This window comes from Episyrphus balteatus, chromosome 1 (assembly GCF_945859705.1).
Source record: "Episyrphus balteatus chromosome 1, idEpiBalt1.1, whole genome shotgun sequence".
NCBI lineage: Eukaryota > Metazoa > Arthropoda > Insecta > Diptera > Syrphidae > Episyrphus > Episyrphus balteatus.
The window spans coordinates 50,837,491-50,981,669 of NC_079134.1; the positions used below are offsets into that span (position 1 = coordinate 50,837,491).

The 144,179-nt window shown below is 33.0% G+C and overlaps 1 protein-coding gene across 1 annotated transcript; it reads right to left on the reverse strand.

Moving 5' to 3' along the window:
• Nucleotides 1-11,710: 11,710 nt before the first annotated feature.
• Nucleotides 11,711-105,185, reverse strand: LOC129919550 (protein sax-3). Its single transcript, XM_056000471.1, has 12 exons — nucleotides 104,412-105,185; nucleotides 61,006-61,199; nucleotides 44,110-44,212; nucleotides 30,684-30,968; nucleotides 30,434-30,574; nucleotides 30,239-30,370; nucleotides 28,770-30,098; nucleotides 21,668-21,763; nucleotides 21,327-21,570; nucleotides 21,072-21,232; nucleotides 20,674-20,857; nucleotides 11,711-13,259 (listed from the first exon to the last, which is right to left on the reverse strand). The coding sequence occupies exons 1-12, from the start codon at nucleotides 104,533-104,535 to the stop codon at nucleotides 11,777-11,779; spliced, it is 4,476 nt and encodes a 1,491-aa protein (XP_055856446.1). The 5' UTR covers nucleotides 104,536-105,185; the 3' UTR covers nucleotides 11,711-11,776.
• Between the last annotated feature and the right edge of the window lie 38,994 nt (nucleotides 105,186-144,179).

The window sequence follows — 144,179 nt, forward strand, 5'->3', positions numbered from 1 at the left end:
ATTGAGAGTTCATTTTAAAATTTGTTTGCGATTTGATAGTGCCTTTAAATATAATGAGGAGATTAGTGCATAAATCGGAGCTAAGAAAATTAATATAATAAATTAAAAATATACAATAGATAGTATACAATAAGAATTAAGTAAGTACATAAGTTTATACAAGAATATAGAAAACAATTAAACTGGTAATTATGAAGTTGTTAAAGTTAGGTAAGTTAATTTATATTCATATATTATATGTACATTGTACATTGCACATTGTTTTTTTTTTTTTTTTGTAAAAGTAAGGTTCTTTAAAAATAATTATAGCCTTGTTTTTTTCATAACTATTTGCGTATTTTAGCTAACATTTTACACTGTAAATAACAACAAACGATTTATTTAATATTAGTAATTGTTTTTTTTTTTTAAGTTTGGCAAAAAATTACTCTGGGCCAACAAACCCATTCTTTTGTTGTTATTTACCTAAAGTGTAAGATTTTAACAACCTAAGTACACAGTCACCAATAAAACACGCTTACATTTAAACTGATCAACAATTTTATATAACGAAATACAGTTTTCGTTTTGATTTTTTTCACAAATCTTCCTATGTACTTATCGGTATGTCTTTGTGCACGTGCAATAGCGCCAATCCTGTCAGCCTCTCTTCACCTATGCGTGACCTCAGCCAAGTCTTTAACCTACGCACTGTCGAAAACAATCTTTCTGCCGAAGCAGCACTTACTTGAAATGTTGCTAACATACGTAGGAGCATGTGAATTGCAGGGAACATATCCGGGTCACATTTATCTATAACTTCGATTACTGTATTTGTAGTTTTTGTTGGTCTGTCTTCCGTTTCTAGCCGTTTTTAGCCTTCCATAACTCAAGTTCGTTTAGAATACTTTCATTGTTTGGTTCAAAAGTCCTTTGTACTGCTCAACAATGCCCTTTACTTCATCAGTACCAGCTAAATTTACAAGGTAAGGCATGAAAAACCGAAGACCAAAATTGTTTAAAACATCTTGAGAGAACCGAGTTCTTATGTCTGCTAAGACACCATAGAGTAAGGGTATGTAAATGCTTCTTAAAAAATACTCCTGCACATTAGCAGCTGGTGGGTTCGATCTTGTTGTTTACCTTTCACCATCCTTGGTTTTTAACATCGATTTCCAATGACTCGGCATTTTTTTTAATTTCTTCAAATAAACTAGAAAAACGATATCTGCATCCTTAAGCTTGTTTTCGAGAACGAAAATGGTGTCGTTAACTGCGTCAGTGTACCATTTCGTATCCAGTCTCAGGGATTGCAAATAGTCACGTTGGTCATGACCCCGTTACCAACGTTAACATTAAGAAGGAGAATAGTTACTAAATATCTTCTAATAATTTTCCTTATATTAAAGAATAAGGTCTGAACGGTAATATTTCAAAAAGGGGAGCTGATTAATTTTTTCTGACTACGGATTCGAGCTCAGCACACCGAAAACCTTCAGAAAAGTATATTTTTGTTCCGGCAACAAAAAAAAGTTTAATTTTGTTAACCAGTGTTATTGTATCAGTTGTGGTTTCTTTTCTGTAAGTTTTAATGTATTATTGTATTTTGTTATATTTATGTCGAGAAAATGAATTGAATGGTTGTTTTCTATTTTTGTTGTGACTTTTATTTTAGTGTTAATGTTTTTGATGTATTTTGTTAATACGTCTATTTGTCTTTGTGTACCATCAAAGATCACAAAAGTATCATCTACATATCTTGAATTAGTAATTATTTGCTTTTTTGTGGGTTGATTGAAGATAATATATTTCAAAATGGTTTAAATATATTTCTGCTATTAGCCCGCTTAGAGGGGAACCCATTGCTAGCCCTTCTGTTTGTGTATAGAATTGATTGTTGAAGGTAAAATAGTTCTGTTTAAGTGTAATTTCTAGTTTCATTAGATTGTGTTTCTTAACAGCTGAATCAAATGAAAGCATGAATTTCTTTTTTGTTATTTTTTTTTGTCTTTTGTTTTTTTTTTTTAATGAGTGTAAATAGTTAAATACTCACAAACAAATAAAGATTTTTTTCAAAAAACATTTGATTTTTCATATAAAACAGTCAAACAAATGCGTTTTCATTGTGATGAAAAAAGACATTTTTAAGATTTATTTTTTTTATTAATTTATCCTTAAAAATTATAAATGGCTTTAAATATAGTTATAAATATAAAGCATTTTCTTGGAAAGAAGAGTCACACAAAAGTAACAAATTTAAGCACAAATGAACGTTAAGGAAACTGTTACAAATGGCTAATATTAATCACTTTCATATCCATCGTGAAGCAATTCTTCTTCTTGGCTATCGATACATAATAACGAAAGCTCTTTTTTTGTTACCATACCCCGTTATCATAGTGGAGTGTGACGCAAGCTGGCAATATTTGGATCGGAAGAAATTTGGAGTCGATTGAAAAGATCTGTATTTAAATCCAACCTCGATGTTTTTCTTGTGAATATCTCTCTAAATTTCCTTGTTCCTTATTCCTCGCCTCTTGAGCTTCCTCTGAGAGCTGTCCTATAGGAACAATGCAGGATCTAATTATGTCTTTCGCATGAAAGATAACTTTATGAACACTAACTGGCATAATATACCATGGGTATTCATTTAAATATATATGTATATTTGGGGTCATGGAATAACCTAACATGGGCCTATCTAGACGCAACTGATCATGAGCATACGGTTTGATTCGAACAAAATTCATTTTTAGTTCATTCTATTTGACTCCTCCTCTTTTGGAAGGATCTCTATTTGGTGGTTGTTTTTCTTTATTTTTTTTTATTTTTGAGGTTTAGGTTTTTTAAACAGAATTTTGCGTTGATTGATTATATGATATAGGTGAAAGGTGTTTGGTGCCTCTCTTTCTTAGGGTGCTTTTTAAAGTGAGTTCCCCGTGCCTCTCACTTTTGTATGCAAGGAGTCTTAAAAGTCTCCAACATATTGTGCTACCGCTCGCAGGTACTCTTGTGAAGTCTTGGCATCATACTGACGTATAAGTCTGAGGAGCCTTCCATTTGCCTGAGCATACTCAACTCTCGAATATAGTGGCATGCGGTCGCCACCAACATCGAGTATCGAGACGTTCGAATAGGATATTCATTCTCACTTGCTCATTTAAAAGGCCTTCCAAGAGCTTATAGATATTTGGGTGTTGGCACCCAATTGCACTGGAAGGCCCTATGCCAAGACTCCACTCTATTATCTGTCCTCGGTAGGTCCTTGCAATTCCACATTGAAATATTGAACCTAGAAGTACGATGGCGCGGGCCTACCCAAGTATTCTCGAAATACTCTGGAAAGTCTTGGTGATTTTGTGTATCACCAAAACTTTCTATGAGCTCGCTCGCCAACATCTCATAACGATTCAATACATCATTGGTATCGCAAAAACACAACGCCAAAAACTTCCGAAGAAAATTATAAAAGTTCCTGTCCACTCCGTATCTTGTTTGCACCCCTAATCGCTGAATGTTTCTGCGGACTGCTTGCCCGAAATGGAAAAAACAGCCATGAAATACCGCTTCGATTAAAACTTCTCGGAGAGCAAGCTCCTCCGCCTGTTCGAAGTCGACTATTATGTTAGTTGGCTGAACATTTTCCATTCCCTCTGATTTACGTATTAGCGCAAGCGTCCGAAAGTATGTTTCTTTTGCCTTATTAGGGAGCAAGCAAAAAATAATGGGTAGCACCTTGTTCTGGAAGCGTCCGTGGATAACCCAAAGCTGGTAAAAAATATACGCGGGCATCACACATCAAAGGTGCCATCCAGCAGACACGTCTCACACCACACAAGTCTTGTCCGGTCCGTGAGTGAACCGAATATAATTATTCGGTTCACATACTCCCTGCCTGTGTCGGCTAAGAAAAACTGTTTCGGGGTACCTGTTTTTGTCACCAACAGTTCGGCAGGAAGATTTATTTCGGACCGGCTGTGAGGAATTGGTCTTGGTTGTAGCTGTCGACGACGCTGCCGGGTTACAGCCTTTTCATGCAATCTCAGGTTTGGGACACGGACAGACGCTTCCACAGAAACTTCTTGCATTCAGCGTGCAACTATGGATCTGGGAGAATTGGAGGAAGTGGTGGCCATGGCTTTAACAATTTGGGAGGTGCGAGCAACCTCATACAAAACGGGGCCGTGGTTACACATGTCTTTCTCTGGAAACAACCCTTCCCTTACATTTGAAGCTCCGATACTTCTCACAATCGCGAAATCTTAGTTGAATATTTTTTTTTATTTCCGCTTGTTTTCTGTTCCTCGAACTAACCAGGTCATGATTGGAAATTTATATGGTATGTGCAATATACACTCCATAAAACGGATCCATGAATAAAGGGGAGACATTCCAAAGGTCAAAGATCTTTGATCGACAACTCCGCTTTACCATCTTGGTCACAATTTTTATTTTAAAGTGGCAACCGTGAGCCTGGTATTGCGTTTGACAACGGCCCTGCAAGTTTTTGGTACAGGGCGGTTACAAATAAACCTTTGGTTATTTCCTGTACCAACATACATCCATACTTTTAAAGAATTGGACACATTAAATATTGCAAGTTTCCGAGAAGAATGACAAGAATGTCAGTGTCAGAGCATCTAATCACAACTTCTCCATCATCACAATTGCTGAACGAATAAACAAGAAATAAAATATTGTTTTCTTTTACAAAACCTACTCGTTTTAAATAATTTATTGTTGTTTAATACTTAATTTATTTTGAAATTGATATAATATTTATTTTTGTTATACCTACTTGAAACTTAAATTTTGTTGTTGTTATTTCTCAATGTCTGCGGCAGAGTTTGTAGAAGAATTTTGGTCTGTCGTCTGTGCTTTTGAAGTGACAGTTGTACAAGCATTATGTAAAAAAAGCATAAACAAAATATGTAAGCAAGCAGTTGATAATAGTAAATTTCCTGATTTTCAGAGAAATATTTTTTCCTAGATACCTTTTGAATGAAAAATAGCATTAATTCAGGGTTAATCCAATACTGTCCCATTTTATTGCCTTCATATTACTCTGAATATTAAAAAATAATGGAAGGTTAATGTTTCATAAAATAATTTACCAAGAAGTCCAGCCACGTAAAAACAAAACAAAACAAAACGGTTTTTTTAAGTAGTTTTTGTTTTTTTTTTTTATTAATTTCTCGAAAACGGTGTGACATTTTTACATCCTGTTTTCTGTTTTTGTTTAAAAAAAATGAGACCATTACATTTTTGAAAGCTAAACTAGAACTTATTTACATACAATTTTGAAAAAAAATTAGTTCAATATTTTTTTTTTTTTTCAAAATTTTGACTTTGAAAGTTATTTTATCAAAAACTATTTCATAAAACAGCTTTATTTAAAAAGTATATAAAAAAACAATGTTTTCGGTTTTACAAAAAGGTAAAACACGTTATTGTAAGTGAAACCGTTGATTTTAATTTTTTTTTTCCAAATAAAGTCAATTTTTTAGAAAAGTGCAGCTTCTGGCTAAACGGGGGAAATAGACCCTCCTCTCACATACGATTTTTTTCTTGTCTCGACGTAACCTACACACTCTAGCTTTTTGACACATTTCTCCTAAATCGCACTGTATAATGAATAAAAACATATTTTCTCATATTTTTGGCTTTGGTTGATTTTTTTTCTGTTTTTCACGCTTAGGGTCGAATTTAACCCATGTTGGTCACACCAAAATGCTGCCAGACTTAATGATTCTTGTCTAATCCTTCAAGGGCTTTCTTTTGATAAACCTTACAACATTCTTTAGATGACTTCACTTTTTTCATTTTTGTCACACCTTTGGGTCGAATTTAACCTATGTTCGTCACATCAAAATGGTGCCAGATTTTACTATTCCTGCCTTACTCCCCAAGACCTTTCCAATGATATGCCTTACAACATTCTTTAGATGACTCGATTCATTATTAGAGTGGGCCGAAAAACACTTTTTTTCGAATTTCAAATCGCAATAGCGCGGAAAAGTTGCGAATGGTGATGACTAATAAGGGTTTAAAAAATAATCAAAATCAGTTCATATCTTCCGGTCGCGCATCGGCTCTGAAGTATGAAAACTTTTTTAAAAAATGGTATTTCTACAAAAAAAAATTTACCACCCTAACATATTATTTTTTGAACATAATAGCTTTAGAAAACTTTCATGTGAGCTAAATATTAAGCAGAAAAAAAAATTGGCTCAAATTGGTTAAGGACTTCGGTGGCACATGTGTTTCAAAATTTGTCAAAAATGGCAAAAATCCTATTTTTGCGATATTTTTTTCCTTTTTATAAACTATTTTTAAAATTATTATTTTTACCAAATAAGAATTAAAAATGAAGTTGACACAATCAGTGAAAGCCGTGAAGTCGCTGAATATATAAAAATCTTTCGGTCAAGTACGCTTTGGCTATTTATTATTCTCTTTGCCGCACAGTGGTGCCTTTGGTGCTTTTTTGGCTTCAAAAATCATTTTCACGGCCATTTCTTGATGAAAAGTCATGAAATTTAGAACACTGAAATATATAAGTATAAGATATACGAAAAAGCTACTAACTTTTTTTTTACTCAAAATGGTGGTCCCAAAATGGCGATCAGAATAAGCATTTATAGAATCTTCTTTTGCGAAACTGTTTATAAGCTAAAAATTTAGCTAATTGATGAAAAACAGATGTTCGACTTTTGAATTAGGTACAACTGTTCATATTCAATGAAAAAAAATTCAAACATTGTTGAAACAAAGTTCAAAAAGAGTCAAAATAGTAAACCACACTTTCGACCTTTTTTTGTGCTATTTTTTGATTTTTTGTTTATAAAGCTCAATTTTTGATATCTTCCTTATTTATTTTCATAAAAAATTGACTATTTTGGCTTTATATAATTCCCAACTATGTTTAAAAGTAGATATTAAGAAAGATAAAAAATGAAAAGATAAAAAAACTGAGCTAACTTCAGAAGAAAACAAAAAACAGCACAAAAAAAGGTCAAAAACGCGGTTTACTACTTTGAGACTTTTTGAACTTTGTTTCAACAATGTTTGAATTTTTTTTCATTGAATATGAACAGTTGTACCTAATTCAAAAGTCGAACATCTGTTTATCATCAATTAGCTAAATTTTTAGCTTATAAACAGTTTCGCAAAAGAAGATTCTATAAATGCTTATTCTGATCGCCATTTTGGGACCACCATTTTGAGTAAAAAAAAAGTTAGTAGCTTTTTCGTATATCTTATACTTATATATTTCAGTGTTCTAAATTTCATGACTTTTCATCAAGAAATGGCCGTGAAAATGATTTTTGAAGCCAAAAAAGCACCAAAGGCACCACTGTGCGGCAAAGAGAATAATAAATAGCCAAAGCGTACTTGACCGAAAGATTTTTATATATTCAGCGACTTCACGGCTTTCACTGATTGTGTCAACTTCATTTTTAATTCTTATTTGGTAAAAATAATAATTTTAAAAATAGTTTATAAAAAGGAAAAAAATATCGCAAAAATAGGATTTTTGCCATTTTTGACAAATTTTGAAACACATGTGCCACCGAAGTCCTTAACCAATTTGAGCCAATTTTTTTTTCTGCTTAATATTTAGCTCACATGAAAGTTTTCTAAAGCTATTATGTTCAAAAAATAATATGTTAGGGTGGTAAATTTTTTTTTGTAGAAATACCATTTTTTAAAAAAGTTTTCATACTTCAGAGCCGATGCGCGACCGGAAGATATGAACTGATTTTGATTATTTTTTAAACCCTTATTAGTCATCACCATTCGCAACTTTTCCGCGCTATTGCGATTTGAAATTCGAAAAAAAGTGTTTTTCGGCCCACTCTATTCATTATGTCGTTGGCTCTTAGACTATTTAAATCATAGATGGTTTATTTAAGCTCACTTGGCTTTGCTCCACATATGAAACACGTTTGAGAAGAACTCGTCATTGAAGAAAGTGCTGTAGAAATTTTACCATATATCAAAGTAAGCATGTAAATTGTAATTCGTAGATTTATGCAATAGAGCACATGACCCTTTAAACATTCCACATTTACATAGCGAAATTTACATAATCAAATACTTTATAAATAATTTTTTTCTAAAAAATCAGGGGAGGGTTAGAAATCCACAATTGAATGCAATTTATTTAAAAAAAAATTCAAAATAAAAATTTACCAATAAAAAATAAAAGACATTCTCGTTAAGTTCATAATTTTCTCTGTTTATTTTTAAGTAAAAATAATAATTTACAAAAATGTGTACAAAGTTTTTGTTTTTTCTTTTTGAATTTGTAGTTAAATTATCATTTTTTTTTATAATATAATTGTTAGTAGTTTTTTTTTTGGAAATGAATAAAATAATAAAAGAAGTTTTTTGTATAGATTTTTTTATTTAAATAAAATAATAAATTTAAATACTTTATTTTTATAATTGTTTTATTATCTATGTTTAGTGTAGCGCTGATAATACATAATTTATTATTTTTTTTTTTATTTTAATCTATTAAGTCTATATTACAACATTATTTTCATTTTGTTTGTTTAAGTTTTTTATAATTTTACACATCACAATTCATCAGTTTAGTGATTTTTTTTTACTTTATTTATTCATATCTTGTGATGACATGAGAGATACTTTCTTAATCTAAGTAATTGCTTTGTCTCTTCTTAGAGATGATGTTCCTCTACATATAATATTTTCCACTTCGCGGGCTACAGATTTTAATATCTTAACATCTCTTATTTATCATTTTTGTTTGCTTTTTGTACAAAATAAAATAAAATTAAAATTTATGATGGCATTCCGCCATATAGTTTGCCCAATCAGAAAATCTTAAATCGCCATAATGTCAATAAATCATGAACCAATGCATATACAGATACATCTATCCAATGTCCTTAATTTAAAGAGAAAAAGAAAAAGTAATACAAATCAGAAGGATTCGTAAGATTACAAAAGGATTATGGGATATTGGAAGGATTGCAAAATTATACAGATGAATGTTTTTCCTTTTTTTTTCTTGTTTTGTTTTGGGGAATCATAAAACTGGTAAGGTCCATGAAGAGAAACATGTCCTTTCTCTAAGTTTAAGTGTGTTTAGGTATGTGTATGTGTTTACTCTTTTAATATGGTATTCTGCTCAAGTAGCTGTTTCGAAAATTTGCAATGTGAACGTCATATAGGTTAAAGGATGTTTGTATAAACACGAGGAAGCACTTAAAGAAGGTCATAAAACGGGGTTTTTACGATCATTCAGGAAAAGTGTACAAACCGTACAGCAACAATATAGTATATGGTGTATGCTTGAATTGACCCCTTGTAAAATAAGGGTTGTATGGAGACTTTATATAATGCTGACTCACAATGTCCTTTCCACCAGAGCCAATTCACTGGCATCGGGTATAACTTTTCTGGAATTTCTGGTCACTGACAAGAGAGAGAAAGAAACAGGATGCTTACGATGATAAGGGAACACAAAAGAAGAATATACCTACTATACCTTCGTATAACAGAAAAATCAGATAGCTGTGCTGATTCAGAGGAATTTTGGTTCAGTTGGAAGGGGAGCTTTAGAAAATCTACCCTATATATTCGAGAAGAAAGGCAACAAAAAAAAAACCAGAGTACCTGAATATAACATGTTTCCTAAGTAACGGCTTGCGTGCGCTTAAAGTGTTCGTATTTCGACCTTCATAACTCATGGATTGGACCAGACAGAGGGGCTCTTTTAGATTTATATATTGTTGCGACAAGAAAAAAAAACCAAGGAAAAAATGATGTCCCAGCAATTTGGCACTAATCGAATTAAATTGATTATTTTATTACCCACTTAGACGAGAATGGGAAAAGCATGACATTTTGATTTTCTTTGTCAGACGGCATTTTGAGAATATTGAACTTTTGTGGATTGAAAGGCAGGAAAGTCGAAAGTGTGCCTGGACAGAAAAAACATACTGACGCTCTTGAAATTATCGAGTCAGTAGCGCAAAGAACAGGTCTTGTTATAATTAAAGAGTTTACAGTAACACACTTTTCATGGATAAAAGTCACCATAGAGTTGGTTTTGACTGAAAAAGAACTGAAAAGTTTTGAACTTGTTAGTGCTACATGAGGCAGATTTATATAAGAGCCATGGTAGGACAATTTCCAGATGTAAAAAAATGCATCGTGAAAAAAAGACTTCTTAAAAACTCTCTTTCCTATTTTGACACCCACGGACTACTGTACTTCTACTTTTAGTCGATGATAGACTGGGAAGAAGGCATTTTTACTGATGACTCAAAAATGGATTGTAGGGTTGCTGCGAGTTGCTATCTTTAATCCCTTATCATTTCAAAATGATTTTCGTGTTAGAGTGAAATTCGACTCATAGGGAGTGGACAGTACATCCAAAATAAATGATTCTCTAGACTCAGACTCAGACTCTCTAGACTCAGAGAAGACATATCGTCGCCCTAGTATTGGAGTGCCGTATACGCCAAATTGCATTTTTTGAACTAGGTATGCAGTCGTATGTTTTCGAAGTTGCTCTTTTCAAATCTGCTATCCGTTTTTTTCTATCTTTTTTCGTTGCCGAGATATTCACTATTGTTTTGACAAAAACAAGAAATTTTGGCATTTACGTCAAATTTTTCATGCAATGCAAGAAAATTTTGAGAATTGTTTTGACGTACGTTATGTTTTTTTTTTGACGTACGTGTATATGAATAAAAGAAACTTCTGATTTTCATGGCGTATACGGCAAACTCATTTTGGACAAAAATTTAAATATTTTGACAACTAGACGAATTGCAGATGTCCAATAACATGTATATAAAAGACACATTTTAATTATATATCATACTAAAATATCAAAAAATACCAGCGGTTAGTTATTTCGCAATTATCTTCCGAACATTTAAATGCGATTTCCCAAAAATGTAAAAATGGCGTATACGGCACTTCAATACTAGGGCGACGATATGCAGGTTGGCTACGGTTTCCACAAGACTAATAGATGTTTGGACCAACAAGAAAAAAAGAAACAGTCTTTCACTTTCTATGTCAATTTCTGCCCATTCATTTATTACTCATAGGTTCCATGAGTTTTGGTATCAAAACGGCGCATTCGGCGCTAACTGAGCCATTAAGCGAATATGCTTATGACTGCAATCTCTACCCACTTACCCATCTTGAAGAAACTACCTTGAACCTTTTCAAACTTCGAAATGCCACTGGTAAGCACTTTATTTAATACGATTAATCTGAAAGCTCCATTTTAACTAATAAGGCCGTGCCTTTACAATCATGGTAGCATTAAGAAAAAAATCCACACTTTCAATCCTGAAACTCTCATTAAACCTTCATTTTCTTTTATTTTTCTTTTAATTTTCTGCCCACTTAACCCTACGCTGATTAAAAAAAAAAAAACACTATAAATTACAACAAAACTCACCTCTACTTTGATATGTTTTAATTTAGAAAATTGCATCGAATTTATCCAAAAAAAAAAAACAAGAAAACTCATATGCATTGATTCATATTTTTTTCTGCCGAAAGCCCTTTTAAAAAACCGAAAGTCTTAATTGATTCTCATTTCGTATAACGTATCTAATAATTTCTACATCCTAACTTACAGCCTCACTACTTTGAACAAAGCAACTTTGCGCGTGCATCTGTGTTATTTCGTACAGAAATTACTCCGGACATTTATTTTAGTTTTTTTTTTTTTTTCATTTTGCTTTCTATCATAATCATATTCTTCGTTTTATTTTATAGAATTTTTATTTGTTTTTATTTACACAATATCACTCTTGCCAAAACTAGTTAGATACTTTTGCGATCCGGAACTACAATTAATACTATTTATATTGGATTTACTACTACTTACTAAACGGCAATTCTCGTCATCCACACCACCACCACCGTTACACGCCGAGTCTGTTGCAATGGAGTTGCTTTCACTGCAGTTCGTTGTGCTGCCGCCACCAGTGCTGCTGCTGCTTCCTGTCTTATATTGATATGCATCGCTACTCACTGCCGACCATGTACCGTCCTTGGCCTTAACATACAAGTGCTGCTTGGCAGGCAGCTTACTGCCAAATTGATCTGCATAGTCATTCAGGAGCAGATGATTACTGCTCGAGCAATAACTGTCCTCGTTATTGTGCATTGCAGTTGTCGGCGGCAATGGCGTCCTGCCACCGAGAAGGGGGGAATAGCAGTTCTTGTAACTGTTGGTATTACTACCACTACTACCGTTACACGCAGTATTTATGTTATTATCACTCTTGAAAAGTTTGGGATTACGATTGCGTTTCATTGTTCCACACCCGGGCGCCACTTGAGAGTGGTGGTGATTCTCGTTGTTGCTGTTGCTAGGGGAGAAGGTATTGACCATTTGCTGCTGTTGATGGTGGATGCCGGCCTTAAAACCATTGAGCAATGAATTCTGTTGTTGTTGTTGTTGTTGTTGCTGGTGGTGGTGTTGTTTGGCTGGGGAGGAAAATGAGGACGACGACGACGGTGTTGAAATTGAATTGAGGAAATTCGGAACGAATACGTTTGTTGTTGTTGTCGTTGTGGCTGGTGCTCCAGCTGCTGCTGCTACGGAGGACACTCCAAGTATTCCAATTGTATACGATGGGGGAGATGATGAGGTCGTTGAAGAGGACGTTGACGGCGATGCCGTTGATGATGATGACGTAAGATTTAGGTTATTTATGAGATCCATTTTATTTTCCGTTATGTTCATTTTTGGTGTTCGGGAAATTAGGTTTGATACTCCCACCGACGACGATGACGACGATGGCGACTGATGCTGCTTGTTATATTGCTGGCCGAGCTTACCAGCAGGCTTTCCCATTGATGATTGTTGAGGGGATGACTTGGTCGATAGCGATGATGATGGTGGGGCTAGAGCAGTTGTAACTTTGCTATCCTGGCTCATGGGATAATTTGTATCATTGAAACAGCTAGCATCTAGTCCATAGTGGGCGCTAGGTGGGGCTGAATACATCCCTGTAGCTCGATAGTCACCGAGGATGTTATCCGTTGAACGGGCTATTGCTGTGGTGTTAGCTTTTGTTGCTGTCGCATAACGGTTTTGATACAATTTGGCATTTGCAACTAAATTCGTTGTTGCGTACGCGCCACAGCTATCATAAAGGGCGGCAGTGATGGCAGCATGATTGTTGTTGTGGGCCGAGAGGGTTGAGTTGGGATTTTTAAATGTTGAACATGCAACTTCAGCGTAATCGGGCATATTAAGTGGAGTTAGTCTGTAATTTATTAGACAAGAGAAAGAGATGAGTATAAAGTTGAAAACAAAAAAAATGTATTGGTATAGATGTAAATGTATATAGAAGACAGCGTTTTGTTAGAGGTTGTATAAATAAAGGGATGTGGATACGTAAATTTATAAGCGAATGTCAATTAAAAAAACACATTTTTCGGATGTGTCAGTTTTTTGTAATCCATGTTTTTGCGTTTTCGACAATATTTATGAGTACTTAAGATTTTTTTTCAGCAACGTGCATGTATAGCTTTGATTGGGGTGAAAAAAGTTTAAAATTGAAGTGGTTTTCGGCATAAAACCTATTTGCTTTACAGGACGCAGGCACTTATGTTACTAAAAGTTTTGAGGTATTTTGTGGTGGAAAGTATATAACCAGCAATATGGTAAATACGCATTGGTGTGAATGTATTGAATGTATTATGGTGTCTGATATGTGCTGTTTTAATTAACTAATTTATTTATTAAGGATTTGTTTAAACCCTAGAAAGCAAACCTTCGTTGAAACGGCGAACTTTTAAACATAACATATATAACTTCACAGAAATTTGTAAGTAACTTTTTCTTAACAGCGCAGTTAATGGCTAGTTAATGGCAACGAATGGCTAGTTTAAACGTATTAAAAAATATGGTTAGCTTTGTAGGGTTAAATCACTCAAATAAATTTATCGCATGTGATTTCCAACTATCCAGAAATTGTTTCCAAGAAAAATGTGAATTTGTATAGAGACTGGAAAAAGGAACAAAAGTAATGAAGTTATAAAAAAAAAATACTTGATCATAACCAGGACGATCAGAATAACAGTTAAAGGTAATACGATACCACAAAATCATATTCGAGTACTGGACATCTGTGATTGGTTTCTAGATATTCAGTTTCAACAATCGATATGTGAGGCACTAATAACTTCAGCATGAAATCTCAATCTTTTTCATACCATTGAGACAGTCAATAAGGATTCAAATTTGGATAGTATGAAAAAGTTGTCCCGTCAACAAAACTTGTATGAAATATTGCAGAGCTCTTATTTTTAATTACAACTCAATCAATCGGCTAAATATTTTGTGCTTTTGACATAATTATTGCATAAATATCACTACTTTACATTTAATCGCATTTAGAACGTTGAGGGATATCAATATCAACGGTCCTCAAAAAAATATCAAAAGTGTTGGCTAAAAACGGCAAACCACTGATAAGTTAGTTTTTCTTTTCTGACAATCGTCAAATTGAAACTCTTACCTCTGCAGAACGTGACAAAACAATCAGTATTAATATTAGCATGAGTGCATATGGACAGCTCATACCATCTTCTTTCGTTTTTCCTCGAGTCAGAGCACATAAGCATTATAGGATGCTTCTTGAAAAACAATTTTAGAAATGTAAATGGGACACTCTTTTATTTTGTTCTTCATGCCTTTACCTTTCTGAAGAACTTATGGCCTTTTCCTTTTTCGATGAAAATGTAAGCAACTATAGGATTTGAATATCACAAAAAAGAAATAACAGAAGATCCAGAAGTTATTTCTTCAAAGAAGCACCACATGATTTTCTCAGCAAAAACGTCGAATTATGGGAAGCAGATGATTCGTTTAAATGTTACAAGGACTGACATCGTTAATTCGATGAGAGTTGTCAATGACAAAGCTGAGCGTGGCTTTGCATTGATAGAAGAGTACCTACAACAAGTTACACAACATAACCTACGGTGGAACAAAAACAGCATTTGTTGTTATTTGCAGGCACAAAAATCCTGATTTCAAAAAACGTACACTTTTTAAATATTTTTTTTTTATTTTTCATCTGTTCTGTTTTTGTTGAAATTGATCATTTTTTTTAATTTCTTAGATCTTAAGTTCTTAAGTGACCCTAAATTTAAATATTAAAAACACATTTAATACGAGTGCTAGGATTAAATTTAAAAAAAATACCACATTCTATGTTTATATGGTAGAACATAATGTTAGGGTGTCCCATAAAAAAATAGAAAATTTCCACCATATAAGAAGCCCCGAATAAAAATGTCAGTGAATTTCCACCCCTTTCAGTTTGTTTGGATTTGTTTTTGACTTGGTTTGAAAATTTTTTGAAACAATCAAATCCAACGAAAGATAACCCGATGTTACTATTACTCGGCGGGAATCGCTCATCATTCAGACGGCAGTCAACGCATTTAAAAAGACAGGAATATATTCATAAAACAGTAACGAATTTGAAGACTGAATTTTTTAGCCGCCCGAAACCACCAACATGATTTTATGTGAGGAAAATGTTTTAAAGAAGTGACTAAGGAAGCGTGCCAACACGGATTTAGTCGATTCGATGCTTTAGCTGGCCTTGTCAACATTCCATCAACGTGAACAACTAAAGCTTTCAATCTCAAAAATAGAAAAGAAATCTGTGAAAAATATATAATAGCTACGCTACATACATAATATGTAGTTATATAATAGGATTGAATACATATTTAGGCGAGGATAAGTTTGTGGTATCTACTACTGGGAAGGTATATTTGTATAAGAAACTTATTTCTTACATCCGTTCTAAGAATATAAGAAACACTCGGTTATAAGAAACAAATATTGTGCAATTTTCGAGTTTCTTATAAGCGTTATGTACTGTAATTCTAAGGAAGAGGACGTTGCAAACTGTATTTGAATTTACTGTCTGCAGGTTTTTTCTAAACCCAGCCCAATGAAGATATAGCATACCTTAGGAAACGGTCTTCTAAACAACAAAATTTGATGGGGTGGTCCTTCGTCCATTCTATTTATTTTTCGGTAATAAATTGTAAGCAGAAATTGCTTCAATCTAAGCTTTGATTTAGTCTTTCAGATTGAACATCAGTAAGATAAGCTGTAGAATGAAGTTTTGTGCTTTGTGCTTCAAAAGCTCTGGATTCAAGCTAATCAAAACGGAAATTGCCGTCTTGCCGTGATGTATTTGATTTTCTTAGTCAGGGAAGAAGGTCTTCAGTAAACATATATTTAAAATGCCAACAAAAACTAATGTTATATTATGAAATGTTTACTGCAAAAATACACACAATTAAGAATCAGATGTCCAAGCAAAGTATAGGTAGGTACTCTCAATTTATTTCATTATGTCAATAAACCTTCAACCTATCATACTTGTAGCTGCAGCTTGAAGCCACTCGTGTTATATAATATTACCACAACTGAACGAACAAATTATTTTAATTCGCTGTTGTTTGATGCCTACTTCCTGTCCCCCTGTTGTAATCATCATTAATTAAAAACGAAATGACTCCAAAATCACAATTGCTCTCAAATCGGCACCCAAACACACCACAGAGGGAATAAAATTATCATTAGGGACATTTGTTGTTTATATGTGTATACACTCGTACACCACTCATTAAATCCATCCGTTGTCAAAGTGCCTCCACTTCACTTCACATTGCCACCCTTTTTTTGTATCCTTGCACGCTACCCCCCATCTACATAAAACTGAACAAAAAAAAATTATATTCTCACGTTTTGTCTGGTTGTGCCAACCCCCCCCCCCCCCCCTCCCCTTTGCTTCTTTCCAAGCCATAAGCTACAAATGAAACTCATAAATATTGCTGTTGTTTTCAGGTACAGGTTTTCTGTCAAAATTTTCAATTAAAATGCGAACTCAGGTAGAACGACCTCGAGGACGAGAACGAGTACCCAACAAGGACGATGCCACGGGGGGGAGGGTGGCGGCGTCTGTTTTGTGGCTTAGAACGACACAGCTAGCACAACGCCCAGCGGTGTATGAACAATACTGTGACACAGTAATAAAGTGGAATAATGAGGATGTGCTTAAGTGGGAGAAAGCGAGTACAGCTACTCTTACCCCTACTCCACTGTTCTATCTTCTCAATGCTTATGGTTTAAAATTATACATATATCTAAGGATTCTCGTTTAAAGTAAAATGCGTAGGTAAGCTGTACTTTACTCTGTGTGGCTGCGATTAGTGGCAGATGGTACGCAACACAGGCTCCTTATTCGAGAAGTTGTTTTGTTTTTGGTAAATTTTATGGCTTTCGTCGTCGTGGTAAAATTAAAGTCATAAAAATGTTCTGCCAACATCACATTAAAATGGTGGGAGAGCGGCTTGGTGCGGCGCGGAGGGAACGGAGTAGGTGGATAAGGACGATCAAGTGTTTCACACTGCTGAAGATAATAATCTAATAATGTAATTAAGTTTTGAAATTTGCAAAACATGAATAGATTTATGGATCTACCATACCAAACTAGAAAAGATGATTATGCAGACTAAAATGATAAAAAAACGTATTTGCTAAAGGTAACATTTTATCAACAAAATAAAAAGGGAAGTAAGGCAGGCACATTAAAAGTTTACTAAATTTAATTTGGGCCATTTCGCATTTTCCTAAAATACGTAGATAAAATCAAATAACGTTTGAAACAACAAATATTAATAAACAAGCTTTTCTTTGCATTTTATTAATCTCCGAAGACGTTATGTAAAAATAAAATAATGTTTTTGCCCCTTCTTCACCGGTTCATCCTTTATTTTTGGATTTATTTGAGTTTTTATTGATTGGCAAGGAAAACGTTGTTGTATAATTCGGCTCAAAACCTTAAAATTTCGTTGTCAAAGATTCAACTCGCTACTGTTAGTGTTTGAGTGATTAGGCCAGCAGAGTCGAAATACTTTATGCTTATTTAAACTAAGAATAACACAAGCATTGATTTTCTTAATTTGAACTATTTCAGACGACACTTTTAGAACCACAAAATGTATTATCTACTAGACGTCCTTGAAGATACACGAAATAGTGAAAATAATATTCTGACTTTTGTATGAAAGTCACTATTTCGGGACACAAATCTGATGTTATCAGCATTGAATTAAACACGTCTTGATTGCTCTTCCGCCGAGAACATTTTCGGGAATAATTTTCTCGGTATCTATAAAAATCTTTACTTCGAGCCTCCTGTGCTTCTTCGGACAACTGTCCAATGGGAAAGAGAACAGATGAAATAATACCTGGCCCATGTATTAAGAACTTATGGACTGTAGGAGGCATATAAAACCAAGGGTAGGTATTGACAAAGTGTTTTGCCGTATCGATTGTGTATAGTCGAAATTTTTCAATATTGATGCAATATCCACTTGATATGGTTATGGTTAGCCTTTTAATGAGGATTTTTTCGACACCCAATATTTCAGCAACAAAGCCCACATTGTTGAAAAACCTTCTGGCAGTATTGCCCTCATTAGAATTGCCAAATCCTGGCTTAGGTTGGTCAACAATTTTGAACTGCTTTTGTATTCGAGCCTTGTTTGATGCCACTACCTTTTTGTCCTCTTTCCTAGCCTGCCACTCTTTGATCGGAAGCTCATAGCCAATATGCAAAATGCATTCGAAAACTCGAATCCAGCAGTGCAAAACTGAAAGACCAAATTCCAACGTATTGGGATTATATGGTCTGGACAACATTTTTTCAATATCATTATACTCTCTCGAGCTTGCACTGCAGATCAAGCATCGCTGAGAGGAGATATTATTTGTTAAGACGTTGCAAACTTTGCCATCCACCATTGTAAAAAGAAGCTTTTGTGAACCTTGTATGATTTTTTCTTCAATATAAAGTTGGGAATGATTTAAATTATGAATTTGAGTATTAATTTTTAACTTCTCGGAAATGGAAAGTTCTGTTGTTGTTTTAGCAAAATAGATTTTAATGGGACGGCAATACCTCGTAGAGGAAGGTCATGGGTTTTGCCATACAATTTCTTTACTGCTTAAGTTTTCACAAAGCAATTACCTATTGCAAAGGTACAACTGAAATAATGAAACCTATTAGGATCTTTATTTCTAATTACGTATTATTGATGGCGTTTAAGCTTTGCTTCAACAATATTTGAAAGGACTTCATCTTCTGACATCTTCATTATATCACGGTTTTCTTGAGGCTGATATGCTTTTATTTCAATTATGTCCGGCAGTCCTTGGTACGGTCTCAATAATTCGCTACACATGCGCCCTATTTGCTCGTTTGTATTCATGACCATTTTGCATATCATTTCGTCTGTGAAAAGTAAACTCCAAGCCTCGAAGAGGATTGAAATATTTTTAGCTGCACTTTTTGGACTTGATAAATGCGAAACAAGATTCTGTATCGGATTTCGAATGCCTACCACGTTTCTCAAATATAACTTCTTTTTTTTCGTGCAGCAGTATGCATTTCTTCATGCTCATCTTCTTCCGCACTCTAGGCTGGGCACTCTCGGAGTCAGACTGCTCTTCAACATAGTTAGAATCATTTTCCGAATTATCACCAGCAATAAAGTCAGATTCCTTATCGTCTAATAAAATCTTTCTGTTTCTAATTAAAGCCTTTCTAATTCTATGGCCCGTGAAAAGCCAGTTTGCCGTAAAAAAAACAGTAGTTTCGTAGAAAAAGCCAACTTTTTGTTTGAATATAAACAACTTACATACGCTTAAGTAATTCTGTTCCTGCTGTGTATTTTTTTTATTTAATATCCTCGATAAACATCTAGAATACGAAATTAGACCATTTAAAATCTTTATTCACAAAAACTAAAAAACTTTTTACTTGCGTGAAGTTGGCAACAATTTTTTTATTTTCGGTCAAAAGTTTATTTTACTCCTGTGGAGTTTCAGTTCACATAACCAATAAAAAAAAGTCTTCCAAACGATATGTCAGTAAGTACATAGGTATCGCTGGTAAAAATATTTTCTTTACAAATAAGTACATTACATACGTAATAAACTTCAATATTTTGAAATATGTACCAACTATCTTTCAGTTTTCGATATTACTATCACCACATCAACTTGTTTGCTCCAATTAATAAAATTGTAAGGTCACATTACCATTTTAACCTTCAACATCAACTAATAACAATTGATACAAATAAATTAATAAAAAAATATTCTAGCCACACGATTTTATTACAAGGGCGATAAAACCAGGATATGCTTGTCATGTTATAATTAAAACACTCCTAAGTGCCTACCTCCACTTAGGGTTTTGTTTGTTTGTTGATAGGTGAACCTATATAGGTAAAACCAAAGATATAAAATCTTAATATCCCAAACTCATCGACCTTAACCACTTCAACTGACGCATATGAGTGGTGTCCTTAAAGAATGAAATATTAATGTCGCACCAAACAAAAGACCTTTTCCCAAAATGATATTTTCCAAAAAGTGTCCATAAAGGATATATAGATATCGATTAAAACGTAAAAGCGTGCCTTTGAGCCATACGATACGATAAAACTTGTTAACCATAGCAATATTATTTTTTTTTTGTATAGAAACTTTGAACTATAGCCTTGTAGGTGAGGCAAAGCCTTTGAATGTGTAAAATAAACAAACAAACTATGTTAACATGAACAAAAAAAACCTACCTTTCATAGTCCGGAAGGGGCAACGTCGGATGCAGGTGTTGTGGTGCGTAATCCGAAATTGGATCTTTTGTTGTAGTAACAGACGTTGCCTGTCGCCAAACTCCTCCAGTTGGATCAATCCAAACTCCATTCGCATTAAGTGGCAAAGTTGGAAATTTTCGTACCGTTCCGATTGCGTGATTTCCTGAAATTCAATTTTCTCAATGTTTAGCTACTACATATATATTTTTATTTATAGATTAATAGAAAAAGAACAAAAAAAAAGAAATAAACCGATAAAAGGATAACAAACTAAGCAATAAAATAAATGAGAAAGAGTTATAGAGGATATAGAAACAGATGTATAATATACAAAAGTGATATCTTATCGAGCAATAACGGAACGGAACAGAACGCACCATGTAAGCTACCCAAGGAAGTCTGCTTGATGTACTGATACCGTTTGAACAGAATCATGGCACCGAACAGGAACACAATAATGGCTATAATCGATCCAAGGAGCACGATGAACCACGTCTGGGTTAGGAAGTCGTCAGCAATATCCCTGTTGATAGGATACCTGCAAGGATATACACAAGATACAATTTGCAATACCAAACAATTGGCAGGGGAAGAGGTTTTAAAATTTATGGAATCATCCAAAACTGACTTACCTGGCGGTGTATCCGGTGTCCAGAGATTGTGTCCTTGGATCCATTCGAAGGACCGATGGCTGCGAGAAAGGACCCACACCCACTTTTGTTGCTGCCGCCACACTAATGTAGTACGTAACACCAGATGTTAAATTGGCCAAAAGCAGCGACGGAGTTGCGGCATCGATTGTCATATTCTTGAATATCCTTGTGGTATTGTGCGAGTCCAGGCCCTGCACGATGATATTGTATGCAATGAGGATTCCTGCGCGAGATGTAGGAGAGATAGAGATATTGTGGCAGAGCATATTTAGAAATGTGTCAATTAAAAAAACAAGAGTTAGGTGGATTTGCTTACGCACCATTTGCTGTACGATTGGATGGCGGCTGCCATTTTAGGAACACTGAAGTCCTATTGAATGAGATTGCCTCCATGTCCATGGGCGGTGATTCAGGAACTGTTGTTATAGTTTGCGAAATGGGAAATTCAATTTTGAAAATTATTCGATTGTGAAATACAATGCAGATGGGTTTTTGGTTGGTCTCTTCTTGTGCTCAGTGTTAGACTGAGCATAACAAGATTTCCAAAAAGAGATATGGTTGGATGTTGTATGTGCTGGGATTTAATTGGGTGATGGACTGGAAAACATGACAGAGAGTTACCTTTTCTAGGGGGTAGCTGAAGAGGGAGGGATGAATGAGAAACAATAACTTTAGATACGTGTTCCATTGTTGAAGGCATTGAATTGAATTTAACAACAGTTCAATCTAGAAAAGTGGGCTCATCAGTTAGGCTATTGGGACTGAAATGTATAGGAGAGTGTTATAATTGAGATTGTTTATGCAAAATGAAGTAGCATTATTGACAGAGAATCCATTAAAGTCGTTTGTCAAATTAAATATTGTTGAACACCTTTGTTTTTTGCTATTTTTTCTGAAAGTATTGAAGCGATGATCGGAACTGATGTGTCAAATTCTCATGAAGGGGGTTTGTACGATTATATACTTGGCGTTTCAAGCTGACTTCAAGAGACCCAATTTAAACTCTTTATTAGGGTTTTGTTTTTTATTTTCTACTTTGACGCACCCATAAAGTATATCGCAGGATATGCTTAGCTAAAGATTACACAAAAAAAAAATACATCTTTTAATATTACGGGTAAAATATTTTTTTCGATTTTTGGTCGGGCCACCCACTAAATTTGTTCCACTTATCTATAACGATGTGAAAAGTGAAATTTCAGCTAGCCATCTAAAGCGGAAGAGGGTGGTGATAACAGTTCAATTTTTAGTTTTGTACGTTATCTTGATTTTTTACAGTTTTTTTTCTGAAAATCAAATATTTTATTTAAGTTTTACTTGGTTTTGTAAAACATATAAAATATTGTTTTTCGAAAAAAATGTGAGCAATAATTAATAATAAGCAAAAAGTGCAAAAAAAGTCTGCGTACTACCTGTTGACTAAATTAACTTTGCTTTTCTAAGAAATTATTTCGATGGTTTTTTTTTTGTAAGCAATTTTTAACTTAAAAAATAGAAAACAAAATTATTTTTTTTACTTTTTTCCAAAAAATTAGAATTTTTCAATATCGATCAGCACCCCCTTCTACATAAGATAGCACGCTGAAAATTCAGCAGTATCATACCAATAGGATGTGGAACCATAGGTACATATACAAGCGTGGACCACCTTAACGGGGAAGCTAAAAAGTGCATAAAACCAAATACATTATATTGTTAGACCCGTAAATTTCAGCGCCAAAGAAACTTCTTTAAATATTTGGAATAAGAATTTGCACACTTGGTCAACCTTGCCGTCAGAAACCGATTCTCCTAAAAAAGGTTACGGTACGAGTTTGGGGAGTCCCTTATCTCCACTGATAGCAGAACTGTTCAGCTCAGTGTTGCCGTTATGCGACTTTAGTCGCATTTTGACCCCTTTTTTTGCCCCATGCGACCATGAGACGACCTTTTGAAAAAGTGGCTATTTTGACCCTTTTTTAAAAATCTTGCGACTTTTTTGACCCCAACTCATCTCTAGAAAAAATGTGTGAGCCTAGCAATTCTTTCTAAGTTGTGAATCGTGAATGTATTATGTAAGTAATTTCACCACTCTCCACTCTGCATCTGTTTAACAAAACTCTCCAATTATGTCTGTGTTTGTATGTGTTCGACTGAGGTGAAAATTTCTCCGTTATTTTACTGTTTCAATTGCTATTGCTAGTGATGAGTAATTTCAAGAGTGCATCAACGATATTTTTTATCGAACCTGAAAATATCGATGATTTTATTAATCGTTTTCTTTTAAGGCATGTGCACATGCACATGTTCTGTAACTGGATAGAGGTGTTGAAAAACATTTATCGCCTGATAAAATTAAAGAACAGGGACTCGTAAGTGATAAAAAATTTTCAAAAATAAAAAAAAAACTTTCAGAGCCTACATTTTTTACAGACGTTTTGTATGGGAGCTGAAATTTAGCTCGATCTGCGTACAAGGCTTAAATCAATGTTAAGTTGTTTGAACAATAGTGAAAACCTATTTCAGATTAAATATCCAGCCGCGAGTAAATTTTTAACATTTATATGGATGTGAATACAAATTTATCTTTGGTCAAATTTATATGTATGTACATACATATGTCATTATTTTGGGATTAATTTTACGAGGCTAAATTTTTTTTTTTTAATCCAAAACAAAAGAATTAAAGCTGTTACAAACACTTATAAATCTTAACAATTTACTCCGGAAACACGGAATTTCATTTTTGATTATCTACCATCCACTAACAATTTATATTAGGGGTGTTTTTTTTTTCTTTATCTATATAGATTTTGTGCAAAAAAAAACGACATCGAGATATTTGAAATCAAAACAATTTACGTGTTAAAAGCAGCAAAAACTTTATCTCTATAGATTTTTGAAAAATCCAGATTATTATCCAGTTTTTTACTTTCTCTCGATAAAAACAGCAGTGCCAAGGTACTTTATTTGTTGTGTTATAGGTTATAGGTACTTTATACAGAAATATCTAAAAATATTAACAACAAAGAAAGCGGAGAAAATGGGGTTTGAAAAACGCTCTCATCGAAAAAATAAGCGAAATTTTGTTTGACATGGTTGTATTGAAATGGCAATATTTCGAAATATACGCAATGCACTTTTCATTTAAAAGTCTTAAATGGATTCTGATAAGATATTTGAACAAATATATATATATAAAATTACCAAAGTTTTTTTCGAAAAATTATAAATAAAAATAAAAAAGTTTCCACGTTCGGTTTTAAAAAAAACCGAAAAAAAATTCAATATGGCTACCTTCAAACGCTTATAACACAAGAATGGCGCATTTAATGTTAATGGTCATGGTCTTAACCCTAGAATGCATATATACATATTTGTATACTTATTTCAATCTTTTGTTAAAATACGACATACATTTTAGTATAAGTTAAATAAAAGACATTAGTTCACATTTCACATATTAAGTATCGAAAAGGTTAAATACATTTTTGTTTTGTTTTATTTGATTTTTTTTTTTTAAGTTTTAAAAATAGATTTTTATAAATAATACATTTTTTGGGTTTAATATATTTGCGATTAATTTTTTCATAGGTAAGTATAAGTATACATGTACATATGTAACATGTAAATTATTAATACAAATGTAAATATTCCACTAGTATTAAATGAAAATATTTTTTTTAAGTTGTAATGTTTCAATAAATAAATAAAAACACTTGAATTGATGTTTTCGTTTTCAATTTATATGGATTTGGTTTGATTTTGATTCATGCACAAAAAAATTTTGAAATGCGACTTTTTTTTCTCGTGACCCCTTTTTTTTACATTTTTTGCGACCAGCCTGAATTTCCCAGCGGCGACACTGCTTCAGCTCATGGCCAAATTCAAAATGGATCTAAGGTCACGGGCACATGTTATCAAAATATAATAGTATTTGTAGACCAGCCATCAAGTACTCTTCGATACATTCCAAGTCATTCTTATACACATAATTACAGTCAAAGAGCACGAATATGTAGGTACATAAAAATGATAGCCAAAGCAATATGAAAACTCAACCAGGTGTGTTTTTTATTTATAAATTTAATGTTTAAATGTATAAGAATTTTCGTTCATCGTTTTCAAAATAATTATTTGATTATATATTGAATATCTATAAATTTTAAAAAGATTCTTTTTCTAAACAGGACAAGAGTGCATCTTGGAAAAATACACCAACAAGCCGTCGCAAGTTGTGCACTTCAAGGTATGTATTCGAGTTCGAGTTGCGTTATAGCCAAACCTTTATAAAATGTTGGAAATTTCGTCTGGTTTGAGTTTCAATATAATGGGCCATTTTTTTGGAACAAAAATTTTAATTCTTAATTTTTTATTACATTCGAAACAATTATTATCATCGAAATTAATTAACTCGATTTCATTGCACTTTCACCACTAGAAAGCATTTCAATGTTTATTTAAAACTATCTACAATTTATTGCAATTTTTTCACGCTTTCACTGAAAACCATTTTTCCACGAAATGAAAATAAAAGAAGGTAAGGCAATCGGTAAAAAAACTGGCGTATTTATGTGACATGCTTTCCATCTGCTTGGCGTTAGAATTTCATTGAAATTCACTCCCTACATTGCCACGCAGATAAATTTAATGAACAGTCTCCTGCTGAACCTGAAGAGCATGGAGAGCGATTTCACCAAATAACAGCGAGGAACGAACACAGCGGGAAAAAACTTGACTCTCTGCTAGGAGATATTTGCTGGAACTTGAAGGAAGAAGCTGAAGGAGATTGAAGTTCTAATTAAAAAAATTATCTTTTGATAAATATTTGTAAACAAGGTTACAATTGCAAATACAAGTTTATAGTGACATTGATTTTTTGCGTTTTTTAATAAAAAGCCTCTTCAAAAAAATTCACACAAAAGCACGTTTTTTGGCACGTAACCTCTTCAATGAAAAATTTTTAAATTTCAAGTAATTACTTTTGATCAAGTTTCATTTGATCTTGCTTGTAATAGCCAAACTACTTCTTAACTACTGCAATAAGACCAACTGTCAAATTCTATTGAAATCGATCATATGGTTTCGATGCCATTAGTCTTTAAACACACGAATACATTATAGATTTATGATTAAAGGTAGCTACTTTCTAGATTAATTTTAGATTATGTTTGTATTAAATTACTTAAATTCACTTAAAACACGACTTATCTATACCATTATAACGTCCTTCAGTGGAAATTGTAGAGAGAAAGCAATTGCGTGTGATATGTCAATGAGGTTTCAAAGTGTTTTTTGCATAGGTAATGAAGAGAAATTGCATTTTGCTATTTATACACATATCTCAACCAACGAACGAACCACACCACACCCCACTCCTCCCCAGTTGATTTAATTAATGATAGACACCATAGATAGATATCTTTTGATTGAGGGAGGGCTTTGTTGTTTCGTTGCAATCAAGTCAATAAACATTAAATTTTATTAACGTAGGTATACCTAACCTATATCTAGCTTTATAATGCGGTTTTCTTAAAATAAAACATTTTAAAATCAATGAAAAGTAAATTACAGCTATAATTAAATTTAACTTCAACTTTACTTTCTTTTATAATGACTATGAGAAATTGTGATTGATTTTTAGTTTTTCTATACAGCAATTACAAAGTGCAAAGGGGGTTAAGTAAATTAAGCTTAGAAATGTATTTTAGTTGATTGATTTAAAAATATAAGTCCGATTTAAAATCAGCCTTATTCCGGTGAAATTTATTCAGGAGAAGAGTTTCTAAATTGGCAATGCCAATCGCAAAACTTTCACAATAAAGTCACTATTCCGTTTTAATTGTGCTCCCTTTTTGCACTTTTTTAACGAGAAGGGAACAAAATGAAAATGGAAAAGTAACAATATTCTGTAAATTTTGCGCATGGGAGCTCTTTTCCTGACAACATTTCCCCGGGAGTTTTCATGCAGATCATTCATTTATCATTCACTGAAGAGATCTAAACGAGTAAAGAAAGGTGATTTGGGATACGATCTCATTTTTCGTATAAGAAAAGTTGTGAATAATTTGATTGGCCGATTCGATTGGATTCAATTCCAAAGAATGCTCATTTGTGTGTTGACGAACAAAATGTTCTCGACTAAAATGGTTTATCATTTGAAGCAGAATTTTTGTCTTCTACGATGGCAATGTATCCTCGTACTAATTTAAAACTTAAACCGATTCGATATAGTTATGGCTGGCACTCTAGACATTTGGATAATAGGAAAAGTTGTCATCAAATTGTCACAAAGTATATTACAAGATTTGAAAACCATACAATTTATTTCGACAATTTTTATATTTGAGTACCGACCGATAAGAGTGAAGAGCTAAAAAATCAGGAAGAGGTTATTCGACAGGATACGTTGAAGCTTCTATACGGTGTCAACATCACCACAGTTCTTTGGAAAGAAACAAAAAATGTCAAACTATGCTCAACAGTTTTTGAAAATTAATTTAGTTAGCCAGCCGTCACAAATTGATCGCTACAACCGAAATAAAACCTATCAATATATGGACTGTCCACAAATTATACGTGAGTAAAAAGCCCACATCGACTTAATGGTGTCGAAATGGACTTCAAATAAAAAAACAGGACACGGCTACAAGAATTTTGTATCCTCATTTGAATATGGTTATCAAATGTGGTTGTTCGAAATGAAGAAGAACAAATAAAAGATATGAGGATGTGGGAATTTCGCTTGATCTTTGTCAAAGAACTTTGTGCTGCTGCTGAAAAAAGATGTGTTGTCGTCCATCGTCTGCTGCACAGGCAACTTTCAGCAACAATATTGGGAAAAATTCTATACATCCGATGGCAAGTGTGAGATTTGATAGAACCAATTATTTTCCAGAATAAAAAAACGAAAAAACCTTGCAAAATTTATAAAAAATTCCGATACATACACATTTTGTACCTAATGAAATATTCATTTATGTTTTGAATCACCCCTTAAATTCCTCTTATTTTATGTACTACGGTGCACCCTGTATAATAAAGAAATCGCCAACAACTTCTTAAAAGAAACTAATAAATATTATTATAATTGGTATTTTGAACTAGAAGAGTTTGTCACTCTGGCAGCTCTATTGGACACACTTCCTACGGCATTTTTGTTTTTTTTTTTTCAACTTAAGGTAATATAGCATATAGGGGGGCTATAACAATTTTTTCGAAATCCAAGTTAACATTTTCCTTATTTAAATACTTATGTATGCATTTCTCTCATGAAGAAATTAAATCTCTTAAATTCAAGGAAGAGAACAGTTCTTTAATGTAAAATTGAGTTTAAATTAGCATTAAAAGAAATCTCCATCACTTTAAAATACGAAAATCCAACCATTATTTAAATAACAAAAAAAAAAACAAACAAGAACAAAAAGAATACCACACACTCACCATCTTCCAGAGTGGTTGCATATTTCGCATTCGAGGGCCTGCCTTCGATCGACTTGTAAAATGGAACAATGAAAAATTCATACTTTGTGGCCTTTTGAAGAGCACTAATGGTACACGCTGACGCCCCACCACCATTCAGCACGGTTAACATTTTATAACTTCCTCCAGTCGTGGTCGCTGCCGCCGTCGTCGTCACTGCTGCTGCTGTTCCCAATGAAGACACATCACGAGCATAAATGTAGAAACCCTCAATAAACTTTCCACTGTCGATGTCCCACACCAAACGTACACCAGTTGAGTCAGTGGCATTTGCTTCCAGCAACTCAACAGCACTATTCGCTGTCAGAAGTGCCTCGGCTTCGCTTAAAATTATATCCTTCTCCTCTCGCACCACTTGGCCAGCCGTAAAAGTTTCCGAAATTGCACTGGGATGTGAGAAGCCCAACGAATTCTCGGCCCGCACTATGAACATGTAAACAGCACCCGCATCCAGACCAGTAGCCGTGTAAATACTTTGCATCAATCTGTTGGCCAGAGGTATCCATGTTCGACTCTTGTTTGTGGAAAACATTTCAACGGCATAGCCCAGCAATGGGGAGGCACCAAACTTTTCACTCGGCATCCATGCCACTGTCACCGAATCGTTTGTTGAGCTTACAACTTTTGGCTTTCCGGGTGCACTCGGGCATTTGGATGCTTCCGGAGCACGAAAGAATTTTATATTCGGGTTTGTGGGTAATTCTATGCGTAGGTAGCCGCTCCATGTTGATTTACCACTCTGACTGCTAACCACACAAGTATACAGACCCTGATCCTCGTTACGGTCCAAGTCGGAGATAACCAGATCTCCGGACGCAGTGATGTTTATTTTATTCGAATTAATTACGGGTATACCGTCTCGGTACCACGAAACAGTTGGCTGGGGATGTCCAATTGACTTGCAATTGAGCACGGCTAGGGATTTCACGGGCAGAGTTTGATTGACGGGACCGGCAATGATAATAGGCGGTGGATGGTCGTCTTGGGAGTTGATGCTTAGTTGGGCTCTGGCACTAACTGCACCGGCTTCGTTGATTGCATTGCATATCACAACGAGGCTGGAGTCGGAACGTTGGAATTTGCCAACGGTTAGGGTGGTGCGGCCATTGCTATCTATTGGGGAGGCTTCAAATCGGTTCAACTTGTTGCCGGGAAAAATGAGCGACCGGTTTCCTCGAATTGACCAGAAGATGGTTGGGAAAGGTCTTCCTATTGCCTGGCAGTCGATTGAAACATCTGAGTCCACGTCCACTGACTTTGAAGACGGTCTCACAGCAAACTTTGGAGGAGCTTTAGAGGAAGATGAATCGCAAAAAAAAAATGTTAATTAGATTCAAATGACTATATTGACATAAACTCAACATCATAGGGTAACCCCCAAATTGTTTAAAAATTGTAATGAGGAATTTAATTAAATTTTTATTACTTACAATGAACTGTCAAGGTGCCAACAGCTGAAATAGAACCCACAACGTTGTCAGCCTCACAGCTATACTCTCCCTCATCCTCCAAGGTGACACGCTCCAGTCGTAATGACCGGTCTTCCAAAACATGTACCCGATCTAAAATACAAAACCTTAATAATTGTCCTTCCTAAAAGAAAAAAAATGACATTCAAATCCTACCCAAAGGCATATTCCCCCCTGAGGCTGTGCGAAGCCAAAGTACATCTGGCATTGGATCACCTCCTACACGGCAAGAAAATGTCACCGAAGAACCCTCCAGCACAACTTGGTTATGTGGCCCTCGGATAATAAATGGTTTAACTGTTTGGACATGCAAGAGATAAAAAAAAATGCGTTCACCTTACTCATTCTGTGGGCAATCTGTCAAGGTTAAGAAAATAAAAATAAACAAAAAACAAAAATATCTTACCGTGAACTTTAAGGATGGCAGCAACTGACTCTCGAACACCAACTGGGTTCTTAGCTACGCACTGGTATTGACCCTCGTCACTTTGACGGGCCTCTTGAATTGCCAAATTGCCACCATCAACAATGCGTATACGTTTGTTGCCATCCAATTCAAGTTTTTGGCCACCTTTTTTCCAGGTTACAATAGGTTCAGGTATTCCACGAGGTGCCGCACATTCCAGAAGAGCTGTTTCTCCTTGAGCGATTCGGGTATTTTGAGGTTCCAAACGGAATTCATCTCGAAGGACTTGAAAACAAACAAAATAAACGTTGACATGATTTATTTTAAGATAGCTACGTGAAAAAGTTAAATTTGAACTTTAAACAAAATGAGTAGGGATTTAAAGAAATAGCAGGTTTTGGTGTATTTGTTTTTTCAGGACTTCAAGAATCTATAGGTGAATTATGTAATAAAACTGGAAGAGTAAAGAGATTTTTAACTATCGCTTTGGTTTAGGTTGAACATTACTGACCTAAAATATGAACTTAAATCTTTAAGTTAACATAGGGTAAACTACCCAGTTACCGACACCTGGCACAGTTTTTCCGTTTTCTTAAGGTTTTGTTAGGGTGTAGCGTACGAAAACTATTTTTAACGCGTTCAGGCATGTATATTCCATCAGAAAACACTTTACTTCATACTTGGTAGTCATTGGTTGTGTTGTGATAAAAGGTGCAAGTTTCGAACCTCTGGGAAGTGGATAAACCTTAAGAAATTCCTAAGAAACACGTGAGTACATATAATTTTTTAAACAATATATCTGTATTTTGTACAAAAGTGAATGTTGAATATTTTGTGAGAGAATTGCTCTGTAGATTTATTAAAATTTAAGTTACTGTAAAAATAATAATATACATAATTTAATTTTATGTGGGGTGTCCATAGCTAAATTATTATGTTCAACAAAATTAAGGCATATAACGTTTTGTCTGGGGCTCATATTCTGGTTCTGTGAAAAATGAAATGATAAAATACTTATCATCGGAGTCAGAGATACCCAAAGGAGATGGGAAACTTTCGTACGTTTTACCCCCCAAAACCCATTTGTTCATTTCGTGTTGTTGTAATTTCTTTTGTATTCGTGAATAAATGTGAAAAACACACACAGTGTAATCACAGTGTTTTTACGCATACTTAGCCAAAAATATCCGACGGAGCTTGTAGGCAAACGCGTATGACGTCAGAAGTTTCCCTTCTCCTTTGGGTATCTCTGATCGGAGTTTTCATTCGACTTTTCTTTTTTAGGTATCTATACTTATTTTTTTGAAAAAAAAAAAATTGGTTCTAATTATTGAACTGAAAAAAATTCCAAACGTTTCGGAAAATTCGGAAAAATAACCTGTGTCTGCATCTCGATGTGAGAAGCAACCCTGTAAATTTCTAATTCCATTGGAATACACCTATTAGAAACTAACAAAAAAAGGAAAATATTTTTAACTTTGAAGGTCATATAGACATAGTTTTACTTTATATAACCATAGGCTCAGTAGTCCGAAGGTAGAGTCGAGTGGAGGGTACCGAGTTCAAGTCACGGTTAGGGCATGGATTTTTTTTTCTTTAACATTCTATTTTTATTTTGAAAACGTAAGGGATACAAAAATAAATAAACGTGAACACTTTTTCAGTAGGAACATCTCACATTTAATGCAAGATTATCAATTTTTTGCAAATATCGAATAGCCCCCCTAAAGTAGAACAGAGAACAGTTTTGAAAATTACGTTTTGTTATGCGTTGAACTGTAAACAAGGTTTAAACCGTTATTTTCAAGTACTTGACTACCCGTCGACATTTCAGGCTATTGAAAATTGAAAAATGCCAAAACAGAAGCAATATAAAGACGAAGATCTCCAAAACGCGTTAAATGCAGTTGAAGGCGGAATGCAGCATTACAGTTTAACGTTCCACGCACAACTATAATAAACTGGTCAAAAGGAAGAATTCGAAAATCTTCGTTTGGAACGGAAACCGTTCTCACCACTGAGGAAAAGCAACAAATTCTTGATTGGATTACAAAAACCACGAAAGAGGTTTTCCAAGACGAAGGGAAGACATCCAAAATAGTGTGAGTGAATTTCTGAGAAAAAATCCAAGAAAAAATTCTTTCAAAAACTACACACCGGGGGAAACATGGTACAAAAATTTTCTTAAACGACATCCAGAAATAGTTCACAGAACACCTGAAGCCGTGACGCTAGCATCTTCAACTGTTTCTGAAAATGATATCCGAGGGTGGTTTAAACAAATTGAGGACTACCTTGCAAAGACTGGGAATACAGATGTTTTGGAGGATCCAAGCCGTATATTTAATGGCGATGAAACCAACTTCCTTCTCACAGATTATTAAAAACTAACTAAATTATTTATCAGTCTTTAAACTGTATCAAATTTATAAAATCACAGATGCTTAACAGGTTTTTTCACAGTTTAGTACCTTAGTATATAATTTAAGTTCTTATCATAACATATAACAAAATTTTAATAATTAACATTAAGTAACATAAGAAAAGTTAATTTTAAGCATGCAATTAATAAAATTTCTAATAAATAAAATAAAATGTTTTTATTAAGATAAAACTTGTGTTAATAAAAGAAAAACATCAGGTACTATGTACGATAATAGATCTTTTGGCTAATAAAATTTCTTAAGCAACCAGGTACTGCGAGAAATAAATAACAAAAATAAATAAGGTAAATAAACAAAATAGTTGTAAGGACACTCCGAACCAATTCTTCGAAGAAGGATTTCACTTCAGAAAGACATATTTTAATCGGGTTTTTTTTTTAATCAGTTTAGACTAGTTTGGAACATTGACTTATTGTTTTAAGTCCTTTGCATGAAATATGCCTACTTTCCTTCCGTTTAGGTTTTTGAGTTCATACATATGACTCCCTATTTGCTAAACAATTCGCGTTCTCCTTTTTCGCAAGTTTATAACTACAACCGTGCATCATCATATTAGTGCCAAATAAAGCATAATATGGGGTGGGGATACACCAGTAGAACTATGAACTGCACTCCTTAACGCACACGCAATATCGCCAAGGTGCGTATCCCATTCTCTTTGATTGTTTTTAAGGTATGATCGGATAGCAGCTAACAACGAGCGGTTAACCCTTTCCGACGCATTCGATTGCGGTGAGTTTAAAGCAGTTTTAAAAAATGTCTAATGCCATATTTTGTTATAAGATTTTGAAACTCTTTTCCGACAAATTGTTTTCCATTATCAGAATTATGGATTATGTTCGGAGCTCCAATCATATTAAAAACGTCTTCTTTTAAAAATTTGATCACTTTCGAGGAAGTTGCATTTCTTAAAGCTTTTAATAACACAAAGGACCATGGGCATTTTGGGCCCACTTACAACATTGCTCAACAGTGATGAAACGCATATCAAATGAAAGGTCTTGAAGAGTACTTTAATTTATTATATGGGGGTAAAGTCGAAATCGAGCGCAAAAGTGGTGTTTTTGACCATTTTATAAAATAGCACTTAAAATGAAAAAAAAATATATTAAAAAAAAGTGGCAACACTAACTATGAAGTGTTTCACTTTTTTCAAAAGCTAGACATCCCACCTTTAATCTAGTATTAAAATAAAGTTTTTCTATTATTAGTTTTCGAAAAAAATGATTTATTAATAAAAAAATGTAAAAAATAAGGTAAAATCAAAATATTTAGTACTACTTTTTTTTCACTTTTTGTGAAATAAAGCTCTAAAATGACTTTTTTAATTCACTGCAATATCAATTAATCAAACACTGAAAACCAAATAGTTTTATCTCTTCTAGTTTTTGAGAAAATCGAAAATTACTAAGACTTCATTTTTTTCCATACGATTTTTTATGCTGAGTATTTACGCTTACTTATCTTGAAGTTAACGAAAGAAGAATATATTAAGTTTGAATAAGTGACACCGAAGTCTTCTATTTTGTTCAATTATTCAATCTGTGAAAATAGACCCAATCCTAATACTTACGGTGATAAAATCAATGGCATATGGTTTGTTCTAGTGCCAGTATCAATAATATCGTTACTCGTTACTTTCGTATGTTTCGTATTTTTAGTATATTTGGAGCTTTTAGTTTTGGTATGGTACGATGTACGTTTGGTAGGTACTTAAAATATTTTATTTTATTTTATTTAGTTATTTTTGCATAGTTTGGACTAGAATTATAATGGAATGAAAACAGTAAAACACAGCCCAGATTTCTTAAATATCTTGAGGACAACGAATAAGTATATCGACGGTTAAACTGCAAAACCTCGTAAATCGTTTTTGTCTCTTTGTTTAGAAATCGAAAAAAACCTCTTAAACAATTTTTAAAAAATTAAAGAATTAAAAAAATAGTTGATTTGAGTAATTAAATAAACAATTATTTTATTTTCTTCATGTTTTTAATTGTTTTTCGATTTTTAAACAAAGAGTCAAAAACGACTCACGAGGTTTTGCAGTTTAACCGTCGATATACCTATTCGTTGTCCTCAAGATATTTAAGAAATCTGGGCTGTGTTTTACTGTTTTCATTCCATTATAATTCTAGTCCAAACTATGCAAAAATAACTAAATAAAATAAAATAAAATATTTTAAGTACCTACCAAACGTACATCGTACCATACCAAAACTAAAAGCTCCAAATATACTAAAAATACGAAACATACGAAAGTAACGAGTAACGATATTATTGATACTGGCACTAGAACAAACCATATGCCATTGATTTTATCACCGTAAGTATTAGGATTGGGTCTATTTTCACAGATTGAATAATTGAACAAAATAGAAGACTTCGGTGTCACTTATTCAAACTTAATATATTCTTCTTTCGTTAACTTCAAGATAAGTAAGCGTAAATACTCAGCATAAAAAATCGTATGGAAAAAAATGAAGTTTTAGTAATTTTCGATTTTCTCAAAAACTAGAAGAGATAAAACTATTTGGTTTTCAGTGTTTGATTAATTGATATTGCAGTGAATTAAAAAAGTCATTTTAGAGCTTTATTTCACAAAAAGTGAAAAAAAAGTAGTACTAAATGTTTTGATTTTACCTTATTTTTTACATTTTTTTATTAATAAATCATTTTTTTTCGAAAACTAATAATAGAAAAAACTTTATTTTAATACTAAATTAAAGGTGGGATGCCTAGCTTTTGAAAAAGGTGAAACACTTTATAGTTAGTGTTGCCACTTTTTTTTAATATATTTTTTTTTCATTTTAAGTACTATTTTATAAAATGGTCAAAAACACCACTTTTGCGCTCGATTTCGACTTTACCCCCATATAATAAATTAAGGTACTCTTCAAGACCTTTCATTTGATATACGTTTCATCACTGTTGAGCAATGTTGTAAGTGGGCCCAAAGTCCATACAAAAGTGCCCATGGTCCTTTGGACAAATGATCTAAAACAACGAAAACATACACGTTTCCCAATTTTGACCTAGGATAAGGCCCTAAAAAGTCAATATATATTTTTTCGAAAGGACGATTACTAGATACAATAGGACGTTTCAAATAACATCTCTTCTTCACCTAACTTCTTGAAAGCTTTCTTGTAAACATTTTTATCTTCGATTTTAAGCCGGGAAGTTCGGCTGGGCGATTATATATCTCTTCTTTAAGATTTAAATATTCTTCGGATTGGAATTCTACTGATTCCAAGTCGATCAACGGGGCAACATCATCAAGAATCAGAGAATCTTTATGTATCCGAGAATGAGTATCCGGTACTACGTGTTGGCTACCTTTTCAAAAGATTTCAAAATAATTTCTTTAATTCAGTTGTCGAGGACATAGTCTTGGTTCTAAGAGCTGACATTGCAGGGAAGATGCTTAAAAAATAGAATGTCTTTAAAAGTCTTGAGATATTTTGAAAAGTATAGTCCGTTTTTTTTAATATTTATTCAATCATTTTTCACTAAAATCATTATGACAAAATTAGTTTCTTCCTTTAATTTTTGTGCTAGTGTGAATTTAATCTTTTAAATTACCTAACTTGAACCAAAAACAGACAGATCTTTTGAATCCAATTCTACAAAAAAAGGTAATTTGATTCGAATATGGTCGAATCTTTACTTAAACTTGACATCACCTGATTAAACTCTTTCAATCATAAAAACTCCAAACCATAATTCACTTTTAATCAAGGAGCATTTTAACGATGAGTAATAAAAATATATGTAAAAAAAAATTCCTTAGGGATAAAAGCCATCACATCAAGCTTAAGACACCCACAGAAAAGTTAAAACTGTCCCTGGTACTAAAAACCATTTCAATTCAAGTTCCACATAACTGCCCATCCTAAGCGACCATCAAGCTAAAAACCTCCACTCCACACACATACCTTTCCTTCATTTAAGAACTTGATTTATATCTGTCTGTCAGGGATGGACGTTTCTGCAGTTTTTTACTTCTTGCTTCAGGCAAATTGCGGAATTTTTCGGAATTCGCATAGTTTTTGAATTCCTATCCTACGAACTATGACTAACTTAACCAATGGAATGAATTCATAAATCATGGAGCCGGTAAAAACCGACTCTTGAACACACAGTCCAAACCGCTAGTAACAAAAGAACAGGAAAATTAATAGTTTTCCTTTTTTTTTTGTTGCTATCGTTCGTTGGTCGTCATCATCATCATCACACTCCTATTCATGGACATGGAGGAACTCACGAAGGACAATCTTGTATAAGCTTGGATAAAATTTTGAACAAGGACGAGGACGATATGGAAGGACGTTAGTAAAATGAAAAAATGAAAGAAAAAAAGAGAAATGAAAGCTTGACTGTTAAAACAAAAGCTTCTCGATGAAGTTACTCAGAACTACCGTGGGGAGTGTTGAATTGGAACAAGGACTTGAATTAAAAACGGAATTGTGATTGGACTTTACTGTTGCCGCTGTAAAAGCTGGACTGAACTCGGAAGGAGACGAGAGCATCCGTTGTTGTACACACTGCACAGCAGCTCCCTCGCTCATTCGCTGCATATTAGAATTGATTTTGCTTTTCTGGTTTTTTTTTTCTTTTATTTTTTTTTTTGAAAAATTTAATCACTGGTTTACGCCTTAAGCTATGACAAGTCTGTAATTAATGAATGATTGAAGTTCAGTCATGCATTAATTTTTTTTTTTTCTAAAGAAATAATGCATCTTAGTTCTTTTTTTAAATTGTATTTCCATAGAAAATGATTTTTTTATGATTTACATCAAAAACGGTTTGTTAGTCTCACCATTCTATTAAGTTAATCGGTTGAATCAGAAAAGAAGATTAAATATAATTGTTAAACTGAGATGTATGTATGGATGTTGGTTAGAGTTGGATATTCGAATGCAATAATTGAATTTATATGAGAAAGAACAATGTTTACGTATACAAAAACTAGGGGCTGTCAGAAATGTTTAATAATTTTCAATGTGGTATGGAAAATAGGGTAAAAAATAGGTGGCTGCTGGGGAATTCCATCGTCAAATGTGGCATATCTGAATAGTACTCGTACATTGAAATTTGTTGGATCTTATTTATTTATTTATTTATTGCAGTTCAAAAATATTTACAGTTACATGGTGTGTTTATTTAAGAGATATAGAAAATTAAATTCTTTACAACTTCAATATAAACTAAGTACTAATATGAAAAATGATTTAAATGAAAAGGAAAAAAAATGACAAGGGAAAATCTACAAGAAAAAACCCTTATATGATACTTAAAAACTAAAATTGCACATAAACCCAAACGTGATATGAATAAAATATCTAATTTATAAGATTAAGAATTAGCTCATTATCAGAATAAGAACATCTTCTAAAAAAGTTGTCTTGCAAATTATAGAGTACAAGCTTAAGTTGATTTACATTAGCCTTATCATGAAGCCTGGCTGTAGAATAGTGCCTTGGCAAGTTTAGCATTAATTTTAATATTTTGTTTTGCACTCTTTGAAGCTTTTTTAAATGGGTTTCAGCGCAGTCAAACCACACTGGAGCACCATAAGTAAGTATAGGCTGGAAAATAGTTTTGAATATCAAGATTTTATTATGCATACCAAGGCCTGATTTGCGATTTATGAACGGGTATAAAATTCGTATTACAAGATTAGTTTTGTTTATCGTGTTAGCGATATGTTTGTCGAAAGTCAATTTCTTATCAAGTGTTACCCCTAAGTATTTGCAGTTTTCGGACCAAGCAATATCAACAGAGTTTAGCTGTAATGTACTTTGTGGCAAAAAATCTGATTTTCTTCGTCGAGAAAACCATAAAGCTTGTGATTTTTGGACATTAACCTTGATTTTCCACTTATGAAAAAAGTTTTGAAGGGTATTCAGTGAGCATTGTAAACTATTGAGAGCGCAATGAGGCAATAGACTAGACGAAAAAAGGGCTGTGTCATCAGCAAACATAGCAAATTTAGTGTTTACATCCAAAGGTGGCAGATCGGACATAAAAACATTGAAAAGAATGGGTCCCAGCACAGAACCCTGTGGAACTCCACTTTCTATATTATATAGAGTAGATTTTACACTTCCTGCGTAAACAGCAAATTTTCTGTTTTGTAAAAAACTTTTTATTAATTTAATAAGATATGTCGGAAAACCAAACATCATAAGTTTGTAAATCAACCCGTCGTGCCACACAGTGTCGAAGGCTTTTTCGATGTCCAAAAGCACAAGACCAGTCGATAATTTTGAATTAAGGCTACTTTTGACGTGATTTTTAATTCTTAAAATTTGATGACTTGTGGAGTGACCAGCTCTAAAGCCAAACTGCTCATTAGGGTATACGTTTGCATCCTCAATATGGTTTAGTAATCGTCGATTAATAAGCTTTTCAAACAGTTTACTAACGGCACTTAATAAACTAATAGGTCTATAACTGTTAGGATTATCTTTTGCTTTACCAGGTTTACATATAGCTATAACGTTTGCTTTCTTCCAATCATTCGGAAAGTACGAAAGAATCATGCAACAGTTGAAAACCATTGTAAGATACTTGGTGGCCGTTGACGGTAAGGCTTTAAGCAGCCTATTGCTCATACCATCAAGGCCAGGTGATTTTTTGGGTTTTAATTGTTTAATCAACTTCTTCACAGTACTATTTTTAAAAAAGTTGTTGCTATTAACGTTACTCGTTAAGGAATTGAGCTCAATAAGCTTATCTTGCACAATATTTTCAGTAACAATATCACTGAGATGAGATGAGACTAAATGATTTTGGTAAAAACAGTCAGCCAATGCGGTTACCTTTTCAGATTGAGTAACAAGAACACTGTCATTGACTCGAAGAGGCGGAATAATTGAACTTTTGTTTTTGATAATTTTTGTTACTTTCCAAAAAGGTTTGGATCTCTTATCAAAACTGGATAATAGGTTATTCCATTTTTTATTTTTAAAAATGTCTATCTCGTTTTTTATTTTTGTGTTCAGAATTTTAACATTATTCTTATAAATTTCGAATCTAAAACGAATCCATTTTCTTCTTTCCGAATTGCGCATGCGAATTAAGCGTAAGATATATTCGGGTAATATAATTTGGTTTGTATGAAAGGATTGGGTCTTAGGAATAGATAATTCAGCCGCTCTGTTTACAACCTCCATAAAAGAATCTAAGAGAACATCAATCTGTTCAGGTGAAGTAATACGATCGATAGATAAACTCCTTTGATTTAAATTTTGAGAAATATAAGAATTGTATCTATTCCAATTCGCTGCGGAAAAATTGTAGCTGACAGGGATCACATTATTTTGACTTACAGAATTCTGAAGGCAAGTGCATACTGGTAAGTGATTCGAACGTAAAGCATTGACGGTAACTGGTTGTGAAAAGCGAAAAGCATTGTTTGAAACAAAAAAGTCAAGCGTTGAAGGATTCTGAGATGCACAACTTGGATAGTATGTCGGTTCGAGAGTATGTAACAAAGTAAGCGATCTGTTAAATGCAATAATATCATTAAGGATATTACCCCAACAGTTCGCTCTTAGACAACCACACGATTGATGTCTACAGTTTAAGTCACCACCGATTAAAAAATTATCATTTCTTCTAAACAATTTTAAAATATCTCGTTTAAACAAAGTTTTCTTCTCGTTGGTACCATTTCCACCAGGGAAATACACAGAAAAGATACTAAGTCTATTTGAATCCTGTAAAACTATTTCAATACCAATAGCTTCAATAATATCAAACTTAACTGTGGGAATGGCAAAGTGTTTAATAGATTTATTTATTAAAATAGCTACCCCTCCCCCCTTCGAAATTTGCCTATCAAGTCTATAGCATGCATAATTATTAATTGCGAAATTGTTTTCATTATTTAGCCAGGTTTCAGTTAATAAAGCAATGTCAATTTTATTAACTATCAAGAAATTGAATAATTCATGTTTTTTATTTTGAACGCTTGTTGCCTTCCAAGTGATTATTTTTGGGTTTGTGTCAATCATATTGAATACAGATATTTCACTGCTAGAGTGGTAATAACATTGAATTGTTCGGATTTTGAACGACAAGTACTTAATTTTGATAAAACATCATTTAAAAGAGAAGAGATTTCATCGGTGGAAAAGAGTACGTTACTGCTACAGTTTTTCTCAGATCCAAGAGTATTTGCATTTACAACTTTTACAACTAACTTCCTTAAAAAGAGTCAAAACACTTACACTTTTAATTTTTACATAAACACTCAAAACTTCAAGTTAGATATCGTCAAAAAACAGTTTTTAAATGTTTTCAGACTTCAACAATTTTAGATGTTTTTACAGTTTGAAATAGCACCAATTTGGGTGAAGATTTTTTGGATTTAATCTCAAAGTTTAGCATTTCTTCGACGTTTTTTAGAATTCAGAGCGCATTTTAAGCTTCATCTTAAGTTTTGAACATTTTTTTTATAAACATTTACGGTGTCCTCTTTATGCTGAGTCGAATGAGATATTATTTAATAATATCGGTTAATAATTGCGGAAGCTATGATTTTTTTACTCGAGGATACTCTTTTACAGTTGATACTAAAACTAATGGTAAAAAAGAGGTCTTAACTTTTAGAAAAAAATGTTATTTTGATTTTTTTTTTGTTGCTCAGATATAATTTTTTAAACACTGTTCATTTTTTCTTGTCCCTGAAAACAAAAGCTCACAAAAAAGGAAGTACAAGTACTTTTGACTGGACCTACCTATCTCTATGTATTTCGAGGTGCATAATTTTGAGAAAATTGAAAAAGTCCCCAATTTGAATGAGATTTTTATGTTTTTTTGCAATTTACTCAAAATTTTGAAGGTGTTTGGGCATAACTGACTTCAGATTCGGATTAAGCTCGTCTTTGTTTTCTTATAAACAACCATTACTTATTTTTTATTTTTTCTTGAATTCGTGTGCAAGTGATTTTTGCTAAGTTATTGAGTGTTTCAAATAAAACTTAAATATAAAATAAACCAGTGAAAATGAATTATTCAACACGAAAAAAAGATGAAAGCTATCGAGATCTTGAACTTTTTCAGAGGCTTAATCAACTTCGAACTCTAAGACAAGTCCTATAAAGATTTCATCAAATATTGAATACAAAATAGAAAAATTTGCGTGTTGTGTTGTAAAAGATACAGGAGAAAGGGGTGTAAAATCATTTTAAGAGTTTAATAAGTTATTTTCCAAAGATGAAGAAAAAAAGCATGTGGTTGAAAAAAACAGGAAAGTAGTATGCACTAATACAACTAAGAAATCGCTTACAAACATTGTTTAAACAAATAAATTTGGCCTTCAGCTCAATCGTGAATTATTTTGCTTTGTAGTAATGAAGTAATGATATGTATGGTTTTTTTTTTGCCTTATAACGTGGGACACTACCAACAAGCAAATAATCATGAAGTGTTTTATTTGGGAAATTCAACGATACTGTGATCAACCAACGAAAAATAGCAGAATGGAAAAAATATTTTGGGAAAGCTAGGATACTTCGAAATAATTATTGGAAGTACCTACGGGATATAACATGGCAGAATGTCAAGCGAGGAACTATGGTATCAAAAGAAAAACAAAACAACAAAATTTAAATATCTCACTTCACATTACATTACTATCCTAAGATCGTAACAGATAAAACTAGACAGTGCCAAAAAGACTGGATCTACTGGAGGATCAAACAAGAATTGGGGTTAGAATCCAACCATTTAACCAACAGTTTGGTTCCTTGTGAAGTTGAACATGAAAATTACCATTCTTCAAAGGAAGAGGAACCCGAAAGAGAAGAAGAAATCGATTTTTCGAAATATTGATTCTATCCTTACAAATATGTATAGTGTATACAGTGCCTATGAATAATTATTAAAAGACAAAATGTTTGAGGCAAGGAAATTTTTCCTTTAAAATGAAAATTGAATTTTCAAAAAGTCTTCGAGTTGATTTAAGAAATCGGTTGTATCGTTCCACTATAATATTAGCAGGTCCTTATATCGGTGCAACTGATCAATCCTATAAAGATATCCGGTATCTCCAAGCAGAGGCATGTTTTTTCAAGATTTTGGAATGAAAAGTGTATCTGTATACGGTGTGAAGTTAAACTTATCAAAAATCTTTAAGTACAAAGTCTTTAAAATCTTAAACCTTCCTAAACTTAAGAACCGACAGCGGGACCCTTTTTATTAAATTAGGTGTATCTAAATAAATTTCATTGTTAACTTTCAGCTATTCAAGCTCGGGTACCTTTTTTAAACATAAAAAAAATTATACTAAATTCCTTTGTAATTTTTCAACCAAGTTTATCCAACCATTTAAAGGATAAATACCTTAAAACAACAATAAAGCCAACAAAAAAAAGGCATCACAATCTCTATACAAGCTTATCACTTACAATGTATCTCTCTCTCTGGAGAAGCAAGTCAACCATCAATGAAAATCTTTATTACACAAAAGTCATTGTTTTCCCATTTTCAACCACCACTTTTGAACGCACATCACTGAACCGACCGACACGCCAGCCGCGGTGCGCGTTTGTCTTTTATGATTCTTGGTTTGTTCACCGGAAACATCAAATCAATACACTTCAATTGGTTTCAATTCAAGGGTTGCCTCAACTTGAAGGCAGCATACACGATGGAGAAGGCAAAGCGGAGCAAGGTCTTAATGCAGGAAAGCCGATTTCAATAAAGAAGAAATCAGGCAATTTCCTTGCGAGGGGAAATATTCCCTCTGTAGACATTGAGAAAGCCAACCCCCCATCCTCCCAAAAAAAATAAAACCAAATGAAATAACAACTTCTGAGATATTTTTCTTGAAGGGGTAAACGGAACGTTCACCAAAAGGGTTTTATTTTTATTATGTATATTTTTTTTTTGTTTCTTGGCAAGCAAGCAAGCAAGGCCTCCCGCAATATGAATGAATAAATTTAATAGGAATTTATATTACAACTTACCGGCAACTTGTAATGTAGCATTCCTGCTCTGTGACACTCCAAGTTCGTTTTTAGCCTCGCACCAGTACACCCCAGCATCACTTTCCCGACGAGAATTTACAACCTGAAATGAAGAACAGAGAATGAAAATGAAAAAAAAAAGAAAAATCCATGGAAAAATTCAGAATTAAAATATACGTATATTGTGCGCGGAATGGGGGGAATGGGTTGGGCACTGAAATTCAAAAGGGAGATGGATGAAGAAGAAGTGACACACTTCGATTTTTTGAGCTTTTCCATATTGAAAGAAAAATAAGGGAAGAAAAAAGTGGAACAGAAGGTTTTTTTTTTTTTGTTGTTGTGTTATGTTGATGGAATAAGGCACAAGAAATTATGCCTTTCAAAACGAATGAGTTCTTGACTTCAATTTTGTGCCTTTCGTTATCGAAAAAAGGCGTCCTACTGTGAGAACAATCAAACGTACTTCAGGTTTTTTTTTTTTTTTTTTGATTTTCTGTTAACAGATGGGACGTCAGTTGGAAAATATATATATTTTTTTTCAAATCAATTCTGCTTTAGAAATGAAAATTGTATTGAAAAGTATTTTCTATGAACCTGAAGACTTAAACAATAAGTTCATTAAAAAAAAAACTTGATAAATTACTTTTTAAGCCCTCGGAAAAATTGATTTGAGCAATTGTCTTTAAAATAAATCTTAATCATTCTAAGTTGATTGAGGTCCCGTGAACTTCTTGGAAGAAAAGAACGTTGTGAAAATTATTTCTTAAAAACCTCTGTTTTGGTTAAAGACAAGAATTCGAAGTAAAAAGCTTTGTTTATCTGGAATCTACTAATACAGTAAAACCATCTTTGAAAGAATCCAGGAGAAAAGGTCCTGTGCAGATTTGACTAAAATGTGCAGAACAAGAATATATTGTTTTTTAAATACTTACTTCATTAGAGTAAGCCGTGTCTCAACCTAACACCTCCAAAAGTTCAGCAGTAATGCTAACTCCTTATCAAGCTTTGTCGATGCTTATAGAAGCAAAACTATCACGTGATATTTTGCCTTCATATAAAGCTGTACAAAAGAGAAAACAAAATGCTATCCAGAAAATCTTAGTGTGAATGAACTAACAGCTGAAGTTCCAATGCAGAACTTGCTCAATCACACTGTTGAGAGAATTTCTGCATCAAAAAAAGGTGTTTTCAATAATGCGAGCTGTAATGAACTAACCCTCGATTCTTAAGTGGGTTTTGATGGTGCTTCGGGGCCAACGACTACCATCAAAGGTTTTCAAACACAATTGATGCAGATAACAAATTTGTATTTATAAATTGTTTGGTACCACTAAAGTTATCGAGCACATCAAATGTTTTTTGGAAGAATCCTAGTACTTCTTCTCCTAGGTACTGCAGGCCTATAAAAATAACTTTTGAGAAGGAAACAGATTCATTAATCAACACGGAGAACGAATCTATTCAATTGGTATGAACTGGAAGCAACAAAAATAATTATTGAAAATAGAGAGTATATAGTCAAACACCAGTTGATACTTTCAATGGTTGATGGCAAGCTTTGTAACAGTCTGAGTGATGTTTGCTCTGCTCAGAGATGTTATCGTTGCCCACAAACTGCCTGTGAAAAAATGGAGTAAATCGAAAGGGACAGAAGATTGTGTGGCTCAAAACAAATCAAGGAAGGATTCAAGAGGCATTCGAAAAAGAATTAGGGTTAAAAATTGATCGACTAAAGCCATTATATGGTAACACAAATACAAGAAATAATGTAGCTAGACGTTTTTTTTTAAACTATATTAAATCAATTGAAAAAACTGGTATAGATGCGAATCTGCTAAAAAAATTTCACATAATTTTGCAGTGTTTATATCAAGAGATATATAGATATTAAAATTTAAATTTATTGTCTAGAAACTGCAAACTTGTTTGTATTGCTGTATCCTATCCTTGGTACTATATGAGCACTTCAGTTCATAAAATTCTAATTCATGGACATGAAATAGGTTTCTAAAGTGTTTTGCCCATTGTTTATACAGCCTGATTTAAACAACCAGCCGCAGACTGAAATTATCGACTATTTATCGGACTCAGAATAATTATAAATATACAAATAATTTATTTACAACACCAGACAAAAGTAAATGCGGATTTTCATGATGCAAAGAACTTGCGACAAGAAAGAAGTTTTTAGGAGCCGGCGAAGGGCGAGTACCAATGGAAGTCAAACAGAGTAATGGTCTGTGACTGATTCTTTTAGGAAAAACACAGAAAAAAATGCAAAAAGTCTTAATTTTAAAGCCCGTTTTCACCAGAGCCCAAATGAGATAATTTCCCAAATTATTTCACTTCGAATATCAAATCGTATAGGAAATTTTTAGAATTTAGAATTTTAGAATAAAAATTGACCTAATTCGGGACGGTGAGAGGTAAAGAGATGGAGCGGTGAAGTGAGATGGAGAGACGAAAAGAAACGGTACGACGAAGCCAGATGAAAAGGGGAAGGCATTCGGAAGAAGGGCTAGCAGAACAAGAAGCCAAGCCTGCTTCGAAGCGACAACGCTTGCTAGTCTCCTTAGAACGAAGTCAGGCTCGGAGTAGAGGTCGACCAAGGTGCTCTGTTTAAACGAAAGGAGTTGAAAAGTGGTCGGAAATACCACCTAATCGAGTTGGCCGCCGTTCCAATGTAATGCCTTCATTTGAAGCGCGTCCCAAGTTAAAGGCTGCAAATGCCGAGAGTCCGTTTGACGCTTTTGCGCTATTATTCTCTGATAATATTTTGCAAATGATAATCGTACATACTAATGAAGAGATTGAAAGGCAAAAGCCTAGGCTTAGAGACAATGGTAGAGTTTTGCAAACGTACCACGTCAAAACGGATAACATTGAAATAAAAGCTTTCATTGGACTTTTATATTATACAGCGGCGTTGAAACTAAATAAAGTTGGTACCGAAGATATGTGATCAGAGATGTATTTTTCATAATTATAGTACAAGTCGAGGGACAAGACGTTGGCCTCTTAAGTTTTTTTTTTTTTTTTCAATATGTTGGATCAGGCTGGCATCAATGCTTTCGTGTTGTATACTTTGAAACATTTTTAAAACAATTGGGTTTTAGTTTGGTAGAGGCACAACTTCGGTGACGCTTACGATCCAGAGGTTAACGCACAGATTTGCGTAAAAACATTCAAAAAATACTTAATGAAGATTAATTTTCTGTTGAAAATGTTACAATTATAAGAGAGGAAACTAGGGGTAAATGCGGACTGTGCTACAATAAGCAGCATATACGTACGAGAATGAAATGCGCCTCATGCTCAAGACCAATGTGTGATGTACATTGTACACAGATCAGGACTATGTGTGAACTGTTATTCTTAGTACCAATGACTTTTTTATAATATTCATTCGATAATATATGTATATATTATAAGTTATATTTTTGTTATTTTCTTCAAGTTTCATAAAAAAACTTAATTCTTCATACCTGTAAAAATGTCGGTTTTCAAGCGGCAATTAAAAATACTTAATTGTAATGAATTACATAAAGGATTATTTTATATTTTAGTACAGACATTTATCTTTATTTTCCAATAATTTTTATTCCTCTATTTTTTATTTAAAAAAGTTATGAACTTTGGGGAAAAAATCGATTTTCAAAAAGGCTTTCCTAAAAAAGTCAGGTAAGTATGGTGATATTGTAGTTTTATAAAATTTTGAATACAATATTCGAGTTGCTCGGAAAATTTTACGTCAATTTCATATACATATTGTCTATGAAATACTAAGATCGAAAAAAGTTATAGCCACATAAAAAAGTTAAAGCCAAATTCGCACCGGTGTGATTACCACGTCACAAAAAAGAGGTGTGCCTACAGAGGGTTAATAGAGGTCTTAATGCGGTTTTACTTGATGCGGTATTACTTTTTATCAAGTCTAATGAACCTATTTTTAATTTCTCTTATTAAATACGAGCTCACGACCTTACTACTGAGCTATTTAAAACACCGGTCTATGACCTGGTTGGAGTATGCGTCAGCTCTTTATCGAATATGGTCAGAGCAAACCATGTCCGCAGATTGGAATACCATTATTGTCTGCCGGAACCATAAGAAAAAACCCTCTGAACTGTGCCAACCACAGAGGAATCAGTCCCCTTAACATCGCCCATAAGATCCTCTCTCCTGCAATATGTGAACGCCTGAAGCTTTTTGTCAACAATCTGATAGGTCCCAGCAAAGAAGAACGGCGCACGGAACTCGAAGGGAACCTTAATCAACTTGGCCAATAGGGCGGGGTAGAAAAGCTTATTGCTTGAAACCCAAATTCATAATGGTTTGAATCGCTGCCTTCAGGTAGATCATCCTTACCAAGTAAGTAAGAGATATGAAAGGTAATTGAAGCATGGAGTTTTAGTGACAGCTTAAATTCATGTAGAACAACATTCATGTAGCCAACTATTTTTTAAGAAGGTTGTTTTATTATATGCTTGATCCAGAATATGTAAATTCACAGAAAATAACATACAAAAACACAAATACTCACAATTTTAACTTTTCTTGAATTTATTGTTCAGATTCATTGTTTAATTTGGAAAGAATTCACAATAAAAAGATTAACTGCTGCTCTACACAAAAATGAAAAGATACTTTCTCAAAAAAAAGTACATATTTTTGTTTTTCTGTTGGTTTTTCATCTCGAACCCAAACTCATTTATACATCCGGAGCCTCGTACCATATCCGTTTCTTTGGAAAAAAAAAGTGAAGAGAGCATTCGTGTCTAATGCAATCTACTAGACCATAAATTTACCAAACTCAAGCCCCCCCCACCATGACTCTATCTTTCCATGTTCCCTTCGCTTTATGTATGTATGTATGTAGATATATTCTACAATAACATAAGGAAAACATAAAATACCATATTTTGCGTACTTGGTACTATATTTACATCGAGAACATACATTTATAAATGAATGCCACTTAAGTTATGAAAATTCCTAGGAACGAATATAAGGCTTGAAGGTTGGGGAGTGGTGGATTAGAGCTCTCGAGGACTGGGACGAGGATGGCAGTTAATACTCTGTGTTTTACTGTGTCGGTGTTCGGTGGTTATATGAACTGGGTAGTATGATGTTTGTTTTTAGCTTTTTCATTCCATCTTTTCAACTGATAGGATTTAGGATGTTTGTTTTTATTTTTATTTATTTACTGCTTTACAAAACGGGCATGTATTGGGATGGGAAAAATATTTTTGAAATGAAGGCATTCCTTTAGCCAACTACAGGGCCAATTGAAACAATTGGAGTAAATTATTATTTTGTGGAGGTTATTTTTGGTTTGTTTGTTTTTGTGAATGAACAAATTGTTAATTTTCCTTGATTTTTAGATCAACCAAAAAACTAAACATGAAGTGCATATTCTAGTTTAGTTTTGTTAAAATCTCGCACGCAAGTAAAAACTAATTGGGTTTTCAAGGAAAATATATAACCTTGTAGCTTGTATACATTTGTTTACTAGATTGTGTTTTATATTCATAACTCAACTCGAAAACCCGTCAATGTTTTTGCTGCCTACCAAATTTTAAAGCGAAGGGTATAGCCCGACTCAGGACAACACGACTTTGTACACCCCAACTCACGACCCGACAGCCCGATTCAACCCATAGCCCGACTCAAACTGGCCATAGTTGGTATGGTGAAGAGGAAGATGGAAAAGTGAGACAAAATAAAGGTAACGTGGGTTAGCATTTATTTGAATCTTTCCCAGCAAAGCTGGACAATCAATACTGCCTGTTTTCAGTTGGTGAATAGAAATTACGTCCGCAATAGCGCGGCGTTGAGCGAGTATCTGAAGGCTAATAAGCTCTAGCCGATCTTCGTAGGAAGGTAGGTTAAGATGATTAGACCATGGGACACCACGTAGGGCAAACTGGATAAAGCGACGCTGTACTGCTTCAATTCTACGGGAGTATGTAGATTGGCCACATATATGTCATATAGAGTGCTTTGGTAACATATGGATTGGTGAATTCCTTCGACCATCGTTTTGACAAATCAGAGGGAAGAATTGGCCTTATTTATAATATAATCGATGTAGGCGTGGAAATTAAGCTCCTTGTCACAAATGATCCCTAAATCACAGATGGATGAAACAATCGGAATGGGAAGATCGTTGAAGTGGTAAATCCTTGGGGATTGGTAGAGACGCTTTCGGGAAAAATTCATGGTTTGGCATTTATTAATGCTAATATTAAAGTGGATTTGTTTTATATAAGCACATCCAAGAAGTAAAGATGATTTGTCCGCTTAATTTAAGACGGAAGTCATCTGGCCAAAAAACCATGTATATTCTGCACTGATTGTAGTCAAATTTTTTTGCGTGGAAGGACGTTTTAGTGGAACACTGCGCACGTCAAGTTATTAGCCTTCTCCTTGGGTTTCTTCAGTTTCCCTAAACCTTTTGTAAATGCTTTGAAACGCGAGATAGTTAAGGGGCCATTACAAATTGGCTCATTCTATATTGCATAGAATTGGGACAAAAGTTCACAATAAGTTTTGATATTTTGATGAATTTTGAATGTGTAGGTGCTCTTCGGTGCTTGTTTTACGTTATATTAGCTATGTTTGGTGAAGCAACAAGTGAAATAAACTTAACTGATTCCGAAAAACAATTTCAAATCTTTAATCCCAAAAACTGAGTTTAATCCACAGAGCACATGAGAACTGAATTATTAGGTCAAGTTATTACAAATCTAGCCATTGTTTCAACTTCTTGTGAGTTACGTAAATATTCGAAACCAAAATCATATTAATAATTTTACGTTGCGTATACGCCACAGTGAACGAATCATTCACGGCTTATTGGAAAATTATGATTTTTTTGTTTTGTTTACAAAATGATCCACTCTTCCAATCATTTACAGTTGCAATCTTTATATCCAAAATATTGTATTTTTAAGGAAAAATTTAACGATATTAGTCCTAAGTATTTTCACTTACCGATTTGCCAAAATGATTTTATGGACTTTTTTTATATTTTTTTAGAGTTACGACCTCATTTAAAGTGTATCTACCTCTTTTGGTAATTATAGCAGCCTCCTTAATTCAGTTCAGGGACTTTCGCAGCTAAATTTTACCCTTTAATTATTCTGCAATAGCAATTAAAGAGTCTTTCAAAGTCAGTATTCTTCCAAAAAGTTAATCAAAGGATTGTAAAAAGATACAAACTTGAAAAATATTTCTTTATTATCATAAAGATTTGATTGTGACTTAAATTATTCGATTAATCAAAAAAAAAATGTGTAAGCCAGAATATGCAACCCCTCTACTTTCTTTAGTTTATTCCATATCCGGCTATCTCCCGTAGAGAGCTGTAGCAATCTTTTCACTCACCGAAATCGTCCCTGCGCGTTCCCTTCCTTATGTAGCAGATTTAGCGAATAACCTTGCCTTGTGTAACCTCATATATGAAGAAAAACAGTTGAATTTCCTTAATAAATTCCATTTCTATCTTTTTTGATTGTGTTGTGTACCTACAACAGCCTTTTCGCTTAAACAGGAAATGGAATAACCAATGTATGTGCTTTTGTGCACGAATAGAAGAAAAACACAACAGCCAGATAGTCCTTTTGCGCGCCTCTTCCATCAAGCAGAAATAATATAACAAACAAAAAAAAAACAAATAGAACAACGAAAGAGAAGGAGAGAGGGGCGAAGTATACTTTAGGAACACAGAGCATTAAGTAGGCATATTAAAGTATCTTATTATTATAAACACAAGCTGATGGAGCCCTACTAATGCTGGCTTTTTCTGCTGCTGGTAGCTGGTGGAAGAATATTAGATATCCAAGAGTCCTTAATGTTCGTGTTCACGTGCCTCGAGTTGGTAGAACATAGAACGAAAAAAAAAAAAAAATTGCACGAACTCCAAATATGAGATGGGTAGATAATATCCGGAGCAGGAGCTTGCTCGCGCGTCCTTGTCCGCCACTATACGGTACGGCGGCGGCGGGTATATAAATGGAAATTGGGAAACTTGGTGAAGACAGAGAAGCGTGCGGTAATGTGCTGCCGGATGGCAAATGGTTGATTTAAAATTTAATTTCGTAATTTTTGTGTCACACATGAGGTTATAATCACATGACACATTGTTATGTTGATTTTATGAATCTCTCAGGATGCAGTCAGGAACAAAGTGGCAGTGCTTAAAATTTTAAATTAAAAAAAAAGGTATTGTACATACTTTTAGGCTGGAATATAAACGGGTAAATTTATTTTTTCATATATAGAGAATGTTATAGCGGATGTTACAATGTTCAGCATTTTCAATGGATAAGTGTATGGGTTTTATTTAACAAGACATGTGTTGAAAATTAAAATTAAAGACTGTGTCTAAAATATCTTAATCGATTACAATTTTGTAGTAAAATGGATTTTATTTTACTTTGAATATCAAACTTACACAAATCCTTTAATTTTACAAAATAAATTGTTATTAGATCCACATAGGTTTTCAATATTGTCTTTCCACAAATGTATTTATTTATTTACATTTTTGAAAATTTATAAGGTACATATGTGAACTTAATTCTTAGAAAAAAGGAACTAAATCAATTTATTCGAAGAACTATTACATTCTGATACAAAGTCAGAAAATGATGATTGCATATGTATGCACTATCATAAATTATTTGCATGACAAAAAGCAATAGGTATTGAGTTTTCACGAGCAAACAACTCTTCAATATCAATTTATTCAAAACTTCAAGTAAGTGCTTTTGGTATGTTTTAAACAACATACATTCATGTATTTGAAAATGGAATGGTGAAATAATAAACAAAGATTATTTACATGTACAAATGTACATACTATGTACATGCACATATATTATTTTATTTTGATGTCACTACTCTTTAAAAATCAATGGGAAGAAACATAAAATTAGTTCCCCGTTCAATAAATTTACTTTTGCTTTAAAGGCCTGCCTATTTTTTGCTATTGTGTCGTATTCTATCTCGTTTTGAAAAACGTTCTTATGGTTTCTTCTTTGTACATGAGAGTACCAGCTTAGTCGGTCGTGCTGTATTTTATCCAAGACCGTATTTTTGACGTGAACGCTTCTTGGGATTATCTTGTTTCTGACTCAACCATGCTTTGAAACTCCAGTGATAGCGAGTAAAGACTCAAGTAACATCTCTGGTGCACACAAACTTATTTTGGGAACTCTAAGGTGATTCCTGTGGGTCACCTTACCTTTGTTTTTACTTGCTCGTAAATTTACACGTCAATTTCTTGAACCCTTCGCTGTCTAAAGGAAACCCAAATCAGATCTCGTGTTTGTCTATCGAATGCTTTTCCGAAACCAACTAGCACAATATTGAATTCTCGTAAACGTTTCCATCTTATCAATAAATGTATTGTTTCTGTAGATTGGGAGAAGATAACTTTCTACCCAACAATTAGCATTTGGCTACTCAGAGGGTGTATCATCTGTGAGGTTGAGTACTGCTTCTAAATTAGGTTGAGCTGTGAAGAATTTTATCACCATTCACAAGTAGCAGGTATCATTAATAAACTTTGATGAGCGAATTTCCTGAGTCTTTCTTCTTCTTTGAGCATTATTTTGAAGATAGCTACACCCTTGTCCATGTTGCAGTTCCTGGAAATCCTGGGTTGCTTCAGCAGCCGGACAGATATTTCAAGAAGCTCGTGATAATATACTTTTCGTACTTTCTGATTTTTGCTGGGCTGGGGACAGTTCTTATTTGCTTCGAAATTTATACGAGCATAGGTTAAGCTTATTAAAAACCTGTCATTATTAAAAGTCATAAGGTTCTTAAGTCAGTTTTCGACGGTAAGTCCCACTCATTCCACTTCTTTGATACACCAAAGATGTTCTAAATTCAAAAAGTTTGCTTAACCTTTTGCACTTTGATAAAAAGTTTTCATTTGATTGATTTTAGATTGTTGATTTTTTTCGGTGGGATTCGTTGAAGCAAACTCGATTTTTCAGAAAATAAAAATTAATGATGGAATAATTTTTTTTTTAATTCCTTAAGTGTGGCTTATCTGAGAGTTATATTAAGCCTATACTGAAAGTTGACATTACCTAATAAGTTTTTGTAATATATGTACATATGTACTTGTACAATGTACACATCAATAAATTTTCCATCCATAAAAATATTTTATCAAAAAATTGAATATCATATAAATTTAACTTGAGCCAAATCCAATTTTTAAATAAACTCCAATGTTAACAAAAAAATTGTATAGTATATTGAAAATTAAACCTTTACTCTCCATTTATCACTTTATAAAGGAGTTGTTTGCAACAGCCAATTTAACAATTTGCATACTAATGAAAATACACTCGCATTCAAACCCAAACTTGTTGGCATCATATTGTTGTTGTAGTTGTGGGAACTTTATAGTTTCGATATATGTATTATGTGTGACACATTTTGAGGCCAAAAAGCGTGAAATTTTCAAATTCATTCAAATATTTAAAATTTTGTTTGCTGAATTTAAATGGGCTGTTAACATTCTTTCATGTAGATAAAATTGTATGATTTTCCAGTTGACCACACAAACACAAAAAATGGCTTTATTGTAGGTATAGGTTTTTTTTGTTTATTAGTTTTTTTTTCATTATAATTTGAAACGTTATTTATTGAGGTGTGAAATCACAACATTGAGGATTAAACGATTTAACAATTGCTGAATAATGACGGCACATAATCTATTGACTAAAGTTCTAATTTAAATGTATTTTAATTTTTTTTTTTAGATTTATCAGTAGTTCATAATATAATGAATATGTTTTGCAGAAAAAGTGTTTATAATGCAAAAAAAATATTAACCTCAATTTGTTAAAAACATTTGCACAAGTAAGTAATTAAATAATTATTTATGTACCTATAACGGTTATGTAAATGTACATTTTCAGTGAATTCGCGAAATCCCTTGAAACAACTTAATCTAAATTCTACCAAAATACATTCATTTAACTAAATTAATGTACACACATGAAAGTTCTCAAAAGTCGATATTCCCAGAACACTAACCTATTTGATTTGTTTCATTATTTTGATATTAACTATATAATTTTTTTTGAAGTTGGTCTTAAAAATATAGATTCAGCCTTATTGTGATTTACAACTATCAATCGATAGTTGATAAATACTGAAATTTTTTAACCTAATTAATAGGAAAACCTGTAAACTTTTAAATGGAATTTTGTAACTAGATTTCATTTAATAACGGTTATTATCTTCGTACACTTGAGGTTTCATGAACGGATGCGAAGATTTGGCCCCAGGTCCTTAGCAACTTCGTTTAACATAAGTTGTTTTTATTTAGAGAATTGCCGCAAATAGCTATAAATAATCAGAGGATCACATTTGACCCAATAAAAATGTCTTTCTCGAAGGATGAATTCTAAAATATTTATGGTTCTTTTTGTGGGTTCTTCTGCTTCTTCTGAAAGATGCAAAACATGTATTGAGGGCATGTTATTCTAGCGGACTAAAGATACAAAAAATCTAGCAATTTCTTCAGTAAAAAGTCTGAGCTTTTTAGAGTCAATCAAAGAATGACACCATATTACTAGTAAAATTGTCAAACTAACATCGACTCTGATTATTTGAGCTGATCTGAGAAGATTCTAAAGCAATTTAAAAATGTTTAAACATTGTTCATGCCTTCCATAACAACTTTCCTGTTCTATACATTTTAACACAATGAAAAAAATATCGTTTACATACTTTTGTCTAGACTGTGTCCTGAACCACCATTCTCCAAAAAATTCAATATACCTACTTCACAATCTTCTTTTAAAACCTTACCTTAACCGAATCTTTTGTAGCACGTTCCTTAGACCTAACGAACATTTTATTTATTACACCACTCTGACTTTTCTTAATGACTACAAAACTAGGGCTCTTGTTTCCTTTTAATTTAAAATAATCATAAATTTAGACATTCATTCCATTTCCTTGTATATACTATACATATAAATCTACAGCAGCCACCCCAACTTATTTTCAAAAAAGGTATACCTCTTCGTCTTCGTTTTGTATAAAATGGCAAAAGAAGCGAAACTGTGTCCTTAACTGGGGAACGTATCATTTGCTCAAGCACGTCCTGTTAATACTCCTAAATCACATGAAGGATACTTTAGAAAACGATGTTCGCATAGCTCTGTGTATATTTTGGGTATACTATATAATTCTATGGACGTGTGTGCACAATTTCTGTCCATAAAATATATACCTACACAAGTCTAGCGCGGGTTGAATTGCGAACTCTAAGAAGAATTAAGAAAAAAAAGAAGACCTCACGAAAAAGATGAATGCGACTTAAAGGTTTACCAGGCAAACTTTGACCCTACGATCAAGACAGCAATTTTCACCTTGGGTCTACCTCGCTGCTCGCCTGCCGTAAGGATACATGTTTTCAAATATCCATAATATAGTATCTATGGATATATACAAATACAAATAAAATGGCAAGGCCAAAAAGTATATCTTTACATCTATCTAACTGCAGCTATAACGGAGAATACAAAATTTGCTCCAGGCAATTGGAGAAGCACTCAGATGAAAATCGATAAAATGTTCCCGGTCCCGGTTTTGGTCCTGGTTAAGGACACACAGAAATTTAGTTTTATCATTTGCCATACTACACAGAGACGAGATACGAGATATACAAAACATGGAAATGTCGAAAACACAACCTGTAAGCGTATAATATGCGTATGTATGTGTAGAGATATACATAACTAACGGTCCGTGTCGTCTACGCTATTTAAATGCTAAACCAACTGACTGCCTCCATTACTGTCTGCCTGCCAGTCAAACTGCACATTAACGTACTGTACGGGTATCTATCTATCTATCTATACGTATACGAAAACGGTACGAGTACGAAAATGTTGATATTTCAATACCGAAAAACAAACGGAAACCGGAAAAGGGATGCTCTTTGCTTTTTCAGGATGATGCTTTAGGCGAGAGGAAGATGAATAAATGAATGAAGCGTAGAGGTACGTTTGTGTCGTGTTTGCTTTCGCGCGAGTCTTCCTATATCTACTCCTCCTACAACAATCTGTTATCCTTTTTTCTTGCATTCTTTTGCTTTTTACTCCTTTTTTTTTCTGCGAAGCAAAAGCATAGAGAATATTTAAGTTGCGTTTGTTTTGCTTTAATGAAGTCGTAATGCGCTTCACATGGTTGTTCTAGGGTAATTAGTTCCCTTTTTCTGTTTTATTTTTACTTTTTTGCATCAAAAGCCGCCTCGAGTACCTTTAAAATGCAAATTCATTAGAAAAACCTTGTTTTATGTGTGTGTGTGAGTGTTTTTTTGGGGAGAATATCGCCTTTTTAAATGTTTGTTCAAGTCTGGATGACGCACATCAAAAATAAATCATAAATCAACAATATTTCTGCTGAGGTCCAAAAACGGAATCATTATTTATTTCTGTGTAAACAAAATTATCGATTGTAATTTTTTTCTTCTTGTTAAGTGAAAATAAAAATAATTAAAAATTATCAGCTATGGATCAAGGTAAGTACAGTTCAATTAAGCGTTTTTTTAGAATTATACTTTTTATAAGACAGTGATAGAAGGTCTTCTTATCGAAAAAATTATCGATTTTCATAAAAATGCGCAAGGTTATTTTGAAACTAATGACTGTTTATAATACATAGGGATATCGTTAACATTAAACAAAAGTGAAAGCCCGCTGCGCATTTTTTTTTAAATGATTTTTTTTCATAAAAAAACTGACACGCGATTTTTCGATTTTTATAGAAACAGAGCCTAAAATTCAGATAAATCGAAAGAAACAGTTTGATTTATTCTATAATAGTAAAAAAATCACTTTTGAGAAAAGATTTGAAAAAATGAATGCTGTTAAGAAAACTGACTGTCCGACCCACTCAAAGAATAAAATTATCAAAGGAGCTACGCAACTTTAAAAGCCAAATAAAGGCGAAATGGGTGAGGTATGGAAGGCATCAAAACAGGGCAGACAACAGAAGCTGAAGTCGTTAAAAAAATTATGAGCACTCCAACATACGCGAAAGATTTTATGGACATAACCGCGACTGTTAAAATTGATAAAATTTCGCCCCGTAAAGCTCTATCCATTATAATTGAGGCTAAATTAAGTAGGAGGCAGTACAATGTTATTCGGAGTTACACCAAAAATATTTTCTCATCGTATAAACTTGTTCAAACAGAAAAAAAAATCTTATCCAAATGATCTCAAGGTCACAGAAACTAAAGCGGACACTTCTGGATCACACTGCAACTCGAATCTTACAAAGCCAAAAGCCTGTTTTTGAGCCAACATGCTCTGACAATTCGGAAATGGTTTTGTTTTCTAAGTGGGGGTTCGATGGCAGCTCGAGCCACACCCATATCAAACAAAGATTTGTATCAGTCTTGTACCATTAAGACTTACTTTAAAAACAAATGAAAAAATTTAGTTTTCTGGCAAAATCCTAAACCGTCTTCACCCAGGTTTTGCAGACCTATGAGTCTTCATTATGAAAAAGAAACTTCAGAGCTGGCTATTACACCAAAAGAAAATATTGAGCCCCAGATTAAATCCTTACCTCCAACTAATATAAAGTGACCGTCCATCATGGTATAAAAAGACAAGGTATGATCATTAGAGCCGCCATCTTACAAAATGGGGTAATAAGGTTTTGACGTTTAATATTTGGCAAAGTCAAAAGCAACAACAATTTCCAAGACAAATTTGTTTACAACAACAATTTTAAAGGGAACTGTCAAAACCTTAAGTAGCCATTTTTTAAGTTTTGACAGTTCTCGATACTGAGTTTTTTCTAATGATCATACCTTCTCTTTTTATACCATGACCGTTCATAGACAAACAATTTAAAAATAGATGCTGAACTTATTCAAAGATGTTACCTATATTATCTTACAAACAATATCCAGTGGATTTAAAATAAACCCAGATAAGTTTGAAAAGTATTGCTTTGAAACAGCCTCTCTTTATGTAAGGTTGTATCTTTGAATGCCCATGACTCCAACTCTTCATAAGATTTTAATACACGGATCCACTATAGTACGTGAGGCCTTGCTTTCAATTGGGATGCTTGGCGAAGAGGCGCAGGAGGCTAAAAACAAGGACTTTAAGTCTTAAGTTTTCTAGAAAAACTTCTAGACTGTATAAGATAACCGACGTAATCAACAGATTGTTTATTTCATCGGACCCATTACTGAGCCTTATGCGAAAATTGCCAATATTGGGCAGGAAATTGTTTGATAACGAAGTATCAAGAAGTATGAAGAAGAAATATATGAAGATGAAAAAATATATATGTATCAATAAATTCAAACATATTTTAAATAAAATAAAACACAAAAACCTTATTACATTAGTTTTGGGCAGGCCCCAGTGCCCAGTGTGCGATGACCGTTTGAATTCTTGAAAAAAATTTTTTTTTGAGGATTTTAGAGTAAACGATATTTTGTATGAGAGTTGCTATAAAAAAATTCTTTTTGGAATATCTCCTAAACGGAGGGTGGACAAACGATGATTTTTGGTATGGACAAACGATTGCAGTTGGTTTTATACGTCTATCTCAATATTTGAGCGTTTTAGACGATTTTTCATTTTTAAGACTTGCTATAAAAAAGAAAGGATTTGCTCTAAAATTTTTTAAAGGGTGGACAAACGAAAATTTCGGGTGGACAAACGAATTAGACAAGTTTGGTAACATTTTCTTACACTAAAACAACCAAATATACAGACTAAAATTTTTGTACCCTTTTGCACTTTTGCTAACCCTTTTGCAACACAAAAATACAATAGTGGAAAATAAATATGATTTTCATCAACATGAGATCTTGAATTTATGTTCATCCCAATTCTCTACCAATGCCGTTTAACTGGCTATAAACAATACGGAAAATATAGCTTTTAGTATTGTCAAAATTTGAAATAGTTATTAAAAAAAAGCGCTGGATATTAAGCTTTCAACTGAGGAAAAATCTGACATTTTCTTCAATTTATCGTCGCAATGCACACTAAATCATCGAGCGTCATTGTAAATTAGAACGATTTCTTGTCCAATAAACAGTGCGTAAGAAACGAAGGGATCTAGAAAAATATTAAAGATGTTTATGGTACTCCACATTAGTTCACGCAGTCACACTAGCGCAATCATTTTCGAAAACACCTGCTTGACTTTGGAAATTCGTCCATTTTGTAGCTTATCTCGTCGAAAGCTCGTGGTCAAGCTGTCTTTTCCTTCGCTGGAAAGCTTACAAGGCTTACAAGACACAACAAAAAAGATTCTACGCAACAAAGTAAGACTATCAACTTTTATTGGTGAAATCCGTGATAAAAAATAAGTCTTTGATTCTGATTAGTTAATCGTCTTTTAACAAAATACGAATAAATTTTTTTTGTTTTTTTTTTTGTAAAACATCTTACTAGGAATTTTTGTGTAGGTTTCTCATAACCCTTTGCTTACATTCTTGTAGAAATTTAAAATATTTCTACTCTCATGATGTAAATTTGTCTTGTTCAAAAGATTTCTGAATATGTACTTTTACTGTACTTCAAGGAACAATTATCTTGCCTTTAATAACAAAGTCTTTACAACCATCATCTTTTCGCTGAAATTTTAAGCCTTCTACCATCTCTACTTTTTGAGCTCGTAAAATTCCGCTTGTTAATATCCTTAAAAACCACCCTCAATACCCGAGTACCTATAGGTACTATTTAAGTTTTTTTTTTCTTTTTTTTATAATTTAAAATTTATTTTTGTTATGAAAAAAAATTATATAAAATGAAATAAAATGAAATGTATTATCCTGTAGAATTAAAAAAGAAAAAAAACTCTCAATTTACGTACCTTGAGAAAAAATAGTCCTCCCGCAGGCAAAGTTATCCTATGTGAACCTGGCAGTATTTTCAATGGAACTCCATCCTTATACCATTGTATTGTTGGCGTAGGTGATCCTTCGGCCTTGCAGTTGAGTGTTGCTGGTTCATGCCGTGGTACAGTTGTATCTGTGGGATGTTCAGTAATCCTAGGTGGATGTGAAGCTGCATGCACAAAAATGGGAAAAACAAGGAAGATCTCCATTAAATATGTTTCATATAGATATATAAATATATAAGGTACACATCATCGTGTATAGTATAGATAGAGGAGACTTGTAGGTATACAGAATGGGAATAAAATAAAAGTGTTTTAATTGAAAATGCTCATGGAGCAGAGATAGGATTTACACAACCAGGAGAGCGTCTAAGTGGAAAATCAAAACGAAGGCCGACGATGATGATGAGGAGAACTACGACCAACGGCGCACGGTTGTCCAAAATGACTTATCTCGTTGCAAAAATCATAACTTTTGAACGGATTGAGTTAGCGGTACAATTTTTTTTTTTATTTGAAGGACATTTCTAGGGCTGTTATACCAATGAATTTCAATAAAATTATTTCACAGGGTGTTTCGGAATCATCGGCCAAAAACAGATTTTCTTTAAAAAAAAAGTTTAAATTAAAATTGGTATGCCATTTTGTAGAAATCACTAATCCACATTTAAAAACAAAATTTCAAAAAAATACAATGTCCCGTTTTCGAAAATTTTATTTTTCAAAAAAAAATTTTAAAATTTTTTTAAAAATCCAAAATTTATTTTTTTTTAAATTTTATTTTTGGCTTATATTTGAGTTATATAAGTGCTTCTTCACAAAAAGTTTCGTTGAAATCGAATAAGCCGTTTCGGAGAATATCGGATTTGAAAAAAAACGGTTTTATGGCAGGTACCGTAAAAAATCCATTCGGTTCCATGCATTAAGCCGAATAGGGTATGTGTACCAATCAATTGTTGATCCAAAATAAAAATATTTAGCTGCGCATGCTTGCGCACTGCCGAGATTTTGTACTTTGAAAAAAAATGAAGGCAGAAGGAACAGATTTTCTTTAAAAAAAATGTTTAAATTTAAATTGGTATGCCATTTTGTAGAAATCACTAATCCACATCTAAAAACAAAATTTCAAAAAAATACAATGTCCCGTTTTCGAAAATTTTATTTTTCAAAAAAAAATTTCAAAATTTTTTTAAAAATCCAAAAATTATTTTTTTTGAAATTTTATTTTTGGCCTATATTTAAATTATATAAGTGCTTCTTCAAAAAAAGTTTCGTTGAAATCGAATAAGCCGTTTCGGAGAATATCGGATTTAAAAAAAACCGTTCTATGGCAGGTACCGTTAATAATGATTTTCTAAAAAAATTTTTTTCATTAGAAGATAGACCTTGTTTTCAAACTTACATTTGAATTTTTTAAACAAAATCGTTGGAGCCGTTTTTGAGCAATTACAGCTTTACTGAAATTGGTGTATGACAAGTACCGTTATTTTTAGCCCAAAAAAATTAATTCCAAAAACCCCTCTGGAGGGTCTCCAAAAAATGCTACATACCAAATTTGAAGTCAATCGGTCCATCCGTTTAGGCTGTAGATCCTTATACAGACAGACAGACAGACGGACTTCCGGGACCAACTTTTTTGGCATTCTCTATAATCGTAATATCATGGAAAAGTGTAATCTGAACTTTTTTTAGATGTGAATTAGTGATTTCTACAAAATGGCATACCAATTTTAATTTAAATATTTTTTTTTTAAGAAAATCGGTTTTCGGCCGATGATTCCTAAACACCCTGTAAAACAATTTTCTTTAAATTCATTGGTGTAACAGCCCTGGAAATTTCCTTCAAATTAAAAAAAAAATTGTACCGCTACCTCAATCCGTTCAAAAGTTATGATTTTTGCAACGAGATAAGTCATTTTGGACAACAGTGCGGCGCCGCTCGCTACCGTCAGTCGTCGTCGTCGCCGCCAACGGATGCGACCAGATGCGTTGATTATAGTGCTGGTATACTGGAACTGGGTGGGGAAAATGCCGAGAAAAATTTGAAAACGTTTTAACTTAATTTATTTACTTCAATTAATTTTAATGCATTTCAAGTTGGGCGAGTATAGTGGTGATGAGTTTAGAAATATTTTTAAGTCTTTGACTATTTTAATTATCCTGGCGAGAAAGTGTTAGGTAGTTTTAATGTTTCTAGGACCTTTAGACTAAGATTTTGGAAAAATAAAATATGTTATCTTAGATTCAACTGATAAAAGCTGGTATTCTATAAGACATAAATTACTAATTCTTCCTGTCTAGGTTTTTGCCCTTCTTTTTTTTGAAGCCCTAAGTCGTTAACGCCAATGAAAAATATTATTTAATAAGGAATTTTAAGTATAACAGCCATTTCGTACGACCTATTCTTGCACTTTAATTTATATTTTATGCTTCACAACGATTGGAGTTATACGTTATTTGAGTTTGTTTATTGTATGTAAATACGAGTATGCGGATGCAAATAGTAGTGGAGTAAAATTATTTGCTTTGAGGATATGGTTTGTTTCTCTTTTTTACTTTTTTTCTGTAGGTATATTGGCTTTCAGTCTATACATTTAATTGATTTCGTTGGAAGAGCAATTGAATTAAAAGCATTTCGTTATGAATACAGCTTTAGCTTTTCATGAAAATAAAATGTGTGGTGTGGTGGAATATTTACTTATTTATTTCATAATATTTCATTAAATTAGCTACTTAAAAAAAAAATAAAAATGAATAAATAATTAACAAAAAAATACTATACATAACATAAGTTATTGATTAATAGAGCAAAAAATGCAAGCATTGAGAATTATTGAGTATTACAAATTTTTGCTCTTTTAATTGAAATATTTTGCAATGATTAAAGCATTTAAAATGTATGAAAAAACAAAGTAATTCAAATAATTATGTACTTTTATTTTATAGTTCTTAAAATTATAGGTATGTAGGTAATCCAAATAAATTACCAGTTTTTTAAAACTATTCGCAAAATTCTCAAAGATCTGAAACTTTAAAGACTTTAGTATTTAAAAAAATCTCTACTCTAAATAAAAGGTCTAAAAGTGTGTTTTACTAATTTGTCACTTCGTGGACTTTGTTTTCAAAATTTTGTTTATTTTTTTTCAATGATGAAAAAGACCTAGCTCCTTTTTGACATAACGTCGGCGTAAAACAAAATTGTTCTAAATCCACTTTTTACCGAAAATGAGTTAATGATGCAGTTTTACTAATTTGAGGGTGCTCTTTCCGACTATGAAAACCGTTTTTGTCAAAAAAAATCAATTCTGCAGAAAATATAATTTAATGGGACATAGAACAATAAAAACAGGGAAGTAGCTTTTTGATAATGAGCCCGAGTATTCTTTAAGGATAAAACGTACTTGTAGGTATAGGAATTGTTCTATGTCCAATTTTGGGTTTATAGTTTTAAAAATATTTAAAAATAGTATGCATCTACTAATGAGGTAAACTTGTATATTTTATTCAAGAGAAAAGAACAAACTTTATAAAAAACATTACTTGATCGGCAAACGAGCAGAAAATTATCGCTTTAAACCAATTTGAAACTTAAAAATCGTCCAGTATAAAAATTTGCTTTTTGTGACTTAGAACAATTTTGCTTTACGGCGACGATAAGACAAATTTATACCTTATATAGGTACTGTTTGAAAAGAGAAAATTCTATTTAACCCTTTTGGTACCAGCGTTACTCTCATGTAACATATATTTGAAAATTCGCAAAAAATATTCCATTCAATATTTTTTTAGGTTTCCATGGCTTAATTGAAATAGTGAGCCTGAACAAGTTGACCCAAAATGACGACAAAAACTAAAAAATGAGGATTTGTTCCTGAAGGCCTCAGGAATAATAATCCGTTTTTATGAAAATCGGATTAGTTTCTTTTTTCTTCTTCTTCTTTTTTACCCCCCCCCCCCCCCCCGTAAACGTATTTTTTCGAGAAGAATTCATATCAACGCAAGGCTCGAAGAACGATAACTTAGGCGCCGAGAAATGAAAACGGTTTTTTGTAGATGTATTCAATACAATCATTTTTTGTTATAGGAGGGAGGGTCTATGCCCCCCCTTTTAGGAGGGAGGGACAATTTTCTAAAAAACTACAAAAGAAATTATTAAAAAACAATGGCAACACTTACAGTTATCAATGGTACCTTTTTCAAAAGCTAGAATTGTACACTTCGATTTCAAAGTCAACATTTCGTCGCCGTCCATTTCGACTTCAGTTGCATTTTCGCAGTTACCCAATAACCAAAGCTTTTCAATTGTAACGAAGCAATTATTTTATCGAAATGTTAACGAACACGTATGTAGATTAGACCATTTTTGAATGTTAAGTATTGGATAACCAATTTCTAATGCGATTTCTCCAAAAGCGAAAAAAGGACTTAGGGATTTTTCATTGAACGGCGACGATTTGTGAAAAATAAGTATAAAAAAACACATTGAATACTATTTTTTCTCAAAAAAAAAACGGGGTATCTCGAAAAGCTAATCCGATTTTGATAAAAACGAATTATTAGTGCTGGCCTTCAGGAACAAAGCCTCTTTTTAATTTTTTGTCGTCATTTTAGGTCAACCTTAAACTTGTTTAGGCTCACTGTGAATAATGCCTGGTTACTGGGTTAGTACAAAAAGTTAGTCAAATATCAAATTTTTATTTTTTTTATCGAAAAAGGGACTGAAATCCACATTTTTTTTTTAATAATTTTGAAAAAAAGATATAAAAAATGTTAATCCAGAAAGTGCTTTGTGTTTTGGTTTAAAAGAAATAGTTTACTTTATTGTTCTAAAAAAAGTTATTTCCTCAGTTGCTATTCATATTTCTTAGTTGTGAGGTTTTTGACACGATAATACTGAAAAAACATTTTTTTAATATTGATTTTCATAGCTTGGGTTCAAAAGGGTTAAACGCTTATCCGTCCGCAATTTGTCCGCTTATTTTGAAATCGCCATTTTGAATAAGAATTACAGCTTTTTCGAATTCTCTACACTTATATCCTTTAGTGTACCAAATTTCGTTTCGTCCTTTTCTTCCGTGGGAGCAAAATTTGCGTGGGTGGTAACACTTATCCTGAAATGTTTTCGAGAATTTAAACGTGGTCGTCCAGAAACCAGAAGTTGCATTATAAGAAGGATCAGAAAGATCAAAACGGCAAAAAACAAAAGAGTTGAGAATGTCCTCGTCCATCGCTTATGCGACTAAAATGCGTGACCCGACAACAAACCACAATTAAGCTGAAAAATGCATAGACTTTAAGATATTCAATTAAACAAACTTCAATGAATGGAGAGGAATAGTTAGCAAAGATATAAATGATATATAACAAAGTAATTCCGTCATATAAAATTGTCCAAGAAAGCAATCAAGAGCCCGAAAATCTCAGTTTATCTGAAATTTCGAATCGTTTGCTAACTGTCCAAAAGATGCTATCTTAACTCTAGGGTCTGAATATCGTAGAACTAGGAGACTATACTCGAAGTGGGATTTTGACGGAAGCTCAGGTCACAGTTCACATCAGCACGCTTTTGATGGGTTTGACGCCGATGATTCATCTGTGTTTTTTGGTTGAGTTTCTTGTAAAAAGATAATTTGCCAGAATCCTCGTCCAAGCTTTTTGTAATGCCAAATCAAAATACTTTATATAAATTTAAAATTCAACCAAAAAAAGAAATTCAAAAAATGTTTCGAGAAGCTTTTGGTTTGACCGTTGACAAGCCAAAGCCTGGATTCGAAAATTAGAATGACTGAAATATGGGCCGCCGATTTTTTTAAAACATGCAGAAACTTCAGCTGAAAAAAAAAGTAAATGTTTAGTTGACTAGAAAAAAAACATTTTCTAATGACAGTGCTTGCATGTGGCCATGACGTTGATGCTGACAAATTTCGAAAATTTATTCATGAAACTGCGAGATATTTTGTTAGTTAATACACATGGTACTGTATACCACCTACAGTCACGATTCTTAGATTCTTACTCTACTCTGAGCGAGAACCCTCTGTAAAATAACTTTCAATTAAGACTCTTAAGAAATTTTAAGAAACATTTTTGTATTGATAAGACTAATTCCTTCTTGAAACTCTTTGGGTTAAAACTTTCAACTCGTTTGTTAAAACTTTTAAAAACGGCAATAAAACTACGGTTAACTCTCTTCTATTCATACATAAAACTTTTTTTTAAAAAACATCCATTCATCAACCAAAGGAAAATTGTTTACTCATCTTAAAAAGCTATTATTATCTATTGACATCTGTCAGTTTGCAATTAAGTAAGTGAAAATACTATAAACAGGGATAGAAGCCAAAATATATACAGAGGCAAAAAAGTAAAACGTATTTCATTAAATTTAATTGAAATTTATCTCCCAAAAAACTTCATAGATACGTTTTATATGTGTGTTTATCCACATTTACCAGTAAGACTCCACACATATCTATCTATACAAAAAGTGGAAGTCCCAAATAAATACAAAACCTCATCACACAAACCTCATCACAAAACACAAACTTAAACAAACATCAAAGCTATAATATAGAAAATACAGCAGCTTGCTATATAGCTAGGTGATAACTCCCAAAGTTTTCCTTTTATATTGAGAGATAAGAATTTCCTATATATGAAGGTAGTATGAGTGTGTACATAAGTAAAAGTAAACTCTCTGGCATATAGTCAACAACAATCTGTCAGATGGAACTTATCTCATTTATCTGTCGCGTCAGATTCCGGATGCCCTAATAAAATTTTCCCATCAAAGCTTTTGACTTTAATTAAGGTCGGAAAATAGTCCCAGAAAGTCTCGCCTCTTTTGCTCTTGAATACGTACATATGAATGCTGCTATGCTTTTCTTCTCAAAATCAAAAGGGAAACAAAAACTCCTTACTCCAAGGGTAGTGGTGGTGATGGTTGTAGGTATACCCTGTGAACTTGTCGAACGATGGGGTTTCCTACTTTTGGTATTCATCTGCTTTTAAACATTGGCAGCCGGCTACAAAGCGATAAAATCATAAACTTTCTCATTTCAGGATCAATAGTCAGTCAAAAGCAAGCAAAAACAGTTGGAACACAAGGCAAGTCATAGTCTTCGTCGTCCTTTTTTTGTCGTTGATGCAGCACAGAAGCAGAAACAGAACCAGAAGCATAAGCACAAGCCAGTATATCTACCAGCAGCATCCCTTCAATCTATTTAATTAAATTAATTCGACGTTCCGCCTCGCCGCCCCATTATGGGAAAATGCAAACACACCGAGTTGAGTGTTTTTCCCAGACCTTATTTCTGTAAATTAAACCTGCGAATGAGAGAAAGTCTGCGGGCTTTGGATAGTTTATGATGGCATTGAGACTGCTGTGCCACTCTGAATTCTCATTTTTCAAGGACTCTTTTGCATGTATCATATCATTATGATTTCCCCAGATGCCGGATGGAGTATAAATTCCTTCGATATCTGCGCCATATGCCTTGTTTTGTTGTGGTGGAACCTGGAACAGCAGTTGCCCCTTAACGTGGCGGCGACAACAGCTCAGGCTCAGCACGGTGCCGTTGTTCATCGTTCGCCTTCCGTTCATCATTGCAGCCGCTTTTTAAGTATATACTATACGCCTCACGGAAATGTTTCTAATTAAAAACTTTTTTATTTGCATAGAACTTGTATGGGGGATGAGAGTCTGCTGTTTTTAATGCGCGAAATGAATTGGATTCGAGGATAAAATGGTGTTTTTATTTTTGGGAATTTATCACCCATATCAGGAGAACTTTTTGCCGAAAATTCTGCCTCCAAACTGGTAACTTTTTCAATAAAGTAAACTTTACTCGTGCGTTTGCTTTGATATTACGAGTGGAAAAATAAACGTTTCTAAAAAGAAAATGCTAAATAAACAGTGCTGTGTGCAAAGCTTTTAAACTCTCTTAATATTTAAGGATAGCTACGGGGTTTCTTATTGCATTATCTCAGTGAACTTCTTCGTGTGGTTTGACATAAATCCGCAAGAAGTCTTCTCAGTAAAATTCTGTGTTAACTCAAATTTGATTATAAGCTTGCATGTACGAGTAGGCGCTGTATCGATTTGAAAAATGCATTGATCTTTATCTATGTTCTTGACCAAATATAGCAAATTGGTTAAAACAGTGCATCCATACCCGAAATATACAAACTAAAAATTTAAAAGTTTGCTCGGACATTCCAAATAAGGCTAATTTCATCGTGCACGATAATGCTAATGTAATGAAAGCAGCAGTCCGTCGTTTAAACGAGGGTGATGATGTTAATTGTGCTGCACTGCTGCACACACTCAAAACTTTCAAAACTGTCGAAGACTACGAAATTGTTGCCATAAAATGTCGAAGAATAGTATCAGATTTTCACCAGTCAAATGTTGCTCCATCAGCTTTGAACAAAAAACAGCTGCACCTAGGACTGAAGGAAGAACGGTTAGTCCAAAGTTGCACAACTCGATGGGATTCGATATATATTATGTGTGATACCTTGCACCGAAGTCGCTCCGCAGTTATTGCAGTACTAAGTGACAAATCATATACCAATTCTTCTACAGCACTGAATCTAGAAATATCGGAATACGGATGGGGAATAATGGAAGAGCTAACCACGATTTTGAAGCCACTGCACAAAGCAACAAAAGTGCTATGTAGTCAAACCAATGTAAAAATTTCAGCTGTGCACTTGGTTGTCAAAACGCTGATTGATAATCATTATTCCCTTAAGCTCGAAGACAGTGAAGAAGCAACCACTTTCAAAAATAATATATTTAACTCCCTAAAAACGCGTTTCCAACTATGCGAAATGTGCCCAACCGATGAAATTTTACCTGCTCAGGTCGCAGCGTTCTTACCCAGATACAAGGACCTTAAAATTGAGAGCATCGAAGTAGCTGACAAAATTTGAACTTTTGTAAAGGAAAAAATTCTATGAATGTGCTCTGAAACAGCCACAGAAAAAGAACCCGGCGGTCCTGCTTCATTACCAGGATTTAGAATTCCTCTTTGCTACAGAAGGGCAAGTTCTGGACAACATCTCTCAGTTTGAGCTTATAGCAGAACCTAGAATTTCAAATCAGTTAGATTAACTTGCGTGGTGGTGCTCGGGGGCACGGGCTATGCCCGTCATAGCAACTTTGACGAAAAAATATCTTGCTGTTCCAGCGACTTCGGCAAGTTCAGAAAGACTTTTCTCTACGGCAGGCAATATAGTTACTGCTAAAAGATCATTTTTTCACCAGAAAATGTTTCTTTGTTGGTTTTCTTAAACAAAAACAAAGACCTGCTGGATTAGCAGATACATATTTTTAGCACATACATATGCGTCAAAAGAAATTTGTTTATTTTTGAGAATATTTTTTTGTCTATTTTTGAAAATGTTTTTTTTTTGTCTATTTTTGAAAATGTTTGTTTTGTTTGTTTTTGAAAATGTTTTTTTTGTTTATTTTTGAAAATGTTTGTTTTGTTAATTTTTGAAAATGTTTTTTTTTTTTATTCTGATTCTTTATTTTTATTAAACATTGTTTCCATTTTTTGGAGTATCTTCTGAATAAAATATTTTATTTTGCACAGAGTTTATCGGTGTATCTATTTTGTTCTTATATTTTTCAGGATTTGTAAGAAGCATTTGAAAAATAAATACATAATAATTGTATATTTTCGTTCATAGTTATATCGATATACCTAACTATGAACGAAAAAAAATAATTTTTTTTTTGAATCAGTCTAATATATGTACCTACAATCCTACATATAAAGTACATTGAAATAAAATGGTTTGTATTTGTATATTCAATTACCCGGTATTCGGGTAATTTTAACTACCCGTGTACCCGGTTACCCGGGTAATAGACATTTTACCCGGGTACCTGGGTAGTTTACTACCCGGGTACCTTGGTAGTTTACTACTCGTGTACAAGCTACCCGGGTAACCGAGTAGCATAATACCCGGGTAGAATCATCAGCCCTAAAAAATAGGACTTAAAAGGAAGTCTCTCACGAGACCAGTTACATTTCTGTTGGCGCAATATATCTGCACTCCGACCCTTTACCAATACATGTGCATCTGTGCAACTCACACTAATAAAAAAGTGCTTCACTGACTTGGATTAACCCATTCCTGTGATTCTTATTCAATGCCAAACGGGCGGGCGATTTGAACTTTCATTTTGCAATATAAAAATCAATATGGCGACGTAACATACCCTAAAAAGGCGATATTGTTGGGATATGGCTTTTTGGTTTTTTTATCCGAAATCCAAATTAATTTTCTTATTTCAAGTTTTCACTAAAATTGTTTTTTATTTTATTACAATTTGAGACTTCTCAATAATTTGATTTCTGATTTATTAAAATTTGGCTCTCAAAATTTTGAACTGAGCTGAAAAAGATCACTGCCAGACTTGTTCCGTTGATATACTGTGGTGCATATCTAGATATGTGCACACTCGAATTTCGGTTATATCAAAACTGCCAAAATATGCTGCCGGCTCCGGTCTATAAGTTTCTCTTGTAATCGATATTCAAACTAACTTACTAACTAACAAACTAACTAAGTTACTTAGCCATCAACTAACTATTTAATAAAATCTTAGCAATTAATTTTGACCTGAGGGTCCCTGAGACGTTTTAGTCTCAGGGTAAAAACATTTGAGGGTCAAAACACCCCAAATCAATCTTAGACTACTTCTAAGAGTCATATCAAAACTTTGAACAAATTTATGTAGTTTGAATGACTACGTTATAATATAGTCCGAAATCGGTTGGATTTACAGAAAAATGCATAAGACAAAATTTGTAGATAATTTTATGACGAACAGATTTTCCATAGACCCCTATTGACCTCCGAGCAACAGGTCACGAGATATATGCGAAAAACTGATTTTCGTGACCTTTTGACCTCTATAACTTTTAAAGCGGACGCGATATCAATGTCGATTTTTCACATCTTCATAACAACGCCGTAACGAAGGTCTATACCAAAATCGAGCTCAGTAGGAATTTTTCCGCAGATTGGGGTAAAAAATGCCTAAAATTACTGGGCTATTGGCGTGTAAAAACTCCTTTAAAATTAATAATTTTACAACAACAAAATTTACGAGAGATTCCGTAGCGATTTTCAACTATTAATTGATTAATTAAACTTATCTGAAAATTAAATAGAAATTCATACAAAAGAAAATCGATGCATTTTTGAGAACCATTTTTGAATGCGGGTATTTTTGGCTCCAAGTTTTGTTTTTTTTTTTTTTTTTTCAAATTCGGCTCCTTGTATCTTAAATATTCTGGCAACACAGTGTGTGAGATGCACAATATAGATTTTTTATCACGCTAATTGTGGGAAAGACCTGTGGTTTTCGAAACTACTAAAAGTAATCGTTTCTCAGCCCCTTTTTTGTCTTATTTACCTTCTGTTACCAATATTATTTTTGATTCAAAATCAGATGCCACACACACCATAGGGATGTTAAGCATACAAACTTTTTAAATTTAATTTGAAAATATAAAAACAGACAAAAGATAAAATATCAAATATCCGAAATTCCCCCACGCATTCCCCCACTACTATGCATTAACCCATTAAACTATTTATTCTTTATGTTAATGTATTTTAATTATGAACCACAAATGTCAAAGCACTGCATTATCATAAATTTGTTGCATTGTCAACAAATGCATAACCCATTCTATATGGCTCGTCATTATTTAACAAGTTATGACACATGACAAAATTAACATTTTCATTTTATTCCGACAAAAAAAAAAATGGAAAACAAAACAAAATCAAACAAAAGGTCCTTCGCATCAGAATCGCACGTCATCCCAGGAAACATGCATTTTTTTAACGAGCCACAAATAAATTTGATTGAAAACAACAAACCACATAAAAAAACATTAAGCTTTTTACATTAACCAATGAAATAGTGTTATTATTATGATACATAGTCCAGTCCGGACTATGGCTTCATAATGGAAATGAAAATCATACTTTATCCACAAACAGAATCTCTAAAATATGATCGGATTTTGTACATGTGTAACCGTTAGGGTGGGACAGTAAATGTTGGGTTGAAATTGACCCCAAAGCGCAATCAATATTTTAAAATGTATTTTTATTTTAAAGTCTGTACAATTACAAAATAGAATAGCATAAATATTTAGTAGTAGAAAAAAGGTCGAAAATTCTTTGGCCAAACCCCTTTCGTATGTAGTTTTTTTTTTTTCAAAAAACTGCATCCTGTTTTGGAAAATTAGAGCTTGATAAGATGAAGCCAAGAGTTTAAGGCGATAGGACTCCAGCTTAATAATATTAAACCGCCTGACTTGTTCTTATGGTAAAAGTTGCTTAGAATGTTAAAGCTTTTTATAGAAAAAAAGAATAGCACAAATTTTCAAACCACACTCTAAATCTACTTTAAAAAGGAGGTCGGATCTAAAAAAAAAATAATTAAAACGCAGGGTGAAAATTGAAGATAGGGGTGCAAAAGTCCCTTTTTTGGTATTTTCAACATATCTCGTAAACCGAGCAAAATTTTGAATTATTGCATCCAAAACTTTTTGTAGAGAATTAAATTTCCTATTAGAATAATGTTTTCTTAAAATTAAAAAAAAAATTTACATACCAAAATAGTCGAAACAATCATAAAAAAAATATCAAAAAATTCGATTTTTGAGTTTTTTTTTGCTTTTTTAATTGTACATTTTTTTTTGGGTTGAGATAAACGTTGCTCTAAAGAAAAAAAGAAGATTGAATTTCCTTCAAAATTCTGTGCTCACTAAATTTTTTCATTGAAAATTAAACGAAGTATAGCCATTTGAATCTATCTTTTTTTTGCGAATTTTTAGTTTTTCTCAAGTAAAACAGAAACATTTGAGGGGAGAAAGTACGATTACTTAAGAACCAAGAATTGATAATGAGATTTTTTAGAGGGTTTAAATACAATCATTGTTGACTATGGGAGGGGGAGGGGGTCTATCTCCCCCCGTTTTTAAAATAAAAAAAAAATTTTTTAAACAACGGCAACACTTACAGTTATGATTGATACTTTTTTTAAAAGCTAAGATTATACACTTAATTTTAATTTGAAAATGACGTTATTATAAACAATTGTTTTTGAAATGTCTAGTTAATGGATTAGGTTCAAAAAGTTAATCAATTATCATACTTTTGATTATTTTTTTTTTATCGAAAAAGGGACTGAAAATCACAAATTTTCATTAGCTAAAAGCTTTAAAAATGTAATTCCTCAAGGCAATCTTGGAATATCTGGAGAGATAGTTCTAGCTTTATGTGAAAATTTACCACCTAACGAAAATATTAAAATCTTCACTGACAAAGTGACAACTGGTTTTGTTCTTTTGGCTTAGCAGTCCCTTTGAAAGAAAAAGGCTTATTGTATGTCGGTACAATACGCTCCAACAGGATGGAAAAATGGTGATTTGAAGAAAATGGGTCAAAGTTCTTATGATTGGCGAGTAGAACAAAAATCAAATGTTGCTTTAGTACGTTGATATGATAAGAAAGCGATGGGAAACCGACGAAGTTACGGGCGACAGAGTTACGGCCGTCAAAGTTACGCGAAACCGAAGTTACGAAAAACTAGAGTTACGAACTCTAAAGTTATGTTAAGCTATGACATGTGATTTTTGGGTTGGCAACAATTGCGAGGAACGATATGGAATTATGGAAATACAAACAAGAGATTAACATTTTTCTCATGGTCAGAACTAAATGAGTTAAGCGAAAATGGGTGTTATTTAATCTTCTAAAATTTTGATTCGATAGGTATAGATATACATATGTGGTTTTGTTTTTGTGAGAAGACCGCAAAAACGTTGAAATAGAAAAAAAAACATAAGTATGCTTATGTAAGTTTGGGGGACATAATTGAAATTAACTTCTTATTTGTCCAACTAATATTGCACCAACGTATTTTTTTTTCTATTAATTAATATAATTATTCATAGCGTATTTTGTAATACCCACTTTGTATATCTACCTATACCTATCCAATCAAAATTTTACAAGATTAAATAACACCCATTTTCGCTTAACTCATTTAGTTCTGACCAATGAGAAAAATGTTAGTCTTTTGTTTGTATTTGCATAATTCCATATCGTTCCTCGCAATTGTTGCCAACCCAAAGATCACATGTCATAGCTTAACATAACTTTAGAATTCGTAACTCTAGTTTTTCGTAACTTCGGTTTCGCGTAACTTTTACGGCCGTAACTCTGTCGCGCGTAACTCTGTTTTTCGTAACTCCGTTACCATTTCGAAAGCGATAAATTTCATTTTTTCTAATGTAGTAAAAGAGTATAATGCATTCATGGGAGGTGTTGATTTAGCGGATATGCTATTGGAACTGTATAAAATTGATATCAGATCCAGCAAATGGTATATGTGAATAGTTTTTTGGGTTTTTGGCGTTGCTGTGGTGGATGCTTGGCTGCTTTATCGAAAACATGCGGGAAAAAATAATTAATTTACTGCAAAAAGTGAATTCCACGAATTAAAAAAATTTCAAGCTTATGTGGCAACAGCACTAACATCAGCAAACGTTCCTGTAAGCAAAAAACGAGGTAAGATTTCCAATACAGAGATACAAGAAAAATACTCGAAGAAAAGAAAATACAATGCAGAATGCACCCAAATCGCAAACAAATAATGACCTGCGCTACGATAAAATAGATCATTTTGCTATCACTGAAACTCGAGGGCGATGTAAGTTATGCGTCAAAAATAACACATTTTTTTTGTGAAAAAAATTCAATGTAAGATTGTGTTTACTAAAAGAAAGGAATTGTTTTTACCGTTATCACGTAAAAGAATAAAATTTAATATTCATAATGTGCATCATAAAAAATTATAATTTTTTGTTTAACTACATACCTACTAAAAATTAAAATTTTGTTAAAATTTTGTTTTAAGTTTGTGAAATGGATAGTTTATGTAACATATGTATTTATTGACGTGATAACGTCTTATAAATCGATGAACCTTGGCAGCCACCACAAAAAAGTGACGCCATTTTCTCCTGTTCCACTCTCGTAAAGATGAAATTTGGGCTAAAATCTAAACGCGAAGTTGTAGAGAGTTGATTTTTTTTTTGCTATAGAAAGATGAGACTATTTTAAGAATAACTGCATTTAAGAAAAAATTCTAAAAAAATTATTAACTAAGCTATAATGTTTTGTTTGAACATTAAACACGTGTTGGGCCTATGACAAAATGATGATTTTTGGTAGGCAAAATTTTTTTTGACAATTCTAAAGGTGCCAGGTGAAAGATGAGGGAAAAAAATTAGGCATACGGATTTTTTTCCAACAGTCTGCGTTTCGAAATATGTATGAATTTTTGAAAAAAAAACTTGTTTTTAAGGGGTATTTTTGGGTAGTTTTTGATTTTTAGCTTTTTTTGGAGGTTTATAGGTTGCCAAACAAAAAATTGATTCCATAGCGTGAGAACATAAAAATAAATGTTTTTTTTTGCTTTTTTTAATGAAATTTGATCGAGTTCAAAAAATTCTAGCTCTTTTGTAGATGTCTCATAGACCTGATCGATATATATATTTTGAGCTAAGACAATACGCTTTCAGATGGTATAAAATTTTGTATAGGTTGTTAGAGAAAAAAATGGAATTAATGACGTGCGAAGATAAAAATTCATGTTTTTTTTTTTTGCTTTTTTTATACTTTTTGCGCATTGTTAAAATTTGGCTTTTAAATTGCATAATTTTTTTTTGTAAGCTTTATAAATAAAAAATAATATAAGCCGTGTTTTATTGGTAACTCAGTACTTAGCTCAGTAAAATTTTGCACGGAACACAACAACAAATGATTGCTAAGGATAAACAAAAGTTTTTTATTTGTTGGTTTACAGAGAAAAATTTTTTTCTAAACTTATACATTTTGGACTCTCCAACAGTAAAGGATTATTAATAATAAATAAAAGTAGTCGTTTGTTGTTGTTTTTAGCATTAAATGTTTATTCAGTAAAATACTGAGTACCAATAAAACACGGCTATAATGAGAAAATAAAAAAGTATTTTTTTTTAGCTTTTTCTTGTAAATTATGATTGTTTGAAATAAGTAAACGCTTCAATTGACTCATTTTAAACAAAAGCACACAACCTGTTTTCTTACGAAGACGTTATCACGTATCATAGTCCGTAAACCGGCTTTACAGACAATGAGAATTGTTTACCGTTCTCACCAAATTTGTATTATTAAAGTGCATTTTAATAACTTAATTAGCTTTGACTTTGGATTCGAGGCATGCAATTTTCATAAGAAAACATACGTTTTTTTTTTATTTCCAAAAAAACCAGACCTCAACTGTTTAAATTCCGTTTAACAAGCAGGTACAACAATGTATATAATTAAAAACAAATTACTCCTTCCTTCACATGCCAATTTGCATTTCGCTACAAAAACAGAAAACAAAAAAAAAAAAAAACTTAATTTTTTGTCAACTGTAACAAAAAGTTGCTTTTATAATTAGTTTTTGTTCTCTTGTTTCACATTCAAAAAACCATGAGCGAAGCAATTTGCAGAATTAACGACTCACAACCACCATCATCATCATCTTAGCCTAATTTGAAAAAAAAAAAAATATTCAAAAGAAAAGAAAATACTCACTTATAAACCTTTTTCTTCTTATATTTTCACCAAAAAACTCCAAAAGACCCCTTCCATAGTCAAAATGTATAATTTACTCTTTTTCGCTAAATTATTTCACAATTGACAGGAAGAGTTCCTCATTCCAACGAAACTATTAATAAAACCCATGCAGTTCCTTCAATCAACTCTATGGCCCCATAAAGTATGCTTCACAATGAATACCTTATAGAAAAGCGGAAGATACAACCAAACTCCTTTTTCTAACACAAAAAAAAAGAACATTCAGGCCACGGGGACCTGCGATTTGCGACTTGTGACTCGGGACCTGGCACTAATGCCAGAAGGCTCTACCGCATTAGACCAAATGCCAGGCGGCACACCGTATTTGAAAGCTATTGTCTTGGCTTACCGATAGAAGGTATATAAACGTTGAACGGGTGGGAAGGTAAAAGAGAGCCTTTCACCTGCAATATCTTTTTTGTTCGTTGTATTGTGTTTTGTTACCCTTGTCTTGTGCTAAGTTGTGAAAAGGTTTCACTCTCTACGATGTTTAGGCACGCAAAGTTTTTCCTTTTGTAATGCAAATTGCTCTGCTACCGGTCCAATTTATTCTTTTTAAAAAAGGAGGAATGAAATAGTCGTCGTCGTTGAAGGGGTGCGCTATTATATTGCACAATAGAAGCAAAAATAGGGACAACAAAACCCATCGGATGTTAGGGCATAATTTACACTCCATGGTTATGCGACGGACAAAGGAGGATTTTATAGAGCAGCAGTTGAAAAAAATGAAAGAAAGGTCGCATCAACTATAGGTGGATTTCACAATTTTAAGACTTAATGATTCGTCGTCAGTTCAGAAAAGCTATTGTGTATTATTTTTGGTACCGAATTATAAACAATACAATTTGTTTCATTTAATCTACTATCTTCTCTTTTCATTTTTTAAGGTTTTTGTTGTTAAATTTTTGATTTTTTATCCCAAAACTATCAGCCACTTTAACCCACTTGAAACCTTTAAGATAAATCGAGTTAAGTAGGTACAAAACTTCAAGATCTTGCTGTATGCGAAAGGTTCAAGAGCCGACCGTCCGTCGCACAGTGGGGCAGCCCCATATAGTGATGTGATATAAAGGTTATTTTTTAAACTAAAGCTATGGGGAAAAAAACACGTCTTTCGGCTTATCAACTTTGCATGCGTGGATAAGGTTTTTTGAATGTCTTTTGCATGTGGCATATAAACTATCAATTAAAAATTGTCGAACAAACAAAGATACTGAAATTTATTGTCAGCCAAAACAAAGCGTGAATCCAAAATGAATTTAAAATTAAAACTGGCTTAATTATCGACAAGCCAAAACCTGGATATGGTAATATCAACACAGGTAATGTCGCGAGGCGATTTTTTGAACAAAGTAGTTTGTCCGCCTCTACTACCAGAATCGACCAAAAATTAATTGAAAAATTTCATGTTATACTGCAATGTATCTCAAGTGGCTTAAAACTTAATGATGTTAAGTTCAAAAAGTATTTTCAAGAAACTGATTTTGATTTTGTGAGACTTTATCCACAGTTCACAAAGTTTTAGTACATGGTCATGTAATTGCGGCGAATTGTCTTCTACCAATAGGCCAATTAAGCGAAGAAGCCTTAGAGTCTCGTAACAAAGACTTTAAAGTTTTCCGAAAACAATTCAGCCTCAAAACTTCAAGAAAAGACTCACTTACCGATGTATTTAACGATTAATACATATAGTATGCATACTTTTTACCTATATTATTTACATAAGATACAACATGAAAAAAATTACATAACTTTTTTTTGCTTATTGAATAAATGTGAAATTAACAAGAAATTAAAGGCATTTGAAATTTTGTTTACATTACATTTATTTACATTTTTAAGAGTAATCTTTTGATATTTTGAAATATTCCTCAAAGTAAGTATTCTAAAAAAAACTATAAAACAGAAAGATAATAAAACACCAAACTTAAAAAAAAAATGCCTTAAAACTTGCGAACTCGCCATCTTTCTTGGTACCCGTGTTTCGACCATGACTTAACCCATCAAGTAAATGGTTTAATTTGGTACCAAATGAAACATAAACGGTCTGAATCAATATAATATAGGGTTCCCAAGCTGAACCACTCGGCGCGGCAGTTTAAACATTTTGATTGGTCAAAACAGCACAAGTTGGAGTTATGCCATTATGATTAAACATTACTTTTCTGGTTATCACGCAAAATACCACAAATAATTTATAGCGCTCCAGTTTTAAGCTTTAAGTCTTTTGGGCTTGGTGTGAAAAGTCTATTAACTGAAAGAGAATGCGACATTCAAGAAGAATTATATAATTTCGTATATCGTTGCGTTCCTTTCTCAACCTCATATCTGCAAAATTTTAGTTTTTTTTTTTCAAACTAGAAAGTATTAAAAAATAACAGAAGGTGAAATTTTTCATATTTTCTGGGACGTTCTTTTTTGGGATCAAATTCGATGGTGGCATTGAATCGTTGAAAAACAAACCAAAGCAAATGAAGATTATGCAACTTAGATAAAATTGTATAAAACTCTGAGATCTACCTGAGCGCCAGCTACATTCCGTAATGTAAATGCTTTTAAACATTCGTGCATAACATGAATATTGGCCTATATAAACCGAAAAAGGTAAACCGAAAATGGTTATATCGAAACAGAAGAGCATCGGAGGCATATTGAGCAAAAGAAAGATCACGACAGGAAAGAGTTTCAGACAAAGAAAGGTGCTTAAAAGGAGAACGAGAGGTTCAGCTATTTACTGTAGACCTGCGGACTGTGCAAAATATTTCCATAGTCTTGACCGTGGATTTATAATAGAAGAACTAAAAAATTATCCAAAAAACACCGAAAGGAAATTGTTAACCTTTGGAACCACTTCCACTTTTAAAAAGAGGCGTACGTTGAGTTGCCGGGACCCCGGGGCAATACTTAATTTTGGAGCCGCCTTTATATTTGGGGGAACCTTTGATATAAAAACAAGAACAACTAAAAAAGTACGTATACGCCCTACTTTTTTTTTAAGGGACCCCCAATGGAACGCTTTCCTTCGTTTATTCGGTGCACACAAACGTTTTTTGATGCTATTTGAGCCATGTGCCATGTGACTTTAAATTTGACGTTCAATCGTTAATAGATTTGCATCATCTAAGCAACTTGATGTTATTAAAAGAAAACAACTCTCTAGTTTTTGAAGATTTTAGGAAACGAGCTTTTGGAGTAAGGAAAACTTAGTCTAATTTCTCAAAGAACACCTGTAAATTTGAAACTTGAGTAGAAAATAAATGCAGATGTTGCAAGTTCTATAAGTTTAAGTTCATAAGCCATTTTACAGACTTAATTTCTGAGCACCAGCGCAGCGCAGCGCTAGGCTTCAAATAATTGTCTTCAAACAAAAATATTATAAACTTGTATTGGCGAAACTAAAAACGATGACAAAGTTCATAAACTCGAAGCTTTTAGGATTTCAAGACAGAAAAACCTTAGAGAACATTCAAAAATAACATCAATCCATTCGATAAATCGGTAGACGAAAAAAACTATGAATTTCCCTTTGAATTTAAACTAAGTGGGAGAAAACCAAAAAACATGATTTTTTAGCTGAGTGCAATGAAAATCCTGGAAAAATTGAAAGTTAAATCAAAAGATCAAATTTTCAAAATTTTGATGAGTAAAGTTTGAAAAAAAAAAAAAAACACTCAAAAGCAAAGATAGCAGACCACCAATAATTTCTGATAATTTGTTAAAGAGAAAACAAACGAATTTCAACGTTTTTTCTGCCAGTATTTCTGTTGTTTGTTTAGAAATTGTCATTATTATTAAAACCTAAAACATACAAACATTAGCGTAAGGTTTATGTAGGCCAACTATGGACAAAACTCATTCTGTATTGCAGAGGAACATAACCATTTCGGAATTTAATTCTCAGCACCAAAGCTTAAAAAAGTTCAGAATGTTTGAAATAGTAGTTGAGGTTTAAATAACTGTTGTCAGCAATTTTGTGGGACATTTAAATTTGCATTCCAATGTAAATTCCGTCGATGCCTTTGACGAACAAAAAAAAAAACAAAAGTCCTTAATTGTTCATATGGGAATGGGAATGTACGATGAATGATTACAACCGGAAGCAATATTATTGGCAGAAAACAACATGTACTCTTTGGTGTAGCTATCAATGTGGGTAATTGGGAATGGGGCATGGTTTTCCCTTTGGGTTGGGGGGAGGTTATTGAAACAACAAACTATAGAAAAGAAAACAACATTGCGGAGGGGTACATTTTCAAGGGTGCAATTGAGTTTGTTTTTCTGTTGTTTTCGGTTTTATTTAAATAACACAAACAACAAAAATGTCCTTTTGGCTCTTTTCCATCAGGACACACCTAGTTTCGTGTCCTCTGATTCTCCAAACCTTGTTGTTTTTTGCTTTTTTTTTTTTGTGTAACTGTAACTGTGTGTGAACTGTTTAGCCCTTTTTTTATCCTCAGGTATATTTATGCAACCGTCATCATCGTGAGCATGATGTCGTGTGGTATAGTGAATTTCTTTTTTGCTCTACATAACACACCACATACAAACGTGTATTGGTAAGAATCAATGTTTGTGTGTTGGAGTGTTTGTGTGGTGCTTTCTCTAGGATATTCTGTTTCCAGGGGGAGCTTCAATTTCGTTATTGTTTACGATTGGGAATTTGATGGTTCGCTTGGTTTGTCATTTTGTTTGGTGACATTTTCATTTTTGTTGGCTGGTTTTTCTCCCTTCCATAGGTATTGCCATCAAAAATATTGGTCGGTAAAAAGTTTTTGTTTTTTGTTTTGCCTTGGGCTTGTTTGTTCAGTGGTCGATAACCATACACTTTTTAATGGGTGCAGTTGTTTTTACAAATACGAATACTAGACTACCTACTGTGCTATCTGAAATCAGCCAGGTTGGAAAACATTGCTAGCTGTATTGGAAATAGAATGTACAAAGAAGGGAGAGAGTGGTGGAATGGTACATTTTTTTGTCCAAAAAAAAAAGGGACAAATTAAAACAAGCGGAGTCTTAATCACCATAACTTTATTTATTTGATCCTTTTGGCTATTGCCCTGCTATGTTTACATTATAACCATAACTATGTTACTATGTACCTACTAAAAATTCTGTAGGATTTAAAAAAGACATGTATTGAAAACTGAACTATCCTTACATGAAAAAAGTTTCGAAATAAACTGTCATTTTTTCTTCCAATGACTTGATATATTTAAAATTTGCGTAAATTGATGAAAGTTGCAGACACTTTGAAGCATAAAAAAAACCTTAAAAATATTTATAGAAGACGGCCCGGAATTTTTTTTTAAACCCTTTCTTTTCTAAAGAAGTATCTATGGTGGATCCTTGGATCCACTTCCATCAAACGATCTTGAGAAAACCGAAAGAAACACATTTTTTAAAAAAGAAATTATTTTTGTTATACTGATAGCAATAACAATAAAAATTACTGCTTTCCTTTTACAATTTCCTGTTTTATTCCACAGCTTACTACTTCTTACTTCTCAAGCCCTTTTTTTGTACTAAGAACACCATGACAAGTATCTCCCGACGTTCAATCGGATATTCAACTATTGATTGTTGAGGTCGTTGATATTAGTACAGGTAAAATAGTACATAAAATCAACAAATGAAAAAAATTGTTACACTCATGAAACTTGATAAAAAGTTTGATTTTGGAATAAAAACCAAGGATAAAAAAGTCTATAAAAAAAGTTGGGTGGAATGGTGTTTATTCGCGGACAAGAGGGTGGGGGTGAAGGTCAAAAGTATACTGAAAAAAATTGTTTGTCGAATATTATCATATGACACATGTTTTCAACTTATTTTTTGATGCTGAATCTAACGACACTAAAATTAAGTTAATAAGATTGCTCTAAGAAAAGTTATTGCCGATTAAAAACAAGGATGCTTGTTTTTTTTAAAAACATGCTACACTGATGAAATTCGGATGAAGGTTTTAGATAAAGCTGAGACAAGGGATTCAAAAAGTATTTAAAAATATTTTTGGTCAAAGGGTGTCTTTTTGATGGGTTGAGCTATGTGTGAGAGAGGTATCATAACAGCTGACTTATATTTTAATCATTTTTAAAACTTGGTGAAAAAGTTTTGGTTGGTATAAGAATAAAAAATCTATAAAGTGTAAAAACTTATCTTGAGTGAAAGGGTGTTTTTTTTTTAAGAAATGATGAAATTCGGAATAAGTACCACAAAAACTGGGAAAAAATTATTACACCAATGAAAATTGGTAAAAATGTTTCATTTATAACAGAAATCAAGAACCCAAACAGTCTATACAAATATTGTAGGTTAACGGGTGTTTTTTTTTTTGTGAAGTAGGGAAAATCCGCGATAAATCCGATAAAATCAATGGTATAAAAGCTACCCTTACGAAATTTATTGCAAATGTTGTCTTTTCCATGGATATTACTAATAAAGTAAAACTATAAATTTTTTTTCATATCAAAGGGTGTTTTTTTTAGTTGTACAGAAAATATGGGTAGGTATATTTGAAAAAGTGTGTAATACTAGAGTAATATTAGTGGTATCCTATTGAAATTCAGCAATTATGTTAATTTTAAGATTAGAAAGAATCTAAAGTGTATAAAAATATCATGGTTAAAAGGGTGTTTTTTTTTAGTGAAAACAAAAATGAAAAAATTTGAATTTGCTATAGAAAGCAAGAAGAAAGAGGTGAAAGGGTTTTTTTTCGAAATGACAGTAAAATCTATAATTGGTCCCAGATAACTTGGTGCAAACTCCCTACCAGGTCATCACAATGCTGCTTAAAAATGCAAGACAGTAAGGCCGGTGTTCTAACAGGACACTGTTTATTACGCCAAACGACTGGGTTTTTGCTCTAGTGTCTTCTGCAGGAGTTGCATGAATGGAGAAGAGGAGGAAACCAGAGACAATAAAAGAAGACTCCTCCTAGGACAATTCTTCTATGAAGATACTAGTGTTTAAGTGAAAACAGACGTTAAAAGTTATCTCTAATCATAAGAATCGACAAGTGGGTTCCTAACTCGCCAATCTTTTGTGGTATCCCAATGGGCTCACGAGGTCTTCGCTCGGCAACCACTTTAACCTAACCTTTAACTTAAAGTAAGTTGATGCAATCATGAACACAATCGTGACGAAGGGCAGGTCAAAAAATTCAGATATCGAAGAATTTAAAAACCGGAGGCCAGTGAAGTCCACAAAAACAGATGAAAACTTTGAATGAATAATTGAAGTGGTACAGCGGTGTGCCAAGTAAAAAAAGATTGAAAAGGATTTTATAACATCAGCTTTTATTACTGCTTGAACCCAGGGCCTGATTTTCATTAAATCGCTGACGATAGCGAATCCTTTCCATATTTTTTTTAAGCTCTAAATATTAACAATTTGCATCTTTAAAAAAATGTAAACCTCATACCCATCACCAGTTTTTTTTTTTTCATAAATATATAAATATGTTTCCATTAATGAAAACATGCTTGGGCTGTTATGAAGATAAACAAAAATTCTACAAATTCCCTTGTGTACAATGAAATTTTTGATAAGACGAAATAATTAATTGTTTAATTAGCCATACGATAAACTGGAACACACATTCCTTTGAATCATGGTAGTTAATTATGTATAAATGTTTATATGCATGTTGTTTCCTTTTAAAGCAATTCCCAAACAAACATGAAATGATTTAATTATTTTAGGCATACACACATTCATACACATGCATGTACACTTTTACAAAATATTTATAAAACATACAAACAGAGAAGTAGGTAGGTATTATTTTTGTTTAAAACACGAAAGCAACTTCAGTTAACCTACCCCAAAACCCTATGTAGGTTTTTTTTCGAGGGAGGCACGGTTTGGATGGGGACTGGTGGCGAGATGGCAAAAATAAGAGAGAGAGGGCCGGCGATTCATTATGGATTCATTAGACTTGCACAACGTTGATAAAATTATTCTTTGTGCTAAGGTGCTGCGATTTAAAATAAACGACTCCCCCGAGGGCGGAATAACGCGCAAAACATGTAATTTGTTTACCTAACTTGGGTTTGCATTATTATATATGTTATGTTGTATTTATGTACAGTTTATAAGTACATACACATACACAACCCCTCTCACACATCTCCCTCTTAAAAGCCTAAATCCTTTTAAAATATTTCCACCCAACCATTTTGGGAGAAAGACACAAAGTATGATGTGTGGTAGTGGGGTTGAATGTTTTTCCAAGCGGAAAAAAACTTTGCACTTGCAACAATTGAAAATTTTCCATTTGAAAAAGGCAGAAAGGAAAAGGATAAAACTTCACCCGGCAAATCTCCTTTTGCAAGAGTTTTGTTTTCGTTTAGGATAAAATTGCTGCTTGTTCATGGGGAGTATTGCCTTTGTTAAAAAAAGCTAAATATATATAAAGGTAAATCTACCACCTAACTACATCCAAGTGTTATTATTTTTGTGCTTTAGAATGTTAAGAGTGAATTTGGATCTACTAGCTTTTCACTTTGGTCAAAAAATTGTTGAACTTTCGACTTCAAGTGGAGTTTGATTTTGTATAGATTATATACAAAATATTTGAGCATCCCCTTGCGCAATGTTACTTGATTTTCAAGAGCATTCTTTTTATTTTAAAGGAAATCTGAGTTCATCCTTGAAGAGATTTTACTTTCAAAGGTAAAAACAGTAGAAACATTTTTGATTGATTTGTGTAGAGAGGATTTGTGAAAAGCTTAAAAGCCTTGATGCAAGAGAATAAAATAAGGTAAGCAGGATGGGTTGTAAAAACAACAAAGATATGAGCTTGAAAAGTTTATAATGAAGTGTGTTTTCTGAAAATAGTTGAACAATGAAATTAATGAATGGTAATTAAAAAGTAGATATATCTTGTTGAAACTGAATCGAATTTGAGAATATGCTTTTTAAGATGTTTCTGAGAAAAATAACCTTTTAAAAAGTTATCTTTTTGAAAGATGATAGGTACAATCTCACAAATTTTCATTCAACAATTCGTGTTGGCAGTAAATTGTTTTTCTAAAAACCTATCCAAGTGAAAGTCATTTCATCAACATTATGAAGGTAGTTTATTAATGGAATTTGCTTAAGGTAGCTTCTCTAGGTCTTGCGAGAATGCTAAAAGAGCCCTCGGTGCTACAGTAATAATACCTTAAGTTGCAAATAATTTGATGTGATTGATACCACTATTCATGATTATTACGAAGCAGCTGTCTCTGGCGTACTTGAGAATTATAATCATAGACTTATTCTGATTAAGCAACTACAAAGGTTTCACCATATATTTAAACATCGAATTAAACACTCAAAGTTGAAAATTAGTAAAAAAAAGATAAAAATTCTGGTACTTTTAAACGTTCCGTTCACAGTCTAATCTTAACTTTTTAGACTGATTCTTTTACTAATTTGACGAAAATATATTCATAAAAAATATTTATACATCATTTGAGCAAAAAAATAAGATACGAAGGCTTTCGATGTGCTGAACTCGAATCCGAAGTCAGAAAAAATTAATCAGCTTCCGTTTTTGAAGTATTACCGTTAGAAAATGCGAAAAAACTTTTTTTTTTTTACTATTTCGGACCCTATTCTTTTATATAAGTTACATTGTTCGAACATATTCAGTAACGGTTTCTATTAGAACTAATTTATTTCTTTCAAGAACTGTTTAAATCTTTTCGATATCTTTTTTATTCCCCGAGATATCTTAAAATGGCTTCATATATAATAAAGGAGATAATGACGGTATAATTTCTATGGTAGATATAACATGCCAAACAACTCAAGATATCTCAGGCACTGAAAAAGATATCGAAAAGATTTAAACAGGTCTTAAAAGAAGGAAATCAGTTAATATATAAACCGTTACTAAATATGTTCAGACAATTTTCCTTATATAAGAAATAAGGTCGGAAATAGTAAAAACAAAATTTTGTTTGCATTTTCTAACGGTAATATTTCAAAAACAGGAGCTGAAAAATTATTTTTAACTTCGGATTCGAGTTCAACACACCGAAAACCTTCAGAAAAGTATATTTTGGTTACGGCAAGTCACGTTGTATTCGTTAAATTTCATGCAAAAGTAATAGTTTTCGAGTTTTTTTAATTTAAATAGCTATTTTTCACTTCAGTGAACGGGGCAGTGGGTGGAAATTACTGGTGTTGATTTATCCCCTTATTTCCTATAATTCCTGAAATTTCATCAAAAACGGTCCAGTAGTTTAGATTTTACGAAGTTTTTTCCATTTTCCCATACAAGGTTCCCCACTGTGCAACGGCGGAGGAACTCCCAAATCCGGCGCAACAAGGACTCGTGAATCCGAAAAAGCAATTTTGGCAGCCAAAAACCAAATCATTACGGATTTTAACAGGCCAGTCACGCTGCTACTAACTGCGGTATATTCAATTTCGTAATAAAGAAGCTACATTTTTTCTTAGCGCTTGTTACAACTATTTTTGCTTTCTTCCAGGAACCTTATTGTATTAAAGGATTAAAACTTGGGCCCTTCCTCTTTAGCATCCGGACGTCAGATCAACAGCCTGCAAGTGAATGCGAGAACCTGTTTTACGCTGACGATTCACTCACATACTGCACTCAAAAAATTTATTAGTAAAACGGCTACGAATGGCATTCGTAGCAAAAATATTCGTGTATTGTACGCATATTCGTAAAATATACGATGTATTCGTGCGGTAATATTTTTACGAATGCATTAGTAAAGCTTTACTTATAAGTGTGGTATAATGCACGAGTTTATTCGTTAAAAAATTAAACAAATTTCATGAGTACATTGTACGAATTATTGTGTACATATTACTAATAACATTCGTGAATTCCTCGTACGAGAGTACGCATTATTCGTAGAATGTACGAATATTAGTTAAGCTTTAAAAATTCCAAACAAAATACGGTTGTTGCTTTTTTTTTCAAGTATTCTTGTTGTCAACGATTTCCATTCCAACGTGTTTTTGTTCCCTTCTAGTCTGTGTACCTAGTGCGCGTAAAAATAAAAAAAAAAGTAATTCCTTTAAAACAAAATAAAATTAATTGATAGAAAAGGTATGTAACAGTACATATTTATGTATTATTTACAAAGATGTATGTAGGTATAGTGAAAATTTCCTTAAAATCGTTTTATGTGTGTTTTTTTTTTCATTTCGTTTTTTTTTTCCTTGCGTATAAATTCGTTATTCCATCCAAAACATTAGTTTTTTCTACTAATGATTAGTAAAAAAAACTAATATTCGTGGATGACCGTACGCATTATTAGTACAATCTACTAATAATTCGTACTTTTATCGAGATAGTATCATTAACTTATCATTAGTAAAAAAAATAATATTTTGGGTTGAAAGTACACATTATTCGTAGAATGTACGAACATTAGTGAAACTTAAAAAATCCCAAATAAAATGCCGTTAATTTTTTTATTTAAAACATTCGAATAATGGGCATAAATGTACCTATACCATTCATGAACAGGTTAATAATAATTGAATTCATTATTTTCTGTTTCTTTACTTTAGATACAGTGCACTTGATGGTGTTATTTATTGTACAATCACTCTTGCCACAAGTCAGAATGAGCAAAAACGGATTACCAACATCAACAAATACACCCACTCAAAAAAAAAAATTTATTCAACTAACGATTCAAGGAGATCATTTATTATGATGTGTAAAACAGAGTTAGAATATAAGACAATGTATGATTGCAAGGTGGTGGCGGAAAAGTCCATAGCATCCTTCATTTCTGCCATTGGACCAATCCAAGACCCAAATTGCTTCTTGGTAGACTTCGAAAACATTACATACAAATTTTTCCATCTTTCGCAAGCCTTGGATATATGCTTTAAAGCCTTTTTTGTTTTTAATATGGAACACCCACAAGCCGCCGAAGATATGTGGGAGTTTATCGATGGGGCATTTTTCAAAATGAAAGGCAGCAAGTCAAAGCGAAGTCCAGTGACTGATGCTCTTCTTAAAAAAAATTGAATGCAAGTACAGCACTTATTTCGAAATATTTTGAACTTAAAATGTTAAATATTTTTTTAGTGGCCTTCAGTGGAACAAATGCAGAATAAATTTGATTAATTTATAAATTTCTCATATGTAAATAATTCAACTTAAAATAATATTTTTTTAACTAAATACTAAAATATACTATTTTATAATGAAAAAAATATTTTTGTAGAAATTAATCAGTTCTAATTAATTTAAGTTACTTAATAAATGAATGAAGAATAAATTTGATTAATTTATAATTTTTTAATATTTGAATAATTCAATTTAAAATAATATTTTTTTACTTAAAATAATTATAATGAATTATTTACATATTAAAAAATTATAAATTAATCAAATTTACCTTTCATCCATTTATTTAGTTACTGAAATTAATTTTAAATGATTAATTTCTACAAAAATATGTTTTTACTATAAAATAGTATAATAAAAAAATTTTTTTGTAGAAATTAATCTTTCCAAATTAATTTTAGTGACTTAATAAATGAATGAAGAATAAATTTGATTAATTTATAATTTTTTAATATGTAAATAATTCAATTTAAAATAATATTTTTTTTAACCTAAAATATACTATTTCATAATAAAAAAAAATATTTGTGTAAAATCAATCAGTTAAGTTACTTAATAAAATTCCTAAAATGTTTGTTACTTTGAAAAAATACGTAAATGCATTTTTAATTTATGTGTGTGGACCTTAAACTGAAATTCCTTTTGTTATTATTTCATATAATGAATATTTAAGAAAATGGTAAGAAGCATTATTATTTAATAAGGGTAAGTTCTCCAAAAATATTCGTACAATACACACATGGAGCTGTACCATTTACGAATGAATTACATGTTTATTAGTAATACTACAATAATTGTATTCGTACGATGTACGAATGGAAAGTAAAACCATATCTAAATGTACCAATAGTATTCGTACAAAATACAAAAGTATTCGTACAATATACGCATGCTTTTCTACGAATACTAATTCAATATTCATAATTTTTACTTATCTATGTCCATTTTACGAATGCCATTCGTGGCTGAAAACCACGAATAAAATTCGTAGAATGCACGCAGTTATTTGTAATATTTACACATGAAATTTTTTGAGTGTGCAAGTCCATCTCGCAAATGATAGCTGGCTGCAAAGTTGAAGCTTACATCTGAAAATATGTGTGTAAATAGGCTATCCGAACCTTCTCCTACTTCAATCCTCTTTCATCTATTAGGTCTAAGTTAATGAATAAGCTCCTACACGCTTAAAAGATTACCTCTCTCAAGATTATTCAATGTCCTTGTTCATCAATATCTTTATCAGCATTGACTTATGTATAAGTCAATGTTATTCAGGTTAAGGAACCATTTGTCTTGAATGAGCAATAGACCATCTTGTTACTTAATTAATTCCAATAAACTGTCATACATCGAAGACTGTTAGAAGCAATTTCTTCTGTGGTTGTAGTTTGTAATAAGGATTGATATAATTCCCATTTCCCAAGTAATAAATGTTACTACTGTGGAAAATGACCTCCACTGGCTATCTACCTAAACACTTCTTGTAACATTTGTGCGTGTGCTATGCCGATGATAATATTACAAGAAATTTTTACGATTGATAAAAATCCTAATTAGAAGGGTGGTGGCAAATATTCACTTTAGCCATAGTGTCCAATGAGTGTTATTGGAAATACTCACACTGTACAGACATCAAAATCATCATCATCATCATCATACAGCATCCGGCTTCCCCCTTTTCTTGCCCAATGGCACATTACACCACACCAGAGAGCAGAGATCGTATTAAATGGAATCAGGATTACATCGTACAATCAACAACAGCCAGCCATCCAGCCAGCAACCAGCCAGCCATCCAAGCATGCCCCGGTTATCTTTCATATATTGAATTGAATGGACAAAAACAGCACGCAAAGCAGAGAGTCAAAGCCATCAGCAGAGTCCGAACGAAACAAAACTGAATTCAAGCAAGCGACTGGTATATGGGATATGGCAAGTATCGTGTTCGAACAATACTCTTTGGTTATATGACTATGTTGTGTTCTCTGCGTTTGATTACTACCTTACGTCGAAATATACGGGATGTGTCCTAAAGTTCCAACAATGACCCGATAGGTACTTACTGACATTTTGATGAACGATAAGCTATCATAGTGGCCATATATACAGCAGCACTGTGTTTTTGAGGAGAAGCAAATCAGGACCGGGCGGCATGAATTGCACCAGCAGCAATATACTATAGTAAACCCACTTTGGAGAAATGTGTATATGGATGGCAATGGCGTACTCTACTGACTCCTTGTTTTAGCTCGACGAGTCCAGTTCTCGTACAAATCTTCTGTTCGTGACAACTCTGGTACAGCTAAATTGAAATTTCGTCATTTGGTATCTGTGCGTTGTCTCTCTTTGTTGGTGACAGAGCGGTCAGTATGGTTATGGCAGTGGTGGCGGTGACGGACGGTGACTGGTGATGGTGAGTCCTGAATTGAATGTGTGCAAATTGGTTGAATAGATAGATGCGGGAGAGCATAATGGGTCTGATAGAAAAGCACCCTCTAAACCCGAACCCACTTTTTAGTCATTTCCCACTTCAGGTTGGTTAGCAGAGTTTTATTTCGGTCGTGCTGACAATTTTTGTTTTAGGTACTTCTTTTTTTTTATATTTTGTTATTTGAATGAGGACTTTTAGAGAGTGCTAGGACATTTTGATTTAGTACATCTCTCGTGCGTCGTGTACACCTTTTATCTCGAATATACTATATCTATGGAAGTTGAAAAGTCCTTCAAAGAGGAAACGAGTGTGTTGTATATGCGAAGGTATGTGCTTTAAGGGTTGACGTTTTTCATTCACATGTAATTCCACTTTACAACATATCCAATTCTATTAAAAACAAAAATGATGTAGTCATTCGTTCTGACGCGACGACGACAACACGATGGCGATTTTATTTACCTTTTTAAACAAGGGGGTTAGATAATATTGATGAATGTGCTCTTAATGGGTATATATGGTATAATATTGTTTCAGGATACACGAACAGATCGCTTTTGTGATATTTAAATCGAGCGACATATTTGATTCTCTTCTGATGGGTGATATGATGGTGGTAGCAACATACCTAACGTTTTTTTGATTAATTTGAGAGCAATTAATTAAACAGGCAGTTTTCGGTGATATTCATTGTTCATTTGATAGCTGAAATTTCAATGAAACAGCAGTCAATGGCATTGTTTGAACATTTTTTTTGCTGAGAGATAAATTGCAAATTTATTAGAAAAAAAAATACATGATTATTTCTCCCGTTTTCCAAACTATCGATATTGATAAAACCTTGTTTTTTTTTCGTGATACAAAATTTAGAGAATTGAGAATTTAAGAAATTGATAGGTTTTTGTTTATAAAATAAATTTTTAATTCGTACCCATTTTTTAATAAAGCAAAAAAACACATTTTTAAGAGATTTTACCTGGTGCAGGTTTTTCCAAATATCATAAAATCTTTAAGTTTTCTGGCAAACTTGTAAATAACATTTTTATTCATAATTGTTTTCTTCATAAGAATAAATTTATAAAACACTATGTTTATAGCACGGGATCGAACCTACAACTATTGGGTTACTAGGCTAATGCTTTACCAACGTGCTATTTCCCGTTGAAAATTAGAGTGATAAAATGCAACAAAAGCTGAAGTCCAACAAAAATTAAAAAAAAAAAATTACGTTGTTTCAATTTTATTTTGAAGAAGTTTCATGTTAATTTTTTTCTACATTAAATCAACGTTGAACATTTTACATTTTACGTTGCGTTTTTTCCCTCAGTGTATGTGTATACAATTCCATTGTCTATGATTGCTTATTTTAAAAATATCTATTTCGCGATTTGACCTTGAAAATCGCAAAACGAAGATATTGAACAAAAAAAAATTTCTATTAGCATTCATTCCGAGGTTAAACCCTTATTTGACTGAGCTGCTATTAGAGAATAATCTCTACCCGAAGCATTAAACACAAAAAAGGTTTTAAGATTTTAGCTCTCTATTTACTATAAAAATATAAAAAGTTCGACTTTTTTCAAAGGACAATGTATGATTAATACTGATCTACTGACGATTATTTCGTCATCAATAAATAAAAATTAAAATACATTTTTTTTAATGTTACACATACACCACAGTGACCCTTTGTCTGTGAATCAACTTTAAGATATGTATAAATCTAAATCTATCTTTAAGATGTAATTATAAATCTATCAACATAAATATGTTCATGCGACTAGATTATGAATAAGCATGGAGAAAACTATCAAACTAAAACTAACATTTTAAAGTAAGTAGTTAGCTATTTAACTATAATGCACGAAATCAAATCAACATAACCCTTATACATCTTACATGTAAATAAAATGTATGCAGAACAGATATCTAGTTTCGTTGTTTTTGGTATTTTCTTTTCATTTGCATTAAGTACGTTGCATTGGCACTCCAAACTAAAACCATTTTCGTGTTTGTAGACTCTTGTATTATGGTTGTATTGCTGACTTATTTCGAGTCAGTTTTCGTCCGAACACAATATACCCATGAACCATTAACCCATTTTCTGCAATAAAAGGTTCGTGTGTTTTTTTTTTGACATAGGACCTTTCAACCATTAGACCTACGAAAGGCGAAATAAAAAAGTATCTAATTCTCGGGATTGTTTTGTTTTGAATAGTTGAATTCTAGAGAATGTCACATTGTATGTGGGAACAAACGTTTTTCGTGAATTACAAGATTGCATTAAAAGATTGAAAATTTATTTGAAAATCGGTTGTTGTTCCGATTGAAAGACGTTTTTATTTTGAGTTAATGTTAGGACGTAAATGCATTTGAATAAACTTTCTCAAAAATCGAAAATGCAGTAATAGAACTTGATAATAACAAAAAACTGAGCATATGACGCAATATTCTGGAATAGGTACTAAAAAGTTAAATTTCAGTTAGACAATCTCTAAGACAATCAAAACTTACGACTATGTTATATACATAATATGTATTATATTATAATGGCGATGAGACTTATCTGAGAGGCTTGATTATGTTAGTTTAGTAACATAGGAATAATTTTGCCAATTTTCAGTTAAATCAGTCAAGCCGTTTTCTGGCATGTGTCCAAACACATCTAATTCGGTTATGGTGGTCATTACGTTCTCATTTTTCAATGTGAGTTTGCTTTTGATAAGACATTTTTTAATGAAATTTTTTAAGCAATTTTTGGAATATAAAATTAATAATTAGAACACTTAAAATTATTTTAAAAATTATTAAGAATATGAAAAGGCATTATTTAACTGAAACTGAAGTTTCTCGCTCAGTAATCTTTGTGACGGAAGATCATAGCTTTCGAGCAGTGGGGCCAACTTGGGCGTATCCGCGTCTGTAGTATATCGAGCTTACAGAAGGTTTAAAAAACTGACAATTATTGGGACAGTTTCGAATTACATCTTTACGAGATGACAGAATAATGGTTCGAATGGCACGAAGAGAACTATTTATTCATGTAAGCACCACTGCTCATAGTTTCCAGCGACAACAACGGCATCAACAGAAACGTCAAGAACGGCCTAGAACGATTTCGAGTCAAACGGTAATAGATCGTTTTCACGAAGTCTGTCTGCGCCCAAGACATTCAGTTCGGTCACCGATGTTGACAGCCAGGCATTATAATAGCTCGGTTAGCTTACGCTGTCCAACATCAACCGAAGACAAGCAGGCAGTGGAGCATGGTTTTTTTTAATTGACGAGTCCAAATTTTTCATTTATGAAAGCGACAGACCGCCTCTTTTTTTACATTGGAGGACTCTTTGAAGGTGACAAATTCAATCCAAAATAAAATCAAGAGTATCGAAGCTAGTTCTGTAAAAAAAATAACACCCCTCTCACAATTTAGATTATATAAAGCGATTTCTCATAAAATTATTTTGCAGATTAAAGATTAAGTCAATCTCCTTATCCAACTTAACAATTTATATCGCTAAAGAAACAAGCCAACCATGCAGATTTAAAACTAAAGAAAGATAAAAAGCTTCATTACTCAACCAAAAACCTAGTCTTATTAATAAAAAGGAAAAGAGGTAGCTACCTAATTTCTCATAATTTTACTGCCCTCAAATAAACTTGTTAAAGGTTTTCTACATTCTTTCAATTAACGAAAACAAATATTTATGTACCACCCTCTCTAACCATGAACCTTTTACAATAAATTTTTTGCTAAGAATGAGTCTGTCAAGTGTCTCTTTCAGCATCTATATCTACTTCTACAACACACCTCTGCGTCTGCTTGCTTGCCACAGCAATATTCCTATAGCAATATTGCGTTGGTAGGTATTGCTTGCATATTGAAATTCTGTTTTATATAGACGTAATCAATTCCAAGAGGCAACCCTCAACATTGGCAAACGACAAATCCTACCATCATCATAGGACTCTCTCTATACGACGACGAACACAACAAAATAATGGAGGCTGAGTAGAAACTTTTTGAACTTTTCATCACAGCAATTAATTGGTAAGAGTCTGAAAAGTAGACAAATTAGGCAAACATTGATGGGATATTTTTATATACACCTAGGTAGGTAAGGTAGGTACTCTTAGGAAGGTTTTATTCTCTGCAACATTCATCCACTTTTGGGAGTTAAAAAAAATAAAAGAGTTAAAAAGAAAACAGTGAAAATGATGGAGATCCTTCACTATACTCAAAACCACTATGACGGAATGGCGGGCGTTGCGCGGCACTGTACGAATGTGTGCATTCATTTTACACTTTAGGGAGAACACCGCTGAAACCAAGAACGCCGACGACGACAACAACGCGACAGAAACTGGATGGCAAGAGAGCTAACGACAATCCCATGTCGTGATGTCTCATGCTCGTATGTTAGCGGGTGTTAAACACTCCACCTGCATCATCAACTATCTTTCAAGTGCAAAACAAGAGAAATCCTTTTCCATTCTGTGACAGGCATGGCACAGCCGACAGCCAGCAAGCAAGCAAGCAAGGATGTTGACGTGATGCTCATGATGACTATTATGCAGCCCATATAACCTTGTACAGGTTATCTACATGAAATGAGCTTTTCTCTTTTCGTTGAATCCTTTTTTTTTACTTGTTTTTTTTTTCTTCAACGTTTTGTCAGTCTTAAAGATCCTTTTGTTTTTCAATTTATTTTCGAAAGTGTTTTCCCACTTGACAGGAAAAGCACTAGCTGGGGAAACATCCCGTCGCGTCGCGTCCTTTACCAGTGACTTGAAAGAAAAAAAGAATTATTTTTTAAACTCCATCCTTTTAAATGCCTTGGATATTAAACAAAAAATAATAATAAAAAAACAAAAAAAAAAACACAAAAGGATAGAGTGAAACTCCTGCAGTTTTGTGGATTGTCTTTGGTTGGCTGCCAATGCGAATTGGATATGTCTGGGCCTATGCCAGAGCCAGAGTTGCAGGGTACACTCCACCTCACACAATCATATCCTGCATGCAGCAGCAACCAGCAAGCAACCAGGATTTCAATGTATCCTAGTGGAATTTAATATTTATGAAATGCAAATACAAAGAATAAGGTTGGCGACGCATGAAAAATGCCAAGCAAGTTGGAATTTATTCAACTTGTTTTTTTTTTTTTTGCTTTCCTTCATCTCTCAGTTTTTATTTGTTAGTATCCTTGCAGTTTTTTTTTAACTTATATTTTGCTATATGTATTTTGTTGCTCCTTCAATTTTATGATAACGAGAAGAAGAATTATGTTATATATATTTTTACGTAGTTATATATTTCTTGTCTTAACGAATCTTTTTTTTTACTACTATTCCTAGATCCTGGGCCATATCATCCATCTGTATTATGTCAGACTGCAGTCTGATGTCTATACTGTCGTTGATTCCCGAACCAAATCTTGGGATGACAAATAAAATTGACATTTTTTTGCCCGGTGACGTTGTCGTTTTATCCTGTTTTAACAATTTTTATTTTTTTTGTTGATCCTGATGAATAGGAAATGTTGCCATGCAATAAGTTTCTTTGATTTTGTCCTCTTTGGTCTTTGGTTATGTGTCCTGGAATCGTCCATTTTATGTAATGATGCTATTTAGTAGAAAGAGGATCTTTTTTGTGGGTCATCCTTTATTTTTTTTTTTTGTTAGCTTACGATGAGTAGAAGAACCCAAGAGAATAGAATACAAGGGGGAGACAGAGTCAGTCCAGTAGTTTTTCCTCCAGTGGGTATATCCATTGCAAACGTTAGCAAAAGAGGCCATCGCATCGTTTCGTTGCGGGTGAGTTCATTTTTGTGTGCACTTTGTACGTGATGCAGTTCATTTAATGGGTGTGTGGTAACGAGGTCAATGAAAGTGCTTGGCAAAATGTTATAAATAAAAGATAATCATTTTTTTTTGTGTGTTTTCTCTTGCTGGGAACATAGAATAGCAAAGGAGAACAATTTGACAGTTATTCATTTATTATTATGAGCTTTTTAAAAATAGTCAGTTTGGGGTTTTATTATAGTTTTGCAGACATGACACTTAAAAATTAACTCAATTTAGGTTGGACAATGTTTTAGAGAGACTATAATAGAGGACGAGTTTCATCTAGATAATTAAGATTTATGAGCAGGGACATTGTAAGAGTAAATGCAAACAAATGATAACATTTTTTTTTATAGGTTAAAGGACGTTTAACTATGAAACGAAATTGTAATAATTTATTCCAGTCAGATATTATTCTTGTTTATCTATGTGTTGGTTTTTGTTGTCCTGTGTAAACCGGACGGACCAAGTTCTTACTTTTTTAAGTGTTATTGAACTTTGGAAATAGAACAAATTTAAATGCACGTCACGCTAAGGGATTTCAATCCCAAGTAGAGTAAACTGTTTAACAGTGAGCCAAGTCGCACAGTGAACATTTCCAATTTTTTCGTTCCTCTTGCACAAAATTGAACTTTAAAAAAATGGGAAATTGGGTCCTTTTTGAGTATATTATTCATTTTAGTTAAGCCAATGGGGATAAATCTGAAAAAAGTTGTGACGTCCCATAAGAAAATATTGTACGAAACGAAAAAGCTAATTACTTGCACGTACTTGTTCTTATGTTAAAAGTTTCTTCAAATACTAAAAATTTCTTAAAATGTATAAAAGAATGTTTTTAATTTAATTTTATAAGAAAATTTAATAAGAAACTTGAAAATAATATAAAATTTTTATGGTAAATCACAAAAACTATCTATTTAAGTAGTTTGGGCCTCCAAACAAGGAACCTATGCAATTCCTGTACATTAAAGAAGCTTAAGATTTTTTTTTGAAAATCGTTGAAGCTGTTATTTATTAATGTCATTTACCATATTAGCCCAGGGTCGATAATTTTTGAAACCAAAAAAAATCATAGTAGGATGAAACCCATTGGAAAAGGAGGTGAATATGATAAAAATTAATGGAAAAATAAATTACGGGCGAGCCGAGTTCGGGAAGTGGTAGGGTTGAGTTTTTAATGGTAAAAAATGGTATATCTCGATTTCCGGCAAAACTACAAGTCCTATGGAAAAAATGTTGTATGGCAAGGTTATAGGTAATAAAAAGAACTACAACTTACGTAATAACAATTTTTTCAAATAACCTCAAAATTTATGTGAAAAATATTCACCTCCTTTTCCAATGGGTTTCATACAACTATGATTTTTTCTTATTTTTTAATGTTTTTGAAGGTTTCGACACTGGTCTATATCTGATTGTTATATCTAGTTCAATTTTTTTACAAGACCTAAACTTGCTCTATTGGTAGCTTATCACAAATAAACATCAAAATATAATTATCCCTACTTTACTTATATAGAAGTCCCGGGGCACTGTGGCGTATACTCGATATTTTTTTATTGGTGCATAACTGCATTTGCAAGAGTAGGGAAGGAAAAGACGGTTGATCAAGCTAGAAAATTTAGGTTCGTTTGATCTGACCATATTACACATTGTTAAAAAGTATTTTATAATGCTGAATGGAATGAATGGGCAAGAAGTAACAGCTTAAACAAACACTGTTCCTCTTAGAACTAAGAATTCTTGCTTAAAAAAAGGGCCATTCCTCAAAAATCTCAAATATGTTCTTGAGTTTTAATATGTCTGAACGCCGCGCCGGTAAGTGTACGTTTTGTTCCAATATTGCAGTGCTTGGTCCTCATACTTTTGCATTACATTTTGAATCTCAGGTTCAAATTCTTCTGGGCTAACTTTTGAAATCTTAGTATCCAATGTTTGGTCTATCGGAGGCTTTCGCTTGTTCCGGTTAATGTTATTAAACCTGTTGAAAAGAAGCCCGCTTTGATTTGGTTTTTCGTGCGGCTTTTTTGCAATGAAATAAATATCCTTCTTTTGGGTTGGGAATAATTCAAATAATTTGATCAGTTGTTTTGTTTAACTGTTTCGATCCTGGGGCATTATATATATCTTTGGTGGAGTCATAAAAAACCTCAACGATGGTATTAAGAAGAATTTTTATGTTTTCTTTTTCCAGCTTATTATATTTTTTGTAGAAAGTCAGTAAACCCTGTCCAGCAAATGATGCTGTTAGAACTTCGCGTAGGTACATGCTAATGTGTAAATTATATAATTGAATTGGGAACAGGTTTTCATCACTTTTTTTTTATTATTTTAAAATAGCATAGCTTAGTAACATTTTGGTGGTGAATTTTTCAAAAAAAGGCACATACATATATAGCTTTGAAAATTTCGAGGTCAAAATATCTGTCTTATCCATAGCTATCGGCCCATCTTCTTCAGTTGTAAGTTCTTTGGGCGGGTACGTTGCCAAATTATTTTTGTGACTTTTTTGTATTTTTGATCTTTTTCTTAATAGAGAAAAGATGTATTTTATAGTGTCTTATTTTGTTAATAATTTGTGTTTTGGTTACAATTGTGTTTATATGAGACACGTGTGAATTTTGGTTTTTTGTTGATTTATTTTTTGTGTAAAATATCATGCTGGGCTGAACAGTAACTTATTTGTGGGGTAAGTTTTAAAAAGTTCAAACTACTTTTTTAATTGTTTAATTTTCATTTCTATATGGTCCATTTAATAGATGTAAGAACTTAAAAAAAAAAGATTAAATAATTAAATTGAAAGACGAGACGACTTTCTTCTACGAGCGTTTTATTCAAACTTTAAACTATAACATTACCTATTTGGAATAAGGAAAAGAACATCATATTCATATTGCTTGCAAATATAAAAAGACAACGGTCAATTGCATCATACGATGAAAGCATACATATTTTAAAGTTAGATTTTTATATAAAACATCGAATGCACAATATTTATGAATTGGTGCACAATATTTATGAAGTGTTGAGATTTATAAAAACAACTATTTTTTTTAATGCAAATTTGTTTGAGATTCAGGTTGAAAAACACGTTCAAATCATGTAAATTTTATCTTGAGTCCATCGATCGCGCTCTGAGCAGACCGAGTTCAATGCTGAACAAGTATTTAGCAATAGAAATTGAAAAAAATTTCAAACAAATAAAATAATGTTGCAAGAGTGCAGTAGTCGGTCTAGTTTTTTATTTTAATTTAAAAAAATTGATTTAGTGGCGTGAGAAGATAAAAAAGATTGATATTTTTGCTTTTTTTGATGAAAACTGATTGGGTTCAAAAAATTCTAGCTCTTTTTGTAGACGTCATGCAGACATGGTTGATATGAATATTTAAAGCGGAAACAGTAAAATTTATATAACAAAAATGGTTTTTTTTACCTTTTACGCATTGTAAAAATCTAAGTATGGCTTTATTCTTTATAAAAAATATTAAACTTTTTAATGGCGTAATTTTTTTATAAGTTTTTCATATACAAAAATTGGTATAGTGAGAAAAGAAAAAAAGGTATTTGATTTAGCTTTTTCTTGTAAATTATGATAGGATTCAAAAAGTTATTCCGTTTTTCCACAAATGATACAGTTATACATGTATATGTTAGGTCTTAATCTTTAGTTTAAGTACTTTACTATACAATTTATTATATCTTATCATTTTTTTAACAAGAAAGTTGGCAAATAAATAATTATTAGATCATTTTTTTAACAAAAGCACACGACCTGTTTTCTTATTACGATATCACGTAAAATCATTGTCCGTAAATCGGCTTTACAGACAACCACTTTTTAGTTTCTAATTTTGTTAATTTTTTTTCTGTTAATAAAAACTTTGTTTCAAGACAACTTGTGTTTATTTTTCTATGTAAAAGCATATGAAAACGGTCTAGCGACCTTTTTTTTCATATAGCGACTTTTTCGACAAAAAAGCGACTTTTTTTCAATTTTTTAGATTAGCGACCTTTTTTTCTGAAAGCGACTTTTTTAGCGACCTTTCAAAAATTTTCAACGGTAACGCTGCCCCCAAAATACGTTGTTTACATTTTCCCATTATGAAAAATATTCTGGAGTAAATGTAAACACATGAAAATCGACATAAGAGTAATGTATTTTAAAATTTGTTTTTTTCACATAGAATCTACATAAAAATTCAAAACTAAAAAGTATTTGCAAACTATACTGACTTAATTGAATCTGCAAAAATATTAAATTTTTCTGAAAGACTAAAACTATTGATGCCATTTAATAGAAATATTGCATACTATTTCGATAAATCAATACTTAAAGATTATGTAAGGAGCTTCGGAGTAAACAAAAATTTGTTTCTATAGCTTTTGTGCAATCTTTTTCGGTTTGTTACAGAAATGTCACATGGGGCTACAAGGGGTTAACTTAAAAAAGTACTTGTTCTCAGAGAAGTTTATATAAATTTTTGTTCATAAAGTGTAATCTACGCAATTGAACCTTAAATGCAAGCTTGTGTGACCCAATATTTTGCATTCCATTGTTTCAACTGCATGGCTGAATACATGGCTAGTAAAGCTTCCCTCATCACCATATTTAACAAATAAAACACATGTTTCAAATCTACATTCCTGTGCAATAACATAGATTTTATATTTTCTGTTTTTTTTTTTCAGTTTCTATAAACGTACAAGAACATGAAAAGTTTCATGATAAATGGTTTTTGATGTTCCCCTCTCGGATATCATTAAAAAAATAATAACTCAACAAATTATAAGTACTCCATAAGCAAAGGTCAAGCACTTACTTATGCACTTGTTCATACCTGCCAACAACAGTTTAAAAAAAATAAATTCTAAGCATATTCATAACCGGAAATACAAAACAACATAATCCTAGAAAAGTTATTATAATGCTTCCCCATAAAAAAAATATACTCCATGAAGATATGACCTTCTTAGAGAACAAAAATATTTTTTTCCAGCATAGAGAATGTAAAATAACAAGTGCAATTAAATGTATGAACGTAGGTACTTTAAGTACAGGTTTTTATAATTTCTTCCTTCCTATTATTTTGTTCTTACCTACATATCTAAGAAATACATGTTTTGTAGTAAAAAAGTTGAAATGTAAACAATTACCTACCTAAAATTGAATCATTTTAAGTATTCAAATCAAGCTTTCCTAAAATGAAAAATTCAAATAAAAAGTTCCTGTTTAAATTCTTTTAGAAGGCACATTAAGTTAAATCAGTAACTCCACAATTGGATGTACTTATCTATATTTTTGCCCATAAAAACACCCACCCACATGTGCATTAGATTTCATCTAATGAAATAATTTTTTTGCAAAACAATTACAATAACAAAAAAAATTGCATCCATATTTTCAACTTGATTCCTCACCGCACGGCACCAAAAATCCATAACTCATCCAACATAGCACCGCTAATTACCCCATACAAATCAAAAAGCGATAACCCATCGCCAGTGCTCATTAAAAACGACATATCAACACTATCAGAGTACAATGTTCATTAAAATTTAATTATTATTATTGCATTATTACGGGACGTAAAATTTTCGAATTAAAATATCAAAAAATCATCATCATATAGGTACATCCGGTTTGTTCTTGTTGGTATATGCTTGCTCTAGAAAATACCCCCCAGGACATATACACAATATTGCATCGCAATACACACATCATGATCTGCAAAAAACATTCTCTCTCGTCCCTGCACTCCTCCTTCTATCACAGCCAAGTAATGAGTATCGAAATTCAATTGTCATATAGCCAGCGGGTAAGTTTTGTTATCTGTACAATTGAATTGAAACTGCCAGGACATTTTATAAATAAATAACACAGAACATGAGGTGGAGGGTGGATGTGGACGACCGACGTAAAAAATATATGTATAAATGTGAACATACTCAACTCTCTCATATAGTCGTCGTACAAATGGCAAAATCAACAAGCTGTACACTCGAAGGACGAAAGAAGGAGCAACAAAAAAAAAATAATAGTAATGGCTGAAGGACGAAGGAAGCAGAGGGCAGACCTCACCGCAGTATAAACATGTCATTCATTTTTATGTCTCCCTGTCTGGAAATTATTTTATTTTTATTTATTTTTTTGTTCCTGCCCTGTGTGTGTGTGTTATCCTTCATCGAGATTGGTATTTTCTCATTTATCAAATGATTATTATCATCGGGTAAAAATGTCAAATAAAAAAAAAAAAGGATATCCTTCACTCTAAATAACGAGCTTACCTTCTACACTTGACCATCTAAGTAGTAATACCAATAAAATGCACAGACATTTTGCATTCATGGCAATTGATCCTTGCCAGCAGGATAATGATGTTTGCATCATCATCATTATAATGCTGGACATTCCGCAAAGTCTGGGTTGGATTCTCTTTATAACTCAAGAGAGTATCTCGGTGTGTGTGTGTTGTGTCTATTTGTATTCCATATTAAATGATGATACCGATTTCGAAAAAAGGAGTTAAGAATTCAAACCGCATTCCGGAGTTATAAAGGACCAAAAAAAAAACGATTTCAAATATTTCACTTCACAAATCACACCGTTTTTTTTTTTTTCTGCCCCACAATCTTCTTTAAACTTATTCACAAAACGACTGTAAAACAATCGTTTATATCAAAAAGGCTTTCAAATATTTTGTAACGTTCATTTCTGTTGTTGTTATTTTGTAACCGGCTTTTAATTTATTTCCGTTTTTATCAACAAAAAAACCAATACTAAATTAAATTTCATTTGAATTAATTACTTCGCTTAGGTTTTTTTCATTCTCATTTTTAATCATTTGAAACTCACTCAACTTTGTTGTTGTAATTCGCTTTAAGTATAGCATAACATGCAAAAGGCATGTTCCCGTTGGAATTTCACTTGATAACGGTTCTAACAAGAGTGTAATCCTTTTTCCAAGAGCACACAGTGAGGTTACAACACATTTGGGATGAATATTTCACACAAAAAAAGAAGAACGAATGAAGGGAAAAACCACCCCCTTCTGTGTTGTTTTTTTTTTCTTCTTTTTTTTTTTGAGGAAAAGATTTAGTAGGATCAGTACAAAAAAAAATCGCAAGAAGGATTTTTCCGCGCGTCAAAATCTGCACTCCCTTATCGGACGAAATTCAAAGCTCTACTAAACGAATGGTTGGGAAAAACCAGGCGAATTGCTTGTGTAAATTGTGGAAAAGAGAGTTTTTCCCTCTGTGTGTAAGGACTTTCATCCCGTATATTTCCCTGTGGGGGTGGTGGTATGAACAGAAATCAACCTCAACTAGTGTGGGGGTGGTATATTTTGAGAGTGGTGTATAGTGGTGAAATATATTTACCAGGAAACATTGTATGGGGTATTATTCCGGTATTGTACGACCGGGACTTGCATAGATGCTTTATGGCGAGAGAGACATGATAGACCTGTTACTATACAAACAATAACTTTCTATACGTTTGTAAGCTCAATACTGTCTTACAAGTTGTGGAATGTGTAAGGAGTAGAAGGGAGTTTTTGTGTAGTAAATGTATTAAATATCAAATGAGCATTTTTCTGTATGCAAATCTACGTTAACAAGGTTACTAACGTGTAGGTTAATTACCTTAAAGGAGAAGATTAATTTGCTTTTAAAAAGAAAACTCTACTACGCTCTGTTACAAGTGGTTAAAATAATGATTTTTTTTTACGCAGTTAATTAATATTTTCATCAAGCACGTCGCCAGAAGGGGGTTAGATGAGAGCAGTTACTTTGAAGATAATATTCATTCATATTATAACCTTAATGGGTTATTATGTTGGGGACCAGTTTTGAATAAACTCATCTTATAAGGGGGTATGTCGTCATTTCTTGCAGAAATCGTTTATTGATGACTGATGCGTTTTTTTTGGAAAAAGTGACACTAGATAGGAGATAAAAAGACTAAATGACGAAAGAGTATCGAATAACTAGCAGAATAGAAAAGAATTTAAAAAAAAACATGTTTCGAATCTGTTTTTATATGTAGTTGTTTGGATAAAATTTTTTTTTTCAAATTTGATTTTTCCATGTTGTTATATTGTTAATTCTATGGTTTCTTCCATTTCGAAGAGTGTGCCTACTCGATTTCCTAAGTATATCAATATTGCGGAGCCCGGAGCCTGAGAGCCAGTTTCTGTTTATATTCGAAAATGTTGCTTATTTTTATTGGGACTAAAGAATTTATTAACAGAATTAAAATTGATTTAATTTTATTTGACTTCCTTGAAAACGATATTCCTGATAAAAATGTACATATGTACAGTTGTCAACAATAGGGCAAATAGCTAAGCTAATTCTGCATTAACAATTTGAGGGTATGGATGTTTCTCACCAGAGACCTGGCAGGACCCAGGGGAAAGATTAAGTTCGGGGGCAATTTTTCTCAGTAATAGTGCGGTTAGCCAACAACACAGTAGGCGAAAAGGCCCATAATTTGTATTACCTATGTTCTAAGTGATTCATTACCTTGAGATAAATTTTAAAGCTGAGTGAACATTAGATCTATTAACAGATTTCATTTTTACATGATCTCCCAGAGGGCCAAGAGCCCAGGAAATGTCATGTTCGCCCCTGTTTCTCACAGAGATGACGAAAATTGGAAACCAATATTATGCCATTTCAACACTAAAATTTTAAGTGCCGACTTTCGCTCTGAAAATTTGCTGTCAAACTGGAAGTTGAAGCTGTAAGAATTATGATTCCATGATCACACAGATATTGAGCTTTCTTGGAAACTTTCCAGTCGTTTTTGGCTAGTGAGTTCCTAACTTGCTAGTCTTTTGTGGTATCACAATGGATCCATATGGGTCTAAGTGTTTCGGGTACTTTGCTTGACAACCACTATAACCTAACCTAACCTAACCTAATCTAACCTAACCTAACCTAACCTAACTTAACCTAACCTAACCTAACCTAACCTAACCTAACCTAAAATTTTCTTCTGAAATCAAGCCTATTTCACAATGATATAAAACTATTATATTAATGTATTTAAAACTAACTCTGGTGCTTCGACAAAATGGCAACACTCCTCCATTATCTCATAGAAACCAACCACACAACTTACAATCCCAGTTGGAAAACAAATATCTTGAGTGCTATGTTGAGTTTGCGCCCAGCAAAAAATATATAAAAATCTCTCTGTTTTGTGGTGAATAAAAAGCTAAATCACATTAAATCAAATCTTCCCAGAGTTTCAGTGCATTTTCGTCAAAACAATCCCAAGAGAGAATTCGCCGTTTTTCCCGGTTCGACATTTATAAAAAATACCTTCGAATAGAGTAGCTGGGCGAATTGCGCCGGAAGGTTTATTGCACACTTCTGTTGCCTCTGTGTACACATTCGGAATCGTCTGCTTCCATCAGGCCGGAACTTCTCACTTGATGAACCATATCCTTACTTCGTTTTGGTTTTTGTATATTTTTTGTGTGCCATGAGTACTTTCTGTGCTCTGGAATCTCTCCAGTGCACACCTAAGACCTAAAGTGCAGGCTGATGGCAGGAGGATAGGACTACTACGAATCTGCCACCCCATTTTTGCCACACGAGAAAGAAGTAGATATGCTCGAATTTCTTTACACTGACTGAACGAAGGTCTCGGTGTCTTGTGTGTTCCGTTATAATTCTTTTCCCTGCTGACGAGCATTTCACTTTTTCGCCTCTTGAAAAGTGAAAATACGAGCTAAAATCCAAGCATCAGACCGTGCATTTGTGCACCCTTAACAGAGCACACACATATGTATGTTTGCTTGCACACACACATATACAAACAAGACTCGTACGCCATCATACCTGTTAACTGACGGGTGGCGAAAGTCGGGTCTTTGGGAGTCTCTTTTTGGATTCTTAAAGACGTGTCATGGGATAATGTATGAGTGTTTCCTTTTTTACGTTGTTGGTTGGCAAGAAATTATATGGAAAACGAATACGCCACAGTTGGCCGATGATAAATTGTATTCATTTCGAAAGAGATCTGGAGTAAGTATAGAGGGCGTTGTGGTCGAAGGGAAGTTATCTCTCTGCCGGTGGTGCTATATTATATAGCTCTGTTTCTTTCCTTTTCCTTCTCCTGCTGACCTGATGATAATTGGTGGGGTGAGATCTCTCTGGTTGAGTCTTACCCCAATTTCATTAAGGACATCCGTTAAATTATGCAGGGTGGCTTGCTGCGTATAGTATAAAGTTGTGATATAAGGGAGATATAGCAATAGCTGCTGCCTGATGACTATGGGGGGTGGGTGGTGATTTCTAATGGCAAAACGGATGTCAGTGGCGCTGGCGCACAGTGGGGAAAAGGCGGAAAAAACCCAACTTTCGGAAGTACGATTTATTTTGATACTGCACGTGTTTCTAACAGTAAATTAGTTGAAGAATCAGAAAATGAAAACTGTTTTTCAAAAAAAAAATTGTGGTCCTGGAGATTATCGCTCAAAGTTGAAAAACAGTGAAAACTGATAAAAATACAAGTAGTTTCAAAATGATCTATTTTCCTTAAAATAGGTCTATTTTTTTTGTAAATAGGCTTAAAATAAATTGACAAACAATATGGTACATTAGTTTAGCGAAAAAGAATTGAATACAATTTTTTTGACCAAAAAACATTCAATTTTAGTGACTTTTTAGGTTCAAATTAGGTTTTAACTACTGCCTCCGTCTGCCTCTGTTGGCGGATAGGTTTTCCTAGATAGTATTGAATCTCAGCAATAGTTTAAAAAAAAAATCTCACCCGAAGACGTCCGTATTCGGTTTTTATAGCAATTTCAATCTGAAAAAGTCATTCAAAAAACCAAAAAAAAAAAAATAAGGCAAAAAAGAAATATGCAGCTATTTTCGCCAGACAAATCTTTCTAAATGTATTTTGGTATGCTAAATCTGAATGTGAAGTCCGTTTTGCTAAACAGCCCAAAATTTTTCATAAGATTGCAAAAAAAAATTTTAAACCCACAATTTTAAAGTTTTTCCCAATTAAGTCGCTGTTGGGATCAGGAGTTTGTGTTAATGAAACCTGCATTGCACATTTACCTATTAAAACAAATGTTTTTTTCACTAAGCCACTTTTTTACTTTATTTATAACTATCGGAATCGGAATACAGTAAAACTGGTTATTTGAAGATTCTCTTATCTTTAGTTCCACTTGTTTCCAAAAAAAGGATGGAATGATTTGATGGAATGTTCCGCTAATTGAAGGAAAAGTTTAGGCTTGGTAGCCGTTTAAATTTTAGAACTAACCAAGGAAAAAAAAGTTTCCAAGAAAGTTAAATTTTGAAAAAAATGCCATACCTACCGTTTTTGGACATTTTTCCTTTTTTGAAAATTTTTGATTTTTTTTTTTTGATTTATGTAAAATTTAAACGGTATTTATTAATAAAATGTTCAAATAAACTCAAAAAAATTTGATTTTTCTAAAAAAGCGATTGGAAGTAAGTCATTTACAGCTGCAAAAACTTGATTTCTGATTTTTTAATATAATTTTTTTCTGAGTGGGCGTGGCAATGGGTGGTCATTGGTGTAGATTTGTCTTGCTATTAGCTACCTTTCCTGCAAATTTCATGAAAATTGGTTCAGTAGTTTAGTTTTAATTGAGTTTTTTCCGGTCTCCCATACAAGTTGCCCCACAGTGTGGCGGTGTGTTGTGGAAGTAATGGAATGAATTTTGGTGCAGATGGCAGAAAAGGATAAGTGTGCAATGCAGTTGATGTGGTTTTGAGTTGTTTAGGGGGATGTTTTTCCAGATGACGTTGCAGACATGCAGGATGGTGGTGTATTGTCAAGTAATGGAATTTTTCGAATGATTTCACCTTATACGGTTGGATGGTATAGTTACAATTTTATGACGATATTTATATGTATAGGTTTACCTATATGCAATTGTGTGAATGTGCCTAGTTGATTTTTGAAACGTTGTGTCGACAATGATGTACATTTTATATACCAGTCATGTCAAGATCAGAACATTTAAATTGTTCAGGAAACCATTAGAGATGGAAAAATGTTTTTTTTTAAATTTTTTTTTCAATTTTATTTTGTGTATTTGTATTAGTAAATCTTGGTTGGCTTAAAATCAATAGGTTTGTAAATCTTTTTTGTTAATTTTTACATAAATGAGTTGAAAAATTTGATTGTTGTTACTTTAATTTAAGGAAAATATTTTGTTTAAACGGTCTAACAGCTACCACCAGGTTTTAAAAATTGTAGTCATTTTTTTATACCACTTTGAAAAGTGAAGTTCTTACTCACATTAAAGTGTTATAAAGTCTCTCTCAAGCTGAGAATTTATTCCACTGCAAAATCTGCAAAATTTGGAATGGATTTCCGGTGCAGGGAACTAACTTCACATGTGTATTAAATTCACTTTTCTCTCATGAAGTTATTTCCCACTCATGGTGAGTATTAGCTTCACTTTTTTGTGGGAACAAATTTCACTTTGGAGTGAAGTTATTTCTCACCGAACAGGTCGGGAATAATTTCACTTTATGATGTAGCTAAGCTAATTTATCAAGATTTTGCAATTTCCTTTCGTATATTTGTCTTCAAAAAATTTAATGCAGTGACGGGGAACGGACTAAGAAAAAGTTTTCCCGACATTCTTGAAACTCTTGTTGCAAAACTTATAGAAAATACTTATTATTTTAATTACGGTCACGAAAACGAAATATGAAACCACAGGTTATTATGGTTACACCTATAATAACTGAGTATGAAAAAAAATGCACTTAAGTAAAAATAAATGAAATTATAGATACTTCTTGAGCGCAAAATTAAACATTTAATAATTTATCAAAGTCTGGTGCCCATGTTAAAATCTATGGACCGCTAATACTGTAATTTTTAAAGATGAGAGTTCTATTTTAAGCAGTCACTCACAATTGATAACACCTATTATTAAAATACACCTAAACTTTTGTCGGTCTGGTTATGATGGTTCCTTTGGTACGATAAAAAAAAAAAAAAAACAGAAGTGAAAAAATGGAAGTTGAACCCGCGTTCATTCCTGGATTACGCAAAACAAGTAAATTGTTGTACGTTGCAAACGAAAAACAGATTTATTTTAAGAAATATACGCGTAAAAATGTTTCGTGTTATTCTTGTTACTAGAACAAAACGTTTGTATTTTTTGATGAAAATTATAAAACTCTTGTTCGTGGGAATGAGGAAGCTTTACATCCTCATGAAGAGCAAGAAATAAACATGAAAACAAAATGAAGTTTTTAGCCATAGATGGTTATGCCTGAAAGGTATAGTGAATAGTGAAGAATTAGAAATTTGCCTCGAAAATCTTGAAAATAAAAACAAAAAACTATCAGAGTGTAAAAAGTTTATACTAATTTACATTTAGTCATAGTGTCAGGTAATAAACAGATTCCTATTAAAAGAAAATAAATTTGATGGTGTGGTCATTTTGATGCATACGAAGAATTACCTAGGCCCACAATTACAAGACAAATTTTAAAAATTGCATCATATTTTACCAATGAAATATGATGCAAATAGTTTATTCCAGGCCATAGGTTAATATTTATTAGCGGACGATACTAGGGAAATTTTAGTTGAACATGTTAAAAATAATTTTAGTAGGTTTAAGGTAATGCGACATGTATCCATCGACATGGATCTATTAAAAAGTGTCATGGATCTATTAAAAAACGTGACGTCATAGATTTTTTTCTTCAGATTTGAATTAAGAACATTAAAATCTATTAGAAAAATATATTTTTGTTTATAGAAAAAATAAATTCTCAATTTTATTGAACATTAAAACTTTTCATTATATCATGTTTTCTAATATTTACTTAAAAACATAGCAACCATATAACCGCAATATTTTCAATTTTCTTATAATAAATAAATAGAAGAGATCTCAAAATTGTGCTAATTAAAAAAAAAAAAACAATCCATGAAATAGCGTAATAAGGGGTCTTAAAATGTGATTTACTAATTTGGCATTTTTTGGACTTTGTTTTTAAAATTTTTGATTTTTTTTTTCAAAGAATATGAATCTATGAATCCTAAATCTAAGATCTGACACCTTTTTGTTATGAATTTAGCCCGATTTCTAGCTTATATTCTGTATTCTGGGCTTTTAAAAGAGTCTTTCATAGTGTTAATGCTAATGAACAAGATGATTATAAAGTCCTGATACACTCTGATAGGGTTCCCGTTAATTCTCACAGGGGGCGATATAATGCTCCAACTACAAATGAGATAGCATTGGTATCTATAGGAGATAAAACATCACTAAGAGATATTGTAGTACGATTTAGAAATGAAAAATTAAGAGCTATTGATGAATTACATCGTTCATATGATCCAATGCAATATCCTTTAATGTTTTGTTATGGTGAGGATGGGTATAATTCAAATTTGAAACAAATAAATTCCATCACAAAGGAGCCCCTAAATAAAAAAAATGACACCTAGATCTTATTACGCTTATCGTATCATGATAAGAGACAAAGATTTCAATCGGTTATCTATTTTCGTCCACTATATATTTTGTTTTAGCAGAGAAGGAAAAAATGAAGGACTCTTTAAAAGCAAGATGAAGTCGGAAACGTTTCAGCCATCATCCAGAAGAGGAAGACATTTTTAACAGTCCTCCAGAAACCAAAAAAGAAAAGAAACAAGAAAAGACACAAACTCCGCGTTTTTTAAGATAAAATTTGTCAAAATCTGTTGCGAGTAGGTACCTAAGTAAAAAAAAATAAAATACTTTTTGAAAAGAAGTTTCACTTGGTTTTTAGTTTTTTATATAAATATGCGAACGACAAACGCTTTGGAAGGTTATAACAGCCGACTCAGGAAGAAAATCCATAAGAATGGAAATTTTCAATAGTTCATGGACTTTTTAAAGGCTCAAAAGTATAAACTCCGAAAGCAAGTAATTTAAAATTTGACAAAAAGAAATTTACAAATAAAAATCACTTTATCAGAATTCTTGCCACAAATAATCCAAAATATTTAAGAAACCCAGATTTACTTCCAAAGAAGAAGACATATCTTCAGTTGATGGAAACGACGAAGGTTATCTTGATGATTTACCAGAAGACTCCAAAAGCAAAACTAACTTGTCTTGTATTTAAATTAATTTTTCATCACTCGGCTATATAAATAATAATGGATTTTCTAACAAATTTTACAAAACGCAATATCGTTTACAACGTGAAATAAATAGCTCGAGTAATTGTAAGAAATAACTTAAATTCCGCTAATTTAATGGAAAATCGGTTTCGGGTGTGCAAAAAGTATTTTCTGGCAACATTTCATATGTAAGTCCCCTTCCATGCTATAAGCGGGGTAAATTTGATTTCAAAACAGAGAAATTATGTACAAAAAAAAAATAATCTCTGCAGAGACTAAGGACTCTATTCGAAGAAACATTGTTTGTTTTTTTTTTTTAACAGAAGAACCATACTGCTATTATAGACGTGATTCTAAAAAAAATTATTTGGAGTGATATTTAATTGTTCGAGCAATGTGGAAATTATTCATAGATGAGGCTAGCAACACCGAAGAAAAAAATGTTAAGAATAGCATGTACTTATCGGAAGATAATTGAAATAGATTTTACCATTGTGACCTATGTGAAGAATTTAAGGTCACTACCGCTTCAAATAATATTCTTGGACAATTTAAGAAAAATCATGAGTTACATCAGTTTCAAAAACAGATGGAACTCAGCTAGAAAGGAATTATCTACTTCTGTACCTAATATGTTTTGTCCTGCAAAATGTTCTTTCATGCCCTATGGTCAAAATATACTCGTTCTTTTTTCATTCTAAGCTGAAGGCATTTAAACTTACTACCCACTTATAATATGGTAAAAATTTAATACACTTTTGAATAAACAATAGTTTTTTTCTTCCGTTTTATGGATATACACTATACAGTGCTTTATGGAGTGAACATTTGATGGGAAGAAGTGGAAACGATCTGACCAGTGCTTTTATGAAAATTCTGGAAAAGTTGATCCAAGATAACACATACATTTTACCCAGTTAATTCCTGGCTCCGATTCTAACAGGAACTCTATAATGTCTTTTGCTTTCATAAACTTCATGAAAACGCATTCACAAATTGAAAAAAAAATTACCCTTCGATTTAGTGTACCACCAGGGCATTATATATACAAGAAATTGATGATACGTATTGCGTGATTGAAAGAAACTTAAGAAAGCACGAATATTATTTCCCGATTTCTCTTATTCGGATATTATCAGAAATGTCATTTTAAGAAACGAAAGTATAATATTTATACATGATGCCTACAGACTGTATGTCTTAACGAAAAAAGGCCAAATTTTAAGGATCTACCCTTAAAGATAATTCCAAAAAGCAAGAAAACCGTTGAATATATTCAAAATTTGGGAGAACAATGGAATAAGCTCCCAATTTTTGATTAATTTAATAAACTTAAACTTAAACTTATTTCGAAATACAATTGTTAACTTTGCCTATCAGCAATGCTGTAGTAGAAACAACATTTATTTTTCATGAATTTAGTAAAAAAAAAACAAGAAATCGGTTATATGTATACAGCTACAGTACTCTCAAATATGATAAGTAAATTTAAACAAACTATGTACCAATGTGATAAAAATAAACACGAGGATGACAGTGACAATGATTCGGATGAAGATATCACATTTATAGACTGATTATCAACAGCTAAATTTCTAATGTGATAATATTTTTAACTTTGTTTTTTTTTTTTTATGAATAATAGATGGAATTTTTCGTTTTTTATTTTATTTATGTATTTTCGTTTTTTTATTTTATTTATTTTCGTTGTTTCATAAAAATTAAATCAAATTGTGATTTAGGCTACTTTTTCGGCTCCGATATAAGGCTACGAAAATTTTGAAAAAGGTTCTAGTTTTGGAATTGGCAACAGACAAGGCAATCCAAGAGATGTGACTACTGCAAATCTCAGCAGGAAGGACGAGCGTGATGTTCTAATCCTCAAAACATGATCCAACAGGAAAGCGGTCGAGACCTGGAGAAGCAATACAAAAAATGTGTAGATATGATTGTGGACTATTATAATCATGTTAAGCAAGGTATTGACATATCAGATCAAATTGCATGCTATTTCTTACCTCTACGTAAAACTATAAGATGATATCATCAACAAATTGGAGAAAATTGAGCAAAAATGTGTTTTTTTGTGATGATTTATTTAGGTGCCGATGAAGAAAAATTTATAAAGTTTGTGACTGCAACTCGGTGGTAATAGTGGTGCACAGCACGACAGCACTCGGCCCTCCAGGAAGTAATAGACAGCGGGTCACGCGACAGTGAACATGTTAAAGTGTAATAGATTTCCCAAAAAAACATGTTATTCATTTATACTTTTAATTTTCCTTTAACTTGAAATAAATTTTGCTTACGTTTCACTATTTATCTTGTTTTACAATGGAATTATTAAAAGCTGAAACCATGTAAGTATTGTTATCAAGAAAATTATTTTTGTTTTTTTTTCGAATGGAATGTTATTTCTGGAATTTTTCAAATACTCACAGAATCTTCTTTTATGGGGAAATAATGGTTTTATGACATTTTTGTACTACTTTAAGGTACTGCAACGATATCGGATCTTAATTTTATTTCCTTGTAATTTCTTGCAACAATTTTGTTTTGATTTGCACGTGTCGTATTTGTGTACTTTGTACGGCGTTTATAGCATATTATTAAATAAAAATTGAGTCAAGTCAAGAGTTTAAGTTAAGTTTTAAGATTTTAAGTCAAGAAATACTCCAATTTCCCTTTTTAGACTGCCCAATTTGCTTCGCTATACAAAAGCTTACAACAGATCCATACTCCTAAGTCAATTTCGAATTAAGGTCTCTTTTATTCGCAAAAAAATTGCCATTGAAATTTTGACTGTTCTTGAATTGGCACAAATAAATTGAATTATTTTTTGTATACCATCTTTTGCGAATCGGTTAACTTACATAATATTAATTTGAAATCTTTTGTTAAATCCCAAGCAACAAGCGATTTTATTTCAATCACTGTCAAAAACAAAGAAAAGATGAGTCACTCTTCTCTTTCACTTTCCATTGAAATCCAAACCTTTTTATAACCAGCCCAGCCCATAATCCATAACCAACCTAATAACGTGCCTATAGTTGGAAGTAACCCCACTTAGACTCACCTTTCATTGAATTTACATGCCGTAAACAGAGTTTTATACGCTCTTCCACTGATATCCCCTTCAGAAAAAGGGTCTTTCAAATGTTGCTATCCTTTAGCTACCCCCAAAAAATATACATATAAAACATATTTTCCACGCAGTCAAATACTATTATACCCCATGCCAAAGGCACGTACCTCCAGGGCTAATGCGAATAACCAAAAATCTCTGACTGATATGACTGACTGGCGTCAGTCATTTCTTAAGAGGCTCTAAAGATTTCATTCATGAATAAAATATTATTTAAAATGACTCGGAAAAATGCCGCATGCATAAACCAAAGACCTGCTAAAGTCCTCCATAATATTTCTTCGTTCGATGTGAAACCAACATACACACACAGGGTTCGACACACTTTAAGTCAAGTAATGACACGTGTACTGTACTTTCTAATGAAATTGACGTTCTGTCAGATGGAATCTCACGCGTTTTTATTTTTGTTGCGTTCTAAGGTTGGAGTTAGATTGCTTTTAAGTTTTGAGCAGAAGTACTATAGCGTTTCTAAAACGTGCGTAAGGGTTTCTCTGATGTCCTTCTTCTATTCCGTTCGTCCTTGTGTATGTATACGCTTATTTGTTGGAATTTCAAAATTTATAATAATAATCCGCTGGAGGCGGAGAAAATTACAATTTCATTTATAATTCCCAAATTCCACCCCTTTTTTCGAACTCAATCTTCCTCTTCCATCTGCAGAATTTAAGCTGCTTCGATTTTTATTGAAGTGTTAAATTTTATGGACGGAAAATAATTAAGAGTTTTATATTTTAGGAGTTTTGTAGTACAACACAAGACAGGAAGTGACGGCTTGAAGAGAAATTTCATTACATCATACTTGAGTTTGGCGCATCGAATCGAATGGAAATGAAAAGGCATTTGAAAGTTTGGCCCAAATGGCGCCGTCAGCCGACTCGACTGCTGCCGACCACGGCTACCACCCACAATTATGGCTAAAGGAGTAGCTCTGTTTTATTCTTTAAGTAAAATCCAAATCTAAATGCCTTAAGCCCGAAAGAAATGGATTGTTATTGAGTGGCAAATGATGTTAGTGGGGGCCTAAGGCAATAAATGTTCAACATGATTCTTGCGGAAACAATTTTATAGCCTGATGTTTTTGTGTTTAATTGTTTGTTAGGAATTAATTTTTCAAACAAGTGACAATAGTTTTTATTATATTGGATTAAACAATAACCAAGTAAGAACTTTTTAGAGGAATATCGTGATTTAAAAATATTCTAGGATTGATATTTGGCTGAGTTTTACACGAATGAATATTCAAGATTGCAACATCTGCACGTATTCCGGAAAACGTTCTTGCAGGCCTAAGAAATCATCGGCAAAAGATACAGTGTCTCTAATCATCATCTTGGGGCTGAGGCCTGATATGGTTAATAACTAACCCCCGTCCAGGGAATTTATATCAGCTCCCAGCCGTTTCTAACCCGGAATTTTGTACAACTCTTGAATTATCGTTCCCCTTTGTATTTCTCTTTAGGTCTGCAGTGAAAAGTGACAATGTGATTGGTGAAAGTTTGTTTGTGAATAAATAATGCAATTCTTCATAGGAATGATTAATGATACCTATATAATCTATGAAATATTGTCACAGGGCTAACAACTAACTTATCGATAACCAACTAATAATCAGAGCCAAAGAAATAGACACCAGCTTTGTTCTTAAATTTGACTCCTTGAAAGCACAATAAAACACAATTTATCTTCAAGACGCATGCATTGTATATTTTAACCAGCCGCTCTTTATGCTGAAAACTACAACAAATGTATTTTTGACTGAAAACAGCACTGAACAAATATTTCCTGAGCATTGCTTGCGATTGCTTTAAATTCCAAGTGAAATTTTGAAAAAATTATTAGCTAAAGAGGACAAAAGATGATTATTGGGGATATTGGAAATTTTAACAGATCCAAGACTCTTGGCCCCGATACAAAATAAACAGTTTCAAGAAGTTACTAGAAAACTTACAAACGCCTGTAGACTACAAAGCTCTGCGTTCTTCACTTCATGGTTCTTTTTTCCACCAAGCAGGCCATTTTCTTGACTAAAAAGTTTTGTTCATTAAGGAGGGATAAACCGAGGGCGTAGAAGGGCAGACAGTGACTTCTCCTGATATGATGGAAATTCCATTGAACTGGAATAGATTTCTACATATTCCCGTTAAACCAAAACCAAACTAAATTTTTTCAGTTGCTCATTAATTATGCTAATTAAATATTGCCCAAATTTAGCCTGTATGTTTGTGAAGTTTTCATTAAAGTTGTACTAGCATATTACAACAACAAGGTCGTTCGAGAAAAAGTTCTAAGACTGTTCTGCCCGGGCTAAGCGAAGACGTGTGGCTGAAATCTCGCCACTAGTGCAAGTGTTACTCCTAGTGAAGTATTGTCGTGTTTTGTGGAAACAAAGCTTACAATAAAAAAAAAAAACAATAACTTATTTAGAATAATGTCAACACAAACAAATGCCATCCAGAAACTGAAAAAATTAATTTGCTGAGGTAGAATTGCAAGCTTTTGATGGGACTACAGACCAAAGTGAGTACAAGCTAATTTTTCGTGATACTGATGCTAAGTATTTTGATTTATTTGTTTAACATCTTACGTACCATTGCAACTTAAATTAAAAAAATAATTATAACGATTTTGTTGTTTGGAAAAATTCTCGCCCATCCTCAACACGATATTGTCGCCCAAAAAGATTTCGATTAAAAAAAGAAACTGCTCCTGTATCTGTTTGTGAAGAACAATATTTTCAGTCAGTTACATACAATTTACATTTAACTTTGATTGACGGAAAAGTTTGCAACGCATATAACGAAACAACATCTTGAAAAGATAAAAATCATTGAATTATGCCTTCAAGAAGAACTCAAAGATAAGAGTTTAGGTTTTTGTGTTCGGAATTCGAAAACAAAAAAAAATAATACAAGCTGAGTTCAGATCAAAACTAGAAGAAAGCGCTTCTGCAAATGGCAATACATCAAGGAAATTTTAACAATTCGGAAATTGCAACCCGAATAACTTGAATCGACAAAAAAATTGAATAACCGATTTTTTTTCCAGAACTTTTCCAAGTTATCAAGAGATACACTTTGATGTAGGCTTATCTTCTCAGCCTCAGGTATCTATTGGATAAACATTATCTACGATCGCAATTTTAATTGTTAAAATAATTGAAGTGAGTTAATTGGAATGTTTCACAATGATTTAGTATTCTCTAGTGGCGATAATTTACAATTTGGCGCAGTATGCCTGCGATTTTGTTTTAGTTAATTGTTCATTTCCTTTTCATTCGCACCTAATTTCAATCATCTTCACTTTCAATTGATACAATGGTAAAACGGAATTGCTGTTCCTAATCCAACAAAATACGTAACTATGCAATTCCATTTGATTCCTCTGAACCACAGGATTCTCAAAGACCGTCAGGTGGCCTAGGTTGTCCAGTCAGCAGTGTGCGGGTACCCGCGCCAATAGACTTGCTCGTCAGCCATTTACTTATTAATGTACCTAAATCTAACTATTAAAAATAAAAATTGGTACTAATGCTGCATTTCTTATCACCAATTTAAAACAACCTATTCTTCTTTACCTCTGCAGCTAAAAGATGGGCTTAGCGCCTGAGTGTTTCCCTCCCAATGGTTAATCTACTGGGCAGAAACTCCTTGATTATTGCACCATTCGACATTTTATCGGGATATCCCCTAATTTGAAGTCGTAACTACTATTTTCACAAATTTCGCTACCTAGTGAATCGACCTTTTATGGCGTTTGCAATCAATCTTCACAGGTTGGTAGTCTAGGAAGCAAAGGAAGTAACACAACCATGTCAAATACTGCTTGGTTGCTTGGTACGATATGGAATTGAAACGATAACTTTGATTTGATATCGAACATAAGAAACACGAAACATTCAGTGGCAGAGTTCATTGCACATAATAAAAAAAGTAATAGATACAAACAAAATTTCTGTTGGGAAGTGGCACATACACGGTTGGGTTAGTACGAGCATACATATAATTTAAATTACATTGGATTGATGTTTTCAGATATGGTTATTCTTCGCTTGTTGAGCTTAACAGTAATAAGCTCTATAATCTCATTCCTCTTTCAAATTTGCCTTTGGGTCACTCAAACATTCTCCAAGTTTGGCCATTCAACGATGGAGGAAAATCCAAAGTGCTTTTGTATTTCTCGTCAAGCAAAGTATCATAAAAGCTGGAAAAGATACCGTCCGTGTTTGGGTAATACTTTGCACAAAATTTTAAGTTATAGGCCTTCAGCTTGCTGCATCATAAAGCCTTGCCAATGATCACAATGTGCCTGCACTGTTTGTGTTGCTCCAAAGACTCGTGTTTGAATTTGAGCGCATGACACTCGGACATTTTTCGTCTATAGCAACAATCAGTTCTTACGGATCGAAGGAAAAATGGGTAAAATCTTAATAAGGCCCTTAAAAAAATTAAAATTGATTTAAGTAGGTGACCCACAGCTAATTTCTCTAGTAACTCGTGGGAGGTCGACTCGCAAGTCTCCATTGACATTCAAGTGAGCCGATGTGGCTTCCAGTGTTATCACTCATTCTAACGTATATTTAGAATCGTCTTTGACAAATTCCACTGGTAAACAATTGAAAACACAAAGGATTTAACTCCACAACTAAAATGTTGAAAATAAATTTTAAAACGTCATGTGAACAAACTTAAGTTTCATAAATTGAACTTATTTTTTCACTAAGCGGAATTAATCCACACCCATTTAAACTTACTTTTGCAGAGGATTTATTTCCCTGCACTTAAGATTTATTCGTATAAAATCAAGCATATAACCAAAGACACAAGTACCATTTTACAGTAGCATTTTATACTTTATTGCAACTTAAAGTTGTCTCTTTGCATTTTTGCCTTTGGCTTTTATACACACTCGTACTTTCCAACCAACAGATTGCACAAAAAAAAAGTAAACGCTTTTGCAATGGGAAAATAAACTTTTTCAATACATTCAACCAGTGACCTACTTTCATTTTGTTTTCCATTTACTCATATCGCACAGAATCGCACCCCCGCGTGCGTGCACAGTATGTCTTCGCCTTCAACACCAAAGGAACTTTATGCATATCCCTTAGAATGTTGATCGGTCCAAACTCGGAAAGTGCAAACAAACCCTATATACATATATTAAAATAAAAGCAGCAAACACTCCTCCATATACACCCACCTTCTACAGATGCGGATGCCACTTCCGTTATTTTTTCTGTACATTTTGCTGAGAAAAAAAAGAATTAGCAAGGATTTATTTTTGTGGGCGAAACCACCAGTTACCGCTTTAGCCGCATCATAGAAAGAAATGCTGTTTATTACAAGCATTGTTTGAATGTGTTGTGTGTTTTTGTAGCATGTTTGCTGGCGCCTCCTGTTGGATGGCAGGCGCTACAGCCTTTCATACAATTTTGATAAATTATCTTTTCTGTGTTTTGACACGTGTCAGACTGAAGTATAGGTATAGTATGTTGGCATTTATAAAAAAAAAAGACCACATAACCTAAATTTCATGCATTCTCGCATCCTCTCCGGTGTTGGATTTTATTTTCTCTGCTCGGACTCGTGTACCTATTGTTTTTTTTTTGCGTTTCCTATGATTTTCACATTACAGGAGCATTGGATGCAGTATAGATTCTATTATAGTCCGGTAAATAACGTTGATGAAAAGTTCCAAATTACGCTAAAGATTGTATAGACCGTAAACATCAAATTGTCAATAAATAAAGCTCTATCGCTAAGTAATTATTCATTTATTAATAAGAATTACTGATTACTAATTATAATTAAGCTGAACTAAGTATAAGTAGTAATCAATACAATGTTATTCGAAGTTGTACAAACAATATTTTTCCATCTTACAAACAAGCGCAGAATGGAGCTCCTCTTACCTTTATGAGCTATAGAATCAGAAGTGGAAGTCCCTTTGCAATCACTTGAGCTTGAGAAAATGCTGCGCGGGCGTCCACCCACTGTAGACCAGAGTGCTCTACTCGCAGCAGTTGTCGAAAAAAAACCAATATATTCGACGAACATAATATGGTTATTTCTTCTACTAATCCGGTGTGGGAGTTAATCTCAAAAACACTTCTCGGTAAAGTGCGACCAAGCTCGATTTATTCTTACGTCGTTAATGATCGCTTCGGATTAAAAACTGTGCCAGTTGCGCAACTGTACTGTCCCCGCCAATAACAACCCGGTTTCGTCTTCGTTCTCAAATTCTCTGAATCAGAATTTGAAGAACTTATCTCTGAGTCGTAGAGGCAAGATAGAAAAGGCAATACAAGATTCCACCTGGTCAACATATTAAAGCCCCCAAAATGGACAGATTTTATCTCTCAAAAAATTTATGAAGAATTCCACCTACTTCACGGATACCACTTTAAGGGGAGCTAGATCAGACACGATAAGTTGTCTGCAGCATTCACAGGTAAATTTAGTTTAAAATGCATATTTTGAAATTTGAAATAATAAACCTTTTTTATTATTATTAGCATTTAAATGAAAACAGTGAGCGACAAAATTGAAAAATGGCACAACTAATTCGAGAGTCTCGAACGGCAAATTCAGGTATAAGTCACGTTTTGATCCGTTAAGTCTGCCACTTTTTAAACGAAACTGAATATTTTGAAAGCGTTTTTTATGGTAAAAACTTATTAATTAAATGAAACAGCTACTCTCAGACTATGACAAAAAACTATGGTATAGGATGATTATTATTTTTATATTTTCTGCAATAAAGCTAGGAAGGTTAAAAACATGTTTTGTGTAACTAGGAGATCTGGCCTTCAAATGAAAGCCCGAAAACTCTATTTTTTGGACGCATAGCTATATAATATTTTTATATACGTAGGTACATGTACCTTTTTCTTGTACAGACTATTCTATTTTTGATAACAATGTACATAGGACCGTACTCAAGCCTCTCAATGATGGATAATAGCGGTTAATGGCAGGTTGAATTCAAAGCATCCATTACTGCTGTCAAATAAAATCTTTTGTGTTGACGTTGAGATTCTCCTTAAAAAAAATATTATATCAAAAAACCCAAGGGATAACACAAAATCTTTATGCCGTGTGTCTAAGGTAAACACAAATATTAAATTATGAATGAAAATAAAATAAACATACAGCAGTTTCAGGTGCTTACATTATTTTGTTATGGAATTTGTTGAATTTACCAAAAAAATGGAGGTATACAATGTGGTTGAAAGATGTTCAAAAGTTTAAAATGCTTTCATATCATCACAGACGGGATTTGAACAAACAAACAAAAAAAAAAAACGGGTATTTTAAGAGCTTTTTTTGTAAGGGTTAATATTCTTTGTAATGAAACCAAATATATAAAACTACTCGTATACAAAGTTGGAGAAAAGAAAATTATATTTTGCAAAATGTTAAATAAATACAATGTAAGAAAGGTTCGTCATCATCATCATTTGTAATAAAGGTTTAAGTAGTGAAATACATTTTTCAGTATGGAACAATTACGTTTAAGGGATTTCAAACTAATTTTTTTTTTTCTTCCTAAGGAAAGTCCTTTTTTTATTTTTTTTACATAATTTTGCAGATGATAAGAAAGTGGAATCCCAAGCTATAGCTTCAGAAAGTCGGTCTGATCTGGTTTCAGAATCATATACAATGTGTTTTTTGTACGGTATGTGTATGCGTAAACAAAATTGTAGTGGCAACGCTGATGCTGGCATAAAAGGCAGCAAAGCCAAAGTGAAAAGAAAAAAAAAATTAAACTTTTGAACCAACCGAATAAGAAATAATCAAAATCTTTCTCCTTTATTACGAAAAAATATAATCATTTCAATATGATGACTTATCAATCTTTTATTCCAAAGTGATGGATGCTTACAAATTAAAACATGATATAATGAAATTGATATTCAAACTAGAAAATTCGGATTTAAATGAAATATTGAAAAAAACATTGCCAAAATCGAGTCTTACAAAGGAGCATTCATTGGCTTGCAAAAACCAATACAAGTAGCAGGTAATTTGCTATTCATATATATATTGAAATTCATATATGTAATAGATAATATGAATTTTAAGAATATTTAAATAAAAAGTCTACCTTTGAAGACTGCCATGGCAGTTTGAAATAGAGAACTGGTTTTTTTCCGACCTGTGTTGCCTTGCAACAATTTAGGTCCTAAATATTACATTCTTAGACTTAGACGGCATTTTCGTGATTGAGGCTTGGTAAGGTGGGCTCAAGGTGACTGGTTCAGTTCCTATCAAATTCGATTTTTGGGATGAATTTGAAGACATCTTTGCTAAAGATCAAAATATAACACCGCCGTGTACATCTTCAAATCCGAAAGTGATATAGAAAAAGTATAAAAAAGTTCAAGAAACCGAGTTGATAGGACTTCTATTGCTTGTTGCTTTTGAGAGAGGTATATGTACAACATGTACAAACATTACAACAGAAAGTCGGTCGAAACCAAAACAACAACAACAAATGTTGTTGTTGGAGTCGTATAGTATAGGTAGAAGAAAAATACCTGCCAGTGTACAATTTTATGAGTTTTGTGGTAAGATTTCATTTACATAGATTTGTGGACACATTTAGTATTTTATTTAATTGTCTCAAAGGTTTGCGGGGAACAAGAATTCTTATAGAGAAGTTGCGAACATCTTCAACTTTTCTATCTCTTCAGCGTATCGTATTTTGTCAAATGTCCAGTGTTTATGTAATCTCGCTAAATTTTATAAAATTTCCCAGAAGTGAAGCAGTTAAAGTATTCCGCCTGAAGATGGAGTAGCAGCTCCGAAACGCGTCGTCGATACAAAAAAAAAAAAAACAAAAAAATTGTAAAATATAAAATAAATAAATATTTAAATAAAATTAATTTTTAATTATTATTTATTTTATTTTATTTCAACCAAATTAAGAGTATAATAAAACTTCGGGACAAACACCCAAAAACATAAGATCAAGGTTACACGAGGATTTGAAAATGTTAGTACAACTTTATTTTCTTTGTAATAATAATCTTATGTATTTAAATTTTACCATCTCTTTACTCTCAGATTGCTGGTTTCACAAATGCAATAGGGTGCATTGACGGCTGCTACATATACAGAAGAAAACCGGCGAACAAAATAAGATCTATTTACATAAATAGACATGATCTTTTATCTTTGCCATTGCAAGGAATTTGTGATGCTGATAAAAAATTTATAGACGTGCACGTGACACGTCGGTTTTCCAAACAAGGCTCACGATGCAAGAACATTCCAGCTCTCCTTCATCACCAATGAACTCCTCGATTTTATTTTATTATATTTTGTTACACGAAAAAAAAAAAACAGTTTAAAAAAAAAATAAGCCAAACCAGAGTTAAAATTGAAAATTCTTTTGGTTTGCTAAAAACAAGATTTCGGCAGTAAATCAGGCTTGATTTTTTCACTGTTGAAAGAATGTGTAAATTCATCATTGCTTGTTGCGTCCCGCACAATATTTGCAGATATTGATGAAAGAGATGTCTGGACGGAAGAAGAAAACATCAGCGAATCTCAGAATGCAACTTCAGAACCTGATCCGAACCTCACTATTCTACCTGATTCAGCTTTGCAACGCTGTGGAGTAATAAAGGGAAATGTAATAGTTTTTAAAATTTTACTAACAAATTTGATTTTACTTAACAATTTCTTTAATACACAATAAATACAAAATTACAAAAATAGGAACTTGATCTATTTGTAGAAAATACAATAAAATTAAATATTAAAATTATATTACAAAATAAATAAAAAAAAGTTCCCTTCGATAAACCTGTCGAGTTTCGCCATTTTTTCCTGGTGCCTATGTTCTTTATCGGCACGGGCTTGTTCCTTGTCGTCACGTAGTATGTCAAATCTTTTTTTCTTCTTTTCAAGAAACTTTTCGGCCAGTCTTTCTTGAAGAGAAGGTTGCTTTTTTCTATTGAAAGAGGGCGAATCAGGAAGCTCTATATTTTCCATCAAGAAAGGCGGTTAAGGCGGTACATAGCGCGATCGTTTCCGTACCCGTCAGTACCACCTTCCTTGCCGTGCTGTTCGCACCATAACTTATTTTTGATAGAAGTTAATCCCTCACGGTCAAGGCACCACTTGTCCTGTTGTTGACGGCTCTCCTCTTAAAGGTCCTCATCACCGTTTTGTATCGTCCCATGATTTGATCGATGCTAAAAAACTGGTCGAACTTCTTACAGCATAGCAGCCTTATATGTTCCCACATAACTTTTTTAATCTTGAAGGTTTTTAATGGGCCCACTTCCCTCATATTTTTTTCATACAATGATACAATGTCAATAAGTACCTTGTCTGGTCTTCTGTATATTTAAAAGAATCTACGAAACGGTTTTACATTAACAAAAAATGCTATAAATTGTGCTTTCATTTTAGATTACCTGGTGTATCTGGGAAACCGGCACCACCTTATGGAACTGGAATATGTTGTTCACCGCTGTTCACAGCTTGGAACATGAACAAAATAAAATATTTTTTTTAAACATTTATCTTAGGTAGGTACTCATCCAATGAATACGGCTGAGAATAATTTTGCTCTGTCTCGTGAGCTGCAATAAAATTGTTTGTACCTATTTATTTTAATTTGTTTATAATTTACCTACTCAATTTATGTTCCAAGACATTATCCCCTACGTAGAGGATGGTTCCATCCTTCCTTCTGGCCAGCACGCAGTCTTCGAGGCTAGTTTCAATTTTAATTTTATTTTAGTTTGAAATAATTTATTAAAATTTAAAAAAAAAAAAGAACAAAAAATAAACAATTCAATCATTTTGTTTTAAGGTGGATGGATTTTTCCATTTGCCCTTTTTCTCCCTTTTTTGCAGACAAAATTGTAAACATACGTGTATTGACACCTGTTTATTTATGTAAATGAATCTACATTCTCGAACAACCTTCATTTCTTTTCAAAAACAGGTGACCTAAAAATACTAAAGAAAGCATGTTCATTTTCTCTAAGTACAAATAAGTACTAAAATGACGATAAATAAATGAGAAAAAAAAAAACAAATAAATTTAACATGCGTTTCCAGGTTACAAATAAAAACTATTGTTCTTTCGTAAACAAAAACTTTTTGACATGCTTTCTAAAATCAATGTTAAAGAAGAAACTCTTGTCAAGTTGAAGTTTCTTGTTTTGAAAGCACATAATTCATTAATGGATCTGTCAGTTACGGAAATGTTACCTTTCAAGGATTTACTTTGAATTTATCAAACAAAAATACATGCATAATCACCACACCTCTATAAATAAAGTTTTTCATAGAACATAAAGCACAATCTCACAATAAAAGTCGTATTGTCTTTTGTGAACTCTTGAAAAGCAACTTCAACAGAAAGCGCTTCGTTGTTGGCACAAATAAGGACGAATAATTGAAGCCACACACACAAACTATCGTACTATACTTTATTCTGTACTAACAACACTAACGTAGTACTAAGCTCAGGACGACGCACAGTGGAACGAGTGTATGGGAAAAACGGCAAAATTAATATCTTGGGAATAAAATAAAAAATTCAACCAAATATTCTTGAAATAGTATTTAAGCACTTATATCTATGATTGTAACCTAAAAAAAAAAAAATTGGTGCACTAAAACATATAAATCTAGGATATTTTATATAAAAGAGCTGAGCAGCGAACTCGATTTTATTTTAATTTTTATTTATGATTGTTTGCTTATGATTTGCTATTTATATTACATAATTTTAATAGCTAAATAAATAATTAAACTAATATACACTTATATACATAAATTAATCACTTTCACTTTCCGAAGAATTTTCCATATTTCTTAGATCTAGCTCCATGGGTATTCCTGCTACTTCACTATTGTTAACTAGGTAAGGATCTATATTTGGGTCACTTTTTGAGTTTTGAAATTTAGCACTAGATCGGATGCTCGAAATATAAGGATCTGACGTTATTAGCAAATGGTTGATCAAGTCGGTAATTGAGTTTACTCTGGAACTCTTTCGAGTATGATCCAACCTAGCTTTCCTTATTTCTTTGTGCCTCGCTTCCAACGCTTCTTCCGAAAGAACACCTATAGGTAGATCAAAAAACCTTATTATGTCTTTTGCATGGTGCAAAAGTTTATGTACACTGCTAGTTTATGTACATTGCTGTGGCCAGAACTACCATCGAATCCCCACTTGCAAATAAGATCAAAAGAATGTCCCGAGTTCTCTAACCAGTTTGAGCACTGATTTTCTTTTGATATTTTGACAATGCTTTGCGCTGTCTTATTCAAAAGGGATTGAACATTAACTTCAGCAACAGTCTCCGATACAGAAGTCACTTCAGGCAAAAGTTCTGCTTTATATTTTTTAAGCTGGTAGTAGCTGGGAAAACAGTCCTTGCTTACACTGTTGACGACAGCTCTGAGCAAACTGTACTTCCGCTTTGACAATCCCAAGTCAAGGAATAATGCCAAGCTTTGTTGCAAAGACAAGACCTTTTCACTTCTTTTTGGAGACTTTGAAGTCGCGATTTTAGCAGCATAGCTTAGTTCATCTGGGGTGTGTTGCGACACTAGTTCTTGAACACGTCTTTTTTTAGTTCGCTCACCGCATTCTTCAAAGCTTTTATGAGGCCTTCCAACATTGCTAGTTCCCGGAGTATTGTGAGTTAACTACATAGAAAAAGTTTGCTTTAGAATTTGGAATGATTTTTTAACTGAACTCGAAAATAGCACTGTCTTATCAAACAAATCTTAATTTCGTTATTTTAAGTATAACAATATGCAAATAATTTAGATTTTAGAAGTGTAATTTCCGAATAAAGGGTTGTTTTATTACTTACCGAATTTAATAATTCGTCTGGTAATGAAAAATTAAGGTTAAGCCATCGTTGGTTATCCTTCATAAACCTGTCCTTCTTTCTCTGGCAATTCTGCCATTTGCTCTTTAAACTGACACAAAAAAGTCTCGAAGTTTCTTCCAATTTCGCATTTTCTATTTCGTTAAGCTCTTCCAATGCAAACAACTGCTTAATTTTATTGAAAACGTTTGAAATTTTCCTGTTATGTGCACTATCGAGCCATATTGTGAATAAGTCACCATTCTTGATGAACGCAGTTGACCCTAAAAAAGTCATTTATCTTAAAATGGCGCGGACTTGCGCAAGATTTTTTTCGTGATTCGATTAATAGACACATAGCTTATGATAAAACAAAAATAAACCCAACAACCGTATTTGACCGTAATTTGAAAAGTCCACTTAAAATTGGAAAAAAATTTTTTTTCTCATATCGTACCAACACACTTTTAATCACCATTAAAAAAAAAACCACACCAAAAAAATCTCCTTTTTAAAAAATTTTATTATTATAAATACCTTGATTATTAATATTCTCCATTATTAATTTAATATTCACACGCGAAATATATTTGCAGAGCACTTAAATGTAACACTAAAAATCACCGTATAACTCTTAAAAAAAAAAACGGAAAAAAGGCTATGTTCACGTGTCTATAACTTTTTAACCAATAGATAAATGCAAAAAATTTTAATGCATTTTAAGCTTCCATATATTAGGGATCACTTACCAATTAATTTAAAGTACCGCTAGAATAGTTGTATTTTTTAATTATTACCATGAGTCGTCCCACTGTGCGACGACGCAACGCAGTGCAGGAGCTCTATGATGATGAGAATGACATTGTCATTGTGAATAATTTAGCAGGCAACACTTTCCTTGAAATCGTGCATTCTGTAAAATATCTGCAGCTTTGCGGTGAAGGTCTTTGGCTTTGAATTGAAAAATGAAAAAAAAATAGAAAAGAACGGATTCAAACGAGGTCATTAGAGAAATAATTTTACCGCAAGTTTGTGTCACCTTTAAAAGAAGTTTTCTTTGTCATATTTACAATGATGACGTCGAATGTTAAATCGGCTTGATAAATTGTGAATAATTTTTGAAAAAATAATTTCTAGGTGACAATTTGATTGTTCAACTGGAAAATAATGGCATAATTGCTAGTATTACATCATTATTGTTTTTGGAAGAGCGAGAGATGCAGCTTTTGAAGACGAATTCAAGCAAAGATAATGATCTATAAGCACACTATAACGATGTTGAGAAGCGTTATAGAAATCCACGACAATGGCCCTAAGAAGCTTCTTAACATGATAACAATTTTGTTCTTCTAAAGCTTAACAGATGTACAAAATGTAGCGTCTGAAAAGGTTTATAGAAGGGATTATACTCAGTTTCTCAATTTGTCTGTATAGGACGCCAAAAAACGGTATTACTCTGCACCATTTAACCAAATTCATTTGGATAAGTGCGTTGCTTTTGGGTTTTCCTTTTCATTAATTATTATATTAAAAAAAAATATGGCAAAATCATGGAAAAAAATTAAAAAATCCGGACATTATCAAAAAAGTTTAAAAAAAAGACCGCGAAGAGTTCATTTAGAGAGTTCAGTTAACCTAGAAAGCGAAACTAGAGGCCTCTCCAACAACATTCAGCCAATTGTCGACAACGATTTTTTTTCGCCAGAAGGATCTGTAAAAAATTCAATCCATTTGGAAATGTTTTCTTACATATCAGGTATGTAAATTTATATGACGATGTATTCAGCTAGTGATACATTTTCCATTACAACGGAGAAATGTAAATATTTAAATCAAGTGAAGTGCTAGATACGATATGTATTTTTGTTTCTTATTATTTTTAACAAAAAAAACTGCATGCATCGATGCAATTATGCAATTCCAACACTATAAATAGTTCTGATCATTGGCCCCAACACCTGAACACCGCAACACCCAGAACAAAAATAAATATAAATTTCTCAGCTACCAACAATGTATCTTGGATAACTATACCAAGTCTAGCCAAATCCCATAAAATCATGCAGTCCCACTATATACTCAGTATAAAATACTGACCAATAAAATCTATAGTATGGTTATGGTTAAGTTCTTGTATAGAGTTGTTACCTACTATTGGCTTTATTTCGTCTAAATGAAAATTCAAAAAACCACTTCGATTGTAATTGACCATCATTGTAACTGCAAAAACCATCCACCCACTCAAGCATACCTATAGATCCTACACCCACCTACTACAACAATACAAGCATCCTCCTGTTTCCTGTTCCAGATGAACATCATCCAACAATGACCAGAAAACAAAAGTTATGTTCATGGCACATGACCACAAAAGCCAAATCAAACGTATCGAGCTGTAATCGTTTATTAGTAAAAATCCCGGCTTTTCCTTCTTCCCAAATACACAAGGACACTATCGCCCGTCCGTCGCCGTCACCATTCTGATTCCACCAACAACACGCTGACCATGAGAAATCCTTGATAGCATGCAGTTAATTAGCTTAGTTCAACCACCCCTCTGATATTTGGCATTTTCTCTTGGCTCATTTGGCTTCTTTAGCCCTCCATTTTATCCATTTATATTTTTGTAGGTAGGTAGGTATATCAAATAATAAAAGGCCTCTTGTAGACCTCCTACTCCGCTGCCACTGTATGCATTCCCATTTATTTTTAATGCCAATGTATAAGATTCCTTGAACAACGGGGGAGGCAGAATACCGTTGTATTATTGCAAAGGAATTGGTTTTTGCGTATATGTAAGAAGTATATATCTTCCCTCTACCCACTGATACCTTTTTTCCAGACACAAGACATTCCTTCATTCGAATTCGATTTTCCTTAAACCCTCCAGGAAGGATGTGTGAAGTCTCGAAATGAAAATGCCATTTCCGAATGCCCCAGAGAATCGTTCCGTATACGCCACCGAAAGAAACTTCTTGAATTCCCATTGCAATTGCTGTTCTGTGATTGTGATTAATATTTAAAAAGGTGATTCCGTTTCTGGTGCATAAAAAACTTCACATAAAACTTTTGACTTGTTTTGGTTTCTATTTTTTATTATTTATTTTTGTTTGCTAAAAAAACGTTCGTTGCTGCTTGTTGACTGTTTCTAAATTGACAATTTAGACACTTTAGGTTGTATTTTTCTTTGCTGTTGAATAGTGCATGTGACTCTGGTGCCAAGGTGGTGGTTCTTCGATTCATCTCTCACTTTCTCTTTTATGTTTCACAGTTTATCAAATAAACAAAAAAAAAAAATAATCCACCCACATATAAGGGGAGAAAATGAAATTGGTTGGGGGGACTACTAAAGTGACTCATATGGCTGCTTTATGTTCCGGCACGATATCCAGATGTCTGTTCTGGACCAGACTTGGTATATATACGGTTTTAGTCCGGGTGTCCGGTCTTCCGTGTCGATATGGTGGCACATCAAACAAGGAGAGTAGCTATAGGATTTTTCTATTTTACCAGGACGATACGATGACGAAGTCTGGGCAAATCGCTCGTGACTGGACATCGATGGTGGTGATAATTAAGTTATGTTGTATGTTGCTGTTTTGAGAACATTATCCAGCTTTTGACCTGGCACATGATGGAAGCAATCAATCATTTTGTTAGTTAAATAGACTGTAGACACCTCTTTTTTGAAATATAAATATGTGAAGTGGATATACGTTTAGGAGTGTTTGCTTTGTTTAAATTAGAAGTCATTGGTTTAGCTAATTATGTAGTAAGTAACGAAGATTATAGATGGGTTAACATGTATTAGTCAAACAAAATGACCATATTCATAAAGAGTTAATAAAGTCATAACTGCTAACCCGAGTAAAAATAGAAATTGAATTTTTTAAGAAAAAAATCTTAAGCGCCGCACCACCGCCGTTTGCAGGAATTTTCCCCGCACCCACCGCCGCACCACGTCTGCACTATTTCATTTTGTATGAAAAATTCGCCGCACCATGATTCATAATTTTGGAATTTGGAAAAATAACAAAAAAAAAAACTGATTCGAACCCGAGCACTTTCAATTAGAAGTCCAACGCTTTAACCACTCGACCACCAAGTCATGTTTGCATGAACTGGCAAGTTGTTACTTAAGCCAAAATAACATTGAAGACGACTTAAACATTTGTATAAGTACCAGAATAGAATTTTTTTCATACAAAATTAAATAGTGCGGACGTGCTGCAGCCGTGGTGCGGCGGCGTTGGTACAGCGAAGTTTTTCCATATTTTTCATTTTTTTTTAAATGAAACGGTGTGGACATTGCTGCAGCGGTGGTGCGGCGGTTTAGAAATTTTTGATCATAGTGATAATCCCCTGAGGAAGAAAAATTTAAATATGCATTAAATTATTTTAACTTACCAACATCCTTCAGGTAAGATCCTGCGGCAAGATATCGGAGCCCTGTCAACACAATCAGCTCAGTTGAAATTGCAACACCTCTGTTGGTAGAGCCGGGGACGTCTTCTCGCAAAAGATCAATAATAAACCTTGCAGTTATCTTGAATATCTTAAAATGCCGCAAAGCAAAAAAAGGTACCTGTTGTGTCGGAAAAAACTTTCATCATCGTACTTCACGAATGGATCAAATTTTAAGTTTATACCTAGTTTTAGTCTACCTAGTTTTGTAATTTCGGCAGCTATCTCTTGCAAGACCGTCATGCTAATCTCAAGCTCCATACATATTTTTGAAATAATCCAAACACAATTAAAAAAAATTAAACAGACAAAAATTATAGTCACCCTGTCGTGCGTCGATATTACAGTTCGAATCAACGCAAGGCAAAAAAAAAACTATTTGTTATTTGACAGTTAGCAATTTTTTTGACAAAAAAGCCATATTTCTAGAAGGTTCCTGCGAAAATTTCATATTACCTTAAAAAAATTCGTGGAACTAATTAAATAAATCTCAACAATTTGTAATAGAAGTACAACTTAACCATGATCATCCATGGAACTTATAAACGGACACACCTTTTTCTTGGGCTCGTTGTTTTTAAATTGGAATGTGATCTCGATTGGCACTAAGTGGCCGCTGCACAGTGGGGCAAAAGTAAAGGATTATGTCATTTTCCCAAAGACAAATGTGTTGTAAATAATAAATATGCAAAGAATTAAGTAAATATGAAAACTTTTAGTACAATTTTTGTTTTGTTTTGTTTTGTAAGGAATCTCATAATATAACATTCAATAATACATTTAATATCTATAATAAAAATTTGTTCTTCATTTTCAAAAGAAATATTCTCCAAATCAAATATATTGATAGCATATGAATGAAAATATTTTTTATTAACAAAAAACGTTTTGGCTTCTGGGACTTGATTACACAGCACACAGGTTCTGACGAAATCATCATTCTAATAAATATATCGGTTAAACTATCTTTTCTTGAGGTTTTTCGGCTGAATTGCTCTCTGAAGAATATAAAATCGTTATTTAGCGATTCTAAAGCTTCTTCACTTAACTGACCAATCGGTAAGAGGCAGGTAGAAGCAATTAAATGGTCATGGATTAATATGGCGGTATCTTCACAATAGCTTCTGAATTTTTCGCTGTTGAGTTTGAAACCACTTGAAAGGCATTTCAAAATTATTAAAAATTTTTTAATTAAAAGTTCATCAATTCATATTATGGTTGCGGATTAATTAATTTTTTCAAAAAATTTCCTCGCAAACATTACCTGTGTTGGTATTTCCATATCCCGGCTTAGGAGGATCAAGATTTAGGCCAATTTTTTTCTACAAATTCACTTTGAATTTGCTTTTTATTTTCATTGACAACTTCTGTTGTTCGACTTGTTCTCCACTCCTGAACTGGAAGCATGTAAAACAGAAAGACCAAATCATATATATATATGATTTTATGTTTCGCAACAAACTTTTTAGAATCAATTCATGAAGATTCTGGATTTGCGTTTTGTTGATTCACTGCATGTTTCTTAAAAAAAGCGATGGACGTCCAGCAGGTGAATAAAATTTTTTAAAAGAAATTAATCCATTGAGCCATTTTAACTCTGAGGTAAGAAACCGTTTTTTTGTTCAATTTGATCGTTCCCATGTGATTTTTAGTTAATGTTTGAAATTTTTCAAGTCATGAAGTTGAATGAAATAATGTAGTGAAATAAGCTGCTTGACCCTACCTTTCATATAAAGACTGCAAACATAAAAATAATCGAATAGTTATTGCGAACACTATTTTCTTAAAATGAAAACAAAAATATATATGCGGCAGAAGCTTAGCACTTCTGCTTTCACATTCATTAAGGAAGTATGTCTTCTTTATGGCCACTTATAAGGTTTGCAACTTTATGAAAAGAAACAGTTTTTTTTTCTATCGACAACATTTCAAAGTTACCTTTTGCGCACTGATCTCTATGAAGCTGCCCCAGTGTGCGCTGTCTAAGCCTACTTGTTAACACAAATCCGAATAGTTTCTTAAAAAATCCATTAATAGTCCGGTCAATTTAGACATCCGAGGTTACATTAATTCCCAGCAAGCTGAAAATTGGTAGGATTGTTGGAAACACCATCATAAATTAAATCTAAAAAGTCCTCATCGATCCGAGGTGTGGAAAAAAATTTACGGGGGGTCAAAGGTCAAAAAAATGGGTTTTTCACGATTTTAAGCAAAACGGTAAGTCTTATCAAAAAATTTTCAATGCAAGAATTGTAGACCAGATTATTATATATAAAAAAGGTCATGACACTTTTTTTCCTAAGACCCACCGTTTCTTAGGTATAACGATTCAAAAAGTTGAAGTTGAGTTGTAATCGTCCTAATCAGGCCTATTCTGAAAAAAAACTCCTAACTGAAAAGTTCCTGAAATTTCATTATTTTTTTAGCTTGAATTTCGTTCTTCAATGGTTAAGAATATGGGGAAAGCAAAAAAAAATGGAAATTTTCGCCATTTTTCAAAATGGGGGCCCTTCTCCCGAAACCATTTCCTTGGGAATTTTTGTTTAGAATATGTCTGAATATATACAGGGTGTGCAATAGAGAATGGACAACCCTAAATTGGCTGATAGCTAGACTTATGACTGTTCTAAAAACAGATAGAAAAATGTTCTATCGCAACCAGTTCATAAAATATTGGCTTTTTTTCGTTCAGTGTATTTTAAATTTTATCATCTTATGTTTTCGTTCACTACAACCACGAATGAATGAATTTTATTTATTTCTTTTTTTTTATAATTTTCTACAATAATTGTATGAGTACATAAACGCTTTAAAAACTGCAAAGCTATTGCACATTTTCGTAAAAAAAATTTTGAAATCTGTGTTTTGATGCAAAATGTAAAAAAAGTATTTTATGAAAAATTTTAAACACCTGTGGTATAAAATAAATCTATGGAAACCTAAGTGGCCAACTTTCTTAAAAATATTCTGGTCTAAGGAGAATATTTTTAAGAAAGTTGGCCACTAGGTTTCCATAGATTTATTTTATACCACAGGTGTTTAAAATTTTTCATAAAATACTTTTTTTACATTTTGCATCAAAAAACAGATTTCAAAATTTTTTTTACGAAAATGTGCAATAGCTTTGCAGTTTTTAAAGCGTTTATGTACTCATACAATTATTGTAGAAAATTATAAAAAAAAGAAATAAATAAAATTCATTCATTCGTGGTTGTAGTGAACAAAAACATAAGATGATAAAATTTAAAATACACTGAACGAAAAAAAGCCAATATTTTATGAACTGGTTGCGATAGAACATTTTTCTATCTGTTTTTAGAACAGTCATAAGTCTAGCTATCAGCCAATTTAGGGTTGTCCATTCTCTATTGCACACCCTGTATATATTCAGACATATTCTAAACAAAAATTCCCAAGGAAATGGTTTCGGGAGAAGGGCCCCCATTTTGAAAAATGGCGAAAATTTCCATTTTTTTTTGCTTTCCCCATATTCTTAACCATTGAAGAACGAAATTCAAGCTAAAAAAATAATGAAATTTCAGGAACTTTTCAGTTAGGAGTTTTTTTTTTCAGAATAGGCCTGATTAGGACGATTACAACTCAACTTCAACTTTTTGAATCGTTATACCTAAGAAACGGTGGGTCTTAGGAAAAAAAGTGTCATGACCTTTTTTATATATAATAATCTGGTCTACAATTCTTGCATTGAAAATTTTTTGATAAGACTTACCGTTTTGCTTAAAATCGTGAAAAACCCATTTTTTTGACCTTTGACCCCCCGTAAATTTTTTTCCACACCTCGGATCGATGAGGACTTTTTAGATTTAATTTATGATGGTATTTCCAACAATCCTACCAATTTTCAGCTTGCTGGGAATTAATGTAACCTGACCCCCTTATTTTAGTCTAATTTGACCGGACTATAAAGAGGACCTACATTTCAATCTTAGTGACTGATAAATGCTCTCACTACTCATTTATGTATATTAGTAATCTCATGCTTGATTACTATATTCGATGTTCTCCTTAACTTAGAGGTTTTCTATCTTTCAGTGAAGTTATAAACAGCAACAAAAAACAATTACCACCAGATGAACAATATTTAGAACTTTTTGACACATAAATTCTTCCATCTTAATAACGCTTCATAAACAGCACAGCAGCAGAATTAAGCTTGAAATGTACTAAGTTTTCGTTTCATTATTCGTTCCACAAGAAATCAATTACATTTTGTCGGATTAAACAATCTCACGTACTTTCTCGTTCTTTGGCATGAAGTAAAAGCACATCGATGACATGTGATATAAATGCTCACACACCAGCTTAACCTCCCCTACCCGACCCCTCTCCTATATGAAGACATATTTCAGAGTAAGTCCTGACTTCCAGCAGTGCTTAATCAATTAGACTGCATCCAAGTGAACCCACATATCCGTATATAAGAGTATGTAGTACATGTTTGGATAAGAGGTTGGAAATATAAGATCCTTCTTCTTTCCTTCTTGCTTTCACAATTTGCCAACCAAAGTCAGCTGAAGTAAATTCATCCCTAGGAGCTAACGACAAAGAAGTAATTAAATGTGAAAAGTTTCACATGCTGCAACATTAGAGGAGCAATATTCCGTCCCTAACCCGTTCCTATTAAAATGAGCTTCACCCGGCTCCGACCGCTTCCAGCTTCAGCACAAGTCGAAACTCTAATGGGTTCTTGACTGCTTGCACTTTCAACATAATCAACGGGGTCGCAACTCCTGCGTAGCTCCCCAATCGGTCTTTTTGCAAGGTTCTATAGTGAGTATAACAAAAGTAGGTAGGTACTTGCACTGGGTAAAGGTTTTGGGAGGTATCCTCAAGGTGTGGGTTTTTTTTTTTGTACATGGTTTGGTGCCCGATTCTTTTTCCCGAGGCACTGACGGCTGGTAATTTAATTATGAAAAACTTTTCCATCAAGGAAATTAGGGTGTTGGCGCGTGGTGCGGTTGAGAGCCAATTTTTCCTCTTCTCATTTTTCGTTTTGATGCTTTTTCTATTGTTTTCTTTTTGCCTTTGTTGTAACTTTTGAGGATATTTATGGTTAAGATGAATGACTTGCAAGAGTCTGCTTTGGATTTAATAGCATTCAACTTTGGGTATTTTAAATGACTGGTGAAGGTGATGCTTCTCGCTTTTTATTTTGCTGCTCATTTCTTGGGAATCAAGGACGAATGTGGATATGTTTCTATGGGAGTCAACTGTTTTGTGAGAATTAGTTGAATGAAATTTTAATTTGACAAGCTTTTATAGAGTCCAACTTTTCCCACTAAGAAGTTTTGGTAGGAATGTTGTACTTTGAAATGTTGAGTTGGATTCGGAAAAAAATAGATCTTCAACTCCAAATAGCGACGCTGTGGCCCTCAAGGGCCCAACCCATAGAATCCGTTGCGTCCGTTGCGTCGAAGTTTTAAAATAAAATACACACGTTCTTATGGGAAGCGACCCATAAGCGACGGATCGGACGGAGACGGACTTCCCATAAGAACGTGTGTATTTTATCGAGCTGTCAGTTGAAAACTTCGACGGAACGGACGCAACGGATTCTATGGGTTGGGGCCTTCAGTCCTCAGAAGAGCCTTTTAGGTTGAGGCTACAAAGCGACGCACAATAGCGACGTGCAGAACACTTTTTCTTTTTTCAGGCGCTGGTGGAGCACACTTATCCGAATCGAACAACCAAATGTTTGTCTGGAGGATGACACACTGAACACCACTTGTTGCAGCTGCGCCGATGAATCCAAAAATAGGGGGTTGGTCGTCTTTTATTTTTTTTTCTTTGTCTTTTAGTTATTAAAAGAACTTTAGAATTGTTTAAATTTTATTTTAACTTTTTTATTTGTTCTTTGTTATAATTTTATACTTTGCTTTTTTATATTAAAAACATTTTTACTTTTAGTTTAATGGCGAACTTGTGCCTTTGAGGAAATGAAGATTAATGACAGAAAGTTTAAGAATAAAAAAGAACGAAGGGCAGCCAATATCCGGCACAAAATTTTTTTGATATTTGGTGATGCCAAATATAGTTTGCTAAGACTTTTGTTTTAAGGTTGCGTGAACAACGCAAAACTTTTTAAACTTAAAACTATGTATATTCAGTACTTATTTTAAAATTATTTATCTTGCGTAAGGTGCAATTTACGAAAATCTTCAAAATATGTACGGTTTATATGTGTTTTGTTTGAGCATACAACCATTAAGACATCAAATACTAAAGTTTGTAAACACAAACAATTACGAATTACATTACGAAATAATTAATCACAAAATGGAAAATCTCTCCTTAATTCAGGCAACAAATAAACATCCCTTAACATGACTATACCACCAAAAATAAAGACCCAACTAATGCCGTGTCATAGATACACCACAAATACAGCAAAGTGACAACTTACCTAGTCCCTAAACCTATGCTCCACATTATCTGCCAATGAATTATTCACCGACTCTCCTAATTCCCATTCATGTAGTCTTAACCCCAAATATGGGCTCCAGAAATCCCACATTTTCGCCTTCCAGTTATACGAAATGCGTTGCGTATATATGGTATATCCTCTGCTGTCCCCCTTAGGTTATATGTTAATGGAAAAAGAGGTGAGTATTTGGTTCCCAGTGTATGTGCGCCTTCATAATAAATTAATTTGTTCTCCTTTCAGTACCACCTGTGTTTTCTATATACATAATAATATTCCATAATATGAAGAAGGATTGTTGTTGCGTTGAGTTCGTCGTTGTTGGAGGATTATGTTTAAGCAGATTTAATTCATACATCAGCCACCTGAATAACTTCATTGGTGATATTTGTGTCCTATAATTAAATCTATCAATAACCCATCAATCAGATCACTATGTGTGGTGATGTCCGGTATAAGGCTGGTCAAACCTCGGACCTCGAACAGCCATCAGCCATCTATGTCTCGCATGGTTGCATTCGGTGAACATATTCATGTGTCGTCTGCGGCCAGCCGACCGACATTGGAAATTTGAAGCTACAATGACACATCTTTCGATCTTAGCTGAATGCTGTTAAATTTTCAAACATTATTGCCATCTAAGGTAACTTTTAAAAGTCTCAGCTTTCCATAACACGGTGGTCAACGAAAAAGTGCTCAAAGAAAGTTTCGATGTGACGGTAAAAGTATTTCGTAAACTCCTTTCTCTCTTTGTTGGTTGAAACAAAATCTGTATTCAATAAAACTTTTCGTTACGCCAAAAGGAGACGAATTTACTCGAATTGAAAACTAACGAGTTTGATCGATTCCAATATTCTTGTGGATCGCGTAGTGGCCATCGATGGGAAGCAGGTTTAAAACCCTCGAAATGCAGGAGCTTTGTTTTATTTTTTAAATTTAAATGTTATCTTAATCACGGTATGAGTATTATAAATAAATGCAAAAACACCGGGTCGACAGAAAACATTAAAAGAACAGGCCGACCTCGTATTTTTTCTGATAGGGAAAAACGTGATATTTTGAGGAAGTCCAAAAAAACTCAATGTACAGCGATATTTTGCGAAGTTTCTAAATGGATAGTGCTGATAAACTTGGTCTTAGGGATTCGTTTGCCTTTCAACACGACAACGACCCTAAAGCACACCGTCTTAAAAACTCGTAGTTGCTCTATAATGCTCCTAGACAGCTTAAAAAACCTCAACAATCGCCGGACGTTAACCCAATAGAGAATTTGTGGATTCATTCGGGACAACCGACAAGTAATGAGAAAATATAAAATTTCAATTAAATCTGAGCTAAAAAGGGTAATAATGAAAGAATGGACCAAAATATCGAGTGACAGAGAGATTTTTTTAAAAGATGCAAAGTCTTATTTGATATATCAGCTTGCAAATGTAAAGATTTTCTTAAATGTTCTTGCTCTAAAAAGAAAAACCAGCGAACAACTAGGCAAATGGTAATGGATAGTGTAGACGTTGATACGACATAACAGTTAGCAAAATTACTGAAAAGAAAATTGATACGAGAAAAGAAAGAATAACAAAAATAACCTTAAAACAATATGTACGGAAACATTAAGTAGAACATCTGAATTCGAATGTGTCCTCCAGATGGATTGTGAGCAACCAAATTTTCCAATTCGATTTTCGACTCCAGTGATTGAATCAGCGAAAAACTCTACAATTTCAGTTGATTACGCTTTAATTTTAAAAAACATGCGATTGATTTGGAGTGTCAGACCGGGTAGGAGTAGCCATTACATCAGCAGCTCTGCATGTAACGACGAACAAATAATTTAAAAAAAAAAATAAACAAAGACAAAATACCAGACAAAATGTGATATCACAACATACTATTCAACTGATCCCCACATTGTATTTTGATGGAAGAAAAGACCAAACTTTAATTTTATCTGAAAAAGATGTAAACAAAATACAGACAACGGAAACTTGAGGAACATATTTCTTTAATAAAAGAACCTTAATCGAAGTTTTAAGGCTACATTACACCTTCTTTATGCACTGCAAAGTGTATACAACAAGAACTTTTAAATTTGTTCATGATTGCAGATATTATATCAATGCATAAATAGTGCACAAGCACATAACGCAGAAGGAGATGTTAAGCGTTTTTTTTTTGTTTGCATCCACTAGAATTTGAAAAGCAACAATTTAAGACACTTTGTCATTACTGGAATATTTGGCTGTTGGACACGAAAAGGATAGACCTTTTTTAACAAATTATGTTTTTCCAAATGGATCAAATTTTTCAAATGCATCATGAACTAAAAATGTGACAAGAATTTTAGGCGAACACCAAGTTGCTAATTACAGAATTAACAGAGCATGGCGCATTTTGTCAAAAAAGAATTCTTGATTTTTTATAAACCAACCAATAGAGGTAGGATTTTTTCAAAAGGATGTTCATATTGATATGGCATTGTACGTCATTTCCTTATCCGTGTTTTGAAATTATATACAGGGTGTCTGATAAAGAATGGATAAGTCTGAAATGGGTGATAGCTACAGGTATGACTGCTCTGAAAACGAAAAGAAAAAAATTCTATCTCAACCAGTTCATAAAATATTAGCTTTTTTTCATTCATTGTATTTTTAATTTCATCACTTCACCTTTTCGTTCACCACTACCACGAATGAACGAGTTTTATCAATATTTTTTAGCTATTGCAACTCATTGAAAAATATTCGCGCTTAATGCAGATTTCAAAATGCTATAGTTTGGAATTGCACTCAGAGTGAATACGAAATAATTGGTAGCAATGTTCATAAACAATTAATTAAACTCAAAATCATATTTTCAAAATAAGTCCATCAGTTAACACGAATATCACACCTTTGGGTACATCTAATAATTTGCATTATTGGCTAATAATGTTGGCTGGTATAAATTCAGATTTTCAACCCAAAGACCTAGCAACTTTTTGAAAAACTATAAAAAAAACTTGCAGTGTTTTTGTTATAGTTAATTTGTTACTTTTTCAAAACAATATATCAGCTTTAGTTGATAATTTTGATTGGAATTTTAAATTGTGAGACCTTGAGGAAGCATTAAAGCTAAGTTTTTTTTATTTTGCTTTAAATTAATTGATAATATTGTCTTATTTCAAAGGGAACCTTACCAATCATTACTTACCAAAAATAAGATAGCTTTGGATAGTTTGGGATATTTTGGCTTTTCCGGGTTTTTATTTTTTTTCTGCGTGAAAAATTCCACCCATTCATAAGAATATGCAAGTACGCATTTTATTTATGGGGAGTGTAGGGGCAATTCAAACGAATCTGCAGCTCTCTATATCCCAATGTGTGTCACCCAGACTATCGTGTTTTTATAAGGGTACATAATTGTTACGCAGAGGGAAGATTGACTGGAAATGGTGTTGGAGGAGCTGGGATTGGAAAAACTCCTCGAGAAGGAATTGAAGAGATCTTTCTCGAAGAGATTGAAGAAGATTCTTCCTTTAGTGTCTGTCAGGAAAATAGCAGGACGGGCAGGTATCCCAAAATCAACTACACACTACATTTTGAAGTATCGTATCACCGCTTTCACCCATTTCATCACACACGAGTTCAAACTCTGCAGCCAAGGGACTTCAATTCAAGGTTGAACTTTTGCCGACAAATGTTGGCGAAGATAGATGAAGACTCACAGTTTTTTGATAAAATTTTGTAGAGCGATGAGTCCACATTTAAAAGGGATGGCTATACTAACTTACATAATCTCCATAGTTGGTCTCTTCAAAACCCGCATACGATGAGAGAAGACAGATCCCAGATCCCAGTATCAATTTGATAAATTATTGGACTGGCATAATTTTATTTTTTTATTTTATTTTAAGAAGTTCTTCAAAAATTAAGGGAAACATGTTGGCTCCATGCACGCTATGCTGTATTTGAGAGAGGATACGTAAATGGAAGATACCCAGGCAGATGGAAGATATGCCGTCTAGGACTAAT

Bases quoted from the DNA above. Each gene is read 5' to 3' on its own strand.
- LOC129919550 (XM_056000471.1), bottom strand. From the start codon at position 104,535: ATGTCCAGCATTATAATGATGATGATGCAAACATCATTATCCTGCTGG. The intron at 61,200-104,411 runs GTAAGCTCGTTA...TTGTGCATGCAG, and splicing joins TAGATGGTCAAGTGTAGAAG to CTTCACATCCACCTAGGATT. The intron at 30,575-30,683 runs GTAAGATATTTT...ATGTCCAAACAG, and splicing joins TGCCATCCTTAAAGTTCACG to TTAAACCATTTATTATCCGA.